The sequence below is a fragment of the Rhinopithecus roxellana genome, chromosome 7 (assembly GCF_007565055.1).
Source record: "Rhinopithecus roxellana isolate Shanxi Qingling chromosome 7, ASM756505v1, whole genome shotgun sequence".
In the NCBI taxonomy this organism is placed as follows: Eukaryota; Metazoa; Chordata; class Mammalia; order Primates; family Cercopithecidae; genus Rhinopithecus; species Rhinopithecus roxellana.
In genome coordinates this window covers 56,458,958-56,580,853 of record NC_044555.1, presented here as the reverse complement: position 1 = coordinate 56,580,853, position 121,896 = coordinate 56,458,958, and the positions used below count along the sequence as shown (strand labels likewise).

Genomic DNA, 121,896 nt, shown 5'->3' with positions numbered 1-121,896 from the left:
TTTCCTTGAATATGTGCACTATGGTTAAAATTTAAAAAAACAAAAGTAATAAAATAAAATGATCACTGGAAAGAGCTGACCCTCCCCACCCATGTGGGAGACTTCATCTGGCTGTGGCACAACGAGAACTGTGTGTGTCCCTGGACAGGCGCCTGGCATTGGTGTGGCCCCCGGTGGCGCACCTCTTCAGTGGAGTCAGCGAAGGCTCTCGTTGACTTTTAAAAAGGAGGAGGATGAAGAAGAAAAAAAGGAAAAACAAAACCCCAAATGCGAAAGGAATTTCAGAGGGATGAAGTTTCTCCACCACTTAGAGAATATCTGTGGAGCTGCTGCACAAGCTGGGCCACCATGGTGTAGGAGATGCAGGGGCACACCTCCTCCGCCAGGTAGGTGACCCCTCGCAGCTCTTCAGTGGACCCCAAGTTCCCTCTGCACGCCTGGCTCTTCTCCTTCGACTCTGCAAACAGAGGAGAAACAATTGTAGATAAACACTGAGAGAAAGGCCTCTTTGGGATGTCTTTCATCTTATTTCTGTCTATGTCCGATGGCTGCAGAGCTCCATTCTCAAGCTTCTTGGGATATTTTTCTCAGATTGTGAAGACCCAGTCCCCAGAATTGCTGCCCCCCTGAGGCTTGGCCATCTGTTTCTGAGTTGGAATCCTCAGAGCTCGAGTCTTCGTGGCTCTGCTCCGTCTTCCATCTCTTATACCTGTCCATGAGCTCGGTCAAGTAGGAAGTTTTCTTTGCATTGCGTAGTATAAACTTGTGCTTAAATAACTCCTTAGCAGTGGGTCTAAAGCTCGGCTCCTTATTCAAACAGGCCTCCACAAACTCCTTGAGGGGTTTACTGTAGTTTTCTTCCAACACTGGTGGGTTGTTCTTTGGAATGAGGAATAAAACTTTCATGGGATGCAGCTTGGAATGAGGTGGTTCCCCTTTTGCAAGTTAAATAGCTGTTATGACCAAGGACCAGATGTCTGCCTTTGAGTCGTAGGCCGACTATTTGATGACCTCGGATGCCATCCAGAACAAGGTGTCCACGAAGGTGTTCCTTTTGATCTGGCTGTCTGTCAGTTGGCTGGCCATGCCAAAGTCCACCAGCTTCACCTCGCAGTGCTCAGACAGCAGGACCCTGGCCACTTTAATGTCTCTATGGATTTTCTTCTCCGAATGGAGGTAATCAAGTCCTTTCAGTATTTCTCTTAATATAGTAGCGATCTGGGTTTCATCTAACGGGCCAGGTTCTAACAGATCTAGTGCGGAGCCTCCATCAGGATGTTCCATTATTATCCATACTTTTGTGTCCTTCATACATCCTTCATGTATCCATAATACTTGGTTACGTATGGACTGTCACACTGACTCAACACTGATTTCTTGTTGAATGTCCTCTCTCTCATCTTCAGCTTCTTTCAGATCAATGATGTTTATGGCAACCACTTTCTGAGTCCGACTGTCAATGCCTTTGAACACCTCGCCAAAGGAGCCTTTCCCAATATTCTCTAGTTTTGCAAAAAGGCTTTCTGGATCTGCCTTTAGCTTCTGTGTGCCGGGCAGGCCCGACTGCACAGCGAGTGAGCCGTGGCGCTCAGGACGACCACTTCCTGGACAGGACGGCCGGGTCACGGATCCGCGAGAGCCGCGAGGCCCGCGGGCCGCGCACAGCCCTCCGGCGGCCAGGCCGGCTAGAGTCAAAGGCCACCCCGGGCTCAGCGGTGGGCGGGCGGCCGCTTCTTCCCGCACCACGCCAGGGAGGGGCTGCAGGGGGCGCGGGGCCTTGAGCGAACTGCTGCTGGGCTGGAGCTGCTAGGCCTGGGCCCGCCTAGAGCCTTTTCTAACTCCCCCAGCTGCAACATTAAATGCAGAATCTTTGCTTACTGGGCTCACATCTATTAATCTGATCTGTTCCAACTTTAAAACAGAAACTTTCTGAGGGGAGATAGAGTTATCTGTTTTGTTCGCTGCTGAATCCCTAGCATCTCAGAATGTTGCCTGTACACAGTGGGCACTCAAATGATCGCGGACTGTATGAATACTGTTATGCTTGAAATATAAGTTGCAGAAGAATAGGTAATAATAGCTAATACTTAATAAAGCGTTTATTATGTACTGGGTAGTGTTTTAAGTGCTTTACATATATCATCTCATTGATTTTATACAAATAATAGAGGTGGATATCATCATCACCATTAACTCCTCCTCCTCCTCCTCCTCATCATCATTTCTATGTTGCAGATGAGGAAGCTGAGGCAGTGAGACATTAGGAAAACTAAGTAGTCTGGCTTCAGAGTCTGTTTTATTAGCTACTGTGGTGCCCTGTCTCTCTTGTGGTATGACCCCTTTTATAGTATGTTTAAAAGCATGAGCCCGCTGCAGTGGCTCACACCTGTTATTCTGGCACTTTGGGAGGCCGAGGTGAGAGGGTTGTTTGAGGCCAGGAATTTGAGAACATATGGGCAATATAGCAAGATACTATCTCTACAAAAAATACAAAAATTAGCCAGGCGTGGTGGTGGATGCCTATGGTCCCAGCTACTCTGGAGGCTGAGGTGGGAGGATTGCTGGAGCCTGGGAGGTGGAGGCTGCAGTGAACCTTGATTGCGCCAATGTATTCCAGCATGGGCAACAGCCAGACACTTTCTTGAAGGAAAGACAGAAGAAAGAAAGAAAGGAAGGAAGGAAGGAAGGAAGGAAGGAAGGAAGGAAGGGAAAGAAAGAAAGAAAGAAAGGCAAATGTATGTGATGTTTAAAAACATGTAGTATCACTATGCAAAATAATACTACACACTATTAAGGAATGCCCACATACGTAGTGAAAGTATAAAGGAATGCATGGGAATGACAATGAGCAGGTAATCATTCGTAGCTGGGTGGTAGTTTTTAAGTTGGCAATCAAATATAATTAAAATTGTCCTTCAAAATCTCTTAAGGAGTTATCAGCATAGATGATTTTTCCTCCAGCATTGGACCCTTTTGCTGTTTCTACTGTTGAGCTCCAAATTCAATAGCTGGCTTGCTATTCCCCACCAATTGGCCTGGTGGGATGCTCATAGCAGGAAAGGGAGAGGGAATGAAGACGGCTTGGACCTTCAACAGATTAAGGGTCTTTTCGTGTTAGAAACAGGGACAGAGTTGCAACAAGTCAACCAGCTCAGCCCTCTCTGTGGGAGGACAAGTAAATCAGCAGAGCCATATGGCTATCTAGGCCTTTGAGTTTCCAGGCATGGATGGCTCATAACATCACGTGATAGCCTTTTCTGGCGCTTATCAATTCCTATTGTCAATAATGACTTATTTATATCTAACTTACATCTCCCACTGCAATTTCAGCCAATTTCCTACTTCTCTGTAGATATGGAGAGCAGATGGTCAACGTTCTCCTTATAACCTTCCAGGGAATGAAAGATACCCATTGAAGCTTCCCAGGTGACAAATGTTTTCCTGACAAAAGAGTCCCAATTTAATTTTCTAGTCAATTATTTCATTTGTGCTATGTTGGATTTTTAATAAAACATACAGTGTTTTCCTTTGAAAAAAATAACACATGCAGATGACTATAATTCTTACAGTACAAAAGCATGTTCAGTGAAAACTGAGGTTCCCTCCCACCCAAAACCCCTCAGTTTCCCTCTCTAGAAGCAGCTAGTCTTACCAGGATCATTTTCCAGAGATATTTGATGACATATCTAAGTATATGTGAATAACTCTCCCCTAAATTATTTTCTTCATTTCAGCAAACATTAATTAAGCACCTGCTATATGTCAGGCACTGTACTAACTCCTGGGTCGGGGGACAGAAAGAACAGGATGTGTTTCCCTGTCCTCAGGAAGTTTACACTTTAGTAGGGGAGAAAAGTATAGTTTATGAAGTATTGATTGAGCACCCTCTATGTGCCAGACAGCATGTGAACCACTGGAGAACATGGAGTTCTTGCCCTACCAGAGCTTAGTGTTGTGAGGGAGACAGATCAATGAGCAGGCATGGTGTGAAATATGAACACATGCCAGGGAAGTGTCAATATGTTTCTTGGTAATGGCTCTACATCTTCTTGTAGGCTGTGTGACCCCACGTTGGGGATGAGTCACAAAACCTAAGCCTTGTGCCTACTGGAAAGGAGAAGTGGTAGAGTCCTAGATAGGAGCAGTGGTGCTGGAACCTGGTTCTAGGCGCTGGCCCAAGCACTTTACATACTGTGTGTTATGTAATATTCACAGCAATATGAAGTGAGTTCCATGATCAGTATTTTACAAATGAAGACAATGGGGGCTCCAGAGATGTTAGGGAACTGGCCACAAGTCACACAGGTGGGACTCAAACTCAAGCCCGTCTTTCCACAAAGCCTGGGTTCTTATTCACCACACTGATCACAGTTTGTGGGTTTTGGGGTGAATCATGGATGATTCTAATACACCTCCTCCTTCTCCGTTCCCCTGTGAAGAATCCTGGCCTTAAGCTGGGTCGACTCAGCCTCCTATGAGACTGAATTTTCCATTGAAGATATGAGATGAAGAGGAAAATGCACTGGTTTGGTAGTCAAGACACCTTGGTTCTAGCTCCTGCTTTACCTTTCACAAGCTCTATGACTTTGGACGAATCATTCTACCCTTGGAACCTCAGGGGCCTCACCTGTGAAGTTCAGAGGCTGACAGGGATCATCTCTGAATTCTCCATGGGATTTGATGGTATTTCTGTCACCAAGGGGCTGTAATGACACCTTCTGGGACAAAAACCACATCTCCTTCTTGAGACGAACATAAAGCCAGTTCAGTAAATCTATTTACTTTCGAGGTGACTTGAAGAATGGATATCCAGTGCGGGTAAATAGCTGGCTTCACCTTACTGATGGAGTAAGATGTGAACAAGTTCATGCCTCCTTGGCCTCTGCTTTCTGCTCATAGTTCTGAACACTACCCCTCCTCCTCCCCACTTTCTCAATAAAGTGAAATGAGCCACAGTCAAGTAAGCAAGTACCCTTTTAATATATCCAACTTAATTAAAGCAATAATCAACTAGGAACTGAAGATAATCCTTAGTGAAAACTGGGACAGAGCCCTCAAATTAATGGGTTATTGCAGGGTTATAATAACCTGAGAACTTTGCCCATGCTGATTTTATGCTCAGGAGAGCAGCCCCATGACGTGCTACAAGCCACAAAAAGAGGATCTACCAGGATCAATAAGCCCCATAAAGCTAAGAGCAGAGAGGCTGGTTTGATGCAGAAAAGAAGGTGACTGAGGCATGGACAGCAGAAAATGAATCTCCTGTTTTGTGCTTCTTTCATTTCACATCAAACCTAGGAATTTAGAGACAAGATCTGGTCATTTGGGGTTGGGAAGTTAAAAGAGTCCAGTTCTCAGGTAAGTGTCTCTCTCCCTCCCTTCCTCCTTCCCTCCCTCTTTCCTTTCCTTCCTTCTTTCTCTCTTCCCCCCACTTCTTTCCCTTAAATTTTTCTGAACCACAAAATTAAGAAATATGCATCATAAAATAACCAAATTGCTTGAAATTGTGTGAGGTATAAAATTCAGGTCTTTAATCCTCACCCTTTCTTTCTCTTTCTTTACTTTTCCTCCTTCCTTCCTTTTATGTTTCTTCAAAATTATGAAAGTAACGTATGCTCATTGTAAAAACAAACAGTACACAATCATAGGAAGTATAAAGGAAACATTTAATTCCCATTTTTCCTTCCTGTCTCTTTCCTCCCCTTCCTATCTTCCTTATCTTCCTCTCTCTTGCTTTCTTCCTTTCTCCTGTCCTTTGATTTTTAAAATTATGTAACTAATTTATAATCTTTGTAAAATAACCAAACAGTACAGAACAGTATGGAAAAGTTCTCAAGCCCCACCCCCTTTCTTCAACCCACATTTTCATGCCTTATATATAGACTTACCTTATTCCTTTTTTTTTGGAGGCAGTCTCGCTCTGTCACCCCGGCTGCAGTGCAGCGGCGTGAACACAGCTCAATGCATCGTCTGTCTCCCAGGTTCAAGTGATTCTCGTACCTCAGCCTCTCAAGTAGCTAGAATTATAGGCATGTGCCACCATGCCCGACTAATTTTGTATTTTTAGTAGAGACAGGGTTTCACCATGTTGCCCAGGCTGGTTTTGAACTCCTGGTCTCAAGTGACCCGGCCGCCTCAGCCTTCGAAAGTGCTGTGATTACAGGCATGAGCCACCATGCCTGGCCTTTATTCCTTTTAATGGTTGCGTAGTATTCTGTTGTGTAAATGTCCCATGATTTATTGGGCACCAGGTGAGTTTCTGAAACATACCTTGAAGTTGTTATAAAAGTTTAGAGGAAATGTAAGAAAAATATAAATTGGATTATTTGCTGCTGAAAATTCCATTTTATAGATAGCAATCATATCCATTTCTATAGCACTTTATGCTTTGAAAATTGCCTTCGAAGCATCATCTCATTTGATCCTCTTCGAGAGCAGCTCTGGGAAATAGGCAGATTATTATCTCCATTTTTACAGATAAGGAAACTGAGGCCCACGGAAATTAAGGAAGAGAAATATGTATGGCCTCACAGCCAGTTACTGAATCTCAGCCTAGTCCTCTTATAGCACTATAAATTTAAGCTGCATTTCATTTTGCAAGTCATAAAAGATTTAGACACCCCTTACTTCTAAGCTCATAGTTTAGAAAACCCATCCAACTCATACAAATTCCCTTATTATTCTAATGAGAATGGCGGTAGAATCCTTGGTAAATATGAAAAGCCTGATTAATGGCTGGTGTTCATAGCAAGCCCAAGATTCATTTGACTTCCTAATTGGCTTCTGTTACATTAAATGTAAAGTGGGTCTATTCACTCCAAATCCCACTTGGAGGTAGAAAGAAATACAATAAGTTGCATTATCCTATAGAAAAGGAAGTGTTCAAATCAGTAGTAAATCATTCAGAAATATATTTTATTTAAAATCAGAAATGCCCATCAGCACCCTACCACCAATTTTCTGTAACATATTTCAGTAGGATTTGCAGTTTTAACACCGTTTTGTTTGGAGAAAAGGGGGTTTTCAGTGCATTTTCCACATAAGACACTATAGTTACAATTAATTAATGAGAGAAGCTGGGTGAATATAATGAAATGGTGATTAGATTTCTCTAAACGGATCTGCTTTAAAAATACAAATGATTTGATGAGTTACTTTTGTCAACAAGGTCTTCTTGCATAACAGTCCTTCAAGAAATTTAGGATGATTACAACTACAAGTAGTTGAATTGAAGTTTGTGCATTAGGGTTGAAAGTATCACACTTTGGTTTTTTGTTTGTTTGTTTGTTTGTTTTTGAGACAGAGTTTTGCATTTGTTGCCCAGGCTGGAGTGCAGTGGCACAATCTTGGCTCACTGCAACCTCCGCCTCCCGGGTCCAAGCAATTTTCCTGCTTCAGCCTCCCGAGTAGCTGGGATTACAGGTGCCTGCCACGATGCCCGGCTAATTATTATTTGTTTTTTTGTATTTTTAGTAGAGATGGGGTTTCACCATCTTGCCCAGGCTGGTCGCAAACTCCTGACTTCAGGTGATTCACCCGCTTCAGCCTCCCAAAGTGCTGGGATTACAGGTGTGCGTCACCACTCCTGGCCTCACATTTTGTAATTATGCATTTAATGTCTGTCCTCCCCACAGGGCTAACTGTCCTATGATGGCAGATATCTGTGTCTTGTCTTCTCAGCACTGTATTCCCAGGGAGCAACACAGTGTCTGGCACACAGAAGGGATTCAATAAAATTTATTGAGCTAGTATATAGATAAATCCATCGTGAGGTTTCAGCCAGGCTGGGTATCTCAGGTAAATGCCTATCATGTGGTTGGCTGACGTGACTTTAAGCAATAGGAAAAAACCTTAGGTGGGATGCAAAGGAGAAGTGTGGTCACATACACTTAGAAATTGTCTTTTCTGAATCTGAGCTGGGCATATTTTTTACTTTTTAAACACAGACTTAGACAATGAAAGAGCACATCATATATCAGAAGCTTTATGGATTGATTCTCATGTCGAGTTTTATCTTTCTCTCAGGTAAGAAAACATATTGTTATTATCTCTTTCAATGTCTCATGTATAGTAGGTTATAGAAATAAACCATTTGAAAAATACTACCAGTGGAGATTTGCTGGGCTGCCTCTTAATGGTCACCTTTCGGTCAGTATGGCTACAGAAGAAGCTGAAGTGTCAGTAAGTGAATTCATTCATTCAGTATTCGGTACTACTGGTAGAGAACTGGCCTCAAGCAGGCAGTAACTTGGACTACTGCCTTTGACATGTCTTAAAGCAACTCTGAAATGCCATTTGGCAGCTAATGCACAGGTAACAGAAGATTTGGGTTTTCTTTTGGGCTGTTTCCTCTCCTCCATAATGCTTTATTTAAAGCTGTCTGAAGCATTGTGATACCATCTTTCTATCTCCATTATATGTACATGGCAAGAATCACAGAATACAGATGGGGAAACTGAGGCGTGCAAACAGCTGGTAACAGATTCATAAAGCAATGGGCATATATTCTGGAAGCACCCAGACCTTCCCTAGACTCTATGATAGGAATGAAGATAATTTATCTCTATTTTGCAGTAGATAATTAAGACAATTCACTCAAGTAGCTGATAATTTAGAGACTTCGGGAGAAGGTCTTGGTAAACTGCAACCTTGTCCATATTAAGTAAATTCAGTTGATAACATTGCTCATTTAGCACATAAGTACTTAGCTAAAATGTCATAAATGCCAGTGAGTGACAATACCTGATGAAATTGACCTGGGGTTTAATTTGAATGGTCCTCAGGTGTAAGAGCTAATCTGCAAAAATACCAAATCATCATCGCCATCAAGAGCAAACACTGGCTTCTTGCTGCATGTAGAGCCTAATGGGGAACCATGTTTCTTATAACAGAGATTGAAATGGGGCCTACGGGGTACAGTGGCAACTTTGTCACCTGGCCTGACCTACCTGCTAAGAGGTTGATTTATTTTTCCTCTGCCTGTTTCCTCAAGGGCAAGAAACTGTATTTTCCCAATTTCTTTATCCAAAGCATCCAACACAGGCCTTGACACAGTTTAGGCACTTGGTTCATATGTGCTGATTTAATGAATTCATGCAATTTTAAATGATGAAAACTTTCAACACCTGTATGGTGGTGGGGTATATGACACAAACTCCATTGGGTTTTTGTGAAGGGCTACGGGGCATGGTATAGAGCAATCTACAATAGTGGAATATAGGAATCTAGTGTAGTCATGGAATAAAAAGTGAAGAGTGTGTAGTACTGAAAAGTTTGCATGGGTTTGCGAGGAATGTCACTGGTCAATGAAAATTATTATTATTATTATTGTTGTTGTTATTTTGAGACAAAGCCTCGCTTTGTTGCCCAGGCTGGAATGCAGTGACACGATCTTGGTTCACTGCAACTTCTGCCTCCCAGATTCAAGCAATTCTCCTGCCTCAGCCTCCTGAGTAGCTGAGATTACAGGCGTCTGCCACCATGCCCGGCTAATTTTTGCAATGGTCAGTGAAAATTATGATAGATGTGCAGGTCCTCAACCTGAAGAGGTCAATTTAAAGCAGTCACGAGGTTTTCCAGACTGTTTAAGTCTCAAATTCATGAGTCAAACAAGTTTTTTTTGTAGGTTATCAAACATTCAATTATAATTGTTAATTTGATTGCCAAGAAATTCATTACTTTCTTCTTGGAAAATAAAAAGACTCTGTCCTTGGAAACAACAGCATAACTAAGGTTCAGTTCCCTTCAGGCTCCAGATGAGTCACCAGCCTCCCAACTGTGAGGGTCATTACTGGGGAGAGATTAAGGCCAGATTAAGCAAAGGGTGACTCAGAGATGCTCTAACTGGGAGGAGCCAGAGTGTGGAGCAAAACTGTCTCCGTAGAAGAATATCAAGGGTTGAGAAGGAGAAACCAAATCTGTATTAAAGTCTATGGGGTTAGAGTAGAGCCAGAAAGAAGAAATGAAGACTGAGGTCAAGAGCTGAATAGTTGCAGAATGGAGCAGGAGATAAAAAATAAGGCATAAATGAGAGAAGAGGGCCTAGGACTTAGGCTGTACAAGGGACTCAGTTTCCTAGTGCTCTGTCTTAGTCTGCTCAGGTTGCCAAAACAAAATATCATAGATTGGATGGTTTAAACCATGGGCATTTATTTCTCATGGCTCTGGAGGCTGAGGGTTCAAGATCAAGGTGCCAGATGATTCAATTCTTGGTGAGGGCCCTCTTCCTGGTTTGTAGACAGCTGCCTTCTCTCTGTGTCCTCACAAGGCTGAGACAGAGAGATAACTCTGCTTTCTTCCTCTTCTATAATGGCACTAATCCCATCATAGGGGCTCCACCTTCATGCCCTCATGTAAACCTAATTACTTTCCAAAGGCCACACCTCCAAATACCAACACATTAGACGTTGGGGCTTCAGCATAGGATTTAAGGGGAGGGGGAAACAAATATTCAGTCCATAACATGATTTTCCTCTTAATGGTGCTGGCTATTGGCTATGTAATGGGTATGGGTAGGTTTGGGTTGAAGACATAGGGCTATAGTAGTTGTCCTAAGGTCTTGCTCATACCATGTATACACACACACACACACACACACACACACATAGGCATACACACACACACTCACATCTCAAGTGGAGTAGGACAGGCTTTGCTGGCTGAAAGAGTGTAACATGTGTTCTGGAGCATTCTTGAGTTGGGAGACTGGGGTTTTGTGACGTTCTTGAGGTGGGAGGCTGGGTTTTTGAGGCACCTAGCCTCTAGAGTCAGTAACTTTTTCTCCTATATTGGATAGTCAATTAGTCAATCTGGGCCGGAATGAACTTTCCTGAGAAGTTGTCACATATGCAGAGACAACCTGACCAGGAATCCTTTTGACACAGGATAGCCCCAGAGCCATGTCAGAAAATCAGTCTTTATGCTATAGAGGCAAACTAGGTTGGGGCAGTCAGGACACAGTAGGAGTGTAGAGGTAAAGAAGTTCTTCTGAAAGGTGTTTGTGTAGCCAGGGTTCAGAAAAAGCCCTATCTTTTCTTGTTTTAAAAAAATTTTATTTTTTAAATTTTAAATAGACACAGGATCTCGCTATGTTGCCCGGACTGGTCTTGAACTCCTGAGGTCAAGTGATCCTCCCACCTCAGCCTCCCAAAGTACTGGGATTACAGGTGTGTGCCACCCTGCCTGGTCTACCTTTTCTTGAGAAACTGATTCCAAGAGAAGGGAGAAGTGGAGGATAAACTTTGAGTAGAAACTCTAAATTTCTATATGAATTCAAGAGTTGAGCTGTCCAATATGGTAATTACTTGCAACATGTGGCTAGGTTTTAATTAAATAAAATTAAGTTAAATTAAAAATTCAGTTCTTAGGAACACAAGCCAGATTTTAAGTGCTCAATAGCTACAGGTGGCTGGTTGCTACCATATCAGGCAGTGCAGATACAGAACATTTCCGTATCACAGAAAGTTTTATTAGACAGCACTGTTCTAGAAGGTTGTAGAGACTGGCATTTGAGAAAAGACATTTGTTTTAAACAGCTTTATTGGGCTGAGTGTGGTGGCTCATGCCTGTAATCCCAGCATTTTGGGAAGCCAAGGCAGGTGGATCACTTGAGCTCAGGAGTTTGAGACAGCCTTGGCAATATGGCAAAACTCTGTCTCTACTAAAAATACAAAGATGAGCGGGGAGTGGCAGCATGCACCTGTAATCCCAGCTACTTGGGAGACTGAGGCACAAGAATCGTTTGAACCCAGGAGGTGGAGGTTGCAGTGAGTCAAGATCGCGTCATTGCACTCCAGCCTGAGCAACGGGAGTGAAACCTTGTCCCCAAAACAAAATAAAATAAAATAAAATAAAATAAACCCGTTTATTGAAATATAATTTACATACCTTACAATTCACCCATTGAAATTATACAATTCAATGGTTTTCAGTATATTTACAGTGGTGCAACCATCACTACTATCTAATTCCAGAACATTTTTATAACCCCCAAAAGAAATACCATACTCTCCGTTCCTCCCACAGCACTCCAGGCCTTGGCAATCAGTAATCTCTTTTCTGCCTCTATGAATTTGCCTATTCTGGACATTTCAAATAAATGGAATCATACAATATGCAGCCTTTTGTGACTGGCTTCTTCCACTTTACACAATGTTTTCAAGGTTCATCCATGTGGAGCATGCATCAGCAGTTCATTTATTTTTATTGCCGAACAATATTCAATGGTGTGGGTATGCCTCATATTTTTTTCCGTTCACCAGTTGATGGACGTTTGAGTTGTTTCTACATTTTGACTATTATGAATAATGCTGTAGGAACACTTGTGTGCAAGTTTTGTGTGGACATATGCTTTCATTTCTTTTGTGAATATACCTAGGAGTGGAATTGCAGAGTCATATGTAACTTCATGATTAACATTTTGAGGAGCTCGCAGACCATTTTCCAAAGAGGCTGCATCATTTTACATCCCCACTAGCAGTGTATGAAGGTTCTGATTTCTCCACATCCTCGCCAACACTTGCTATTGTCTGTCTTTTTGATCATAGCCATCCTATTGGAAATGAAGTGATACTCCACTGTGGTTTTGATGTACATTTCCCTATGACTATTAAGCATTTTTTCATGTGTAAAACCAGATATTTTGTCTAACAATACTCAAAGCATTTCACCTGGGAAATTATTGCCTTCTGGACTCTGAAGCATACGTTCTTTCTTTTTCATTTTTTCAGACACATATTTCCTTGAGTTGGCACAGGCATAGCACATTTGTCCAGCATAGGACAGATGAAAAAGGCTCATATGATAGCCTGTTTGAGTTTCAGCATGTCATGTAGGCGGGTGACTGACCACCATACTCTGTCTCAGGCTAGCAAGTTTTACAAATTTCCTTCATCAACAGTAAAAATATTGATAGGGAATTGCATAGGCTGAAAAGTAGATCTGAAATACTGTTTTCCCCATGTTGTTCATCGCCCAGAGGTGGATGGGCTTCTAGGATTCTTGGCTTGGATTTTTGTTACCTAGGTACTTTTGAGTTGGTCTATCAAGGTAGGGCTTCTGGGAGCTGTTAGCATCACAACATAGAGACCTCAGTAGAGGGCCCTGTAATTCCGCTGCCAGGTAATAATCAGCAGTCTTTCCTCTTCCGGAAATGGCTCCTCTGCACACAGCTTTATGCAAACTTAGGGGCCGTCTTTCGTTCTTCCCTTTCTCTCACCCTCCACATCTAATCCATTAAGTCTTGTTCATGCCATCTCAAAAATACGTCCCAAATCTGACTGCTTTCTTTTCTTTTCTTCTCTCTCTTTTAAAACCATTTTAACTGCCTCCGCCATGGGCTGAGCCACCATCATTTTCTGTTGGCTGACTTCAGTAGCCTCCTAATGGTCTCCCTGCTTTCACTCTTGCTCTATTACAGTCTATTCTCCACACAGCAGCCAGAGTGATCCTTTAATATATCAAGTCAGATCATACCACTGTTTTACTCAAAACTTGCCAATAAGTTCCTATCAAAATTAGAACATAATTCAAACTTTTTAATGAGACCTAAAAAGCACTACATGATCTGATCTCCCACTGCCTCTTGCACTTCACTTACTACCATGCTTCCTCTTTCTCCCTCTGCTCCAGACACACTGGCTTCCTACTATTCCATAAACACACCAAGCACAGTCCCACCAAAAGGCCTTTGCACATACTGTTACCCATGTCTGGGTCACTCTTATTCCACATCTATGTATCCTGTCTCTTTTTTCATCCCTTGGGACTAAGCTAAAATGACTCTCAGAGAGGCCTTTCTTAACTATCCTACATAATGTAGACATTTCCTTTCCCCTCATCTCTGCTTTTACCATTAACTAACTCATCAACCTGTCAATTTCCTTCAGAGTGCTGTATGTAATTTGTGTTTTTTCCTTTACTTGTTTATTGACTGCATCAGTCCCTGGAATGTAAGCTGAAGAGGTCAGGGACCTTGTGTGTTATGTCTACTCTATTACTGCACTCTAACACTGACACATCGTCAATGCTCAGTGACCATCACTGTTGAGTAAATAAATTTTTTCAGGGAGCTTCTGGCTTTATGAGTAAGGACATCTATTTTTTTGGGTGAGACATGGGCCTTGAATCCAAGATTTGAAGGAACAATCACATGACCTATGTGAGGATAATTCCTCTGTCTCCTATGCCAAGAACTCTTGGCAGACCACATATGGAGTCAGCAGCCTAGGTACTAAAGGAAGGGATGTGCTGGACAACTCTGTGGCTGGTGATTGGTGGTAGAAATGAGGATTGGTGGTAGAAAGAAAGGACACTTCTATATCTGGTAGGCCTGGTTTATCTAAGGATTAGCCTGGTTATAAGACCAGTGGAAAGTGTGGGCAGTGGGTGGCAGATAGTAACTCTGATTCTCTGTGGTTGTTCACACTATGGCCACGGTGATGTGGGTAATGGAGCTCCCCAGTGTCCGGCGCCTATTGATTATATCTACTCAGACAGCCATGGGGCTGCTAGACCAGGGCCTGGTCTACAAAGTTTTTCAGTGCTCCGGAATGTTGAATTCCAAGGACTTATGATTCTAAGAGCCAGAAGACTCCCTGCTCAGGTGAGTATCTGCTCACCTGCCCTTTTATGAGTGGGTAGTGACACTTCCCAGATGAGGCAGGCATGGAGTAGCCTTGGTAGAATGCTCACTCTCAGAGTGGCCAGATTCTTCAAAGTATAAACACAACTGATGCTTCTGGTGGGCCCTTTTTCTCAAATCTGCTCTGCCTCCTCACCTTGCTCTCATAGGTATTACCAGGTGGTTAGCTGGGTTCTGAGCCTTACACAGTGTTGAGTCAAGTTGTGTCTTCCCAGCATTCATGTGTTGAAGTCCTAACCCTCAGTACCTCAGAATGTGATCTTCTTTGGAAATAGGGTTATTGAAAATATAATTAGTTAAGATAAAGTCATACTGCAGTAGAGTGGGCCCCTAATCCAATATTATTGGTATCTTTATAAGAAAAAAAAGTGTGGACATAGCTATGCACACAAGGATATCACCACGTAAAGATGAAGGCAGATATCGGGGTCATGTGCTTACAGGCCAAATAATACCACATATTGCTACAAAACCACCAGAAACTGGGAAAGAGGCATAGAACAGATTCTCTCTTATAGCTCTCAGAAGGAACCAACCCTGCTGACACCTTGACCTTGGACTTCTAGCCTCCATAACTGTGAGATGATACATTTCTGTTGTTTAAACCACGCAGTATGTGGTATGTTGTTAGGGCAGCCCTGGCAAACTAATGACACAGACACTGATGCTCTGGCAAGCTCGTTGGGTTAGAATTAAAAAAGAGGAAAGTAGGTTACCTCATGGGGAAGAAACAGTGACAAGATCACGCCCAGAGTACCTAACCATGGAAGAACCTCATTTGTCCTTTTCTCTGAAGGTAGTGGAGGACAGTGGACCTGGAATCACAGTCCCCCAAACTTTGAAACACTTGAACATTTTAAGGAGAAACTTTGCCTTCTAAGAAAGGGTAGAAAAAACTGTATAGGATATGTCTGATGTTACTTAATGCTGTCATAAGCAGAACACAAAGGGATTTTTGCTGGAAAAAACCATTCAGATTGTCTGTCTCTTAGAGTTTTAAACCTTTTCTCTCTGACTTTTTATTTTATTTGTTTATTTATTTTTGAGACAGAGTTTTGCTCTTGTTGCCCAGGCTGGAGTACAGTGGCATGATCTCGGCTCACTGTAACCACTGCCTCCTGGGTTCAAGTGATTCTCCTGCCTCAGCCTCCCAAGTAGCTGGGATTAAAGGTATCTGCCACCACACCTGGCTACTTTTTTATTTTTAGTAGAGATGGGGTTTTGCCATGTTGGCCAGGCTGGTCTCAAACTCCTGAACTCAGGTGATACGCCTGCCTCTGCCTCCCAAAGTGCTGGGATTACAGGCGTGAGCCACCACACCTGGCCTTACTCACTGACTTTCAAAATGAATGTATTTATTACTTTTGGGGTCTGACAGGCAGAGAGAATTCTCCCTTGATCTTTTGCTAGTAGTTCCCTAAAACAGAGGGCAGAGCACGAGTTCAGTATACAGTTCAGAACTTCTCATCTGTGCCAGATGCTTCATCCCTGATACCTTTGTGCAAGGGACAGCACTCCATCTGCCCACCCATTAGCCTCCAACTCAGTGCCCTAATACAGGATACAATTATTTATTCAGTAAACAGCTACAAAGGACCTACTCTGTGCCAATGAAGTTGGACCTCCCCATCTCACACTGTACATGAAAATTAACTCGAAATGAATGAAAGACTTAAATGTAAGAACTGAAACTATAACATTCTTAGAGGAAAGCATAAGGGAGAACCTTCACAACCTTTGGTTTGGCAATGGATTCTTAGAAATGACACCAAAAGTGGCCGGGCACGGTGTCTCACGCCTGTAATCCCAGCACTTTGGGAGGCCAAGGCGGGTGGATCATGAGGTCAGGAGATTGAGACCATCCTGGCTAACATGGTGAAACCCCCTCTCTACTAAAAATACAAAAAATTACCCGGGTGTGGTGGCACACGCCTGTAGTCCCAGCTACTCAGGAGGCTGAGGCAGGAGAATCGCTTGAACCCAGGAGGCGGAGGTTGCAGTGAGCCAAGATTGTGCCACTGCACCCCAGCCTGGGTGACAGAGTGAGACTCTATCTCAAAAAAAAAAAAAAAAAAAAAAAAAAAAGAAGAAATTACACCAAAAGCATGAGCAATAAAAGAAAAATTCAATACTTTGAATTTCATTAAAATTAAAAACTTTTACACATCAAAAGATACTATCAAGAAAGTGAAAAGACAATACAGAATGGGAGAAAATATTTGCAGGTCATATATCTGATAAGGTTCTAGTATTCAGAATATATGAAGAATGCTTACAACTCAAGGAGAAAAAGACAAGCCACCCAACTAAAAATAAGCAAAAGACTTGAACATGTATTTCTCCAAAGAGTCTATGCAAATGGCAGCAAACATATTTAAAAAAATGCTCAATGTCATCAGCCATTAGGGAAACACAAATTGAAACCACAATGAGATACTACTCCGTAACCTCTAGGATGACAATAACAATAATAAGTGGAAAACAACAAGTGTTGGCTAAGATGTGGAGAAATTGGAGCCCTCATACATTGCTGGTAGGAATATATAATGGTACAGCTGCTGTGAAAAACAGTTTGACTGTTACTCAATAAGTGAAACATAGAGTTACTATATAGCTTAGCAATTCTACTCTTACATTTATACCCCAAATAAATGAAAACATGTGTTCAAACAAAACAAATGGCATGCATGTTCATAGCAGCACTATTCATAGTAACCAAAAGATAGAAACAATCTAAATGTCTATTAACGTGAATCAATAAACAGAATGTGATATATCCATATAATGGAATCTTATTAAGCCGTGGAAAAGGATGAAGTACTGATACATGGTACAACATGGATGAACATTATGCTAAATGAAAGAAGCCAGACATGAAAGGACACATATTATCTAACTCCCTTTATATAAAATGTCCAGAACAGGCAAATCCAGAGACAAAAAGCAGATTAGTGGTTGCCAGGGGCTGGAGGGGAGGGGCAAATTGAGAGTGAGTGCTTAATGGGTACAGGGTTTCCTTTTTGGACGATGAAAATGTTCTGGAATTAGATAATGGTGATAGTTGTACAACATTATGAATATGCTAAATACCACTGAATTGTAGACTTTAAAATGGTTAAAATGGTAAATTTTATGTTATATGAAATTTCCCAGTACAAATAAAATGGTGCTTGGCACTCCTAGGACAGTAACAGTAATTTAAGTGAGATTTATGATGAGTTTTTCCTAACATGGAAAACACTTATGCTATGAGTGAGAAAAGCAGGGGACCCAATTTTCCTTACAATCTGATCTCAGCCTCACAAAAATAAGCAAAGTCTGTGCACAGAAAAAAACTGAGGAAATATACCAAAATGTTAATGGTGATTATCTCTGGGTGGTGGGACTCTCTGGCTGGCTTTGTTTTCATCTTTTTACTTTCTAATACTTTTCAGTTTTTCTTTAAGAAAATATGTACACTATTACTTTTATAATGGAAAAAACACCTAAAAAAAAAAGTAAGGAAGACAATAAATGTCATTTAAAATAAAAGGAAACAGTGGATAGAGGCAAAGAGACACAGAGGAGCCAAATCAAGAGAGAACACGCTTCAGGGGAGCAATCATGCAATTTGGACTTGAAAATTGCCAGGGAACAGATGGCAGCATCTAAGCAGACATCTGCAATGGATAGCGAAATCATATGCAAAGACACAAGTGGCCTTTGAAGCAGGCCCTTGAGAGGCACGGCAGAGAACGCTGCTTGCCTAGCCAAACAGAAGGGCAAAGCCCTTCTCCATCTTGTCACAGTCTGGCCTCCTCAGAGTCCTGCTAGAGGCCCAGAGGCTGCGGTGGGGCTCAGCTCAGGTGGGCTTCCATGTGTGAGGGTGCAAAAGAGGTTGTGGAGGAAGGAAGAGGCTTCTAATAGTGACCTAGGCAAACATTGCGACTGAAATTTACATGGGGTTTCACAGTTTATAAACATTCTCACACACATAATCTAAATGTTAGTTATGATTGCATCACCTTTTACCATGGCCCTATGAGGTAGGCAGTTATTATTCCCATCTTGCTATGGAAGAATGAGGCAAGGAGAAGTGATATGAGCTATTTATTTAACTTTTATATAGTGCTCTCTATGTGCCAGACACTGTGCTGAGAGCTTTCACAGGCATCTGTTACCTACGTTCACACAGCTAGTAAGAGGCAGAACTGGGATTCAAATTTGGCTTTTTAGACTGCACTACACCACATTTCTGTTTATGTCTAAGCAGAATTTACCTTTATCTGCAGAATCTTAAGTAAGGCCACAGTGATTCTATCTATCTATCTATCTATCTATCTATCTATCTATCTATCTATCAATCAATCAATCATCTTCCATCTGTCTACCTATCCAGTCATCCATACCTCTCTCCATCCATTCATCTATCTATCCATCCACCCATCCATCTTTATTTTTCTGATTATAAGTGTAATACATGATTTTTTAAAACACGCAAATATGCTGAAATAAGTAACATAGGAAGTAAAAAATTTCCCTAAATCTCACACCTAAAGATAAGCATTCTTAACTGTTTAATATGTGCTCTTCCAGACTTTTTTCTCTGGGCATACTACCTGCGTATTTTTCTTTTATTTTTTAATAGGATAATACTGCACCTGCACTTAATGTAACTCCCATTTCACACAATAGTAAGCCTTGAAAAACTCTCCATGACTATAGAGGCCTATCTTGTTTGTTTCACTGTTCCACTGTATAGAGGTAGCAATTTTCCTAAATAGTCACTTATTGATAGACATACAGGTTTGTCAATTGTTCTTGATTATAAACAATGCTGCAATAAATATCATTGTGCTCTCATCTTTGTCTATCTGTATATTTGTCTAAAATGAATTGGTAGAAATGAAATTGCTGGGTCAAAGGATACACACAATTATATACAATTAAGATTGCCATAGATAATGGCAAATTGCCCCTCAGAAAAAAAATACTTAATTGGCAATCCCACTAGCAGTGTGTAAGAGTGACTCATTTTCCCACAGGCTTGCCAACGCTGGATATTCTGTCTTCTAAAATTCTATCAACCAAGTAGGCAAAAATGGTGTCTCCTTATTGTTTTAATTTGTGCTTAAAAATAGTAAGGTGGCATCTTTTTATAGTATTGGCCTTTATATTTCTGCTTTTGTAAATTGATTTTTCCCATCTTTTGTCAACTGGTTTTAAATTAGTATACTGCAGGCTGGGCATGGTGTCTCACACTTGTAATCCCAGCACTTTGGGAGACCGAGGTGGGAGGATTGCTTGAGCCCAGGAGTTCAAGACCAGACCAGCCTAGGCAACATAGTGAGACATCGTCTCTAAAAAGAATTTAAAAATTTGCCAGGCGTGGTGGCATGCACCTGTGGTTCCAGCTAATTGGAAGGCTGAGGTGGGAGGATTGCTTGAACCTGGAAGGTCAAGGCTGCAGTGAACCATGTTCATGCCACTGCATTCCAACCTGGGCAAGAGACTGAGACCCCCTCTTAAAACAAAAAATCAAAAACTAAATTAGTATACTGCAGAGAGGAGAGGCCCTTGTAGACCATGTGAGATTATGATGCATTCTCTTTTAAGGTGCAACTAAGTCCTGGAGATTTATGCTTACCATAAAATGTATTTGACGTCATTTCGGAGGGCTGAACAGAAAGGCAGTTAACCAACAATAATTGAGACTTGGGTTTCATATCGCTTATTGTCTTGTGGGATCAACTCTTGATTTATTAGTCACATGAATGATGATAAAGTAATATAATCACATAAGCCAGGGACAGAAATAAGCATTTGCTCATTCATCACTGGATAGTTCAGAAATAACTCCCTGGCAGGTGGATAGTATGAGTTCCTGCACATGCGAGTGTGTGATGCAGGTGAAATGTATATGAGTGTGTATGGGGGCAGGCATATCCATGTTATTGTTTGCTTTTGGAGAATGTCCACTAGAGGAATGGAGGGAGAGAATACTATATGGTCAGAGAATGTCTGGAAGCTTTTGTTTGGCGGCATCTCCCAGAAGCAGGGAAGTATTTACTTCCTGCTAGCCTCTGTAGTGCTCTGTTATGGCTGTCACTGTTTTAGAGTGGTGGTCCCAACGTTACAACTCTAATTCAGGGACTGGTTACAATTCCAATTCTGCCACAAAGCTCTTTATCTTCTGGCTTAGGCTGTACTGGCACTGGAATTAGGTTGATAATTAGATAATCCTCAGATATTTACCTAGTAGACTGGGGGTGTAAGGTTTGTAGTGGTGATAGTATCATCATTCATCTGTAGCTTCTTGTGAGACAAAGGGCATATCCAATGTAAAGTTTCATAGATACTGCCAAATTACTTACCAAAAGACTGTACCCAATGGACACGTCCTTCAGCAATGTTTGACAAGGTTTTGCATATATCATCTCACTTAATCTTCAAATAATCTTGTAAAGTCATTAGGGAGAGGCTATTATCTGGCATAGACTGTAATGTGAATGGCAGCCCTTAAAGTTGAATGGGCATACAACACTGTGGCCCCAAATCTCCATTTTACTGAAGCAAACATTGAGGTATCAGGAGGATACGTTACTTGCTCAAAGTTCCACAGCTGATGAGTGTTAGGGCATGAATTTCAACCCAGGCTGTTTGACTCCAGAGCCAATGGTAACTGGAGTCTACGGCCATCTTGAAACCACTGCAGTGCCCTTGGTGAGGAGACAGAAGGAGGCCATCAGGATGCACTCAGGGCAGTGCCATGTCTTCCATTCCCGAGTACAAACAAGTCCCAGAGTTTCAGTATCGTCCAGCTGGTCGTTCTTCAGGCCTTTGTCAGTGCCTTTCAGTGAGAGAAGCAGTCCCCAGAGACAGAATAAATTAGATCATTTGGCTCAGGAAAAGGCATTGGAGAAACAAATTGCTGTTGCACCATGAATACAATAAGGCAGTTAGGTGGGCGGAAATAGTTCTCTTTTGATTATATGAGTGAGGATTATGTGTAGCAAATTTGAATTCCAAGCTGCCTTTTCGTTGGCCTCTTCCCCACCCTTTCACTAGCCATACACTTCTAACTGCCTCTCCAAGCTGTCCAGCTGGTATGTGCTCTGGGAACACTAATCTAACTTTTCATATTAGTCCAGGCAAAATATAATTAGGAAGAAATTCTTCTGCCAAAACAAAAATCACATGCTAATGTCAAATAGAGATGATTTTTTACATCTACTATTTTTGTTTATTTGGACCAGTATTGACTCACAATTATATTGTATAATCCAGATTTGACCATATTGCCAAATACAATAAAACAATTTTTAACAGAAATTTCATTTGTTTTCTCTTTCCCCTCCCCCAAATTTGGACAGATACACTTTCACTAAAAGGAAAAAAGCTGGATTTTTTTGGAAGAGGTGACACATATGTAAGCCTGATAGATACCATTCCTGAACTCAGCCGATTCACAGCATGCATTGATCTGGTATTCATGGATGACAACTCAAGGTATTGGATGGCCTTCTCCTATATTACAAATGATGCCCTCCTGGGCAGAGAAGACATACACCTTGGACTTGCAGGAGACCATCAGCAGCTAATACTATACAAATTGGGAAAGACCTTTTCTATCCGTCACCACCTGGCTTCATTTCAATGGCATACAATATGCTTGATATGGGATGGTGTGAAGGGCAGATTAGAACTCTTCCTGAATAAAAAAAGGATACTGGAAGTAACGGATCAACCACACAACCTGACACCTCATGGGACTCTGTTCCTAGGGCACTTTCTCAAGAATGGGAGCAGCGAGGTTAAAAGCATGATGCATAGCTTTCCTGGCAGCTTGTACTACTTTCAACTCTGGGACCACATCCTGGATAACGAAGAGTTTATGAAGTGTTTAGATGGAAATGTAGTTAGTTGGGAAGAAGACGTTTGGCTTGTCAACAAGATCATCCCAACTGTTGACAGGACACTGCGCTGCTGTGAGTAACTTATCAACTTTTTTCCTTAGCAAGGGTAGTGTTGATGCAGTACTCCTTTGCTCGCAGTGGCCCCAGGTTGCTAGTTTTGTCATCACTTTTTAATAAGGAGCACATATTGTTTTCTTTTATCTTTATTTTGATATGATTTCAAACTTATAGAAAGATTGGAAGAATAGGATAGAAGAACACACACACACACACACACACACACACACCACTTATTTGTTTCTAAGTCATTTGAGAGTAAGTTGCAGGCAAAATTCTTTGTTACCCCTAAATATCTCAGTGTGTATTTCCTAAGAATAAGGAATTATCTCTTATAATGATCAAAATCAGAAAATTTGATGTTGATACAATACTAATATCTAATTCACATTTCACATTCATATTTAGCCAATTATCCTAGTAATTTCCTTTATAACTATTTTTTGCTTGCCCCAGGATCTGACTCAGGATCACACATTACATTTAGTTGTCATGTCTCTTTAGACTACTTTGGAATAGATTCTCTGCCTTTCCTTGTCTTTCATGACCTAGACATTTTTAGCATACAGTCCAGTTACTTTGTCTCTCAATTTATGTTTGTCTAATAGTTCCTCATAATTAGATTCAGGCTATGAATTTTTGGTAAGAATACCACAGAAATGATGTTATATTCTTCTCAGTGCATCACATCAGTAGACACATGGTGACAATTTGTCTCATTATTCATAATAACTTTGATCACATGATTTCGGTGATCTCTGTCAGATTTCTCTACCATAAAGTTATTATTTTTTCCTTTGTAATTGTTGAGTAATTTCTGGGGAGATATTTGGAGGTTAAATATCCCCTTCGTAACATAATTTCACCCAATAGGTTTTACCTCTATTCATGATTCTTGCCTGATTCACTAATCACTATGATGTTTGCAAAATAATGATTTTTAAAATTCCATTTTTTTACATTTATTAGTTTGCATTCTACTGTAAGAAAGAGCTTTTTCTTCTTCCATAGTTATGTGTTTATTTATTTAAGACAAAGGGTCTCACTCAGTTGCCCAGGCTAGAGTGAAGTGGCATGATCATAGCTCACTGTAACCTCTAACTTCTGGGTGGGCTCTAGTGATTTTCTTGCCTCAGCCTCCCAAAGTGCTGGGATAACATTTGTAAGCCACCACACCCAACCTTATTTATGTGTTTATTTATTTGAACATGAACTCACAGATTCTTATTTTATTCAATGGGTTGCAATCTGTTACTATCATTTATTTTGACGTTCAAATTGGTCCAGGGCTGGTCAGTGAGAGTTCTTCAGTCTGGTTCTTGTGTCCTTTTGACACGTTCCCCATCATTCTTTGAGCATTTTCTTACTCTCTGGCACAACAAGATGTTCCAGGCTCTTCTTGTACGTTTTCTGCTCAGCCCAAGGAGCCATCATTTTACTAAGGCATCCCTGTTCCTTTTAGTGGGGAATGGTATTTATAAACCAATTTACTTTTTCTTCTGAGAGCAATTATGATATTGGAGAACTGTTTGGAATGAAGTTCTTGTAAGGAAACTGGCTTCTTGGAATTGCACCTGTATTTGTCTCCTCTAGAGTTTGGGGAAGGAAGGATGAGATTGCTTTTCTCTACATAATCCCACTCTGCTCTCAAATCCAGTCCTCTCCACTATCAGCAGCAGCATGGGTAGTCAGTGATAATAGCATCAAGACAAGATTTTTTTGCATTTCCCGAAATATTCACTTATTCTTGAAGGAGTATTGTTGGCTGTTCTTATGGTTTTTTTTTTTTTTCTTTCCAGGAGGAAGCTGTTAGGAAAGGAATAGGGGCTAGATCCATGCCTAAAAGGGCTCTCTCAGACTAAGGGCATATGTTTTCACCAACAGTCTGGATGCTGTTTGAGTTAACAGCAGAGGCACATTCCAGGGGATTTGTTTCTCTGAGATTAGACCAATGCAAAGGAACAGGAAAGCTATTCCTTTGTGCTACTACCCAAAGGTATTTGGTTTTTCTCTTTTCTGAGGCCTTAAAAATAAAAAAGAATATTCCTAGCTGGCTCTGATTACAAAACTGAGCTACAGACTAGTAGATTAAGCCTGAACAGCTCACCCAAAGCAGTTTAAAGTAACTTTATTTTTGATCTAAGGAACCAGAAGTATGGCCTTATATCCATGTGCTCAGCAGTGGTCTTTTAAAACCAAATCTGGCCAGTTAATGGCCATGAGTTTTCCTACCACTTTGTGAGCAGATAGCTAAATCTAACTGCTGTGTTAAAGTACTAGACAACCCTCTTTTATTTTGCTCTTTTGTACACTTTTTAAACATTTTTATTTATATTTATTTATTTATTTTTTTGAGACGGAGTCTTGCTGCAACACCCAGGCTGGAGTGTAATGGTGCCATCTCATCTCACTGCAACTTCTGCTTCCCGGGTTCAAGTGATTCTCCTACCTCAGCCTCCCGAGTAGCTGGGACTACAGGCACGTGCCACCATGCCTGGCTAATTTTTGTGTTTTTAGTAGAGACAGGGTTTCACCGTATTGGCCAGGCTGGTCTCGAACTCCTGACCTCAAGTTGTCTGCCTGCCTCGCCCTCCCAGAGTGTTGGGATTACAGGCGTGAGCCACTGCACCCGGCCTCTTTCATACACTTTTTAATGGACGACCATCCTCTGGGTCTGATTGAATCGTGGTGGGCATAATGCACAATCTAACATAAGAAACAAGGAAATTATCACCTCAAACAAACAAAAAAGGTAGTAAATGTTCCTCTACTATTCAGATCTCTTTGAGTGTTCTTTCCAAACCTTGGACCAGGAATTTCTAATCTGGGGGCCAGAATGGCCTTGAAGGAGTTGACAAAGCCCCTGAAATTACAACACCCTAAAAATACAGGGCAGATTTTTTTTTCAGAGGGTGCAGTCTATAGTTTCTATCACATGCTAACATATTATGGTAATTGGTGCCTTTTACTAAGTTCTTACCGTGTGCCAGGCATTTTATAGAGGAGGAAATAGGGGCCCAGAGAGGTTGAGTAAATTGCCTAATGTCACCAATCAAATAAGTAGTATAGCTGGGGTTTGAACAGACTGGTCTGGTTGCAAAGCACATGTTCTTTTCACTTCCCACCATACAGGACTATCTCAAGTGAGCCTGTGGCCCCCAAAATGTTATGCTATATTACTATGTCTTAGAAGCTTCCTTTGGAGGTAATGGCTGGTCTGATAATTCACCTGGGGAAATTAGGCTACCAGCTGCAGTCATTGCCTGCCTCACCACTGAAGGATCTGTAAAATACCACAGAATTTCACCTATTTCGATTTTGGCTGTATGACATCTGGGACAAAGGGGGCAATATATGAATAAATATGAGTGATTGCAACATGTCTAGCTTCAGTTTTTGCCTAATAAATTGATATTTATGGCCCATAAAAGGATTATGACCTTTAAAAAATAAGTTTTAATGAGCACATTGCTAGGTTACAAATCTCAATAAATCTATTTACACATAAATTATATATATATATATTTATATATTCATGAGAACAAGGCTTTTGGGGAACATTGCCTGAAAAACATGAACCCTACCTGGGTTTAATAAACAAGTATTCACTATAGTTGGAAATGTCTTGGAATATTAAACAACATGGTGGTAAATAATAACAGTGAAATTTCTAGTCATTAGAAATTTAGCTTTCAAGTAGTTTTTAAGCATCTTTTCCTTATTTTTAAAAATTACAAATGTAATAAATGTGTTTGTGAATAAAATATATTTAAACAATACAAAAGCACATGAAATATCAAGTAAAACCTACCCTTCACTAACCTCTTCACAGAGGTGTCTGTTAAAAATTTTTTTTCCGTGGGTTTATAATAAGTGTGTGCGTGTATGTGCATGAGTGCATACAGTTTTAAAATCAAAAATAATATATACATACATGTTGTTCTGCAACTTGGTTTATTTTAACTCAATACTGTCATGGACAGACACATAAGTATATTTAGAGCTGTTTTTAGGGCCACATCTATTCCATGTAACATAATTTACATGTAACATAATTTATTTAACTCATCATTGATGGCCATTTAAGTTGCTTTCAATTTTTTGCAATTACAAATAATGCTACGGTAAATTTCCTCATACATACCTCTTGGTACATTTAGGTTTGCAATTTTATAGGACACATTCCTAAGGGTAGAATTTCTCAGTAAAAGCCTATAAGCTGTTACAATTTAAATAGATTTATAATTTTTACTAGTTATTTTATTAATGTAACTATTCATTAAAAATTAATTGATCTCTTAAAGTAAAATTACTAGATATATACAGTAAAAGATTTTAAAATACATGAAAGTATAAATCTAAAGTCTCCTTTCACTTCAGTCTTTTACTCTATGTGTCTCTCCCCAAAAGCAATGATTGTTAACAATTTCTTATATATCCTTGCAGAAAAAATGTAAAACTTGAATTTACATGTAAATATTTTTTTTTCTTTTTCGCAGTTGGGTTCATCATTATATGCATCCTTTTCTGCATCTTTTTAAAACTTAATAATATTTTTGGAGGCATTTTCATATCAGAAAATACAGAGCTATCTGATTCTTTTTGGGGGAGGCTGCTGAATAGTATGAAAGAAAAGGGGTATGCTATAATTTATTCAACAAGCTCTGTTTGAAGGACTTTTAAGTTGTTTCTTGTTTCTAGCTATGACAAAAGTCTACAGGGCTTTTAAAAGTAATGGGTAGTGACAGAAATATCTTGAAGCAACCATAAATAAATTATCACAAGCTAAAGTTCCTTTCAACGTATGGCAAGCATAATTTCCTAATCTCAACTCAGACACATGATCAAACAAAGGAATTTTTTTGACCTGTGAATGTGTGAAGAGAGTCTTCCAAAGACATGCAGATTAAATTCCTCTTAGTTCTACATTTAAGAAATCCCTTCTATTGAAAAGAATGAAATAACTTGAATTGAGTTCATCCTGGGAAATCTACAGTGTATCAAAGCATAGCATCCCTGTATCTGTGGGGTCATTGATATGCTGAGGTTTGTTCATTGTTCTAATGCTCCAGCTTCTTTGAATTACTTTATGAATTGACTATTCTTAAAATATGCAGAGATGGATTATATGGTCTATGTTCTTTATAAAGGCCTTTGTTTGGCTCACTATTAATTCCTCTATCCAATTATCAGCTCTGATAGGAAAGGTTCCATGGGGATGGGCTCTACTAGCTAAAAGGCAATTTGGTCTTGTCCTTGTACATCAATTCTCTGTGCTACCGTCGTTTCTCATCACGAAAGGTAAGCATGAGCTGTTGGTAGTTCACTCAAAGCCTTCTTATTTGTATTCCCCTTCACAGGATGACATTCTCCTATAGACTCAGAGATAGAGGCTCTAGCCTGTCTTTCTATTGCAGCATTCGTTTTTCATGCTTTTGCCTGGAAACTGAATGCAGACACCACTTTGAAAAAAAAAAAAAGTTTCCTTTTCACCTTAAAGATACTCATTTCATATTTTTTCTACCCCACAGGCAGATCTGTCTGTGGCAGTTTCTGGTCACCATTATCTCTCACAAATCTAATCAACATGCTGAATCATATTTATAGAGGTCCTGATTGAAAGAAAAACCAGATGTGATATGTGGGCTAGAACGACACATAGATTTAATATGAGGTGATATACCCAAATCACAACCAGAATTTGGTACCTTAGAAAATGTTCTACTTAACATTCTGTTGGCAGGTACATCTGCAACAAAATGCCTCATAAATATTCAGCTACTCTATACCTCTGTTCTCCAGCTCCCAATGATTACAATAATACAATTTTGTGTAGAGTGAAAGAGCAAATGGCAATTAAGCCCACAGACCCCTGTGAATTAGCATGGATTATCTCCACTTTAAAATACAGAGACAGCAAGGCTTATGCAAATTATTTGTGCAAGTGATCACTTGTTCACAAACAGGAACAAAGTGAATATGGCAAATCATGTTTGTGAGCTCTCCAAAGATGGAGGCCTGACCTCACGGCTTCTGTTCAATGTGAATAGATGGCACAGTACCGGCTGTTGCATTTGACCTTTTTTTTTTTTTTTTTTTTTTTTTTTTGAGATAAGGTCTCACTCTGCCGCCCAGGATGTAGTGCAGCGGTGCGATCAGAACTCACTGCAGCCTTGACCTCCTGGGCTCGAACTATCCCCCTGCTTCAGCCCCCCAGCGCCCGCCCCACCGAGTAGCTAGGACTACAGACATGTACCGCCATACCTGGCTAATTTTTATTTATTTATTCATTTATTTTATTTTATTTTATTTTTTTGGTAGAGACGGGATCTTGCTGTGTTGCCTAGGCTGGGCATCTGCTTTTTCTTAACTGAATTTTTTATTGAGAGATAATTGTAGATTCACATGCAGTTGGAAATTCTTGTACACTTTGTCTAGTTTCCTCTAATGGTGACATTTTGCAAAGCTATAGTATAACAAACAGAACATTGACGTTGATACAACCCACCAATCCTATTCAGATTTCTCTAGTTTTTCTTATATTCATTTATGTCTGTGTATTAAGTTCTATACAATTTTATCACCTGGGTAAACTTGTGTATCTACCGGCATACTGATGCTGAACAGTTCTAATACTAGTAGGATCCCTCATGCTGACCTTTTATAACCACACCCATTTCCTTCCCACCCTTTCCCCCTACCCTGCTTCATACCTAACCCCTGACAACACTAATCTGTTCCCCATTTCTAAAATTGTGTCATTTCAACAATATTATATAAATGGAATCACACAGTATGTAAACTTTTAGCATTGCCTTTTTTTTTTTTTTAAACTCTGCATAATTCTCTGAAGAGCCATCCGGGTTGTTGAGTGTGTTCATAGTTTACTCATTTTCATTGCTGAGTAGTATTCCATGGTATGGATATGTTACAGTTTATTCAATTATTCACCTGTTGAAAGACATTTGGGCTGATTCCAACTTTTTGCTGTTATAAAAAATAACCCTGCTATGGATATCTGTGTACAGGTTTTTTTGGTGTGTGTGTGAACGTAAGTTTTTATTTCTCTGGGAAAAATGCCACGGCTTGGCTGTATGGTAGTTGCATGTTTAGAATTTTTCTTAATTTAAAAATAATTAAATCTCTGTGGGTACATATTAGGTGTACATATTTGTGTGGTATATGAGAAGTTTTGACACAGGCATGGAATGTGAAATAATCATATCATGGTACCCATCCCCTCAAGTATTTATCCTTTGTGTTATAAACAATCCAATTATACTCTTTTAGTTATTTTTAAATGTACAATTAAGTTATTATTGACTATAGTCACCCTGTTGTGCAGTCTAACAGTAGGTCTTACTCTTTCTAACTTTTTTTTGGTTCACATTAATCCCCTCCTCCCCCTCCCCCAAGGCCCCTCTACCCTTCCCAGCCTCTGGTAACCATCCTTCTACTCTCTATATACATGAGTTCAATTGTTTTGATTTTTGTAGCCCACAAACAAATGAGAACATGCCATGTTTGTTTTTCTGTGCCTGGCTTATTTCACTCAACATAATGACTCCCAGTTCCATCCATGTCGTTGCAAATGACTGAATCTCATTTTTTGTGGCTGAATAGTACTCCGTTGTGTATATGAACCACATATTCTTTATCTGTTCATCTGTTGATGGACACTTAGGTTGCTTCCAAATCTTAGCTATTGTGAACAGTGCTGCAATAAATATGCGAATGCAGATATCTCTTTGAAATACTTATTTCCTCTCTTTTGGGTATATACCCAGCAGTGGGGTTGCTGGATCATATGGTAGCTCTATTTTTAGTTTTTTGAGGAACCTCCAAACTGTTTGCACATTTAGCTTTATAAGAAACTGTCAGACTGTTTACAAACTGTCAGACTGTTTTACAAAACTGTTTTACAGTTTTACAAAGTAGCTCTATCACTTTATATTCCACCAGCAATGTATAAGGGATCTAGTTTCTCAGCATCCTTGCCAGCATTTGGTGTTGCCACTGTTTTTCATTTTAGTCATTCTTGTAAATTTGTAGTGATATCTTATTGTGTTTTCAATTTGCATTTCCCTGATGCTTCATGACGTTGAACATGTTTTCCTGTGCTTATGTGTCATCTTCATGTCTTCATCAGTGAAATGTCTGTTCATGTCTTTTGCCCTTTTTAAAAAACTGTGTTGTTTGTTCATTTTATTGTTGAGTTTTGAAAGTTAAAAATTGTATTCTATTTTTTGTTGGGTATATCTTTTGCAAATATGTCCTTCTAGTCTGTAGATTTTTAAAAATTTATTTATTTATTTATTTATTTATTTATTTATTTATTTATTTATTTGAGACGGAGTCTTGCTCCATCACCCAGGCTGGAGTTCACTGGCATGATCTCAGCTCACTGCAACCTCCACCTCCTGGATTCAAGTGTTTCATGTGCCTCAGCCTCCTGAGTAGCTGGGACTACAGGTACATGCCACCACGCCTGGCTAATTTTTGTATTTTGAGTAGAGATGAGGTTTCACCATGCTGGCCAGGCTGGTTTTGAACTCCTGACCTCAAATGATCCACCTGCCTTGGCCTCCCAAAGTGCTAGGATTGAGGCATGAGCCACCACACTCAGTCTAAAAATTCATTTATATGGGCTTTCACAGAACAAAAGCTTTTAATTTTGTTAAAGTCTAGTTTATTAATTAATTTTTTTTAATGAGTCATGCTTTTGGTGTTCAAGTTTAAGAACTCCTTGCTTAGCCCTAGATCCCAAAGATTTTCTCCTATATTTTTTCTAAATATTCCATAGCTTTGTACTTTACATTTAAGTCTGTGGTCCATTCTGAGTCAATTTTTGCATAAGATGTGTGAGGTGTAGGTTGAGGTTCATTTTCTTTCTTTCTGTTTTTTTTTTTTTTTTTTTTTTTTTTTTTTTTTTTTTTTTTTTTTTTTGGTCTATTGATGTCCGATTGCTTCGGTATTATTTGTTGAAAGGGTTATCCTTGCTTTATTGAGTTGATTTTGTATCTTTGTCAAAAATCAGTTGAGCATATATATATGTGTCTATTTCTGAGTTTTCTATCTGTTCCAATCATCTATATATCTATCCCTCTGCCAATACCACACTATCTTGATTGCTGTAAATTTACATCAAGCCTTAATATTGGGTAGAGTGATTCCTCTAATCTTATTCTTCTTTTCAAAATTTGGTTTAGTTATTTTAGGGATTGTGCATTTCCATAAAAATTTTAGACTAAGCTTGTCTGTTTGCATATAACCTTGATGGAATATTGGCAGGAATTGGATTATATCTGTATATCAATTTGAAGAGAACTGACGTCTTTACTATGTTGAATCTTCCAATCCATGAACACAACGTCCCTCTCCATTTTTTTAGGGTTTTCCTTGATTTCTTTCATTAGCATTTTGTGATTTTCAGCATACACATCCTTTGTTAAGTGTATACCTAAGTATTTCATTTTCATTGGAGCAATTGTGAAATAGCATTGTGCTTTTGATTTCAGTTTCTGCGTGTTCATTTTTAGGACATAGAAATGTGATTGCTTTTTGTGTGTTGATTTTGTATTCTGAACTGATTTATAAGTTCTGGTAAATTTTTTTTCTTGAAGATTCCTTGAGATTTTGTATCTGTACTACTGCATAATCTGCAATGTCTTCATTCTTTTTTTTTTTTTTTTTTTTTTTTGCCTTGTTGGAGTGCCTCTAACTTCCAGTACCACGTTGAATCATACTGGTGAGAGTGGACATCCTTGCCTTGTTCCTGATCTTAGCTGGAAAACATTCAATCTTTCACCATTACAGTTGATGTTAGCTGTAGGTTTCTTGATGATGCCCTTTACCATGTTGTTAAAAATCCCCTCTATTCTTAACTTGCCCAGAGATTGTATTGTGAAGGGATATGAGTTTTGGTCAAATGCCTGTTTTTGGATCAGTTGATATGATTTTTCTTCTTTATCTTGTTGATATTGTGGGTTATGCTGATAGATTTTCAAAGGTTTAGCCAGCTTTGCATATTTGGAATAGATCCCACTTGGTCGTGGTATATAATTATTTTTATACATTGTTTCATTTAGTTTGCTCATATATTGTTGAGGATTTTTGTATTTAATTTCAGGAGCAATATTGGTCTGTAGTTTCTTTTTTTTTACTGTCTCTGTCTGATTTCAGTATCAGGATGACACTGGCCTCATAAAATGTGTTGGAAAGCGTTTGTTCCTCTTTTCTGGAAGAGATTCTATAAAATTGGTGTTAATTCTTCCTTGGCAGTAAACTCCATTGAAATCATCTGGACCTGGAGATTCTTTTGTGAAGGCTTTTAAATTACTAGTTCAATTTCTTTAATAGCTATAGGGCTATTCATATTGTCCATTTCCTCTTGATGGCGCTTTGGTAATTTATGGGTTTTGAGGAGTTGTCTATTTCTTCTAACTTGTTGAATTTGTGAACATATAGTTATTCATAATACTCTCTTATTATCTTTTTAATTGCTGCAGAATAAGTAGTGATATTCTCTGTTTCATTTATGATATTGGTGACTGACTTGTGCTTTTCTCTTTTTACTTTTATCAGTCTTGCTATAAGTTTATCAATTTTATTGACTTTAAAAAATCATCTTTGTTCCATTGATTTTTCTCTATTGTTTTCTTATTTTTAATTTCATTGAGTTCTTTTATGGTCTTGATTATTTTTTCTTCTGCCTGCTTTGGATTTATCTTGGGATTTTTTTTTTAGACTCTTGAGGTGGGAGCTGAGATTATTGTTTTGAGATCTTTCCTTTTTTTAAAGGTATGCATTTAGTGCTATAATCTTCCCTCTCAGCACTGTTTTAGTTGCATCTCCCAAATTTTTTAAATTAAATTTAATTTGATTAAAATAATTTTATTTAATTCAATGTTTTAAAAAATTTTTTTTTCTTAAAATGTCTTCTTTGATTCATGGGTTATGCAGAAGTGTGTTGTTTAGAAATTTTCTATGGTCTTTCTGTAATTGGTTTCTAGCTTGATTTCGTAATAATCAGAGAAAGCAGTCTTGTAAATTCAGTTCTTTTAAATGAGGTTTGTTTTATGGCCCTGTATATGGTCTATATTGGTGAATATTTCATGAGTGCTTCAAAAATATATATATTCTGCCACTGTTGACTGGAGTGCTCTATGTCAACTAAAGTCTGTTGATTGTGTTGTTCAGAACTTCTATACACCTGTTGATTTTCTGTTTAGTAGCTTTATCACTTGTTGAGACAGGAGTATTAAAATTCCTAACTATAATTATAGATTTACTATTTTTCCTTTCAGCTCCATCAGTTTAGCTTCATGTATTTTGAGACTCTGTTGTTTGATATGTATGCATTTAGGATCACCATGTCTTCCTGGTGGAGCAATGTATTTAGTATTATGTAGTGTCTTTTCTTGAGTCCAGTAATTTTCCTTGCTCTGTACTCTAGTGAATATTATTATAGCTATTTTTACTTTCCTCAAACTTACTGCTTGCATGGAATAATTTTTCCATTCTTCTACTTTCAACCTACCTATATGATGATATTCGAAGTATATTCTTTTGTAAACAGTAACCTATGGGTTACTTGAGCATACTTGATTTATTTATGGGGTTTTGAGTTTTTCTTTGTATGGTTTTTCTAGTGGTTGGTCTTGGTATTACAATATCCATTTTGGTCCTTTGACCTTCCTCACTGTTCAGATTTTTTTTGAGAAGGGATCTCGCTCTGTCATCCAGACTGGAGAGCAGTGGAGTGCAGTGGCATGATCACAGCTCACTGCAACCTCAAACTCCTGGGCTCAAGCAATCCTCCTGTCTCAGTTTCCCAAGTAGCTGCACCACCACACCCAGCTATTTTTTTTTTTTTTTTTAATTTTTGGTAGAGTTAGGGTCTCACTTTGTTGCCCAGGTTGGTCTTGAATTCCTGGCTTCAAGCAATCCTCCTGCTTTGACCTCCCAAAGTTCTGAGATTACAGGCAAGAGCTGCCATATCCAGACACTTTTTAATTTTGTTGTTTTAAATATCAGATGATGTTACAATTTTTGTCTCAATCATCAAATATGATTTATAAAGCTCATGAGGAAAAGGATCATCTATTTTATGTACTCATATTTTTGGTCTTTCCTTTGCTCAGTTTTTCTTTCTGATTCTCCAAGATTCTTTAAAAAAATTCTTTCTCTTTGAAGTAATTCCTTTAGCTAATCTTTTTTTTTTTTTTTTTTGAGACGGAGTCTGGCTCTGTCACCCAGGCTGGAGTGCAGTGGCAGGATCTCAGTTCACTGCAAGCTCCGCCTCCCGGGTTTATGCCATTCTCCTGCCTCAGCCTCCAGAGTAGCTGGGACTACAGGCGCCCACCACCTCGCCCGGCTAGTTTTTTGTATTTTTTAGTAGAGACGGGGTTTCACCGTGTTAGCCAGGATGGTCTCGATCTCCTGACCTCGTGATCCGCCCGTCTCGGCCTCCCAAAGTGCTGGGACTACAGGCTTGAGCCACCGCGCCCGGCCTAGCTAATCTTTTAAAGATAGGTCTGCTAGTGACAAGGTATCTTAATTTTCCTTTATCAGAGAATGTTTTCATTTCCGTTTTATTCCTGTAAGATAGCTTTGCTGGATATAGAATTCATGGTTAACAATGCTTTTGTATCAGCGTTTGAAAAATATTATGACAGCTTCTTCTGGTCTCCTTAGTTCTGAATGAGAAATCTGTCATTTAAGTTGTTGCTCTTCTATAAGTAATGTTTGTTTCTTTCTGTCTACTTTCAAAATATTTTGTCTTTTAGTTTTCAAAAGTTCAATTATGATGTGCCTTGCCACAGATTTCTTTGGTTTTTATCCTTCTTGGAATTTGTTTAGCTTTTGGAATCTCTAGGTTTGTGTCTTTTGTCAAATTTGGGAAGCTTTTAGCCTTTATTTTCTTTTTAATATACGTTCAGCCCCATTGTCTTTCTCCTCTCTTTTAAGGCTATGGTAATATGAATGTTGGATATTTTGTTATTGTTCCACAGGTCCTTGAGGCTATCTTCATTTTTCTTTTCAATGCACTTTCTCTATTGTTTAGATCAGGTGAATTCTATTATTTTATCATTATGTTTACCTGTTCTATCTTCTGTCATCTCTACTCTACTATTAAGTCCATCCAGTTGGTCTTAAAAATTTGCCTTTGTATTCTTTCATTCTATAATTTCCATTTGGTTCCTTTTTTGTTTTTGTTTTTGTTTTTCAATACAGAGTCTCATTTTGTCACCCAGGCTGGAGTGCAGTGGCGTGATCTCGGCTCACTGGAATCTCCGTCTCCCGGGTTCAAGGGATTCTCGTGCCTCAGCCACCTAAGTATCTGGCATCCACCACCATGTCTGCCTAATTTTTGTATTTTTAGTAGAAATGGGGTTTCATCATATTGGCCAAGCTGATCTCAAACTCCTGGATCCATCTGCCTTTCCTCCCAAAGTGCTGGGATTACAGGCATGAGTCACCGTGCCTGGTCCCATTTTTATTTTATTTTATTTTATTTTATTTTATTTTATTTTTTTATTATACTTTAAGTTCTAGGTAGTACCATTCAGGACATAGGCATGGGCAAGGACTTCATGTCTAAAACACCAAAAGCAATGGCAGCAAAAGCAAAAATTGACAAATGGGATCTAATTAAACTAAAGAGCTTCTGCACAGCAAAAGAAACTACCACCAGAGTGAACAGGCCTGGTCCCATTTTATTTTTTTCCAAATAATTTCAAAAATTTTAAGTTCAGGATTTTCAGGTTTGTTACCTAGGTAAATGTATGCCATGGTGGTTTGCTGCACCTATGAACCCATCACCTTGATTCTTTCTTTTTTTTTTTTTTTTTTTTTTTTTTTTTTTTTTTTTTTTTTTGAGACGGAGTCTCGCTCTGCCGCCCAGGCTGGAGTGCAGTGGCCGGATCTCAGCTCACTGCAAGCTCCGCCTCCCGGGTTCACGCCATTCTCCCGCCTCAGCCTCCCAAGTAGCTGGGACTACAGGCGCCTGCCACCTCACCCGGCTAGTTTTTTGTATTTTTTAGTAGAGACGGGGTTTCACCATGTTAGCCAGGATGGTCTCGATCTCCTGACCTTGTGATCCGCCCGTCTCGGCCTCCCAAGATTCTTTCTTAACAATTTTTATTTCTTTTCTGAGATTCTTTTTTTTTCCATTTCAAGAGAATTTGTAATTGCTTGCAGAATTATTTATATGATGATTGCTTTAATATCATTGTCAGATAATTCCAATGACTGATTCATCTAGGTTTTAGCATCAGTTGATTATCTTTTCTTACTCAAGTTGTGATTTTGTTGCTTCTAAATATGACAGGTAATTAAAAAAAATTGTATCCTGGACATTTTGTCAATTATGTTAGGAGATTCTGTGTCTTCTTTAAATCTTTTATTTCAGCAGTCAGTCATTCTGGTTAGGCTTAGCACAGAGGTCATGGTCCATTTTTGTGGGCTGTGCTTCCAAATACAACTTAATTTTTAGAGTCTTTGTGATGTTATTTCATCTTGCTTGGTTTATCTGGTACCCTGAGACTTCCACCTGTCTCTGCTGGTGCTTCTTGGGTGGAGAGCAGAAGGCATCCCCTCAGGCCAGGCTTCCAGCTGTCTCTCAGAGGGGGATGGATGTGGGGGCATCCCCCTACCAATGCCTCTTGGCTTCCGCTAGTCTCTGGACAGGAAAGGAAAATATTGGGCTAGTTTTCGTAGACTTGGCCACCTGCTGCTGGAGATCCCCTTTTTCTTGTTTCCCTTGCCTGCCTTGGTGTCTCTGGGTGAGGGAGGAGAATCTCAGTACTGCAGGGACAAAGAGACTTCCTGGATCAGGCCACTTGCTATTACTGGCTCCTTTTTTACTCTTATGCCTGCCTGGCTTGGTTTTTCTGAGTGGGTGAGGAGAAACTTGGGTTGGCAAAAACAAATAGTCTTCCTAGACTGGGTTCTGTTCAGCCAGTGTTTTTTGGTGGAGAGGGGAGATTCAGGCCTGGTAGGGAAGGAGAATGCTTCTCTTGGTTGCTTATTGTTAGCAAGGTGCCCAGTCAGTCTCCCTTGCTGGAGTATCCAACTTGCCTGAGGTTGTCAGAGGGACTCCCATTTGATCCAGAAGGGGAATGAGCCTACTTGGACTGACTTCTGTTGCTAAGTTGGGGATTGGGAAGCATAGGTCCTGGGCCGCATTTTTATGTTGGGTTTGGTGAGGGAGAGAAGATAACTGCCACTATGTTGTTCCTTTACTCTTGGGGTCCCAAACCAGTTTGTTTTATTCTTAGCACATTTTGTAGTTCTCCTTTGGTTGTCTCTTACACCACTTCTAGGATTTGCAGTTGTATCTTTTGGGGAGGAGCAGAGAAAAGTGGATCTATGCCATCTTGTTCAGTTGAGAAGTCTGCATTTGCTTTTAACATCAGTTCTTGGGCAGTAAAAGCTCTTGAGTGTATATGCGTAGACAGATAGGGTGCAACAAAATGACAGAGATAATATCACTGGCATTGTAACTACCTTACTCACTTACAACATTTTCTTTTCTGAGAAGGACAGGCATTAAATTCAATGGAGATAAGTGTGCCATTTAGGATAAAAAAAATCCCCACCACATATAGGGAAAAGAGAAAGATTGATGAAGCAGAAGTAAAGTGAACCTCACTCATTAGAAATGATAGGTGCACAGAAAGTCTGAATTACTGAATTTAAGAAAAACAAAAGTATGTACAGATTAAGACAATAAGGTCACCAATAAACAAATTAAGTTATGAAAGAAATTTATATTCAGTATCAGTCTATATTATACAAAATGATCTTGAATGTTCAAGATCATTTTCAATGCCAACCCATTGTAATTAATTTCTAGATGTGAGGTTTATAGGAATCTTTAATTCCAATGGATTCTGATTCTAAAAAGCTACTGATTGTTTGACTGAATTGTCTTTATCTAGGATATGAATGATTATTCAAGGTAGATATTATATCAGAGAATGTACATAATTTGGGATCCCCACTGAGTTTTGATTCCTCGGCCAGCAAAGTCACCTTGATGTTTTAGTTTAGCATTGCAATGCTGTCCACTAAAGTTTGTTTCACTGTTTTGGGTGACTGCTGTTTCTTGCACTGTTCAGCACTTGCAGAACTTGGCATTTAGTATTTAACTTTGTTTATTCTTGGTACCTTCCGATAGAGTCTCTTTCTTTCTTTCTCCTTGGATTGAGGTGTTTCCATTTAAATTGAGGGCATACATTTATGAGTGCTGGATAATTGAAGCATTGCTACATGCTGTCTAATTTCTTCTCTAAATCTTTCATCTGTGAAAATCTCATCTCAACACTGCACTTCTCTGAGCCTCATCTCTAAATGAAAGGATTGAATATAATCTCCAAGTCCTGGCTCTAAAATTCTGGGATTTTAATGAATGAAGACTTCAGGCTTTATTAACACAGACTTTAGAAGAAAAATTTGATACAGCAGTCCCTCTGGAAGAAACCTTGCATCTGAAAGATTTAATAGAAGGTTTGCTGAAATATACAAAGCCAGACTTTAAGTTAAAATGGGGCAATGTAAGATGCATTATTTCTTGAGATCTCTGCTACTTAAAATGCCACCTGCTTGGCAATTTAGCTCAACTCATTTGTTTTTATCTTTCTAAATCTTATATTCCTTCTTGAGGTGCTTACTGGAAGTGTTAATAACAATTGCTACATCTATGGCTTAGCCCTCTCTGATAAAAATACCATGTCTAACTCCCATTTCCCGTCTTCTAAAAGAGTTTTCCACTACTTATGGATTACTCCAATAGTACTCTTTGAATGCTGCATCAAAGAAGATAACTTAGGCTTTTATGGTATTTAGTGTTTTATTGTTTTCCTAAAAAGTGAATGCAGTTAAATCATTAATGTTTTGTAAAGGAGAGGGAATTGTGAGCTCTGCTCTCAACAATTAGTGCATTCATAGAGTGATTTTAGGCTCTAGGATGCCACACTCCTCAAATGTGCTAGAAGTGACACTTTCACAGAGGTTTGCTAAGCCAGTTGGCTGGTGTAAACCCATCTACAAAATTGGAAACAAGATCCCGACAATTCTCCTTTCACATGAAGTTATGGACAAATTTGAAAGCACAAAGCTTGAAATACACGTTTGGCTGCTGAAATATACCAGTTTCTTGATAAGGCCTAACATAATGTGGATCTGTGATAATTGGAAAAATGTCATAAAATTAAGTGAAAAAGTACTTTTTGTATAGCTTCGACTTTTCCCCTTATAAACGTGTGTACTTTTATCAACTCATCTATATGGTCAATTGCAGGATTGTTACTCATTCTACTTGCTAATGACCACAAAATCCTAAAGGACATCCTACACACACCTCAAAATTTCTGGATATGCAAATTATAAGTAATTTTAATACTCAAGACAGTGAAACAAATCAGTAGATTGTCTACTACCACAGCTATTCCTACATCATAGGTAATATGCTTCTCAGATGGATGAATTCAAAATACTAATTTCCCTAAGTTAAATATGGATGATTTCATTTTGGGTGATTTGAATTGGAGAAAGATCGTGACTCAGCCTTGAATTTTACTATGTGCCATTTTCACCTGGATATTCACTATTATCCTAAATTCCACTCGTCCACATCTGAACTGGGTGTTTTTCTTCTGAGTGAGGCTGCCTTCCCAATTTTTCTGTTTTTATGAATATTACCACTATTCTCCAAGTTGCCTGGAAGTAAAATTTGATTTCTCTGAGATTTCTCTCTCTTCTTTATCTCTTAAACCTCTTTGTTATCATACCTTGTCAATTCTTACTCTCCAGTAGATATGGGGATAGGAATCTTCACACTGCTCTCACATTGTTCCAAGCCTTATTCAGTTATTCAGTTAGCTTGCAAATAGATACTAAACATCTACCATGTGTGAGGCACTGGGATAGACACTAAAGATACAATGGTGGGCAACAAAAGATGAGGACTCTGTCCGCGTGGTCTAGCGAGGAAGAGAGACATTAAAAACCACATAAATCTCCAGCTATGACACATTACATGAAGAAGAGGTCTGAGGTGTCATAAGAGTCTAAAATAGATTGATGTGAGCTAGTCATGGAAGTCAGGGAAGGTAGTCTTCCCTGAAGAGGTGATGCATGAGATGAGAACTGAAGGACTGGCAGAAGTTAATCAGATGGGGAAGGATGGGAAGAACATTCTAAGTAGAGGTTACAGCAAATGCAATGGTCTTGTGGTGGGAAAGAGCGTGCCAAGTATTAGAGAACTAAAAAGAGGAAGACCAAAAAAACAAAAAACAAAAAACAAAAAACAGAGGGAACTTAGCACAAATTGAGACTGAAGAGATAGGGAGGGACCAAATCATGCATAGCTTTATATGCTTTATTAAGAAAAAATTTTCTTTTTTTCCTATGAGCAATAGAAAGCAACTAAAGAGAGCTCAGTGTGTATGTGTGTGTGTGTGTGTGTGTGTGACAGAGAGAGAGAGAGAGAGGAGGGGGATCAGATATTGGCATTTAAAAAATCACTTTGGTTGTATTATTGAACAGATTAGAGGGGATCCAAGATTAGTGGCAGACAGTTCAATTGGGAGGCTACCACAGTAGTCCAAGTGAAAGATGATGGTGACTGGTTAGGGTGGTAAGTGATGGAGATAGAGATAAACTGGGGGGGAGCCAAGAGATATTTAGGAGCTACAATCAATAGGACAAGATTATGGATTGACTATGGCAGGTGAGAGAGAGAATGAAGGAGACAGAGGGAGAGAGAGAGAGAGTTGGAGCTTGCATAATTTGATGTAGGATAGTGTAGGGCCAGTCACTGAAGGAATACCAGAAGAGGACCCAGTTTGGGAAGAAGTTAATGAGTTCAAGCTGGAGCATGTTGAGTTTGAGGTGTTAATGAGATATCCAAGAAATGATATCAAGTAAACAATTGTTTATATAAATGTGGGGCTCAAAATAGAGATCTGGTCAAGAGATATAACTTTGAGATTTGTCTGTGTATAGGTGTAAATTGAAATCCTAGGTGTAGAGAAACTATACAGCCAAATGAGAAGAGGTCCTGGGACAAAGCCTTGGTCAAGTAAAATAGGATGCGTCTAGAAATGAGTGGACAGAGAAGTAGGAGAAAACGCAGGAGTGTGTTGTGCAATGGAAAGCAATGAAAAGAGTATTTTCAAATCATTAGTACTATGAAATAAATGCTAATTTGAGAGTTTCAGATTAAAACATTTTCAATCTAGTGTTTAAATGAGTGACAGAAGTTTGACCAAGTGAAAGTCAACTGTTCTTTGAGCACTTACTCTGTATGAGAAGCTATGCTAAGTGTTTTATGCACATTAACTCACTCTCATAACAATTTTGTAGGATAGGTGTTATTATAATCCTCATATTATAGAGGAGGAAATTGAAGCACAGAGAGGTTAAGCAACTAGTCCAAGGTTATGTAATGAGTGTGACAGTGACGGAGCCAGCATTTAAAACTAATCCATTTGAATCTAAGGCTGATTTTTCTTTTTGGAATATTTTAAACTACACAATTCAATTTCTTTAATAGATATAGGAATATTCAAGTTACCTGTTTCTTCTTAAGTGAGTTCTTATAGCTGTGTCTTTGAAGGAATTGGATCATTTCCCAAAGCTAATCATCTTAATTAATGCACTATTGTGGCATGCATCCCTCTTTCAGGAATGTTTATATATTTTATGAAGATACTACAAAATAGATGTCCTCCTACCAGTTACTTAACCAGGGTGTTATGAGTGCCATATAGAGATCTTAGAGAGTAGAAAATTGTCTTAAGGAAAATCAAGTAATCAAGTGATTTGATTACATCTGTGGTACTTTCTTACAAGATGAAAATAAATTATAGAGCTCTTTCTTAAAGAATTGCCTCTAATTTCCAAAGCTGAATCCAAAATACCACTTTCTTTCTGATTTTTTAGTTGTTCCTGAAAATATGACAATTCAAGGAAAAAGTACAACTGTTTCACAACAAATAGATATGACCACTCCATCCCAAATTACTGGAGTAAAACCACAAAAGACTGCACATTCCTCTGCAGTGTTGTATCAAAGCATACCTATATTTGCAACCGATTACACAACCATATCATATTCCAATACAACATCTCCACCTCTGGAAACAATGACTGCACAAAAGATCTTAAAGACACCAGTAGATGAAACAGCTACATTTGCAGTAGATGTTTTATCAACTTCATCAGCCATCTCTCTGCCTACCCAGAGTATATCCATAGACACTACTACCAATTCCATGAAAAAAACGAAATCCCCATCTTCAGAAAGCACAAAGACAACAAAAATGACTGAAGCCATGGCTACTGAAATCTTGCAACCACCTACACCTTCTAATTTCCTATCCACATCCAGATTTACCAAGAATTCAGTTGTATCTACAACTTCAGCAATGAAATCTCAGTCGGCTGTTATGAAGACAACATCTTTATTTTCAATTATTGAGTCAACATCTATGTCTACAACACCTTGTCTCAAACAAAAATCCACAAATATTGGGGCACTCCCTATCTCCACAGCTGGCCAGGAGTTCACTGAATCTATAGCTGCTGAAACTGTACCTTGGTTTACAGTGGAAAAGACTTCACCTGCGGCTACTCATGTTGGGACTGCATCAGCATTCCCACCTGAGTCTGTGCTCATCTCCACAGCTGCTCCAGTAGATTCTGTATTTCCTAGAAACCAGACAGCATCTCCATTGGCAACAACTGATATGAAAATAGCATTTACAGTCCATTCATTAACTCTCCCAACTAGGTTTATTGAGACCACGCCTGCCCCAAGGACAGCTGAAACAGAATTGACATCTACAATTTTTCAGGATGTCTCTTTATCCAGAGTGGAAGATGCCATGTCTACCTCCATGTCTAAAGAGACCTCCTCTAAGACCCTTTCTTCCTTAACATCCTTTTCATTTACTGGGACTGAGAGTGTACAGACAGTTATTGATGCTGAAGCTACACATACAGCCTTAACTCCTGAAATCACACTTGCGCCTACAGTGGCTGAAACTATGCTTTCCTCCACAATCACAGGACGAGTTTGTACCCAGAATACACCTACAGCTGATGGACACATGCGTACTTTGATTTCCACTAGATCAGCTTCCACATCCAAGGTACCTGAGTCAGGTCCCACATCCACAACTGATGAAGCTGCCCATCTGTTCTCCAGCAATGAGACCATTTGGACTTCCAGGCCAGATCAGACCCTGCTGACATCTATACACACAACCACCATACTCACATTTGTGCCTAATGAAAATTTTACATCAGCATTTCGTGAGAGCTCTACTCATACAGAACATTTATCTACAACTACCAATATCACCCCACTGAAAGCATCTCCAGAGGGCGAAGGTACCACTACCACTGATGCTACTACCGCCGGATACACAACAGCTGTATCCAAATTGGCATCACCATGGTTTTCTAATTTCTCCATAGTTTCTGGAACCACATCCATAACCAGTATGCCTGAATTTAAACTTACCACCTTACTACTAAAAACAATCCCTATGTCTGCAAAACCTGCAAATGAACTTCCTTTGACACCAAGGGAGACTGTTGTTCCATCAGTAGATATAATATCTACTCTTGCTTACATTCAACCAAATTTTTCTACTGAGGAAAGTGCTTCTGAAACCACACAAACAGAAATAAATGGTGCAATTGCATGTGAAGATACAACGACCCCTGTACCAAGATCAGCAACAACACAAAGATTTAATGCCACTGTGACAAGAAAAGAAGCAACTTCCCATTATCTTATGGGAAAATCAACTATAGCAGCAGTGGCTGAAGTTTCTCCATTTTCAACAATGCTGGAAGTGACAAATGAATCAGCACAAATGGTGACAGCTTCTGTCACTGTTTCCTCTTTTCCTGATATAGAAAAGCTAAGTACCCCATTGGATAATAAAACTGCAACAAGTGAGGTGAGAGAAAGTTGGCTTTTGACAAAATTGGTGAAAACCACACCTAGGAGTTCATACAATGAAACGACAGAAATGTTTAATTTTAACCACACCTATGTAGCACATTGGACTTCAGAGACATCTGAGGGAATTTCAGCTGGATCTCCCACTTCTGGGAGCACACATATATTTGGTGAACCCCTGGGTGCTTCTACCACAAGGATATCAGAAACCAGTTTCCTCACTACCCCTACAGACAGGACAGCTACGTCTTTGTCTGATGGTATCTTACCTCCACAGCCTACAGCTGCTCATTCCTCAGCAACCCCTATGCCTGTTACTCATATGTTTTCATTGCCGGTTAATGGCAGCTCTGTAGTGTCTGAGGAGACTGAGGTTACCATGTCTGAGCCTTTTACACTGGTCAGGGCTTTTTCTACATCTGTGCTCTCAGATGTCTCAAATCTATTGTCAACTACAATGACCACAGCATTGGTACCACCTTTGGATCAGACTGCTTCCACAACCAGTGATGTTGTGCCTACCCGCGGAGACTCGATTCATACCACTTCAGAGGCCACAGTAATCTCTGTCAGGAAGACATCCATGGCAGTTCCTTCTCTGACAGAAACACCATTTCCTTCACTGAGACTCTCCACTCCTGTGACAGCTAAGGCTGAGACCACCCATTTCTCCACCTCAGTTGATACAGTTACCCCATCTACACACACTCTTGTCTGCTCAAAACCTCCCCCTGACAACATTCCTCCTGCGTCCTCCACTCATGTGATCTCAACTACGTCTACACCAGAAGCAACTCAACCCATATCTCTAGTAGAAGAGACTTCTACCTATGCTCTCAGCTTCCCATATACTTACAGTGGTGGTGCAGATGTTGCCAGCTTGGCTACTGGCACTGCAAAGACCTCTGTTGTTGATGAGACCGCACCCTCACACATCTCTGCCAATAAACTTACTACTTCAGTAAACAGTCACATTTCTCCACCTGTCACACATCGTGTACACACACCAGTGTCCACCCACTTGGTGACTAGTGCCTCTATCTTATCTTCTGACGAAGACCAGATGACCATATCCCTGGGAAAAACCCCTAGAACTACAGAGGTGACAGAAATGTCCCCATCAAAGAATTTTTTTATTTCATACTCCTGGGGTACTCCATTTTTGGAAGTGGCAGATCCAGGATTTCCTGAGACCACAATAATTTCCAGTCACCAAACACAATTGCCTTCAGATATTCCACTTGGGACTCCCTCTGATGGAAATTCGGCTTCATCTCCCACTTCTGGAAGTACACAGATTACACCTACCTTGACCTCAAGTAACACAGTAGACGTTCACATTCCAGAAATGTCTACCAGTCTTGGGAAAACAGCTCTCCCCTCACAAGCTCTGACAATCACCACTTTTTTGTCTCCTGAAAAGGAAAGCACTACTGTTTTTCCAGCATATACTCCCAGGACCGTGGAAATGATAGTAAACTCCACCTATGTGACTCACTCTGTCTCATATGGCCAGGATACTTCATTTGTAAATACCACAACTTCCAGCTCAGCCAGAATATCAAATCCTATGGACACCAACACAACTTTTTCACACTTGCATTCACTTAGGACACAACCTGAGGTGACTTCAGTTGCCTCTTTCATTTCTGAAAGCACACAGACTTTCCCTGAGTCCTTGTCTCTTTCCACAGCTGGACTATATAATGACAGTTTTACAGTTCTCTCTGACAGGATCACTACAGCCTTTTCTGTTCCAAATGTACCTACAATGCTTCTTAGAGAATCCTCTATGGCAACCTTCACTCCTATTTACCAGATGTCCTCATTGCCAGTTAGTGTAACTGCCTTCACCTCCAAAAAGGTTTCTGACACTCCCCCAATACTGATCACTAAATCTTCTAAAACAATGCATCCAGGTTGTTTGGAAAGTCCCTGTACAGCCACTTCTGGGCCTATGTCTGAGATGTCCTCAATGCCAGCTAATAACTCTGCTTTCACATCTGCAGCAGTCTCTTCTGACACTTCCACAACAGTTGGGTTATTCTCTACTTTATTGTCTTTGGTTACCCCCAGGATTACTATGACCATGCAAACATCTACATTGGATGTCACACCTGTGACATATGCGGGGCCTACTTCAAAAAGCAAAATGGTTTCCTCTGCTTTCACTACAGAAATGATAGAGGTGCCTTCCAGGATCACACCTACAACCTTTCTCTCTCCAACAGAGCCAACTTTCCCCTTTGTAAAAACCGTTCCCACCACTATTATGGCTGGGATAGTGACTCCATTTGTAGGTACCACTGCCTTTTCTCTACTCAGTTCTAAGAACACTGGAGCTATTTCCTCCATTCCAAAGACCACATTTTCACCATTTCTATCAGCAACTCAACAGTCATCACAAGCAGATGAGGCTACAACTTTGGGCATATTATCTGGGATTACTAAGAGGTCCCTATCTACTGTGAACAGTGGTATGGGGGTAGCTCACACAAATACATATTCCAGAACCACTGCTCCTGAAAACATGTTTTCACCTACTCATGCAGATAGTCTCCATACTTCCTTCAATATTCAGGTTTCCCCATCTCTGACTAGCTTTAAGAGTACTTCTGGAGCCACAAAAAATGTTAAAACAACCACCACTTACCTTTCTTCTAATACTAGAAAGATGACTTCCTTGTTAGAAAAGACTTCCTTAACAAACCATGCCACATCTCTGAATGCCCCTGTTTCATACACTCCATGGACCCCATCCAGTGCAACTCCACCCTCTTTGGCATCATTTCTTTATTCACCTCATAGTAGTGAAGCTGAGTTCTCTACTCTAGAGACCTCTCCTCCTCCCACATCCCAAATGGTTGAATTTCCAGTTCTGGGAACAAGAATCACATCCAGTAATACCCAACCTCTGCTTATGACTTCCTGGAGCATACCCACAGCTGAAGGTTCTCAGTTTCCAATTTCCACCACTATTCATGTACCTACATCCAATGGGATGGAAACAGAGACTCTACACCTTGTTCATGGGCCTTTGTCAACATTCACAGCCTCTCAGACTGGTCTAGTATCTAAAGATGTCATGGCAATATCATCAATTCCTGTGTCAGGAATTCTTCCTACCTATAGGCTTTCTGAGAACCCTTCATTATCAACACCCTTAAGAGCTATCACTCCCACATTGGCTGACGTTAAGCACACATTTGAGAAAATGACCACATCTGTAACTCCTGGGACCACACTCCCATCAGTTCTTTCTGGTGCCACTTCAGGATCTGTAATTTCAAAGGCTACTACTTCACCCATTCTGACAAGGTTCTTATCTAGTCTCCCTTCTGGCTCCCCTCTGGCAACTGTATCTAATGTCCCTCATGTTATGACTTCCTCTACAGTAGAGGAGTCAAAATCAACATTTCTGACATCTGACATGATATCAGTGCACCCATTCACCAACTTGACAACACTACCCTCTGCTACTATGAGCACCATACCCACCCAAACCATTCCTACACCTACACTGGGTGGTATCACTACTGGCTTCCCAACTTCTCTCCCTATGTCTATAAAAGTCACAGATGATGTTGTGTATATTTCCACATACCCTGAGGCATCCTCCGGAACCACAGTAACTGCCAACCCCAGGACTGTGCCTCATCCTTCATCCTTTAGCAGAAAGACTATGTCACATTCTACAACTGACCACACTCTATCTATTGGTTCCATGCCTCTGCCTAGCTCTACAATAACATCTTCATGGAGCAGAATTCCAGCAGCATCATCACCCTCTACTTTAATTATTCCTAAGCCCACACTGGACTCCCTTCTAAATATAATGACTACTAAAACCACTGTTCCTGGAGCCTCATTTCCACTCATATCCACTGGGGTGACACATCCTTCTACAGCAACTGTGTCTTCACCAATATCGTCCTTTTTTGAGACAACTTGGCTGGACTCCACACCTTCCTTTCTATCTATGGAAGCATCACCTTCGCCTATTGCCACCAAGTCCACAGGTACTACTCCATAATGCATGTGGTGTAGCCCCAACAGAATTCGTACACTATGGGTCATGTGTTTTCCAAAGTGGCCCATTCTTGGAAGGCAGAAAAGAATGAAGAAGGGTGCAGGTGTTTTTTATCTCCTTCAGACAATGGGTACAGTGAGTACCTTGTCCAAATACAAAATTCCCTCGCCATCTTTTTCGTCTCTGCTTTATCGACATGTAATGTAAATGTATCTTTTCACTCAGCATGACAATTTCTAAGCCTACTTTCCACCTGTTTCGTTCTTGACAGTCTGAGTCTGATTCTGCCAATGTGCACATGGACTAGGAACATCACCCCTTCCCAGTAAGAGGATCATATGGCCTTAGGCCTGAGCATGCTGACCACCCAACGGAAAACACCAGAAAACACACCAGAAGATATCCTATCTTACCTTTTGGATTCCTTTAATGCAGGTCTCAGCCTTCTCCAATCCCTACCTGCAGCTGGCTAGGAGTGCTTGTCCAAGGCCAGGGAATACTTGGCTTCCATATTGTTCAAATTTTGAATGTTTCTGCAACTTTTTTTTCTTTTTTTTGAGACAGAGCCTCACTCTGTCACGCAGGCTGGAGTGCAGTGGCACCTTCTTGGCTCACTACAAGTGCCATCTCCTGAGCTCATCCCATTCTCCTGCCTCAGCCTCCCGAGTAGCTGGGACTACAGGTGCCCGCCACCACATCCGGCTAATTTTTTGTATTTTTAGTAGAGATGGGGTTTCACAGTGTTAGCCAGGATGGTCTCGATCTCCTGACCTTGTGATCCGCCCTCCTCGGCCTCCCAAAGTGCTGGGATTACAGGCGTGAGCCACCGCGCCCGGCCTGTTCCTGCAACTTTTAACACTCTACAATAGAAATTTGATAGGATACACAAGAGCAAGAGGAAAAAAAGGAGAGAAAAACCTAAAGCAGAAAAAAGGCACCGGAAGAAAAAAAAAAGCAGTTATTTTCTCAGGGAAAGTGATCTTCTGAGATAATGTTCAGCTTGGCCATTGAGTGGACTGAAAGTCTGTTGGCCAATGAGAGTGGAGAATTGGTGGGATTTGTGGAGTGTCTGTCAACTAGAAATCAAGGAAGTGTCCAAATAATTAAAGCAAAATTGGGGTAGTAACATCCTGTTCTGCTTTTTGATATGCAGTCAAAGTGTTGGTTCTTGACCTTGGAGTTAAATTAAGCTAAGTTTAGGCATTAGACATTATTATTTGGTTTACTTTAAAACAGAGAACCCTTTTCACCAAATTTACAGAAGTCAAATTTCTTGAACTAAATGAATACAATTAACCTCCTTATTTTTAATTACAGTTTCCTTCTACAATGTTGAAATGAGCTTCTCTGTCTTTGTTGAAGAGCCAAGGATCCCTATTACCAGTGTTTTAAATGAATTTACAGAAAATTGGGTAAAATAATCTTTTGCATATGTATGGTATATATAAATATATGTGAATATATACATGTATATATATGATAGAGTATATTAAAACTAGGCTTTACTTTTTTCTACCAATAATAAATTTCACAGCAAAGAAGTTTTAATTTTTCTTTTTTTTTGCTGCAAATCTGTCTATTCCGTAAGCAACATCATGAGAATGCATGCAATCTCTCTTTCATAGTACCAATGCTGAAAGCTTTTATAGAATGTTATTATTTTCATTTGTTGAGATCTGTACATTTCCCTTTAGTGACACAAATTCTGAGTCTTTGCCAAATTTTCCTACTTGGGGAAAGTGGGAGAGCAGTGATAACAAAATATATACTTAAATACAATGGTATTTAAGTATTATTGTTTTCTGCATTTTTTTTCTCTTTCCAACACAGTGAATGTTTTACTTATCCTTAATTTTTTCTTGATATGACTAATACATCTGTAACAAAATCAGACATTGACATCGAAAACCCAGAAAGTAAATATCCTCTGTAATACTGCTCTGTGCATTAACTCCTCTTAACAGTTTAAGGTACATTCTTTTAGATTTTTTTTCTGTACATATTATAATGTTGATGCATGTGTGTTCTTTTACAAAATAAATGTAATTGTACTAGTTATGCTATTTTTCAACTTGCTCCCCTTCCTCTGCACTTAACCATGTATCTTTGCACATATTCATGCTGGTAAATATAAATCATACACTTTAACAGATGCATAGGATTTCACTACATGGTTGTATTACAGGTTTTTTTTTTTTTGTTTGTTTGTTTGTTTTTAAATCCATTGGTGACATTTACATTGTTTCTATCTTTTTCTCTATTTAGAAACAATGCTGGGCTGGGCACTGTGGCTCATGCCTGTAATCCTAGCACTTTGAGAGGCTGAGGCAAAAGGATTGCGTGAGCCAACGAGTTCGAGACTAGCCTGGGCAACATGGCGAGATCTTGTTTTCTTTTCTTTTTTTTTTTTTTTTTGAGACGGAGTCTTGCTCTGTCGCCCGGGCTGGGTTTACGCCATTCTCCTGCCTCAGCCTCCAGAGTAGCTGGGACTACAGGCGCCCGCCACCCCGCCCGCCCGGCTAGTTTTTTGTATTTTTAGTAGAGACGGGGTTTCACCGTGTTAGCCAGGATGGTCTCGATCTCCTGACCTCGTGATCCGCCCGTCTCGGCCTCCCAAAGTGCTTGATTACAGGCTTGAGCCACCGCGCCCGGCGAGATCTTGTTTTCTTTAAAAAAAAAAAAAAAAAGTTTAAGAAAAAAACAATGCTGAAAACAATTCCCTAGAAATAAATTTTGGGGCACCTTAGTATTTTTATAGGATAAATTCCTAGAATTGGAATCAGTAGATGAAAAGATGTGAACCTTTCACATTTAAATAGCTGTTACTAAAAGACCCCCCGGATAGGTGACATCAACTTGCACCATCTCCCAACAGTAAAAAATCATATCTGTTTCCCTTCTTTCCCTGTCAGCACTTATTTTCAAGTGTCTATGGCATGGTTATAAATCCTTGAAAATGGGTGGGTGCCTTAGTCTACTCAGACTACCATAGCAAGATACCACAGACTGGGTGGCTTAAACAACAGACATTTATTTTCTCATAGTTTTGGAATCTGGAAGCCTAAGATTAAGGTGCTGGCAGAGTTGGTTTCTGGTGAAGGCTCTCTCCTTGGTTTGCAGATGACCATCTTCTCACCTGTGTCCTCACATGGTCTTTCCTCTGTGCACACGCATCCCTGGTCTTTCTGTTTCTTCTTATAAGGGCACTGGTCCTATTGGAGTAGGGCTCCACTTTTATGATCTTGTTTAAACTTAATTCCATCCTCAAAGACCTTATCTCTGAGTATAACCACATTTAGGTTAGGGCTTCAACATTTGAGTTTTGGAAAGACACAATTCAGCCCATAACAGTAGGCAATATGTAATTTGAAAAACTTAGTGGAGCAAATGGAAATGTTGAGCCAGCTGAAATAATGAGTGCAGCTTAATGATCACATCATCCCAGGTGAGTTTGCTGAGTTGAACTAGAGGAGCAGAATAATAAAACTGATTTTTTTTTGTCTTGTACAGTTGAATTCTATATTTCAGAACAGTGAATTTTCTCTTGCTAATCTGGAAACCCAAATTAAAAGCAGGTACGTGAATGACATTTACTGTGGGTCAAAGGGTGATTTGAGGGCATTTTGGGTCTGTTCCTATCTGGAGGGGATGTCCTGTGTTTATGTCTGAGATTTAGGGCTGCCACATTTTTAGTTGCATCTTCCTTCCTGAGTAGGTTCGTTTTGGCATGAGGAAAAAATTTGTATTACTATTGTAAGGTATAAAGCCAATGAGAGAACAAAACAAAAGAAAACCAATAGGGGAAGTCATGCAGTTAGACTGAGTTACCTCTAATGCCCCTTTCATCTCTAAGATTCTATGAATCTGTGACTTATACAAAAATCATGCCTTGAAGTGCTATGTATGGACAATGTGCGAGGATTTATAAGGCCTTTTATTTTGGAATGATTCACTTTCAGAAATGAGAAATTCCAAAGTGAACTTGAAATGTCTAAAGCAAGAATGTTTACTAGTCCAAGATTTGCTTGGGGCACAAATTTCGAATGGTGATTGCAGTGAAATGGGCAGTCACTGAGTAGTATCATGGAAACTATGGCAAAGGCAATTGCTCACCTGGGAAGTATTTCCTGTATTCTTTCCCTGCACACATACTAATCCTCTGTAAAGGGACACCCTGCAGAAGCTCTTTGAAAAATAGGCATGGCTCTGTTAAGTCATGGCAAACTGATTTTTTTTTTTTTTTTTTTTTTTTTTTTTTGAGACGGAGTCTCGCTCTGTCGCCCAGGCTGGAGTGCAGTGGCCGGATCTCAGCTCACTGCAAGCTCCGCCTCCCGGGTTCACGCCATTCTCCTGCCTCAGCCTCCCGAGTAGCTGGGACTACAGGCGCCCGCCTCCTCGCCTGGCTAGTTTTTTGTATTTTTTAGTAGAGACGGGGTTTCACAGTGTTAGCCAGGATGGTCTCGATCTCCTGACCTCGTGATCCGCCTGTCTCGGCCTCCCAAAGTGCTGGGATTACAGGCTTGAGCCACCACGCCCGGCCGCAAACTGATTTTTAAAACATAAAATGCTACTGCCTGTCTTCTGTACACTGGGATTTTGGTTTCTCTCACATATTCAAGTATTAATTATTAATCAAGTATTAATTCATATAAGTATTAATAGGGTCAAGAAAATTCATATAAATGAATGGAGGTAAATCTATGGTAGGTTATTGTCTTAGTCAGTTTTGAGTTACTATAACAGAAATGCTATAGACTAGGTGACTTAAGCCACAGAAATTTATTGCTCACAGTTCCAGAGGCTGGGAAGTCCAGGATCAAGGTGTTGGCAGGTTCAATGTCTGGTGATGGCCCTCTTCTTGCTGTGTCCTCAAGTGGCAGAGAGCAGAGAGACAGAAAGCTCTCCTGTCTCTTCTTATAAGGGTACTGTTTCAAAAAAAATTCAAACTGTTTTTTTTTCTCTGTTGTCATACCAACACAACAATCAATATAGAAGATTTCTACCACCAAATAAATGTGTGGGGATTTTCCCCCAACACACCTAGCAGCTGACACTGCTGGTTGTTCTCTACTTCAATTCTATTCTGGTGCTATCCTCTCAAAAATAGCTTCAGATCTCACAGGTCCCCAAGACTGCCCCTCACCCCAGACACTAGTCAAAAGTCCAGGCCTCCAGAACTTCTGACTAACTGACTTCAACTTGGGATTCCCATGACCCCCTCTTTGAGCTTGATTAATTTGCTAGAGCGGCTCACAGCACTCAGGGAAACACTTATGTGTATTGGTTTACTATAAAGGACACTGCAGAAGATACGAATGAAGAGATGTGTAAGGAGAGGTAAGGGACAAGGGGAATGGAGCTTCTCTGATCTCCCTGGGTGCACCACCCTCCAGGAACCTCCATGTGTTCAGCTATTGGGAGGCTCTCCAAGCCCAGTCTTCTCGGGATTTTATGGAAACATCATTATGTCAGCATTCCTTTCCCAAGTCTCATAAGAGGCAAGACTCTTTCTGGAGAGGGTCTTAAGACTCACAATCAGAAAGATGAAGAAAGATTAGAGTTCTGCCTTGGGGCAGGTGAAAGGAGGGTGGGAGGAGATCAGAGAGATTCTGTTTACTGAAGCCAGCTTCTGAGGCCTAGCACACCCGACATTATAACAAGACTGTAACAAGGGCTATGGGAGTTATAAGCCAAGAACTGTGAATGAAAACATGTGCACACACATGCATACACACACACACACACACATATAACACCCCAGGCACTGATCCCATTCATGAGAGTTCCACCTTCATGATCTAATTACCCCTCAAAGGCCCCACCTCCTAATATCGTCACATTGGGGATTGGACTTCAACGTTGAATTTTGGGAGGACACAAACATTCACAACATTTAACTCACTAAAACAAAACTAGAGATGTCTGGGGGTATACAACATTCTTTTTAAAAATCGTGTCTATTATTTTTCCTTATTACAAAAGTAATATGTGACCACTGCAAAATCTTAGAGCTTTATAGAAATATGTGTGTGTGTGTGTATATATATATAAAACCTGGATAGTAAAAATCTCTGAATACTTGCCTTCCCCTACTCCTCCAAGAACTCCTGTTAACAGCTTATTTTATTGATTTCTCTAGATTTGTTTTCACGCATTTACTAAGAGAATAAGAGCCTCCTCTACATACTGTTGGACAACTTTCTTTTCATGCCTTATAATACATCGCGTATGCCTTTTCAGGCCAATACGTGCAGATATAGCTCATTTGTTTTAATAATTGTAGAGGATTCTTTTATATGGTGTGCCATGATGTTTTCCTCCAATTATCTAATGATGGAAACTTGAGTAATTTCCACTTGTATGTCTATTTTTATGCATTTTTGCTGGTACCATTATGGAATAGATTCCTGGATGCAAGGTTAATAAGTCAAAGGCTTGCCACCATTGTGGTATGCGTGTAGTAAGCAAGCCCATTGGAAGTGTTCCTCTGGAGCTTCAGCATTATTTGAATTCCAGCCTGGGAGAAGTCTATTGTTCTGCCTCAGTGTTGCCTTTCTCCTGATCTCGTGCCCTGCATACTTGGTACTATATTTCATTTTCCTATAATTTTGTAATGCTTTTGATACAGGGACATTTCAGAGGAAGAGATGGTCATGGATCGAGCTACTGTAAGTAATTTTTCAAAATGAATCTACTTGTGACCTATCCTATGCCCGATTAGATGTAAGTCAATAGCTCTTCCACCCAAGTGTATATTATCAGGTGAGGCTGTGTTGTGACAATTGGGGGTCAAATTATGTTACTTCCTTTGGGATTGGCACAAAAAGCCATCAAGAAAACCGTCCCCTGCTTTTCTGAACTATCCATGTGGCAGCTTTTTGAGGCACATTTTCTGGTCTATAGGAGTGTGGAATGACTCAGGGATTGTAAATGGTAACTGAATTTCTTGGTTATAGATGTCTTGCAAGAAAGCCTAGCTCTTCCAAGAGTGACGCAATTGTTTGCAAAACTGGCATTCACACAATAAATCCACCCTCTATTTGTCCAGATTTGAAGCCAGAGTGTGATAAAACTATCTCCCATCATCCTTGCCCCAATTCTCAGTTCTTTTTCAATTGCCTCAAAGCTTTACAACAGCACACTCTAAAATGAGTAGCAAACACACAGCTTTCCAGGTATTTAAGTATGAGGTAAATATTTGATGATACACAGTACAATCAAGCCCACGGTACAGGGGCCTGGTGCAGTGACTCACGCCTGTAATCCCAGAGATTTGGGAGGCTGAGGTGGGAGGATTGCTTGAGGTCAGAAGTTCATGACCAGTCTGAGCAACATGGGGAGACTCCATCTCTACAAAAAATAATTTAAAAATATTAGCTGGGAACGGTGGTGCATTCCTGTAGTCCCAGTTACTGAGGAGGCTGAGGTGGGGAGAATCATATGAGCCCAGATTTCGAGACTGCACTAAATTATGATTGTGCCACTGCACTCCAGCCTAGGTGATAGAGCAAGGTTCTGTCTCAAAAACAAACAAACAAAAAACAGCAACAACAACAAAAAACTATGGTGCATTCCAAATTATCCACTATCATTAAAAGTATTTTCTGTAAATAGCTGAGTCAAAAGTTTTGATGTATACACATTAAAGCATGATATAACTAAAAGTCCTGTCAATAATGGGTATAAAATCCTTTTGGTGATAATGTGGTCAAGCTGCCTGGGTTGGAACCCCTGCTTTTCCACTTCCTGACTATGAGACCTTGGGCAACTTAATTAACCTTTCTGTGCCCTGTTTCCTCATCTGTAAGATGAGGGCTGTTGGAAGGATAAAATGAGATAATCTATGTTAAGTGTTTAGCACTGGGCTTAGAACATAGTAAATGTTAGATAGTGTTTACAATTGTCAACAGCATGTTAATATCTAGACCTAGAAGGCTTGGATTCTGCTCCTAGTTCTGTGACTTGTCAACTGCGTGATACTGGGCAGACCATTTAACTTCTCTGTGACTCAGATTCCTCATGTAGCAAACAGGGTGACAATCCCTGCATTGCTCACCCTACATGGTTGGTGTGAGGAGTAAATGCATTGATGTTTTTGAGGGTAGTTTGTAGATGGCAATGGGTTACATAAATGTAAAGCATAATTATATAATTGTTGCTAACAATAAGCCCTGTACTCAGTTATGACATTTGTTTAAAGATTTCAGTGACTATGTACTTTTCTTTTGCATTAGTTGGAACAGAGAGAAGGACAAGAAATGGCTACAATTTCCTATGTACCATACAGGTAGGAAGTAGGAACTGAGTTTATTAATAGCTGGTACACTTAGTTCTGATTTTCCTTCCATTTAATTCCGTGTGTGTGGCCAGTTGGCCAGAGTTGTCAGAAGGAGATCAAAGTATCCAGTGATTATTTCACATATGCTGTAATTAGGCCCTTGCCTTCATGAAGTACGTTGTTTCAGTTGGTCATGGCTCAGACTAGCAGCCAGCCTGCTGCCTCTTTGTAGTGAAGAAAAAATGGGGTGGTCATAATCTTGGATGGGGGAGTGAAGTGTTTGTTGTGGTCAAAAAGGTCCACGAAATACTGCGCAGGGAAATTGGAAACAACAACAACAACAACATGGAAAGTAGGTTCAGTTCTGTTCAGACTCTTGGTCCAGCTCCTCCCGGAATGCTGGCTATTGTTGATCTGTTTGATGCACATCAGGAAGAACATATAGACAGAAAAGGCCCATGAAGAGGTCTTTGAAGTGCAGTAGAGGGTCTGTTACAAGCAGGAGGAGAGGTTTAAAATGAAGACTCCTCTTTGGACTGGAAAGATGAAAGCTGAGAAGAGCTAGACTCCAAAGGAAGGAGGTAGGATGAGCAGGGACCTCACCAAATATCGTTCAGGGGAGGGGCAGACATCACTTAGGTTAGACATGGAGATAAGTTTTGAGCAAGTACAGGTATGCCTAACTTGCAACAGCTGGCAGGAGACTTAGCAAATATGTTCTTCAAAAAGCCATATCTACAAATGGAAATGGAAAAAAGATATAGGTAAGGTTTTGTATCTGAAATGTGCTTCCTAATGGAATATTAGAGGAATTCAGAATATTTGAGGATCTTGCTGTAGAGGATAGAGGATGAAGTCAAGGATGGCCCTATCCTTTCGTCAGTGATCTTTTAGTGGACATAAATACCGAGTGAGTCTTTGTGACCATGGGAAACGTTATTTCCCTGAGGCTGAGTTCCATCATCTGTATTATGGGAATAATAATAGCATTACCTCATACGGTTGTTGTGAGAAAAAAGTGAATCAGAACATGTGGAGGAAGGGCTTCACAAATGTGAGCTACTATCATTATCATTATCATTATCATCATTATTACTTATTATAGAAATAAGCCTTCTTCAGAACACTTCTTTATAGACTAATTGAGCATCACATGCCTATTTGCCTGATTTCAGTAATGATGGGTAAATTGGAGACCAGAAGAATGAAAGGTTCTCTCTGAAATAATAAATCCTGAAAACTCCATCTTCTCTATTAATTATTACAAACTCTTAGAGAAATCTCAAGGCTAGCAATTTCAACACAATGCATATGTTACTGACTATTCTTTTGAAAATAGGTTTTGCATTGTCTGTTTTGGATAAGAGAAAAATTATCAGAATATTTCAGTATGCTATCTTCCATCACTTCTTAAGATTGGCCACTTAATAGCTGTAAAATGTTTGACATTTATGAACTACCAATTAAATCAGCTGTACAAAATTTCAGCATTGCAGTCCAAGTTGCACTCCCTTGACATAACTGCAACAATCTTTCTTTTTTATTCTGCTTTGTAGCTGTGTTTGTCAGGTCATCATAAAAGCCAGCTCTTCCTTAGCATCCTCAGAATTGATGAGCAAAATCAAAAGTAAAATACATGGCAACTTCACGCATGGAAACTTCACACAAGATCAATTGACGTTATTAGTAAACTCTGAGCATGTTGCAGTGAAAAAACTAGGTAATTTTTTTTGGGGGGTGGATATTGCAGTATGAACTTACTTTCTTTATTATAAAACTCATAATGCATACCTGGTTAAGAATTCTGAGTTCAGAAAGGAGAGAAGTCACCTTTATGCTTTTTCCATATTCTTGGTACCCAGTTGATCTGATGACCTTTCTACCTTTAAGAACTTATGGAAGAACAGAGTGCTGGAGGAGTTACCAGAGACTGCTGGTCGGCTCTGGATATTAGAAATGGTCAGTCCGTCAATGGAATGGGAGGATTTTCCCTCTTGCATAAATACCCAGAGACCTGAAGAGCTTCCTCATTAACACACAGTAGATGCCCAATAGATAATTGCTAATTTATTGATTGACTCAGACATCTTATTCATCTTGGCAAGTGATCTGGGAACTGTCCCAGATTTCTCTCGTGGATATTCTCTGATTAGCAAAGCTTTATTGGTAAAAGTGTGAGGTTACCAGGCCACTCCACCTCCTTCCCAGCGCAGCTTTATTCCTTTTCCCCAATAGTCTGCTGTAGAAATCATTGAGCTCACACAGCTCTACTGCCTGATAACACACACAGGCATTAGAACGCAAAATCCTTGGCAACATACTGATTAAGTATCAGAAGGCAGCCTGTGACAGTGCAGGGTGTCAGTGAAATGGAGGGCAGAAACATGTTGAAGCCACAGGCAGAGCCCACCATGTAAATGACACTAATGAATGTGTCCTAAGAGTGAGAGGAAGGCACCTTTCACTCTCACTCAGAATGGAGACTGGGATAGCTGAGCAAAGCTAGCTGGGCCACTTCTCACACCATTCTCTCAACACCTGAGGGAAATATTTCCAGAATCAGGGCCATGAAACCCAGTGAGTGCTCAGTAAAAACCGGGAACTTATCATATAGACTTAGCCCAGGTCACATCTCCCTTCACGTGACAGCAAAACCTTGCCTTAACAGCCCTCTGTGGAAGTTTGCCCTGTCCCTCAGCACCAACATCAAAAACAGAGCCCTTGACTGTGTGCAGTGGCTTACACCTAGAATCCCAGAACTTTGGGAGGGTGTGGCAGGAGGATCACTTAAGGTCAAGAGTTTGAGACCAGCCTGGGCAACAAAGCAAGACTCTGTCTCTACAAAAAATAAAAAAAAAAAAGTAGCTGGACATGGTGATGCATGCCTGTAGTGCCAGCTATTCCAGAGGCTGAGGCAGGAGGATAACTTGAGACCGGAGGTTGAGGCTGCAGCGAGCCATGATCACGCCATTGCACTCCAGACTGGGTGACAGAGTAAGACCTCAAATAACAAACAAACAAAACAGAGCTCCCCTGTCTATATTGATCATGTCAGATACACTGAGTTTACTAAAACAAAATCCATCTCACAGTCTGTTAAGAAGGGGGCCATCCCAGAAAGAGAAGTTGGCCTACAGTCTCCTATCTTTGGACATAAAACTGATAACAGTGGGTATCTCAGAAGCTGGGCAATTGATAGGTGGGAACTTTTGACTCTACACTCCACTGTGTGGCTTGAATTTTTTCAATGCATATGTATTGTTTTAAAAACAAGACAAAACAATGTCAGGTGAGGTGGTTAATGCTTATAATCCCAGATCTTTGGGTGGCTGAGGTGGGAGGATTGCTTGAGGCCAGGAATTTGAGACCGGCCTCTATAACATAGCAATATGCTGTCTCTACAAAAAATTTTAGAAAAACGTATCTCATAAACTGGTTGTTTTAATGAAAAGGACTAAATATGTCGTTATACTGGGTGGTTTGTTATTTAAAAAAAACACACTCCATATAATGATATTTTCAATAAGGCCTGGTCCAAATGGCTAGATAGAAAAAGTTTTGTTTTTTATTTGCTGATCTTTACGTGCAGCATAATAATGACGTTCATAATAACATATAATATTATATTATTATATAGTAATAATAATAATGGATGTTCGTAATACTTTTAAGTGCCTCTTGCCCTTTAAAATGTGCATACATTTTCTCTGTAGAGCCTGGAAATTGCAAAGCCGATGAAACAGCCTCTAAATACAAAGGGACTTATAAGTGGCTATTAACCAACCCTACGGAGACAGCCCGAACTAGATGCATAAAAAATGAGGATGGAAACGCCACAAGAATCTGGTATGTACAGGCCAAGTTCTAATTGCTGATTCGGATATACAAAGATCTGCTTAATTGGGGACATGTTTCTATGTCATTTGTCTGAGCATGTGCCCTTCCTCCTCCTCTAGTGCCGGTCTTTCTTTCTATTACCTTTTGGACCTGTTTAAACATATGCATGCAACATAATAAGAAAAATTTTCAAGGAGACAAAAGATAAAAGTTATCCATCATCCCAGAAGAAAATTCAAGAAGACAAAAGAGAAAAAAGTCATCCATAACCCTACTGCCTGAACATAGCTGTTTTTAGGTTGACATATATTTTTTTCATCTAGCCTTTCTCTCTATGCCTTTAAGTTTTATGTAGCAGTAATCACTGTCCTTCTATCAATAATGTAATTTACCATTTCATTCAATGGTTTATCAAACATTTTCCATGTTTTACATTTATGATCTTAATGTTCATTTCAAACAACAACCTTGGAAACTGGTCTATAGTTGATGGGCTAGAGTAATTTACTAAATCACTCTTCTATTGTTGACTTTATCATTTTCCTTTTTAAAATCATCAGCCCTCTTTTCTTACTCTCTGCTGTTCATGGTTTATGCCATTAACTTAAGTGGGCAAAACCAGAGGGGCAGCAGGTTTTGACAGAGGCTTAAAAGCACTCTTTTAGAAAGCAACATTAGGGGCTTTCCTTTTCCTCCCTGTGTCTAATCAGTCAGCAAGTCCTGCAGCTTTGACAGTCATAGTCAGAGCTTACATCTAGCCTTTCCTTTCCAACCCCACTGCCAGTACCCTGGTGCAAGCCCTTATTGCCTACTATTAGAGCTGTCTCCTTGCCATCTAACTTAATGGTACGCCTTACCCATCTCCACCAACTATACTCTACGCTGCTGCCAGCATGATTTTCCTGAAGTATGGCTGCTGTCATGCCACCGTCCTGCTCCAGCTCCACACTGCCTCAAGAATTAAGTCGAAACCCCTAAATATAGTCCTTCAGACCGTGGACTTCCTCTCCTGCTGTCTCACTCAGCATTCTCCCTCCCTTTACCATACGCTCCAGTCAAAATGACCGTTTGCTGTTCTGGGCTCAATGGGCGCTTCCCAGGTCTCTTTCTCTGCTTGTGCTGTCTGCTCTTGGGGTTGGGGGAAGAGATTTTTCTCTACCTCTGTCCTTTCAGCGCACAGCTCAGCTCAAATGCTGAAAGTAACGTCTCTTTCCTTGGTGGTTTGATAGATTCAGTTTTGTTTATACAGCTTTTCATCTTATATTTGCCCTAAGTTTCAAGTAGTTACATTTAGAGTTTTAAACCCCCTATTTACAAGTTCCTTGAGGGAGGGATGAAGCCCTGCCCTGTTTGCCTGTGCTACCTATTACCATTCCCAGAATGGAGTGGGTGCCCAATAAATGTGTTAGCTGACTTGAAATGAACTGGTTTGAATCGGGTGAGACACAGGGGAGGGTGGATGATGAGGGCCAATGAGCTATCGAGGGCTCTATATTAATTGTTTTAAGTTAATATGCTGGATAGAGACCACATTCCAACAGGAATTTCCCCTTAAAAGAGGGGTAAGAAGGGACAGTGAGAGTAAAGAGTTATGTCTAGAGGGCCGGAATCTCTGTCTTGACGCTTGGCCAGCAGGACATTCCCACGCCCCATTCCCAGCTCCCTCGCCTGTTTATCTTGCTCCCTAAGAGCAAAATTTCTTCATTTCACAAAGAAGTACTGGGCTCCCACCTTTGCTATCTATGCCAGGAGGCTGGGGGCAGGTGAGGAGAAGGCATGCTAGGGATACTCCCACTATTTGCTTTAAGATTATCTTTGCTTCATCCTCTGATGAGAAAGCTCTTTCCTCTTTTTTTCAGTTCAATCAGCATCAACACGGGCAAATCTCAGTGGGAAAAGCCAAAGTTTAAACAATGCAAATTGCTTCAAGAACTTCCTGACAAGATTGTGGATCTTGCTAATATTACCATAAGTGATGGTAAGATTGTTTTGTACATATAAGACAAATTATGGAACTTCGATTACTTTGCCTACTTGACCTCAAACCAGAGAGAGTATAGGCAAACCCCACTTAGGAAAATCTACCTTCAATTTCAGAACAAAGGTAATTAATGTTGGTGGAGGTGGTGGTGGGGCATGAGATGTTAGGACTATCAGTGTTTCAGTGATTTTGTTTGGTTTTGCTATATACATATCTTTTTCTTTTCTTTCTTTCTTTCTTTTTTTTTCTTTTGAGACAGAGTTTCACTCTTGTTGCCCAGGCTGGCGTGCAATGGCGCGATCTCGGCTCACTGCAACCTCTGCCTCCTGGGTTCGAGCAATTCTCCTGCCTCAGCCTCCCGAGTAGCTGAGATTACAGGCGCCTGCCACCACACCTGGATTTATTTTGTATTTTTAGCAGAGGTGGGGTTTCACCATGTTGGCCAGGCTGGTCTCAAACTCCTAACCTCAAGTGATCCACTTGCCTCAGTCTCCCAAAGTACTGGGATTACAGGTGTTAACCACTGCACCTGGCCTTATTTTACTTTTTTGGCTAATTGTTGTTTTTATTTTATTTTAATTTTTAAAAAGTTTTAATAAGTAATACTTCACCAACTTCAATATTCAAAAAACAAAAAGGGTATATGTAAAACATCTCCATCCCACTGCAGACCTTAGCCATTCAGTTACTATCCACAGAGATATTTTGTGGATCCATTTTATGGATCCATAATGAAATGTGGATATATATATATACACACACATATATGTGTGTGTGTGTATATATGTCCACACACACATTTATATATGTGTGTATGTATATATACACACACACACACATACTCTCCCTCACTTTTTGTACATGTAAAGTGGAGCATGCTATACACACTATTCTTCACGTTGCTTTTTTCTGTTAACAATATATTGCAGAGATTATTATATCAGCATATAAAGAGTTTTCTCATTCTTTTTTCCCCCTCTGCACTGTATTATATATACCACAGTAAATGTGCCACAATTTATTTAACCTGTTTCCTATGGATGAGTATTTAGGTTGTCAGTAACATTTTTCTATGAAAACATGACTGTACAACTCTTTTTGTGTTTTTTTCATTGTAGGGAAAATAGTATAACATACTTTAAAAAATACTCACATTTTTGGTAGTATATACGATGTTTTAGAGTTAGCATTGTCTAAGCAGCTGATTTAGAAGGTTGCATGTCTTTCAAAAATACATTTGTAGACCATGTTAGCTTTTATTTTCATTTGTGACGCTGTTAGCATAATTCATATTATTAGGTAACAGAGATTCAAAATAAAGAGTATCTCTTTAAAAAAAAACACTGCTTTGATGAATATTACACATATGTCACAATTTTGAGAAGGTAGGGGTATACCTAAAGCATAAGTCCTTGAACGTGGAATTGCTGGGTCGATCATACGTTTGATGGTGTCAAAATGCTCTCTGTAATAGTTACAGCAATTTAGATTCCCACTTGCAAGGTATGAAAAGTGCCTTTTTCACAACTCCTTCATCAGCACAGCATGTTTGTTATCAGACTTCTGGATCTTTTTGCGATATGATAAGCAGAAATTGATATCTCAGTGTAGTTTACAAACTTTTTAATGGAGATATTCGCATATCATAAAATTCACTCATTCAATGTGTACAATTTAGTGGGTTTTTAAAAGCATATTCACTAGATTGTGCAACCATCATCACTGATTCCAGAATATTTCATCACCCCAAAAAGAAACCCTGTACCCATTAGCAGTCTCACCATTTCTCCCCCATCCCAGCTCCTGGCAGCCACGAATCTACTTTTTTATCTATGAATTTTGCCAGTTTGGGGCATTTCATGTTTCTGAGGTTCATCCAATGTTGTAGCGTGTATCATTGCTTCATTCCTTTTTATGAATGCATTATATTCCATTATGTAGATATACCACATTTTGCTTATTAACTCATCAGTTGACGAACATTTCTTTTCCACCTTTTGGCTATTATTAAAAATCTGGCTATACACATTTATGTACAGATTTTATGTAGACATATGTTTTCAATTTTCTTGGGTATATATCGACGAGTAGAATTGCCCATATGGTAACCCTATGATTAGTTTTTGAGGAACTTCAAAACTGTTTTCCACAGCGGTTGTGCCATTCTACATCCCTGCCGACTCTGTATGAAGGTTCCAATTTCTTCATATCCTTGTAAACACTTATTACTATTGTCTGTCTTTTAGATTATGACTGATAGTAATGCCCCCCAACACACCTTTATTCTTGGTGTTAGTAATTTGTGTCTTCACTTTTTTTATCCTGGTCAGTCTAGCCAAAAGTTTTTAAATTTTATTAATTTTTATAGACTTTATTTTTTAGAGGAGTTTTAGATTCCCAGCAAAATTGAGCGGAAAGTACAGAGTTCTAGCATATGCCCTCCCCCAACCACATGCACAGACTCCCCCACCATCAACATCCCCCACCAGAGTGGTACGTTTTTTACAATTGAATGTACACTGACACATCGTTATCACCAATAGTTCATAGTTTTATATTAGCGTTCACTCTTGCTGTGGTACATTGTGTGGGTTTGGACAAATGTATAATGACACGAATCCACCATTACAATATCATATGGGATATTTTCACTGCTCTAAAAGTCCTCTATACTCCACTTATTCATCCCTCCTTCTTCTCAACCCCTGGCAATCACTGATCTTTTTACTATCGCTCTGTTTTTGCTTTTTCCAGAAGGCCATATAGTTGGAATCTTACAATATGCAGCCTTTTCAGATTGGCTTCTTTCACTTAGTTATGTGCATTTAAATTTCTTCCATGTGTCTTTTCTTGGAGTCGCAGCTCATATCTTTTTGGCACTGAATAATATTCCATTGTCTGGAGGTACCACAGTTTATTTACTCATTCACCTACTGAAGGACATCTTGGTTTCTTCCAAGTTCTGTTAACTATGAATACAGCTACTATAACATCTGTGTGCAGGTTTTTATATAGATGTTAAGCGTTCAACTCATTTGAGTAAAGAACAGAAGGTGTGGTTGTTGGATTGTGTGATAAGAGTATGTTTAGTTTTGTAAGAAGCTGCCAAATTGCCTTCCAAAGTGGCTGTACCATTTTGCATTCTCATCAGCAATGAGAGTTCCCGTTGTTTCACATTCTTTCCACCATTTAGTGTTGTCAGTGTTTTAGATTTTGGCTATTCTAATAGGTGTGTAGTGGTATCTCATTGTTGTTTTAATTGGCAATTCCTTAACAACATATGGTGTTGAATAGCTTTTCATATGCATATTTGCCATATTTATGTTTCTTTTGGTGAAGTGTATTCTATAGGTTGAATGTTTGTGTGCCCCAAAAATTCATATGTTGAAATTCTAACCCCAATGTGATGGTATTTGGAGATAAGGCCTTTGGGAGGGGATTAGGTCATGAGGGTGGAGCCTTCATGAATAAGATTAGTGCCCTTATAAAAGAGGCCGCAGAGAGCTTCTTTGACCCTTTCACCACGTGAGGTTACAGTGAAAAAATGACGATCTATGAGCCAGGAAATGAGCTCTCACCAGACACTGAATCTGTTCTTCATAGACAACTTGCCAGACATGGTTCTACTGCATAAAATGGGTCCCTCCCATAGTGAAATGTCAGAAATTGAGGCACAGGCATTCCAGTGCCTCTCAGAAGGACCAGCGAATTGGCCTTGAAGCAGTGAACTTCTCAGACTTGTTTTCCTTGCAGAGGATGCAAGTTTGAGATCCTTGCTGAGGACTATGTAGAAGAATTAGGAAAGCAAGCACAGCTCTGATTATTTCTAGATCAGAAACCAAGAGTCAGGGCAATAGGAAATGTTACAGCTTGAAGTGAGTGGGAGGAAAGTTAGAGGGTTTGTGTTTCACGCTGACCTCCCTCCTTCTGAGTGACACATTTTCTTTAGAAATGCTAATAGAATTTTCTCTTGTGGAAGAAAAAGTTAATAAACAGTCATAACAACAACAAAAACACTGCATGGGTTGGGATTTTTAGAAAATTGACTGTGAGAAGTCATTTTATATATATAAAAAAACTATTGTGGAGTAAAGGAGCAGTTGGATGATGACTGTAATGTATATAACTGAAAAGTAAACTATCAAATTTATTATCTTTGGAAGAATCCTTCTATTCTACTTGTAAATTAAGGGCTTAATGAACAATGAATACAATATAAAGGAAAGCAAAATGTATTCACGCTGAAACAATTTATTTTCTTTTGCTTTCAATCTTGCTGACAAGCATTAGATATCTTGGTTGAAGAAAAACTCTTCAGCTCTCTCACTTAAATGCTCCTTTTTCTTAACTCTTTAATATCACAGAATTAGAAAAGGTACCTTTATTTCGAAGTTCTTTGGATTCTCTTCTGTGCTCAATGTTCGTTACCTCCATGATATTAAAGATGCATCAGGCTCTAGTGAAGCTGACTAGAACTTTTCACAAAACTATTTCCTGTCTGTGTCCATTCCACCATCAGGGTAGGATAGTGAGTGCTTAAGAGAAAACAGTGGAATTTCCAGGAGGTCAGGTAGAAACACTGCAAAGCACAGCTGTCCCAACTCCCAACACAGTGGAGAAAAGGGCCAAAGGCACAGATGCTGTAAAAAGTGATATTGAAGAGCTCAAGCTTTGGAGTCAGCATTGGGTTAGAATATTTCAATGTTTTAACTTCTTCATCTATATAAAGGGAATAATGTGAGTACTTTCATGACTAATACAAAGGTTACTGTGATGAATAGATGAGAAAATGCATGTATAATGCCTTGCTGTTGTATCCTATCTCCAGAATGCCCACCAACTCATTCCCTCTTTGTCAATTGGGAGTTGAATCAGGGCTGGCTTGTGACTGCTTAGCCCAGTAGAATTTGGGAGAAGCGGCTTTGCCAATGATGGGACTAATTTTTAAGGGGACTGGAAATTTCTGCATCCTTTCTCTTGGTACACTCTCATTTGAGATGCTTCCTCAGAGCCAGACACCATGCTATAAGAAGCCCAAACAGTGGCGTGCTGAAAAATATTTAACAACCAACTCTACCCAAAGAAGGTACTGATTTGTAGCTTTTGCCAGTTTTCATGATATAATACCCTCTACTCCATGGCTGAATACAACTTACAATGTAATGTATAGTGACTGAACTATAAAGTTGGTAAGAGATGCATGCGCAGATACGGTAGATATGCAAATAATCACAAGAGCTTAGATTAGTAAAATGTAGCAAAATAATTAGAAAGTGAAGATGTTTCAGCATCATTTTAAAATATAATTTATGCAATTGTAAGTTTATATAATTTAATTTTTAATAATGGCCATGTTTAACAACTAGTTCACAGAATTCCTGAAAATTTAATAATTGGTTCTCACCAGCTGGTACAAGTTAGCTCCAGTACATCACAAGCCGGATCCACACACTACTGAGCCCACACCACTGGGAGAGGCCATGTGTAGGGAGTACAGCCAACAGCCCCAACTGAACAGTCAGCATCAATTGCCTGCCATGTGAGTGAGCCCTGTTGGACATCCAGCCCAGATTAGCCTTCTGATATATTCAGCCTCAGCTGCTATCTGACTTCAACTGTATGAGACACTCCAAGTGAGAACACTCAACTGAGCCTAGTTAACACACAGAATCATGAAGGATAATAATACATTATTGCTTTAAGCCATTAAGTTTTAGGGTGATTTGTTATGCAGCAATAGATAACCTGGAACACTGGCTCACAGAAATTGCTCAGTAAAGAGCAGATATTATTATTTTGAATGTTGTAATTACTGGCAGATTAACTGTGACAGTATTTCAAGGAATGAGGATCAATTTATTTTGCAACAAATAAAGGAGAAGTCCCTTTATTACTTTTGCTTGAGGACCAGGAATTTTTACACGATGAGTGTAATTTAGCTTGAATTTTCCTTAAAAACTATACAACTCCAGAGAAAAAGTCTATAATTACTTTCCACAGTATAGCTAGTCTCCCATTGGCCTGCTGTTTACTTTCATTCTGCCACAGCAGGGACTACGTGAAAGTGAAATTGCACCACTGAAGCCCAAAGAATCATGACTAGGCAGCTCTTGCTATTTTCAACAAAGTCTGAGCAATTTAATAAGAGCAGTAGAAAGACCCGTGAATGAGCTCACTATCTTTTTCTATCATGCCTAGTCTTAATATTTTCTCAGCTTTTTTAACTTACCAGAAGATAGATGCTAACTGGGACAAAATATTAATTCAGAAACAATTACAACCTTGTTTAATCTCCTTTCTGCCTCCCATCTCCTCAGGGAGAACTCTGTCTTTGCTAGTTCAGTTCCTATGTGAGGCATTGTTGGACAAATTGGGGTAATGGTTGGGGAGGAATTGAGAGGATCTCAGTTATGATTGCTGAATTTACATTGATGAGAACAGAAAGTTGTTTGCAGAAATAAAAGAGAATAAAGAAAGAAAATAAAGAGGAAAAGGAGAAAGCAAAAAGTAGCCTGTGTAGGCTTTTGAAGGTGTTAAGTTGTGGGGAACTTGGGCTAGGAGAGAGATTTGAGGAGACACTGATAACTATGGAGGTCATTGAAAGAGAGAGAGGAAGAGAAATACAGACAGAAAGAGAGAGGATGAATTTTATGCTGAATTATTTTGTTTTCTGAAACAGAGTTGACTATTTGTAATATAACCTGGGTTAAGTGTGTTATGAGTGTTGGCTCTCTCGGGAATTTTTCTTAACAAATTGTATTTTTTATTATTTTCCTTTATATTTTGGTTACTGGACTTGAATGTGAGTGCTTTAAGCTAGGAAGACACCACAAGAAAGCTCAGCTTTATATGTGTTATATTTAACTAAAATCGAATTTGTGCTGTATTCGTTTAACAAAGCTCTTCACTTTAAAAGTGAGTCATAATTCAAACAAAACAATTATTTAGAAGAAGCATTTATGAGACAAGAACTTTTGGGCACTGACAGGATATTTGATGATTTTGAATATTAATGCTAACTTTAAAATTTAATTTGTTATTGTCGTTGTGACATGTAAAAATCATTTATTTTAGAGATACATACTAAAGTGTGGATAAAATGATATCATATCCAGGACTCGCTTTGAAATAATATGGGGTTGGGGAAAAGGTGAGTGGAAGTGTAGAGAAAATGAGATTAGCCATTCATTGACACTTGTTGAAGTTGGGTTATTCATGAGGAACATGGAGATTCATTATACAATTCTTTCTACTTTTGTGTATGCTTGCAAATTTCCATAATAAAAAGTGAAGAAAAAAGTGGGCGAGTTAATATCTATTGTTCTTACTCTCTGGAAAATCTAAATTAACTGCTTTTTATTATGACATAGTCCATATTTGCTTTTTTTTTTTTTTCCTGTGGTTTGATGGTTCTTGACAGGAAAATGTAACCATCACCCTTAGTTATGAAAACATAGACTGAGTGTTTGCTGATATTTGAGTATAAGGTGGGGTCTACTTAACACAATCCAATACCCAAAAGTCTCAATTTAATTAGAATCAAATTTCAAGATAATTCTTCAGGGACAAAACGATTTCCCTGGTGCATATGAAAAATGGTTTAATGAATGAAAACTTTTTAATGAATAAAAACGTGACTTATGTTCTACTTTCTGGGACTACACCTATTGTAGAAACGAAGGGCCAATATTTTCCTTCCGTAAACATGTTACCTTGGTAGGTATTCTCATCTCACCCTCTTTACTCTTTAAAGGGAAGGAAGCACACCAGAATGGCAGAAGACTAAGTCATGCAGCTTTTATGTCTCAACTTTCTTTCCCCAGAGAATGCTCAGGATGTTGCAGAGCATATTTTAAATTTGATAAATGAATCCCCAGTCCTGGATGAAGAAGAGACAAAGATTATTGTTTCTAAAATATCAGATATTTCACAATGTGATGAGATAAGTATGAACCTAACCCATATTATATTACAAATAATCAACATTGTTTTGGAAAAGCAAAACAATTCAGCCTCTGATCTGCATGAAGTAAGCAATGAGTAAGTACTAATACTTTGGTGAAAGACATTATTTTTAAAAAATGTAAAATGCAGTCGGCCCTCTGTATCTGTGCATTCTGCATTTGTGAATTCAAACAACCACAGATTGAAAATATCCTTAAAAAAATCTTGTGTCGATACTGAATAAGTACAGAATTTTTTCTCGTCATCATTCCCTAAACAATACAGCATAACAACTATTTACATAGCATTTACATTATATTAGGCATTATACAGTAATCTAGAGATAATTTAAAATATACAATGATGTGCATAGGCTATATGAAATTACGACCCTATTTTATATCAGGGACTTGAGCATCTGTGGATTTTTGTATCCATGGGAGTCTTGGAACAGATCCCTCAAGGATACGAACGGACGACTGTATATATTATCAATTTATTGGCATACAGTCATCATAGATTTTAAAAGTCAGGTAGTTACACATTGAAAGCTCAGTTAGTACAATGCAATGGGGTCACTTTACTCGAACGTTCGTTGTGAAAGGATGTATTCAAATTCTAATCGAATCTTAGTGATAACAAGTTTTCAAGTAAACAGTTACCCCAAACCAAACCCCCAGTCCATTCCCCCAACTTTTGTGCTCCCTCAGTGTTCTTAATGTCTATAAAATGTATCCAACCAGTGCTAAAGTGGAAAACTTGAGAATAGTACTAGTTACCTCCCTCTAACTCACAACCAATTAATAACCAACTCTTGTATTTGTCACTGTACATCTATTTTTAAAATCCCTTAAATATTCCGGTGGAATTCATTTACTTCTCTCCATCTCCGCCACCACCACCCTATTCCTAGTCCCATTTCTCTCACCAGACTGTCTATAATAACCTCCTAAATGGTCTCTCTGCCTCCATTCTTGACCCTCTATGGGTCATCTTCTACATAGCACCCAGAGTAATCTTTTAATGTATGTATCAGATCATGTCCTTACTTTGCTTTTAAAACCACTAGGTGGCTTTCCATTACACGTAGAATAAAATCCAAACTTCTTATAAAGTCCTACGAGGCCCTGCAGGGTCTGGCTTACATGTAACAATTTCATTAATTTTCACAACAATCTTTTGAGATGATTGTAATATTACTTCTAACTTTGAAGATGAGGAAACTGAAGCTAAGTGAGATTATTTTATTTGTCCACACAGTTAGAAATTAGAGGAACTAAGATTTAGATGTCAACTTGTCTGATTCCAAAGCCAGTGCTCTCATTTAATAATTCCTAAACGATATAAAGATAGCGATTAAAACTCAAAGAAAAGTCTTGCAATGAGGAAATCTTGCAAGGAGGATGGGTTTTTTACTTTTAAAGGGTAGGATGCTCTTCTCCATCTGTGGTTTCTTGCAGAATTCTGAGGATAATTGAGCGTACGGGTCACAAGATGGAGTTTTCTGGGCAGATAGCAAATCTGACGGTGGCCGGGCTGGCTTTGGCTGTGCTGCGGGTGGACCACACGTTTGATGGCATGGCCTTCAGCATTCACTCCTATGAAGAAGGCACAGACCCTGAGGTGAGTGCAGCTCAGGGAACTGAGAGCCAATCAGCCAAGCACTGTTGCAAGTCTTCATTCATTTACTCCTTGGGAGAGAGAGAGGGCACTCTGTTAAGGTTTTAATCTTCAGGGGACCTTATGGAAATACAGACATCCCAGGTAAGATTCATATATAATCTTTAGTAGGCTAACACCTTGGTTGGAATGGTGTCTGGGAATTGTGCAGTGATACCACCTTCAGCCCTGTTACCCCAAATTATCTCAAATGTCAGTTTATTATTGGCCACCATTTAAGGAACACATTATACGTTGGACATTGTGCTACTGCCTCCTTTGTGCAGATAAGGAAACAGAGAAGTAATTTACCCAAGAACACATAGCCTAATGGCTAAGCCAGGATTGAAACTTATGTCTGTCTGGCTTTAAAGCCTGGGCCCTTTCCACCATATGATACTACCTTAACCTTTGGCATGTTATAGGCTGCCAACCCTACTCAAAACAATTTCAGAGGTTAGATTTTTTTAACATTAAAAAAGTAATAAAGTGTACATATAAGAAAATGCACAAATCCTAAGTATACACCCTCTGAATTTTGACAAATGCATACATCTATGTAATCCAAACCCCTATTAAGATATAGAATGTTGTCCAGGTGCAGTGCCACACCTGTAATCCCAGCACTTTGGGAGGTCAAGGTGGGAGGATCACTTGAACCCAGGAGTTTGAGACCAGCCTGGGCAATATAGTGAAACCCCATCTCTACAAAAAACTAAAAAATTAGCCAGGCATGTTATTGTGTACCTGTGGTCCAGCTACATGAGAGGCTTAGGCGGGAGGATCGCTTGAGACCAGAAGATCAAGGATGCAGTGAGCCATGACTGCACCACTGCATTCCAGCCTAGGCAACAGAGCGAGGTTCTATATTTTTAAAAATGATATAGAATATTGCTATCACCTCTGAAAGCCCCTTTGTGCCGTTTCCAAGTGAAGCTCTGAAACTACTACCTGAAGTGGCAATCACTGTTCTTACATTTTTCTGACAGTTTTTCCTGTTCTACAACATTATATGAATGAAATCTTACAATATGTACTGTCTTGCATAAGGCTTCTTTCATGTAACATAATTTTTTTAGTCATCCTTTTGTTTCAGTAGTTTGTTCCTTTTTATTGCTGAATAATATTCGAACGCATGGGTATACAACAGATTCCTTGTCTATTCTCCTCTTGATGGACATTTGGATTGTTTCCAGTTTGGCTATCATGAATAATCCTGCTATGAACCTTTGTGTATAAGTCTTTATGTGATCATATGTTTTTGTATGTCTTGGATAAACACCTAGGAAAGGAATTGCTGGCTCATAGGTATATGTTTATTATTTATTATTTCTTTTTATTTTTTGAGATGGAGTCTTACGCTGCTGCCCAGGCTGGAGTACAGTGGCACCATCTCTGCTCACTGCAACCTCTGCCTCCCAGATTCAAGCAATTCTCCCACCTCAGCCTCCCATGTAGCTGGGATTACAGGCACTTGCCACCTTGTCCAGCTAATTTTTGTATTTTTAGTAGAGACGGGGTTTAGCCATGCTGGCCAGGCTGGTCTCAAACTCCTGGATTCAAGTTATCCACCCACCTTGTCCTCCCAAAGTGCTAGGATTACAGGCATGAGCCACCTCACCCAGCCTGTAGGTATATGTTTAAATATATTAGAAACTGTCACAGTGTTTTCTAGAGTGGCAAATGATGTGGAGTAATTTTCCCTGTTCATATTGGTTATTTGTATGTCTTTGGTGAAATATCTGTTAAAATCTTTTGCCCGTTTTTAAATTGGGTAGTTTTCTTTTTATATTGCAATAGTTTTTGGGATACAGGTGGTTTGGGGGTTACATGAATAAGTTGTTTAGTAGTGATTTCTGAGATTTTTAGTGAACTCGTCACCTCAGCAGTGTACACTCTGTACCCAATATGCAGTCTTTTATCCTTCACCCCCTACCACCCTTTCCCTTGAGTCCCCAAGTCCATTATATCATTCTTATGCCTTTGTGTCCCCATAGCTTAGCTCCTACTTATAAGTGCGAACATATGATATTTGGTTTTCCATTCCTGAGTTACTTCACTTAGAATAACGGCCTCTAGTTCCATCCAAGTTACTGCAAAAGACATGATTTCATTCCTTTTTACAGCTGAGTAGTATTCCATGGTGTATATATACCACATTTTCTTTATCCACTTGTTTGGTCGATGGACACTTAGGTTGGTTCCATATCTTTGCAACTGTGAATTGTGTGCTTTAAACATGTGTGTGCATGTGCCTTTTTCATATAATGACTTCTTTTCCTTTGGGTAGATACCCAGTAGTGGGATTGCTACATGGAATGGTAGTTCTAAGTTTAGTTCTTTAAGGAATCTCCATACTGTTTTCCACAGTGGTTGCATTAATTTACATTTCCACCAGCTGTATAAAAGTGTTTCCTTTTCACCACATCCACGCCAACATCTATCGTTTATTGACTTTTTAATTATGGCCATTCTTGCAGGAGTAAGGTGGTATCTCATGGTGGTTTTAATTTACATTTCCCTGATGATTAGTGATGTTGAGTATTTTTTCATATGTTTATTGGATGTTGGTCTATCTTCTTTTGAGAATTGTCTATGTATGTCCTTTGCCCACTTTTTGATAGGATCATTTGATTTTTTCTTGCTGATTTGTTTGAGTTCCTTGTAGATTCTGGATACTAGTCCTTTGTTGGATGCATAGTTTGTAAATGTTTTCTCCCACTCTGTGGATTGCCCGTTGACTCTGCTGATTATTTCTTTTGTTGTGCAGAAGCTTTTTAGTTTAATTTGATCCCTTTTATTTGTTTCTGTTTGTGCATTTGCTTTTGGAGTCTTAGTCATGAATTCTTTGCCTAGGCCAATGTTCAGAAGGGTTTTTTTTTCCGATGTTATCTTCTACAATTTTTATGGTTTCAGGTCTTAGATTTAAGACTGATCCATCTTGTGCTGATATTTGTATAATGCGAGGGATGGGGATCCAGTTTCATTTTTCTCTGTGTGGCTGACCAACTATCCCAGCACCATTTGTGGAACAGGGTGTCCCTTCTCCACTTTATATTTTCACTTGCTTTGTCAAATATCAGTTAGCCGTAAGTATTTGGCTTTATTTCTGGGTTTTCTATTATGTTATATTGGTCTACGTATCTATTTATTTATTTATTTATTTATTTTTGAGACGGAATCTCACTCTGTCGCCCAGGCTGGAGTGCAGTGGCCGGATCTCAGCTCACTGCAAGCTCTGCCTCCCAGGTTTACACTATTCTCCTGCCTCAGCCTCCCGAGTAGCTGGGACTACAGGTGCCCGCCACCACACCTGGGTAGTTTTTTGTATTTTTTTAGTAGAGATAGGGTTTCACCGTGTTAGCCAGGATGTTCTCGATCTCCTGACCTCATGATCCACCCATCTCGGCCTCCCAAAGTGCTGGGATTACAGGCTTGAGCCACCGCGCCCGGCCTACGTACCTATTTTTATACCAGTACCATGCTGTTTTGGTAACTATAGCCTTGTAGTATAATTTGAAGTCGGGTAATACGATGCCTCCAGATTTGTTCTTTTTGCTTTGAATTGCTTTGGCTATGTGGGCCTTTTTTGATTCCATATGAACTTTAGAATTTTTTTCTAGTTCTGTAAGAATGATGGTGGTATTTTGGTGGGAACTGTATTATCTATAGATTGCTTTTGGCAGTATGGTCATTTTCACTGTATTGATTCTTTCCATCATGAGCAAGGGATGTGTTTCCATTTGTTTGTGTCATCTATGATTTCTTTCAACAGTGTTTTGTAGTTTTCCTTGTAGAAATCTTTCACCTCCTTGATTAAGTATATTCCTGGGTATTTTATTTTATTTTAGTTATTTTGCAGCTGTTGTAAAAAAGATTGAGTTCTTTATTTGATTCTCAGCTTAGTTGCTGTTGGTGTATAGCAGTGCTGCTGATTTGTGTACATTGATTTTGTAACCTGAGACTTTACTGAATTCATTTATCAGATGTAGGAGCTTTTTGAATGAGTTGCTATGGTTTTCTAGGTATACATTCACATCATTGGTGAACGGCAACAACTTGACTTCCTCTTTTTCAATTTGGATGCCCTTTATTTCTTACTCGTGTCTGATTGCTATGACTAGGACTTCCAGTACTATATTGAATAGAAATGGTAAAAGTGGGCATCCCTCTTATTACTGAGTTGTAAGTGTTCTTTATACATTCTGGATACAAGCAATTTATCAGATGTATGTTTTGAAAATGTTTTCCTTATGGCTTGCCTATGTATTTTCTTAATAATGTATTTTGATGAGCAGTTTTTCACTTCCTTATTTTCTTTTTTCTTTCTTTCTTTCTTTTTTCTTTTTTCTTTTTTTTCTTTTTTTTTTTTTTTGTTGTTGTTGTATGAGAGTGGGTCTCACTCTTTTACCCAGGCTGGAATGCTATGGCTTGAACACAGATCACTGCAGCCTTGACCTCCTGGGCTCAAGCAATCCTCCTGCCTCAGCCTCACATGTAGCTGGGATCACAGGCATGCACCACCATGCCTGACTAATTTTTTAATTTTTTGTAGAGATGGGGCTTCGTTGCCCAGGCTGGTCTCGAACTCCTGGGCTCAGGCAATCCTCCCACCTTGGCCTACCAAAGTGCTGGGATTACAAATGTGTGCCATTGTGCTCACCAAAAGTTTTTAATTTTCATGAAGTCTAATTTATAGTTCTGTTTTCTTTTATGAATAACCATATATGACTTGTATAGGATACTTTTGTCTATCAGGAAGCCATGAAGACATTCTCTTATGCTTTTCTTTAAAAGCTTTATGATTTTAGCTTTCATGTTTAAAACTCAATTAATTGATTTATGTATTCCGTGAGGTAGGAGTTGAGGATCATTTTGTTTTACGTAGATATCCAGTATTTCCAGCACCATTTATTGAAAAGACTTTTCCTTCCCCATTGGCTTGGTTTGGTACCTTTGACGAAAAATCAAATAGTTGTGTAAATGTAAGGCTATTTCTGGGCTTTCCTATTCTTTTCTGTTTTGTTTTGCTTTGTTTTAACTCTTATGTTATTACCAGGTTGTCTTGGTTCCTAAAGTGTTGAAGTCAGGTAATATAAATACTTCAACATTGTTGCTTTCCAGATTGCTTTGGTTATTCTAAGCCTTTTGCCTGTCCATATAAATTTTTGAATCTGCTGATCAATTTATATAAAAAGCTTGCTGAGATTATGATTTGGATTAAGTTGAAGTTATTGGTCAATTTGGGGAGAATTTGTTTCTTACTAATATCGAGTCTTCTAATCTAGGAACATTTATTTAGTTCTATTTACATTTCTCTCAGCAATGTTTTGTAGTTTAGGTAGGGAGATATTGCATGTCTTTTGATAAATTTATTCCTATTTTGTTTTTTGATACTGTTGAAAATGGAATACTTTTAAAACTAGATATTCCAATTATTTGCCGTTAGTATATAAAAATGGAATTGATTATATATGAAATATTATTTATATTATATGCTATAATATATATACACACATTTTGTTTCTTACACACTTGCTAAATTCACTTATTGCTGCTAATAATTGTTTTAGAGATTCCTTAGAACTTTCCATGTGAGCCAACATCATCTGACAATAGAGAGTTTTATGTATTCTTTACTGATCTTTATTCCTTTTATTTCTTTCTGGGGGCCTATTCTGATGTTTAGTACTTCCAATACAATGTTGAATAGAAGTGGTTAAAGTGAGCATCCTTGTCTTATTTTTAATATTAGGAGAAAAGTATTCACTGTTTTTCCATTACTGTGATGTTACCCATGTTTTTGTTTTGTTTTTTAAAAAGATGTTTTTTATTTGATTGAGGCAGTTACCTTTCTACTCCTGGTTTCCTGAAAAAATTTATCACAAATTGTTGTTGAATTTTGTCAAAAGCTTTTTCTGTATCTCTCGAAGTAATCATTTGGCTTTCCTCTTTATTCTCTTAATATGGTAAATTATATTGATTGTAAAATATTAAGCCAATCTTGCATTCCTGGAAGAAACCCTACTGGTCATGATGTATCATCATGTTTATGTATTACTATTTTCTAAGTGCTTATGTTTTGTGAAGTATTTTTGCCCTTACATTCATGAAGTGTATTGGTCTGAAATTTTCTTTTTTTGTGATTTATTTGTCAGGCTTTAGAAAGATTTTGGCAACATTCTAAAAGTGAGTAGGGAAATGGTCCCTCTTCTACTTTCAGAAAGAGTTTGTGTAACATTGCTATCATTTCATTAAATGCTTGATAGGGTTCACTAGAAAACGCTCTGGGTCTGAAATTTCTTTGTGGGAAGTTTTTTGATATCAAACTAGATTTATTTAGTGGATAGAGAGCCATTCAGATTTTCTGATTCATCTTGTGTCAGTTTTTGGATAGTTGTATTTTTCTTGCAGAGTTGTATTTTTCTAAGAGTTTATTTCATCTAACTTGTCAAGCTTATTGGCAATAATTTATGATATTTTCCTTTTTTTTTAACATCTGTAGGATTTATAGCAGGAGTTAGCAAACTTTCTGTAAAGGGCAGATAATAAATATTTTAGGCTTTGCAAGCCACAGGTGGCCTCTGTCTGCTGAATGTTCTTATATTTTTGTTTTTGTTCTGCTCTCCGTTCCTCTTGCCTCTTGCCCTCTCCTCTCCTTCTTTCTCTTCTCCTCTCTTCTCCTTCTCTCCCTTCTCTTCTCCTCTCTTCTCGCTCTCTCTCTTCTCCTCTCCTCTCCATCCCTCTCTTCTCCTCTCCTCTCCTTCCCTTGCTTTCCTCTCTTTTCCTTCCCTCTCTTGTTCTCTCCTCTCCCTCTGCTTCTTTCTTTCTGCAACCTTTTAAAAATGAAATGTATGTTGTGCAACTGTCACCATCATATGTCTGCAGAACGTTGTTCATCTTCCCAAAACTACTGGGGAGGTCAGCCTCCCCAGTAGCTGAATAACAAGTCCCCATTCGTCCCTCTCCTAGCCCTTGACAACCACAATTCTTCCAGTTGGTGTGATTTTGACTACTCTAGGTACCTCACGTATATGGAATCATACAATATTTGTTCTTTGTGACTGGCTTTTTTCACTTTGCAAAATGTCTTCAGGGTTCATCTATGTTGTAGCATGTTAGAATTTGCTAATTTTTTAAGGTTGAATAATGTTCCATTGCATGTATTTACCACATTTTGTTCATCCATTCATACAGGGGTTCTTTTTGAAGTGATAGAAATAGTCTAAAATTGATTGTAGTGATAGTCGCACAACTCTGAATGTGATGAAAGCCAATGAACTGTATACATTAAATGGATAAAGTATATGGTATGTGAGTAAAGTCTCAATAAAGCTATTAACAACAACAAAACCTAAAAATGGCATGTAAAATCTATTCTTAGCTCAGAGCAACACAAAAACAAGCCTTAGGAAGGATTTGGCTTACTGGTTCATTTGTCAACCTCTGATTTACAGTAATAAACCTTCTTTCATTTCTGTGCTGGTAATTTCTTTTTTTGTTCCTTTATTTTTGATAACATAGGGATTTTTCCATTTTGTTGATCCCTTTAAACAACTTTTGGCCTTGTTAATTTTCCCTATTACTTGTTTTCTACTTTTTGATATCTGATTTTATATTTATTACTTCCTTTCTTATACTTACTTTGGTTTTATTTTTATCTTCTTTACATAGCTGCTCCTGCTGTTTCTCCTTCTTCTTCTCCTTCTTCTTCTCCTTCCTCCTCCTCCTCCTCCTCCTTCTTCTTCTCCTCCTCCTCCTCCTTCCTCCTCCTCCTCCTCCTTCCTCCTCCTCCTCCTCCGTCTCCTCCTCCTCCTCCCCCCTCCTCCTCCCTCCCCCCCTCCTCCTCCTCCTCCTCCTCCCTCCCTCCTTCTTCTTCTTCTCTGCTTCTTCTTCTTCTTCTTCTTCTTCTTCTTCTTTCTTCTTCTTCTTCTTCTGTCTTCTTCTTCTTCTTCTTCTCTCTTCTTCTTCTTCTTCCTCCTCCTCCTCCTCTTCTTCTTCTTCTTCCTCTTCTTCCCCTTCTTTTTAATGAAATCTCTCTGTCACCCAGGATGGAGTACAGTGGTGTGACCATAGCTCACAGCAACTTTCAACTTCTGTACTCAAGCAATCCTCCCACCTCAGCCTCCCCAGTAACTGGGACTACAGGCACATACCACCACACCCGGCTAATTTTTAGATTTTTTGTTTTTGTAAAGACAGGGTCTTTCTTTGTTGTCTGCTGTGGTCTCGAACTCCTAGCTTCAAGCAATCCTCCTGCCTCAGCTTCCCAAAGTGCTGGGGTTACAGGTGTGAGCTACAACTCCTGGCCTGTCTAGCTTCCTAATGTGGATCTGTAGATCATTCATTTTAGACCTTTCTTCTTTTGTAACATAATCCTAAAAAGCTGTAAATATCTTTGTAAGCACTGCTTTAGCTGTAGTTCACAAATTTTTATATGTTATATTTTTATTATGTCAGTTCAAAATATTTTCTATTTTTTTCTTTAGTCCGTGGATTATTTAGGAGTGTATTATTTCAATTACAAGTATTTGGAGCTATCTAAGATATCTTATTATTATTTTTTGAGACAGGGTCTCACTCTGTCACCTAGGCTGGAGCACAGTGGCACAATCACGACTCACTGTATCCTCAGCCTCCTGGGCTCAGGTGATCCTCCCACCTCAACCTCCCGAGTAGCTGGGACCACAGGTGCATGTCACCACACCTGGCTACTTTTAAAAAAATTATTTGTAGAGATGAGATCTCTCCATGTTGCCCAGGTTGGTCTCAAACTCAGCTTCTCAAAGTGTTAGGACGGCAAGCATGAGCCACCCCACCCAGCCTAAGATATCTTATTGTTATTGATTTCTTGTTTATTTCATTTTGGTCACAGAATATACTTAGTATAATTTCAATCCATTTACATTTGTTGAAACTTATTGTATTAGTCAGCGTTATCTAGAGGGACAGAACTAGTAGGATATATATATGTGTGTGTGTGTGTATATATATATATATATACACAAGCTTGAGGAGCAAGAAGAGTCAGTCCGAGTCTCAAAATTGAAGAATTTGGAGTCTGATGTTCAAAGGCAGGAAGCGTCTAGCACAGGAGAAAGATGTAGGCTGGGAGGCTAAGCCAGTCTCTCCTTTTCACATTTTTCTGCCTGCTTTATGTTTGCAGGAAGCTGATTAGATGGTGCCCACCCAATTAACGGTGGGTCTGCCTTTCCCAGCCCACTGACTCAAATGTTAACCTCCTTTGGCAACACCCCCACAGACACACCCAGGATCAATACTTTGTATCCTTCAATCCAATCAAATTGACACTCAGTATTAACCATCACAAATCCATCCCTTTCCAAGTTGAACCCATACACATCTCCTGAGATCATACATAATCCTCAAATAAAGACAATAATAAGGTCATAATTTGCTTAACATAATACAACTATCCTTTGTGCAACTGGAAATGCACAAATCCCCAACACAAATACTATTACATAAAATTAACAATACTTAAATGCTGATATGAAGTCAGTAAATCCTATGTCACATGATAAAGGAAAAAAAGAAATAAAATGAAGACATTTTCTTAGTACAAGTGTATACATGCACAAACATGTTTTTAACAAAAGAAGGAGGAAATACTCATGACAATTACAGTCTCTGTTTCTGTAGCTGGTCACGTGGTCGTAGCTGGTATTGATGACTACCTTCTTCTGCTACCCATTCTGTATTCCCTTTGCCTTCAGCAAGCAACTCTGCAGGTCGTTGTTTTTTTCCTGGTGGAGTGACCCAAGCCTTCATTCTTGAAAGGGCTGGGCCATTTGTAGTCCTGCCTGGTTGGGCTGTTGTAGTTTCCCATTGACCTTAATCACAGGGCATGGTAACTCTAAGAGATGCCCTAATGGACCTCCTGTATTCCATGCGTACCTTACCTCTGTTGTGCAGTAGGAGACTGATTTCATCTTGATAGTCTGGGTCAATCACCCCAGCCAACACTGTAACGCCCTTCTTAGCCTGTTGACTTAAAGATAGGAGGAGCCCAAAGTGTCCAGGTGGCAATCTTAACTTCCAGTTTAAGGGGATCGATGTTGTGTCTCCTGGTGGCAGCGTTCCTCCCTCTGGAACTAAGACCTCTAGGCCAGCCGAATGTAATATTGTGGGAACAGGAAGCAAAAATTTTGCTAGTGGATCATTAGGGGTGATGGTAAGTAATGTCACTTCCACTTCCAACCCTTGATTCCTGGAACTGTGAATCCTGGCTATGGGAAAAACAGTACCATATATTGGACACTGATTCAGAGCACTTATTTTGTATCCCAGTGTGTGATTTATTTTGGTGAATGTTTCACATGGAATTAAAAAAAAATGTGCATTCTATAGTTGTTGGATATAGGTCAAGGTGCCAGCAGTGTTGTTCCAATCATCTTTGTTTTATCCTAGTTGTTCTCTAGTTGAAAAGGGTGTTAAAATCTCTAACTTTGTGCAACTGTCTATTTCTCCATTTATTCCTTTCAAGTTTTGCTTTGTTTATTTTGGGGCTCTTTTATTAAGCACATATACATTTGTGTTGGTTTGTCTTTCTAATACTAATCCTACCCCCAAACCTATTTATCATTATTAAATATCCCTCTTTATCTTCCATAATACTGTCTTGAAATTATTTTATCTGGTTTCAATATAAAAAACCAAGTCATCCAAGCCTTCTTATGGTTACTCTAAAAGGTACAAATGTATATTTTATATTCATTTGCTTTCTAGCTGTCTTTATATTTAAAGTGTACCTCTCGTAGATAGCATATAGTTTGTGTTTCATTTTTTATCCATCCTGATAATATCTGACTTTTAATTGGAGTGTGTAGTTTTTTTAACATTTAATGTAACTATTTATGTGGTTAGATTTGAACTATCATTTTATTTTAATTTCTGTCTATCCCTCTGGCTTTTGTTCCTCTGTTCCTTCTTTCCTGTTGTCTCTTGCTTTATTTTAACATTTATTATAGTTGAATTTTAATTGTTTACTGACTCTTTAATTATATATATTTCCCCGCCTTTCTTTCTTTCCTTCTTTCTTTCTTTCTTGCTTTCTTGCTTTCTTGCTTTTTGCTTTCTTGCTTTCTTTCCTTCCTTCCTTCCTTCCTTCCTTCCTTCCTTCCTTCCTTCCTTCCTTCCTTCCTTCCCTCCGTCCTTCCTTCCTTCCTTCCCTCCGTCCTTCCTTCCTTCCTTCCTTCCTTTCCTTTCTTTTTGGAGTCTCCCTCTGTTACCCAGGCTGGAGTGCAGTGGCACGATCTGGGCTCAGTGCAACCTCCGCCTCCCGGGTTCAAACGATTCTTGTGCCTCAGCCTCCAGAGTAGAGGGGACTACAGGCATGTGCCAGCACGCACGGCTTTTTTTTTTTTTTTTAAGTAGAGACAGGGTTTCACCATGTTGGTCAGGCTGGTTTCAAACTCCAGATGTGAAGTGATCCACCTGCCTCGGCCTCCCAAAGTGCTGGGATTACAGGCGTGAGCCACCATGCCTGGCCTGCATTTTTTTCTTAATGGTTGCTCTAGAGATTATAATATACACTTGTATATTTTTTACAGTCTACTTAGAGTTAATATTGTACTGCTTCATGTAAAATGTAGAAACTTTAAACTTAGACGTATCAATTTATACCCCGTTTTTTATGCTATAATTGTCACACACATATTTTACACAAAAAGATTATAAACTTCACAAGACAATGTTATAGTCATTACTTTAAAAAGTCCTATGTTACTTAAAAAAATTGAGAGAAAAATGGTTTTTTACATTTACTTAGATATGTATTATTTTTGTTGCTCTTCATTCCTTCCTGAAGGTCAGAGTTCTATTTGGTATCATTTCCCTTCAGCTCAAAAAAAATTCACTCAGGATTTATTGTAATGCAGGTCTGATGATGACAAATTTTCTTAGCTTTTAATTTATCTGAAAATGTCTTTATTTTATCTTTATGCTTGAAGGATATTTTTGTTTGCTATAGGATTCAGAATTGTCAAGTCCTTCCCCCAGCCCCCAGCATTTTAAAGATGTCATTTCACTCTCTTCTGGCCTCTATGTTTTCTGAAGAGAAATCTGTAATCATTTGAGTTCTTGTTTCTCTGTATATAATGTGTAAATTTTCTCTGGCTTTTTAAAATATTTTCTTTGATATTCTGCAGTTTGACTATTATATGCCTGGGCATTTTTTTTCTTTGTTCTTATCCTGCTAAGGATTTGCTGAGCTTCTTGAATATGTACATTTATACCTTTTACTGAATTTGGGGAAATTTTCACTGTTATTCCTTCAAATACTGTTTCCTCACCATTTTCTCTTTCCTCTCCTTTTGAGACTCCAATGACTTGTATGTAAGACCTTTTGATACTTCCCCACATATCCTTGAGACTGTTCATGTTTTTAATCATTTCACTATCTTTTTTTTTTTTTTTTTTTTTTTTTTTTTTGGAGACGGAGTCTTGCTCTGTCGCCCGGGCTGGAGTGCAGTGGCCGGATCTGGGCTCACTGCAAGCTCCGCCTCCCGGGTTCCCGCCATTCTCCCGCCTCAGCCTGCGAGTAGCTGGGACTACAGGCACTCGCCACCGCGCCCGGCTAGTTTTTTGTATTTTTAGTAGAGACGGGGTTTCACCACTATCTATTCTTCTAAAGGGATCATTTCTGCTTATCTACCTTTAAATTTGCAGACATCTGTTGTTTTTGTGTTACTATTGGACCCATCCTGTGCAATTTTAAAAATTGTACTGTTTTCGGAATTCATGCTAAATGAATAGATTTTAGCTACTCTTGCCATAAAAACAACAAAAAAAGAGGTAACTATGTGAGATCATGGATACGTTAATTTGCTTTACTATAGTAACCTTTTTACTCTCTATATGTATCCCATAATATCATGTTATATACCTTAAATACACACAATAAAATTTACTTTTTTAAAAATTCCAATATTATGCTTAAAGTTTAGAATTTCTATTTTGTATGCTTCCATATTTTTTTTTACTATTATTTCCTCTCTCCATTAATTGCAAACATATTTTCTTTTAAATACCTTAGCATAGTTATCTTAGCTGCTTTAAAATCCTTATCTGCTAATTCTAATATCTGGATCATCTCAAGGTTTAACTCCATTGATTGTCTTTTAAAAATGAGTCACAATTTTTCTTCACATATTGAGTAATTTTTGATTATGTTCTGGGTAATATAAATGTTATATATGAACACTCTAGATTCTACTCTATTCTTTTGTAGATTATAGATTTTTGTCATAACAGGCAATTAACTTGGTTGGTCTATACTGTAGACACCATCTCTTGACTGGCAGTTCAAATCTCAGTTAACTTCCTTCATTCTTAGTGGAAATCTGTCCTGTACATATGTGGTCCAGAGGTAAGGCAGATATTTGGGCAGAATTTATACTCAGAATTTTGGATCCCGCTTTCCATTCCAGATGTCCCCCCACAACCCCCATCACCTCCCAGTGGCTATGGTTGCCCTGACTTTTGTTTCTGGTTCTTCATTCCACAAAGACTGCAATTTAGAAAAAAAAAAAAATCAAAGTTTTAGATGTCCTTCACAGCATTAGTTTCAGTCTGCCATCAGGCTGCAAGCTGTAAAAACGGGTACCCCACCTTGTGATGTTACCTTTTTCCAAGTGTTTACTCTTCTCCAGAAACTGTCTGCTTTTGGTAATTTTCCAGTGCCTTCAAGTCGTTGTTACTTTGCATTGTTGTTATATGCAGGAGGGTTGAGTTTATTAGGAGCTACTTAGCCATACTGAAACAGATGTTGAATTCCCAGTGTATTTTGTTTACAATGGGGTTTTCTATCATGAATCTTGGTGGAGAGACAAAACAAACAACACCAGTTGTATTCTTGGTATCAAATTGCTTACATGTAGAAGCTAAATCATGTCCTCTCCATGGTACTTGACTGCCCTAGCAGAGTTCATTTCTGCTTAGCAAAGAGCCATATGGCTTTTGAGACTACAAGTCATTTTTAGAAATATGATTCACTTTTAACCCCCATTATACACCCAGCTAGATAATAGCAACTTGAGAGGCAACATAGATAAATTTTAAAAGTGGACCAAAATCGTATATATCTTTGTTCAACCACGTCCCAGTTGTGTGACCCTAAGCAAGTCACTTAACCTTTCTAAGCCATTTCCTGTTGCCATAATACAATGTACCTCTCAGAGTTGATAGATTAAATGGGAGAATGCAGGTAAGTGTGTCCACATATCCTGTTTTGTCTGGGAGAGTCCTGATTTACGGCTGTGGACTTAGTGTAATTATTAACAAAGCCCTTTTGACTCTCAAAAATGTTCCAGTACTTGTCAAATACTATTACCAATCAACTCAGCAAATACTTCTAACAGTGAATGTCTTATTCCATTTTGTGCTGCTATAACAGAATACCACAGAATGGGTAATTTCTGATGAACAGAAATTTATTGGTTCACAGTTCTGACAGCTGGGAAGTCGAAGATCAAGGGGCCACCTGCGGTGAGAGCCTTCTTGCTGTGTCATCCAATGGCAGATGTGCAAAGAGAGGGAGAGCGAGAACAAAAGATTTAACTCACAGCCTCAAGCCCTTTTATAATTGGCATTGATCCATTCAACAGGGTGGAGCCTTCATGACCTGAACATATCCCATTGTGCCCTAGCCCCCATTATTATCAGATTGGGGATTAAGTTTCTAGTACATGCTTTTGGGGGGACATATTCAAACCGTAGCTGTGACATGCAGCAGAATTGCTAAGCGCTAATGCCTCACTTCACTGCTTCACTTTTTAACCAAAACATTGCTCCATAAACTATGAAGAAAGTGCCTAATACCATTGTATTGTGTTTTTTGTTGTTGTTTTGTTTTTTCCTTTTATCATATGGAGGACGGTATCCTGATTTCCAAGACTGGTCTTTATTTCTGATAATCAGGGCAAATGACCTAATTTGTCATTTCCCTCTCATCTCTATTATTACCCAGGTGAAAGGAGATCAAAGGGAGAGAACCTCAGAGGGAGAGAACCTCAGGAATAGGCTTAGAAAGGAAAAGATGATGTGTGTTTGTGTCTATGTCTATGTGTACCAGAATCATGTCTTGGCCTGTGATTGTGTGTGTGTGTGTGTGTGTGTGTGTGTGTGTGTGTGTGTGTGAAAAGTATATCATAGCTTATGGAGCTAGTTCCCACCTTTCAGCTCTTTGAGTGATATTCTGAGGCTGAACTGAGGTGAGAGGTGGGCAAGACTTCACTATGATGAATGAAGACTCCAATTTTCATTTTTTGGCTTTTCTTGGCAGATTTTCCTAGGCAATGTCCCTGTGGGAGGGATTTTGGCTTCCATATATTTGCCTAAATCACTGACGGAGAGAATTCCTCTTAGCAACTTACAAACGATCTTGTTTAATTTCTTTGGCCAAACTTCACTCTTTAAGGTAAATTCTTGCCTGTGGTAACTGTGATGAACTGGCATATGGTGACTCATTGTAATTATGAACTCTTGCTATTTTCATGATGTTCTGTTTATTTTAGAATATGCTGATTGATTCCACAAGTCTTCCAGCACAACCCTTGCCCCTTAACATGAATCAACGTCTACTTTAATGATGTTCTACAGTTTTTAATTTTCACAACATCTCAGCTTTGGAAGGGACCTTAAGGATTATCTGGTGGCTAAACAGAGGTCTCAAGATGTTTCAAAGCCAGAAAAGAACAGCGAGTTCTCCTGATGAAATAATGTTTCAGCTTGTCAGTGCTTTCCTCCCAAATCTCCCCTGGCTCCTCAAAGCCAACATGTCCACTATTTTGGGCCAATTCCTTTGAAGCTGGCTGGTATCCAGAAGGACATTTGCCTGCAGGCATTTGTTGCTACTTCCCACAGCCCCCACAGAACTTTCTCTGAAGGCTGCAGTCCTCACCCACTAGAAAACAGAGGCAGCCTGATGTGATGCTGAAGAGTGTGGACTCAGGGGCAGCCTGGTTGAATTTAAAGCTGGCAATGCCATATTCTGCCTGTGTGTCCTCAAGCAAGTTACTCAACCTTCATGTGCCTTAGTTTCCTTCTCTGTAGCATAGGGTGATATGAATACCTTATAGAGCTATTGAAGGATTAAAGGAGTTAGTGTATTTAAAGTGCTTTACAATACTGCTTGGCACATAAGTACCATGTTAACTGTTTGCTCTACTATTATTATTATTATCCTGTCTTAGGTCTCTGCCTAACAAAAGGCTCATTCATTTAGACCACTCTGTCTCATCTAGCTATTGGGAAGACAGTAATCAGAGTTTGCATGAATTTGAAGATAATGAACACTATTAATTGTTAATATTTACATTTATTATTTCATCTACTTCTCATGAGAAGTCGAGACTCAAAAAGTTTAAGTAATTTTTCCCAAGGCCACATACTTAAAAAGTGGCGCAGCTAGGAATCAAACCCAGGCTATCTGACTTGAAAGTTCATGTATTTAAGAGGTCAATACATTAATTTTCCTAGATGTGTTTGCATTTCTAAAGAGGTTATCCAAAGTAATGAATTTCTAATGGTCAAATATTCACATTTCTTTTGTGGGAGGTTGCACTGGGTCAACTTAAAATATAGCACATACCCATACCACACACTACCTCAAATATACCATGTCACCTCCAGCTATGTGTGTAAGGCTTTCTGTTCCCCTGGAGTTCTCTAGCCACTCCTTTCTCTATCTAAATTCTATTTGTTCCTGTGGGCTTAGCTCAAATCCCACCCAGGATGGCTGCTTGGAGTAAGTGAGCCTCTGCTCTCCTTCCTGCCTCCTGGGCAAAATATTTAGTGGGCAAAACATTTTAATAAAAATTTTAAAATGTGATCCATAACACTCTGACTCTTTTGGAAGGCTTACAATTTCTCTGTGTCACCTGAGATGCCATTACTTTGGTCTTAATTTCTCTCCTTTCTTCAGAGGGCTGTGCTTGCCTCATAGAATAACAGATAAACTTGTTTTGCATAGATTTCACACTTAATAAGTCATTTTTATTCACTAACACTTTCTACTGAAAAAGATTAAAGATCTTTGCCAAAATTAGCCTGCAAACGTCATAGTACCAGATGAAGAAGGATTAGAACTAGCCTGCCGTCAAATTCAGTGCTGAAAGGGCCCTCCTAACTCATATCATCCCATCTACTCAGTTTACCATTGGTAAAAGTAAAATGGATATTGAGGACATTGAGACTCAGAGAGGGGAAGGAATCTGCTAAAGGTGACACAATTTATTCATTTATTCACTCAATCACTTATTCATTCAGCAAATATTTATTTAATTCCTACTGTGTGTCTTACACAGTGCTGAATGCTGAGGATGCAATGCTGAGCAAGAGACATAGTGCCTGCCCTCACGGAACTTCTAGTCTGCTGGAGGAGAAAAGAGACCTAAACGTTCTAACATTGAAGGGGTGACCCAAGGCTGGGATCTGTGCCACTGGTTATTGGGGAATGAGTACTTACAAAAGATGCTGCTCTTTAATTCTGTTTTTCTTGAATCCCCGAGTATCACAGCCTTGCTTTCACACTACTTCCTCTAACATTTTTTTGATCAAAATCTTAAGTCATTATGACATATAACTTTAGACATTTGTTTGTTTGTTTGTGTCTTTTAAAGACAGGATCTCGCTCTGCCACCCAGGCTGGAGTGTAGTGGTGCAATCACAGCTCACTGCAACCCCGAACTCCTGGGTTCAAGTGATCCTCTTGGCTCAGCCTCCCAAGAAGCTGGGAATATAGGTGCTTACCACCATGCCTGGCTAATTTTCGTTTTTTTTTTTTTTTTTGGAGAGACAGGGTCTCACTTTGTTGCCCCAGCTAGTCTCAAACGCCTGGCCTCAAGCCATCCTCCTGTCTCTGCCTCCCAAAGCGTTAGGATTACAAGTGTGAGCCACTATGCCTGGTCCACAGAAATTGTTGATAAGGCACCACTCTTGGATAATATGTGTCTCCTCCACGCCTCCACTAGCTGTGATTCTCAAGGAGAGGGACAGGCACTAGGCGGTTACAATATGGCATGGAGACTCTGGGTGCATAGAAGAAGAGAGCTACCACTTATCTGGGAGATCAGGAAAGTGCAGTGAGAGAAAGGTCTCAGTGGAGTCCTGAAGTTGAATAAGAGCTCAAAGATGAAACAGGGCAAAGAGAAGGAGGGAAAAGAGTTTCAGCTAGAGGGAATAGTTTGTCTAAAAGTTCAGAGGTATACCAGATAAAACTTGAGCCTACAGTGCAAAAGGTGGAAGGGTGGGAAGGCTCCATTCCTTTCCTGGTATGGCTACCATTTTATAGTAAGGGAAATGAGACCAGAGAAAAGGCTAATTAAGTCTTGGGTCATAGCGTGTGTCTCCTCATTTGGCCTTTTCACTACAGAAAACTGTGTCTCTTAGACTAACTTGGGAGGATCATTAAATAACATCTAGTCTGCCATCTTTCCTAGTGTCACCAACAGACCAAGAAGGGGTAATAAGGCTTAGGAGGAACAAGGGAGCTAGGGTTAGCACTTGGCCTTTTGAATGTCAGCAGGGCCCTTCCCATTATATCTTGCTGCTGGCCATCTCTAAATCAGGTTGCCCCAGACTGGCTTTGAATGAACAGAACAGGTCAGAAACAGGAAGTAAGTAGAGTCCTAGTGGAGCCCAAGGCTGAATTCGCAACTACCCAGGCTGCAGGGCTCAAGTGTGTAGGGTAGGTAGTAGGGACTGCACACTGTTTCTTCAGAAATATGAAGCCTTGGCATCTTCTGAAAGTGGCCCAGCAGTGTCTCCAAGGAATATCATCTGGGTTCATGTCCTCTAGGCTTTTATGGGGAAGTCCTCAGAGATTTTTCTTCCTCTCCCTCTTGTCTGGTATCACCAGCCCTATCTCTGGTCTCTTCACATGTGCCTGTGCCCCAGAAAAGGCAGCCTCTCAGCTGACTTGCATCCTGGAGCCTTGGCCTGGGGTACTTTGGCACTGTTAGTTAGCAAGCCCCGCTTCTCAGCAGATACATTCTAGTTTGTTGCCTTTAAACCAACATTTATTAAGCATCCCTGCCATGTCATTCACTTGCCTTGTGACCTTTATCCATATAGGCACTGAGCCACCCAAGCCTCAGTTTATCTGAAAAATGCTTATATGGTTTCAGTGAGGACTGCAAATGGCATGTGCATGAAAAGCACATAATAAGTGGCTCACTGTGGGCACAGGACACCTGCTGTGTGCTAGGATATGTGAGGATACCAGGCTATACAATGCCTGGGCTCTGCCCTCAGAGCTCACAGTCCCCTAAGAAGGCGATGACTGTCCTCTGAGATTTGTTTCAAACTGGGTGTTGATCAACCTGCTTCCATCTCTGTCAGAATAGAACAAGAAGTGGTTTATAACTTACACATGATAGATTTAGGTTTCTTATAGAGAAGCTCCCTAAAAGTAAGCAAGGATGATTGAGAGTTAGAACTGGGATAAGTTGTGAAATGTCAAGGTCCAGAAAGTTATCAAAATAGAGAATAGTTTCATTTTGTTGCTAGTGCAGTACTGAGTAGCAGATGCAAAACCAATGCATGCTAGATAGACATTTGGATGGATAGATGGATTAATGAATTCTTCTAGCTTGGTATAATGGAGACCTTATGTGAAGACAGGAGATGAGCTGAATAACCTTTGACCTTAGCTTGCAATTTTGTTTTCCACATTTCTGTACCTAATGTTGTGTGTAGCACTTCAAAATTCCAGATTCATTATTAATACTGTAAGTAATTAGAAATTTAGGTCCTGAACTCCTCTTTTGTTTCATCTGCAGACCAAAAATGTCACTAAAGCATTAACCACATATGTTGTGAGTGCCAGCATTTCAGATATGTTCATTCAAAACTTAGCTGACCCAGTGGTTATCACTCTGCAGCATATTGGAGGAAACCAGGTAATATATCCATTTTCAGTTCTGAATCAAATGGCCTCAGGAGCTCTTCACAATTTTTCTGTTAAAAGTAATTTGTTAATTAACAGATGTGATTCTAACACTTAATGAAGAATGTCCTATTCCAGGTAGCAAAGGTGTGTTATAATTGGAACCTTCTAGTAATAATACCTTATCCTAAAGTGATAGGGAATGATCGGCATTCTAGCACTGTGACAGATTGGTGGGGCAGTGACTGGATCTTTTGGATGTCCCATCACACTAAATGACATGTGATTACATTTATTTTTGAGTGAGGCAAGCAACTTCACTCAAAATAATTGAATATTTGTATTACTTGAATTTCCATAAAGAACATTAAAATGTGTATGAATTATCACCAAAGAACTAAAAGCATAGTCATATGGCATAAAATAAGGTATATATTACTAAATAATCAAATTTAGCCTAAGTACAAGTATGAATGACTATTCCATTATTTGACATTAATGTATGGCCAGTGTGAAGTCTCAATAGATTTCTCAGTTTCCAGTCTAAAAGACCATATGGTTCAGCATACTTTTCACTCGTCTTGCTTCTGGAAGGGAAGAAGAGAAGGAAGAGAGGGAGAGGAAATTTAAAGAAGCAAATACCAAATGAAACATGTTAGATAGGTAAGATCTCTCAATTTGGTCTGGGCTACAGCACTTCAATTATCCCCAGTAACTAATTGCTCCTTGCCTGCAGTTTCCTGGAGACTATAGGAGCTGGTGAGGTCTTAGGAATGTTCTGTAGGCCTAATGAGGGAGCAGATCAAATTTGTGTTCATAAGGCTTGATCTCAGCAGTGAGGCCCGAATTCCAAAGCTCCGGAAGGAACACATCAGCCCAGCATTGACTATCCATAGCCTTGTACCAGAAGGGCATGGCAATTTTTAATACTACCAAATATTTTAAAGGACATATGAGATCACCATCCAGTGACATGCTGTTTTCTCACTTGCAAATCCAGAGTTAGATGGAGTTAGTCTAACAGCCAATTCACAAATGGCCCAAATGTGTATGTGTATACGTGTGTGCATGTGAGTGTGTTCATGTCTACCATGGGAAAACATATTGAGAAGAAAACACTTGTGTGTATATGTTACTATATGGTAAATATCACAAAGCAAGGTGTTTACCTCTGATTTCCTTTTTTCCAGAATTATGGTCAAGTTCACTGTGCCTTTTGGGATTTTGAGAATAATAGTAAGTATTTTTGTTAGCGACTTTGACTTTGCCCCAGACCATTTTACCACTTGGCAGTTAAATGGGAGGAAGTTGTGCTCAAACTGCTGTCTTATCAGACCCTACAGAGCATTCTGAATGACCAAGATACAGGATATGATTTTTATATCAAATTAGGGCATGGGAATTAAGACAACTTTCCTTTTTGATAGGTAAGATCTCTCAATTTGTGCTGGGACTACAGCGCTCCAGTCATGCCCAATAACTAATTGCTCCTTACCTGCAGTTTCCTGAAGATTATAGGAGCTTATTATAAGTATCTTAGGCCCCAAAGATAATTATTTGGGAAATCAGAAAAATCACACAACTCGAGGGTAAGCAAAGTTGGAAGAAAGAAATTTGGAAGGCCCAGCGCAGAGTAACCTTGAGCTGTTTGAAGGAAGTTGAGGAAGGAATACCTGGTTCTTTATGTGGGCTTTCCCACAGAGTTTTGCGAGATCTACAATCTCCTTCCCTTTTTTTTTCTCCTCACCTCTTCTAGACTGACTGTGTGACCTTGGGTAAGCAATTTACCCCCTCTGAGCCCCAGTCTTTTTATCTTTTCATTGAGGAGATGAAACTTTTTGGTTGGTCTCTAAGGATCCTACTTGCTTGAATAAGCATGAGTCTTTGGAGACAGATAGTAAAAGAGACTGGGAATAGTCATTGCTGACTGATTTGCTCTTAGGCCTGCCATCTTCACTGGAAATATCCAGGATTATCACCGAATCTCAGAGAATTTCCAAACAGAATCAATTTCCCTAAGAACGCCAGGAGTGGCTAAGTGAGGAGTCCTTCTGCCTGTGGAAACTCTGCCTGGGACCTTTCCCTTTTTCACTATCTTTGGAATTCTGGGACAAAATGGAAATTCTCTTCCCATTTGGCTCCCTAGGGTATAAAAATACTACTTCTTTCTGACAGACAAAAATAACACTGCCTGCCCTTTCCTGATCCCCTCCAAGTCTCTTAGGATAAAACCCCTATAAAGTGATGAGCTTTGTCCCCTACAACCTCAATAAGTTGATCTCTGTGTTCATTAATGCAAATTACTGGGCTAATATCAGGTCACCCTTTGCCCCTGCACCTCTGTCCCATGCATCTAGAACCTCTGGAACCTTTGGCATTATCCCAGATGGACAAATGTTGACCACACTTAGCCGCCTGCCCTGGGATAACCCCTTTGGTCTAGTGCCACTCGTGAAGTTCTACTCTCAATCTGGTCTACTACCTGAGATCTACAGGTTATGGAAGTATAAGTGTTAGTTCTAAACCCTGAGTGTGCTCAGAAGAAACTAGCCAGGTGTCCAGTAGAGCAGAGGCTCTAATTGGCCCTGCAGAGTTCTAGACCATGATCTGACTTTGGTTCAAAGCACTTGAGACCCTTTGAATTGCGGGTTCAGCTGGGTTTTCAGATGTCTATTCCAGTCCCTCTGAGTAAGCTCAAGTGCCAGCCTATATTCCATATGTCCATGTCCTTAAAAAGATTCCAGATCTGCCTGCTTCCTATTTATTGGCTACTTTTTAAAAAAGTCTTTATCACTGTGGTGTGGTGGCAGGACTTTTGTTCACAGTTAGAGTCTGTCCTAATTTATAGAGGTATGGTACAAGAACTGAAAAAGTGAGAGCTGAAGAAGTTATGCCATTTACGAAGTCCCCAAAAAGTCAGTTTAGTCTATTAGACTTAATTTAATTTCAGTGTTCAATTATACCCCTAATCTTGCTGTCTTAGCAAATAATACTAATTATAACATACGTTTAAATAGTGCATATAATGAAAAGTTAAACATTTCTGAGAAAAACAAAATTGCTTTGAAATTTCCTTCTGTCTCCTACAGATGGGCTGGGTGGATGGAATTCGTCAGGCTGTAAAGTAAAGGAAACAAACGTAAATTACACAATCTGTCAGTGTGACCATCTCACCCATTTTGGAGTCTTAATGGTGAGTTGTCTTGTAGTCACTCCTTGATGGAAGTTTGAGAATTTTTATTAGACCAGTAATATATGTGTGAACTGTTATTTAAAAATGGTATGCGTTTGGAAAAAAAAAGCCCCCCTCCAATTTGTTCATCCAAAGTAGAACAGATTGAGACAAATATTTATTTATTTTTTCTCCTTATAAAATTAATGCTTGCTTCTCAAATTTCAAACAGTACAGAAAAAGTCCCCGTAGCCTCCCTCCCAAGTGATCACCACCTTTAACAGTCTAACGTGTATATTAATTTAGGTTCTTTTCCTGTGTATACATTAATATATGTTTTTGTTTTGTTTTATAAACATGGCATCAAATTATTCATACAGTTTTTACCAATTGCTTTTTTCACTTAACAACATATATTGCACAACTTTCAGGCAAATGTGTATCTATCTATTATACTTCAATTTTTAAAATACCTTTATAGTATACCATTGTTTGGGTTTAACACAATAAATTTAACTAATTCCTGACTGGTGGACATTATAGCTGTTGCTGTTTTTCTCATTACAAACATTTCTGTAATACACATTCTTACTCATGTGTCCTTGAACACTGGTGTAAGTATTTTTGCAGGATAAGTTGACAGAAGTAGAATTGCTGGATTAAAGGGTCTGGTCATTAAAATATTTAAATTTAAGAAGGATCATAGGTATTTGTTGAGTTTTTCTTCCAAATGACTATCAAATGTATTCCTTTTTCTCTACCCACATCAGAATACTTCCCTGGATTTCTTAGGTGACTTTATTATATACTGTTGTCTGAATGTGTCATATGTTACTTGTTCCCACAAAGAATGGTTAGCTTTTTGAGGGCTGTGGGTCTGTTTTATATTTATTTTTAAACCATATCTATTCAACAAGTAAGTGGTACTCAATTGATACTTGTTGAATTGTAATAATTTTGTTCAGCTCCCTCCAAATTGGCTAGAACACTACAGTGGGAGTCAAAAGACTGGGGTTGGCTGGGCATCATGGCTCACACCTGTAATCCCAGCACTTTGGGGGCCGAGGTGGATGGATTGCTTGGGCCCAGGATTTCAAGGCCAGCCTGGGCAACATGGCAAAATCCTGTCTCTACAAAAAATAAAAATAAAAAAATTGGCCGGGCATGATGGCATGTGTCTGTAGTCCAAGGTACTTGGGAGGCTGAGGTGGGAAGAATCACCTGAGTCCAGGGAGGTTGAGGCTGCAGTGGGCCATGATCAGGCCACTGCACTCCAGTCTGGGCAACAGAGTGAGATCCTGTCTCAAAAAAAAAAAAAAAAAAAAAGAGAGAGAGAGAGACCAGGGTTCTTGTTCCAGCTCTGTCTGTAACTAGCTATGTGATCTTGGTCAAGTTGTTTCCCTCTTTTGGATCTTAGATTTTTCTTCTGAAATGTGAATGACTGGAGTACACCAGGGTTTCTCAATCTTGGCACTATTGATATTCTGGCCAAATAGTTCTTTTTCTTTTTCTTTTCTTTCTTTCCTTTTTTTTTTTTTTTTTTTTTTTTTTGACAGAATCTTGCTCTGTCACCAGGCTGGAGTGCAGTGGTGCAATCTCGGGTCACTGCAACCTCTGCCTCCTGGGTTCAAGTGATTCTCCTGCCTCAGCCTCCCCAGTAGCTGGGATTACAGGTGCTTGCCACCACACCCAGCTAATTTTTGTATTTTTTTAGTAGAGACGGGGTTTCACCATTTTGGCCAAGATGGTCTCAATCTCCTGACCTCACGATCCGTCCACCCCAACCTTCCAAAGTGCTGAGATTACAGGCGTGAACCACCCCACCGGGCCCCAAATAATTCTTTGTCGTGGGGGGTTGTTCTGTGCTTTGTGAGATGTTTAGCAGCATCCCTGGTCTTTCCCCACTAGATGCCAGTAGCACCCTCCCCAGTTGTGACAACCAAAAATGCCTCCAGATACCACAAAATGTCCCTGGGAGACCAGTGCGCACATATATTCAAATAATTTTGCATGTCATTTCAGATCTTTAATGGTACTTAATTAATAAATTACTGAACTTTGTGATCTCTAAGGTCCATTTTATTTGTTAATTTTGTGAAAGCTATTTAAGGTCTAAGGAAAAGGACTTTTTTTTTTTTTTTTTTTTTTTTTTTTTTGCTGTTCTGTGTAGCGTTTTGAGATGCTCAGTTCAGATAATTATTCACTTTGCATCCCAGATTCACATCTATTAGTTTGGTTATATTTTAAATGTAGAACATGTTAATGATGATGAAGCCAAGGACTAAATGCCCTTCCAGTGCTATTGATGGCTCCCCATGCTCTGTACACAGTCAATTGGACTAGGCATACTGAACAAGCAATATTAGGTCTTATCATATATCCATTCACATAATCTGGTTTTAGAAGAGCTATGGCAGAAATGTTATACATCCTAGGAACTTCCTGTTAGTGAACACTAGAAGCATTTTGCCATAAACTTGCTCTGGTGAATGTGTAAAACACAGCACATTGTGTTCCTTAGGATTTATCCAGATCTACAGTGGATACAGTGAATGAACAGATATTAGCGCTTATAACATACACCGGATGTGGAATCTCCTCCATTTTCCTGGGAGTTTCAGTGGTGACATACATAGCTTTTCAGTAAGTTGAGACAGCCTTGCTCTGAGTACGTTTAATTTGGTTTGATGGATGCTATTACCATTGTAACTTTGTTAATTTCATGAACATATCACAATAGGAAGAAGTCGGATCCATTAGATTATGAAGTGGACAGGTTAAAAACAAAACATCAAGGCTCCTCTAAAAATATTTTAATTGGGCCGGGCTCGGTGGCTCAAGCCTGTAATCCCAGCACTTTGGGAGGCCGAGATGGGTGGATCACGAGGTCAGGAGATGGAGACCATCCTGGCTAATACGGTGAAACCCCGTCTCTACTAAAAACTACAAAAAATTAGCCGGGCGAGGTGGCAGGCGCCTGTAGTCCCAGCTACTTGGGAGGCTGAGGCAGGAGAATGGCGTAAACCCGGGAGGCGGAGCTTGCACTGAGCTGAGATCCGGCCACTGCACTCCAGCCTGGGCGACAGAGCGAGACTCCGTCTCAAAAAAAAAAAAAAAAAAAAAAAAAAAAAATATATATATATATATATATATTTTTTTTTTTTTTTTAATTGGATTTTTGTAAAACAAGAGAGTTGGGATAGGAAAATATTTCTCTATAGGATATAAAAACACCAACCCTAAAAGAAAATTTGATAAAGTAGACTTTATTAAGAACTTCTTTAATCAAAAGACACAATTCAGATAGTGAAAGGCAAACCTTACATAGAAGATAATCACAATGCATATATCAGATAAAAGACTTGTATGCAGAATGTATAAATAACTCTCACAAATCAAAAAGCAAAAGACAATAAAGTTTATAAATGGACAAAAGACTTGAACCAGCACTTCACAAAAGAGAATATCCGTGCCTAAGCCTAACCTTTACCAGATGGTGCCAATAAGCATATGACAAAGTTCTTTACATCATTACTCATCAGAGAAATCCTAATCACAACCACAGTTATGTACTTCTCTGCACCCACCAGAATGGCTAAAATTAAAAATAAGGACAATAGCAAGTGTCAACAAGCATGTAGAACAACTGGAACTCGTACATTTGCTAGTGGGAATGTAAAATGGATCAGACACTTTGGAAAGTTCTTTGGCAATACCTGTTAAATATAAATATACATCTCGCTGTTGACCTAGAAATTTCGCTCTTAGATATATCCTCAAGACAAATGAGTACATATGTCCACTGAAAGATATGTACAGGAATATTTATAGCAGCTTCAGTCACAGTAGCTTCAAATTAGAAACAACCCCAATTTACATTAACAGTTGATTGGATGAATAAATTGTGATATATTTGTAAAATGGAATGCTACAAAGCAGTAAGAAATGAATTACTTCTATATAATACAACATAATATCTAAATTTCAGAGACATAGAATTGAGCAAAGGAAGCCAGAAAAATAAGACAACATACTGTGTGGTTCCATTTACAAAAAGTTCCAAATGCAGGTGAAATCTATGGGGATAGAAGTGAGAGTATTGGTTACCTCTGGTGGGTGATATTGAATGGGAGAAGCATGAAAGAGCTTTCTGGGATGTTGAAAATATTCTACCTCTTGATCTGTGTCGAAGTTCCACAGGTGTATACCTATGTAAAGATCCATCAAGTTATACAGTTAACACTTGTGCACTTTACTATAACCTCAGGAAAAAAATTCACACTAAATGAAAACAGCAAAATTTAAATCAATAAATATTTAATAACAGTGTAAAATAATCAAAGGGGGTAATACATATTTTTTATTCTGAAAAATATTGGGTAAGTTTCTGCAAAGTAAAGTTGTAATCACTTAATAAAACTTAAGGCCATATTTCCATGAGGCCATATGTCGGGATCTTTAGAACTAGCCAAGTAGCTCTGCTTGGAATGGTTTCCATAGTCATCCTGCTATTTGGTAATATGTAGCTCCAGCCTGCTGAAGCAGTGGTGATAGAATCATAATACCTAGGAAACTCCTTCCTTCTTTCTAAAAGATAAAAAGAAAAATAATAGCCTCTCTCAACTGTGTAGTTGAGAGAGGCTATTATTATTTCTGTTAGTTAAGGTCACTATGTTTATTATACTTTGACTCTACCTGGAAAGAGAATGGGGGACTTCAAAGTATAAGCAAAGATGAGTAATTCTTTTATTCTTTCACTTATTATGTAGATAAGATGTGGCAATGTTTAATTAAAAAAAAACAAAAACAAAAAAACAGACTTTACCTAACTTAACCTTGTACTTTCTCTTTTAGCAAACTTCGAAAAGATTATCCTGCCAAAATTCTGATTAACCTGTGCACAGCACTACTGATGCTAAACCTGGTATTTCTGGTCAATTCTTGGTTGTCATCATTTCAGAAGGCAGGAGTTTGTATCACAGCTGCAGTGGCACTTCACTACTTCCTGCTTGTTTCTTTTACTTGGATGGGCCTGGAGGCAGTCCATATGTATTTGGCTCTAGTCAAAGTCTTCAACATATACATTCCAAATTATATACTTAAATTTTGTCTAGTTGGTTGGGGTAAGTATATCTGCCATTGTTTTTGATATTTATGTCTTAAGCTTGTCTTTCTAATTCTAGCTCTGTTAGATTCTGTTAATATCACAGGTAAAAAATTAAGGATCACCTTGCTGGTGTTGGGGCATGCATCTTTTTTTTTTTTGCCTGTATTTCTCTATTAATTCAATTTTTAACCTTTATGGCAAGGAGTTGGTGCACAAATATTTACTGAGCACTTATTTATTGTATGTTGTGCTAAGTGCTGGCTCTACAGTAGTGAATAGATTTTATCTCTTCCTTTGCAGAAGTTACAGTCACAACAAATACTGATAAAACAGCTAACACTTAGGTAGTACTTACATGTGCCAGATGCTATTCTAAGTGCTTTACATATGCATTTAATTCTCATGATATCTCTATGGGATAGATTCCATCATTATTCCTATTTAATAGATGAGGAGACTGAGGCACAGAAAAATTAGGTAATTTGCCAAAACTCACACAGCTAGTAAGCAAGAGAGCTGGGATTTGAGCCAGGGAGTTTGTCTCCATAGTTTGGACTTCTGACCTCTATGGTCTTGCCATATTGTTTAAGGAACAAGGAAAAGACTTGAAATGGGTGAAAGAGTGCTGGGTCAGCCAGAACCTGATTCTCATCACACCTCATGACTGTGATGATCACTGCTGGCCTTGGAAGAAGCCAGGAATGGTCCTCAGCATGGATCTTTCTGAACACAAATGTCATTTCATTGGCTTGTTTCCTGCATTTCTAACTGTCATGGTCAGATTGGCTCCTTTCCTCTCTCTCTTGTGTATTCAAGGCAGATTTTGGGGTTCAGAAAATGTGTTAGATGCTTAGATGTGTAGGAGATATACATTAAGTAGCATACCTAGGGTACATAGGAACACAGATTTTATCTTCCACTGCCTTTGTGAAGACAATACCCTCCTAATTAGCTACTCATCCCTTTAATGAGTTCATTAACATAGTACATGCTTTCACTGGATACACAGTCAGTGCTATTATCTATGCTAATGTGAGGAGCAGAGACAGGCAAATACTGAACAGATCATAATCTAAAAGCTTGTTTTAGTACACTTTGGAATCCATCAGAAACACAGAGCCAAAAGCAGTCGATACACTCCCCTTAATGCCTTGTGTCCCTCATCTTGATTCAATCAGAGGATTGAAAAATGTGGAAGAGCCTTCATGAATAATCCAAAAAGCAGATAATATGGCCAACTGTGAAAAAGCTGTAAATGTCACTCCATCCTGGCTTTCCTTCTGCCTGATCATCACTCATTCCCAGCTTCTTTTTTAAGCCCTTCCTCCAGGACTCACTTCTTATCTCTTTGATCTTCTAATTTCATATACATTTCTTGGGTTACAAGGAGAGGCAGGAAAGGCTAAAGTTTGGTACTTGGAAGCAGGAAAACTTTAGTTACACACACAAACTGAGAAGTCTGACTGGCTCAATCAGTAAAGAAAGATACAATAAGCCACTCTTAGGTTCAGTTTACTACTTACATAAACTGTGAAAGGAAGGGTACCTAAAAGGGCCAGCTTTCATGTTCTTGTCCCCCACACTAAAAAGAACGACACCAAAACAAAGGGAATGGATGACTGTCACATGACTTGTAGGATTCCCGGTGGCTGAGGAGCTAGTTTTAAATGGAAGTGATGCTGTTTCCTATTCTGCAGCCCTATTCTGAGGGGGCAGGGTACAAAGGCCCACACCTCTGCAGAGCCCTGGGAGATGATGAGAAGCTGTCTCCTGACAGCCTCCTGGAGGAGATAGGGAGGTGAATAGGAGATGGCCCCGGAGCACCTCCCCACAGGCCTCCCATCTTCTTGAATTTGTGGAGGTCTGCAGGGCACACCGCCCAAATTCAGATAAGCCTTTACCTGCGTGGTCTATGTGCATACATGCAAGGTCACCAGGAAGCCACAGCTGAGCTGTCCCACTACAGGGAGTTTTGGAGCATTTCAATATTGGACAAAAGCAATCAACTGTAAGGAAAATATAGATATTAACATCTGTTTATGTTTGAAGTTCTGCCTTATGAATGCCAAAGCAACCTGTTGGAAAGGTTTATTTTAATGACAAAAACCACAATTACTTTTGCACCAACCTAATGAATCCCTGTCCAAGACAGTAAATTTTTTTATATTTTTAAAATAACAACAGAAGGGATTTAAAAAAAAATTTTTTTTCAATATGTAAACACAGCTTGAAGACTGCCACACAACTTCCATCCTAAAGATGAGACCGTCCTCTGTCTCTCCCTTCCAGCCTTCGGGGGTATTTTTAAAAACATCTGCAGCATTCTAGGTGCTGTGCTTGGGGTAGGCTATACAGATTTGAAGGGACTATCCTGTTTATCACAGAATGGGACAGTGGAGGATTTTTCAAGATACTTGGCATTCTGGGCTTTGGAACAGCTTTGGAAAGCATGTAACAAAACCCCTAAAATGTATGTAGGTGTATGCTCTTAGTCTAGGAGAAATACAATTGAGAGATAAAGAAATCATTTAAGTTTTGCAAATGTACATGAAATTGGATTTTTAAACCCTGCGTCTATACTCTCCTCACGTTTGACCATTTTGACTGAACTGATTGCTTTATTATAGTCTGACTGAATTGAGTGGTTGTTAACTGGTCGATCTAGTCAAAATGTCAAACTAGTAATGAGTGTGGAAACAGTTTCCCTGTCAAAAAAGCACTGAAGGCTGCAGCTGATTGCCTGTGCCCTTTCCCTAAGGTGACCTAGACAGAAAGCTATTGGGAAGGAAGGGGCGATGTGGAAAGGGAGTAAAAATTAGGGGCTTATCATCTAAGAAGAAATGCTTGATGCGAACTTGCATTCCAATCAACTAGATACTTCTTTTGCCAAGTAGATTTTTTGGCACTTGAGCTATTTTTAATAACTGGTGGGTGTTGTATTGGAGCCATTGGCATGCTGTCTAGTTTAGCAGATTGGAGAACTCCTAGAAATGTTTAACTCGGAAGAATTCACAAACATTTTGCAAACAATAGTATTTTGATGCCCGCACATCTGTGGCTCATTTGAACAGTGTCTTAATGTATCATCACCCACAGTCATTGATTAGGATGCCTCCCTGCTACCTGAAGAAATGCCTTTGACTTGCTTTCCCACTGCAGGAATCCCAGCAATCATGGTGGCAATCACAGTCAGTGTGAAAAAAGATCTGTATGGAACTCTGAGCCCAACAACTCCATTGTAAGTACCAGCATCTCTTTCTCTAGCGGTGGGGCTCTGGCCCAGCAAGGTATGGTAAAGCGTTCTTGCCTGGGATTGGTCTTGACCCTGGCTTCAGGAAGAAATCAGCCTAAGCCCTTTTGCCCTAAACATAGTCAAGGCTACATTTATGTAATGGTTAGTTGTCTGGGTCCTCTATGACCTTGGGCAAGTTACTTTACTTTTTAGTTCAATTTCCTCCTCTGGAATATGGGAATAATAATGTTTCCTCTTAACGTCCTGTGCAAATTAAAATGATATCATGTATGTAATGTGCTCAGCATATTGCCTGTTCTACGGCAAATGCTGTGTAACTGGCAGGTATTATGATTACAAAGCTCACACATTGCAAAGGTCATTGCAAAGAGTTAATGGCCACTACAAGGAAATTCTGAGATGATTTGGAAAACATTTTTTACCTTTCAGCAGCAAAGGTCTTCCCTGAAGAACGCTAAACAGCTTTCCTTTGTAAACGGCCTCAGCTTTGTTGTTCTCTTGTTTCTTTTCATTTTTTTCTTTTTCTCCCATTTGATGTATAAGCTCATCTCTTTAGTTCTGTCAACCACAATCACACAAGAGTAGCAATTCACTTCACCCCACCTCTTCAAAACCTTCTTTTACAGGCGTGTAGGTGTGTAGACAGTTGCCCTGCGGTCCTTTAGGCTGCACAATCTCATTTTACACTTCTGATTATTCCATTCTTTTTATCATTGCCTCTCAAGTTCTTCCACTATAGATTTCCTCTCCCACTGGACTGGAATCAAATGTAGGAGGTCCTGCTCCAAGACTCCCCCATCTTTCATATTGAGATGACAGTTTCCAGGGGGTCAAAATTATTTTGCCCTTTACAGCAGATGCTTTCTAATTAAAATTCCTTGTTATCTTTTCTTTCTCTTCCATTTTCTCTTCCCTTCCTTCTCATCTCCCGCTCCAACCTCCCCGCTTGCCTGTTTTGTGACTTAAAAGGTCCCCAGTGTCTACCTAATGGTGACTCTTCTTGAACCATCAAAAGCAAGAGCTAAAGCAAAACCAGAACAAAATTAACTCCACTTTTTCCCGAAAGAGACTTTTCAGATGTGACTTGGTTAATAAGAGGCAGACTGCTCTGATAGTTTGTTTTCAAACTATATTTTGAAGAAGTAACTCATGCACATGGAACAAAATCCAAATGTACAACAGTGTAGAGGATGAAAAATAAGCCCCACTTCCAACCTCCAGCTACCCAGTTTCCCTCCTGAGGTAACTCTTATTACCAATTTATTACCAAAGATCAAATTTGTATGGATATTCTCTTGCACACTTTGTTACCCAAGTGGTAGATATATACCATTTGGCATCTTGGTCTTTCCACTTAACAATATATCTTGAAGGTGATTCTCTACCCAAACATGTAACACTATCTCATTTTAATAGTTTTCTATAGCATCCTTTAAGGATGCTGATAATATTCAGGGAACTCTAGGTATCAGAATCTATTAGGAAAATTAAATGTTTTTTAACACGTTTGCAACAGACACACAAACTCACACATATGTGAAAGTATCCATGCCAACATAAATAACATGACCAAAAGAGATTTTCCTGGTTTTGGAAAAGAGAGCTCGTTTTAAGTTGACACACAGTTAAATTAGTCAAGCTTCTCCATGTTCAAAAATCAGGGAAAATGCCTCCAGTAATTGCAAATGTTATTAAATGGAATATCTGTTCATATGAATCACTGCATATTTTTTCTTTAATAAAAACTATGGAGTCATTAATCAATCCAGTGGCCAATGTTGCCTTTGTCATCCAAATACATCATATTTTAAAGCAGTACACCTAGAGCTGTTCTCTTTTTGTAGCATTTTCATTAACTTTCATAATTTCACCATTGTTTGATATAGCTTTCAGAAAAGCCACTCATTGCTCACATCCTTTCACTGTGATATTTATCATGTAAAGTAGAATTCATCCTGCAAATAAGAGCTTAGGTGTAAGGTGTTGGAGGGGAGGGTGTGCGGGGGCGGTGTGGGGAGTGCGGCGACAGAGAGCCACCTTGGGGGAAAATGTATTATTCGTTTTTCTGCTATTAACGAATAGAACCATTTCCTAGGGAATTGGACTGACAGGTTCTGCATATGTAGGGCAGAAACTATCCTCTAGGATTTCTGACTTAGTGTTGGAGAGAACCCTGAAGTGGGGCTCAGGAGATTGAGGTTCTTGTCCCAGCTCTGCCTCCAGTTGGTGTGAGTGAACTCTGTCCAGTTCATTTCTCTAGGGCTAGATGCCCTTAGGGTGAAAGAAAATTGACTAGATGATCTTCAGTCTCTGAGAAATAGGACTTTATGTTTCCCTATCTCATGATAGTCTTCTTTGTTTCTTACAGTTGTTGGATTAAAGATGATTCTATCTTTTACATCTCAGTGGTGGCTTATTTTTGCCTCATATTTCTCATGAATCTCTCCATGTTCTGCACTGTTCTTGTTCAACTGAATTCTGTGAAATCCAAAAGCCAGAAGACTCGGCGAAAGATGATCCTGCATGACCTCAAAGGCACAACGAGCCTGACATTCTTACTTGGCCTCACCTGGGGGTTTGCCTTTTTTGCCTGGGGACCTGTGAGGATCTTTTTCTTGTATCTTTTTGCCATTTTTAACACTTTGCAAGGTAACTGCTGCTTTTTTGCCTTTTCCGTGGCCAGCTCCAGCTCCAGCAAAGCTTTTGTTGCTGTAGAAAATAATCTCACGTGTTGGAAACGTTAACTAGATGTTAGTCTTCATTAAATGCACACACAGCCCACTCTCTCTTACTCAGTGGTATAGGGAGAAGCCCAGATAGGTAACCCAACTTTAGGTAGTTGGAAATGTCTATATTAAACACTGATTGGCAATACTTTATACAGTGTTCATTGTATCAACACATTGTGCTAAAAAATGTACAGATTCACACTCATGTTGATATTTTGAAGTGCACAATCCAGCTAAACATAGCAATTAACTGGAAAGCAGAAACATTAAAGTTTTGGCCCCATAGACTCTATCTGCATCAGATATCCTAATATTTTGGGAAAAAGCCAGGCTAGACTATCATAGAATCATACAGGAATGAAGGTTAAAAGTAAAGGGCTATGGGAAAGGCCAAGGTTGTAGCCTTGATTTTGCTATAAGGCAACCTTTAAAAAGTTACCACAATTGGTTGAATTAGATGATCTCTAAGCTAAAGGACTTAGAGCTCTTTTAATTATTTTCCTTATTCTGATGAAATGAACAAATAATCAATGAAGTGATGAAATGGTCGACAAAAGATGGCATGAGAAGTAAAAGCTAGGGGCCGGGTGCAATGGCTCATGCCTGCAATTCCAGCACTTTGGGAGGCCGAGGCGGGCAGATCACTTGAGGTCAGGAGTTTGAGACCAGCCTGATCCACATGGTGAAACCCTGTCTCTACTAAAAAATATAAAAATTAGCTGGGCATGATGGTATGCGCCTATAATCCTAGCTACTTGGGAGGCTGAGGCAGGAGAATCGCTTGAACTCCGGGAGGCAGAGGTTGCAGTGAGCTATGATCATGCCACTGCACTCCAGCGTGGGCAACAGGGAGAGACTCTGTCAAAAAAAAAAGAAGAAAGAAAGAAAAGAAAAACAGAAAAGAAAAGAAAGCTAGGGATCTGGTTCATATAACTCTGAGTAATTGCTTATGTTCATTTTAACCTGATTTTGCTTATTAAAAATACTGAGGGGAAGAGGCCTGCAAAATTATTTTGTGTGAGTCTCTAATTCTACCCCATACTTTTATCCTCAAGTTTGGTCCAGTCCATCTGGGCTACTCCAGTAGGGACAGGCTGAGGGTCAACTTGGCATTTCATTGGGTTAGAGTCTCCCTTCGTGCTCTCTGCTATTTTTTTTTTTCATTCAATAAACCCTTCTTTTCCATACTGAAGCCCACTGATGATCCCATGGGATGCTCCTGCAAGGAAAAAGTTCTATGGTCAAATAACTTTGGGAAATGTGGCAAATTACATTCCCCCTTTCTTGGAATAGCACTAGGTACATTAGCATCGTAAAAGCTCTATTACAAAAAAAAAAAATTGTCTTTAAAAACTTGTTTTAATGTAGTGTCTTAAAAACCTCTGAACCTTTTATTGTGGTCATTGATAATCCCTGAGGAACCTTGAGAAAAATAAATTGGCATGCAGTTATTATATGCCAGGCACTTGCAAAGTGCTACGGGGGGCGGGGGAAAGCAATGTAGCAGAAGGCATGGTTTTTGCATTTATGTTTTATGACTCAAGAAACCATCTTATTTTAGAGCAATGAGGTGGATCAATGGAAACTTTCTGTCCCACCAGATCCTGCCAACCATATACAGCCATGTTCTAATTGGAATATAAGAAGTCACAAAATGTGTTGTTCTTCCTTCACATGCCATTTTTATTGCCTCTGGTAGTAGGAATGGAATTTTTAGAAACTCTCAATACCACCCTCTCTTGGTTCCCTTTGAGGCTACTGGCACTTGGTTGAATTCTACTGTAGAACTGAAGGTTGTATTCTAGTGTAGGCCCTGGTGATGGTTCTACACTTTTTCTGTGGATAGAACTGCCTGGCCCACACTACAGTATTCTAACCTGATGCTCTAACCTCAAGAACTAACCAGTCATGGTGTAGAATGTTCACGGAAATGGATTAGAACCCAAGCACCTGTGAAGACTTCCTCCACAGTGGTAACTCCAGGCTTCTCTTTGGCTCAGTGATTCTGAGGAAAAATGCACTCACTCTGTGAAAAGAGGGGTTAAAGGAAAGATGGCAAAAGATCAAGAAAGCAAGGCAGTTCTGATTTTAAAAAGGAGGGGCAGGGGTGTTTTCAAAACCACTCTTATGGTGGAATGTAGCATCTAAGGAAGGAGACTGCATGGATAGAAGCAGAATTTAATAAGATATTTCTTTTCTTTTCAACTTTTATTTCATATTCAGGGGTAGATGTGCAGGTTTGTTAGCTAGGTATATTATGTCATGCTGAGGTTTTGGGTGTGAATGATCCCATCATCTAGGTAGTAAGCATAGAACCCAATAGTTAGCTTTTCAATCCTTACTTTCTCCCTCCTCTCCCCTCTAATAGTCCCTAGCTGTCTACCATTGCCATCTTTATGTCCATGTGTACCCCATGTTTAGTTTTCACTTTTCAGTGAGAACATGCAGTATTTGGTTTTCGTTCCTTCATTAATTCACTTAGCGTAATAGCCCCTAGCTGCATCCATGCTGCTGCAAATGACGTGATCTCATTCTTTTTTTATAGCTGAGTAGTATTCCATGGTGGCTATGTAGACACTTTCTTTATCCAATCCACCATTAATGGGCACCTAATTTGATTCCGTGTCTTTGCTATTGTGAATATTGTTGCAATGAACATAAAGGTGCATGTATCTTTTTGGTAGAGTGATCTGTTTTCTTTTGGATAAATACCCAATAATGGGATTGCTGAGTCGAATAGTAGCTCTGTTTTAATTTATTTGAGAAATCTTCAAACTGCTTTCCACAGTGACAGAACTAATATACATTCCCACCAACAGTATATAAGTGTTCTAACTGGGTATTTCTTGAAAACTAAAATCAAAGTCCCATAGATCCAGCGCCAAAAGAGCCAAGCTGTCTCTGTCTGTCAGATATGCCTTATGTCCATCAAGCACAAAGTCTTGCCAGTCCTGCCTGAAATGACTACAAGATAGCATGTACCATCTTGTAGCAAGGGAGTTTTCAGAGCTCAGAGTTTCAAATTCAAGACACACACACACGCACGACCTGAATAACCTCCAAAACAAATGGTGGAACAAGTGAACAAAGTAGTCATTTAAAAGACAAATGACAAGCTTGCAACGCTGGCTGAAGGGGTTGGGGGTGACCTGTGGTCAAGTGGGAAAAATTATGCTCATGATGAGCTATTTGTGAAGGAAGAATGCACAAATAAAACTGCAGGTGACAAAAACCTGACATCTTCCCTCATGCCTGTGTTTTCCTAGTGAGTAAGCAGATCAATCTGTTATGGGAAAGGAAAAGGAAAGCTGTCAGGCAGAGGGGGAGAGTTGGCAGGCAGCTCATTGGAATTCACAGAATAACCTTTAAGTCTGAAAACTAAACTCCATGCAAAAAATCAGAGTAGTAATAGGTGCTTGATGTCACTGTCACCCCTTGTACATGCTGAAGTTGGAGGAGTTTTGCCTGCTCTGAGACTGTGGTTTGCTCTCCTTGGGGTGCTGTGCCCCCTTCCAGGTGGCTGCTGCTCAGAAAAACAGCAAACACTGCTGAATTCATCCCTGCAGTTGTTTGGTTACACATGGGGATAAAGCTTTTGGGAGAGTTAGAGAGACATGCCATTCCATTTACATGCCATTCCGTTTAGCCTCCTATCTGGAATCAGAGTCTCAGGGTTGGGGCTAGGGAGCCAAGATCTTCCCAATCAAACTTCCCATCGAGTGACAAGAAGTCACTTGCCTCTGCCTGAAACTTTCCATAGACTGAGAGCTCACCATTCTGTAAAGCAAAGCATTTAACTTCTTATCAGCTCTGATGTGGTACCAGTTTTCCTTACCTGAGGTTAGTATAGTACAGTAGTTAAGGCCTTGGGCTCTATAGTCAGACTGCCTGTATTCGAAACTGGTGCTGCCAGCTCAATGTTAGCTCTGTGACCTGGGTCAAGTTTACTAGACTTCTTGGACTCCGAGTTTCCTCAACTATAAAAATGAGACTAATAGTACAATGCCTATCATATACTCATTGCCAAATAAACACTAGCTGTGATTTGTTAGTACGTGGTTGCTCTGGAACATTCTTCCATTTCTCCTGGATCTAACCGGGCAACTGTACAGATACAAGCCTAATTTGTCCTTTTCATGACAGCCCTTTCAGATCTGTGGCTAAGTTACCACCTCTTCTCACTCTATGTTTTCCACTCCAAGTTTTTTTTTGGTCTGGATACAGCATCCCAGCTCTTTCAGCTTTTCTTCACTATCCTTCTTCACTGTATTCTTGAATACTTCTGTTTGTCCTCTTGCTCTTAAAACAAAGCCTCCCAAACTGAACATGGTGCTGGTGGGAGGTATGGTCAAACAAGGACAGAATATGGCAGGAGACTGTCACTCGCCTCAATCAAGATTCTTTTTGTTTATTTATTTTTTTATTATACTTTAAGTTCTAGGATACATGTGCACAATGTGCAGGTTTGTTATCTTTACTTCCAGCAGTGCTCTAGCTGAAATTTGCTTTGGGGCATTTACAATAGACTGGTGCTCAGTTTGCAATGGGTTAAGACCTCTTTGATACTAATCATTTACCTTCAGGACAACTGGCCAATTTAGAGGCAAGCTGAACTTGTATAGAGAATAAAGGTTTCCAAACTGCACTTGGATCAGAATAAATATTTTGAGGCTCAAGCAGTTATCACTATGTTGTAGGTGGATGTGAGAGTTTGTGTATCAAGTGCCTTGGAGTTCAAATCAACATACATTTATTGAGCTGCAGCAGTTAGTGCATTAAAGATGAAGCGCAAAATGACATAAATATGAAAAGGAAACATATCTCGGCCCTCAAAGACTCAACAGCTAGGTGGAAAAATGGGAAATAGATGAATAATTGTATGGCTACATATAACAATACAAGAAACAAAATGTTATGAGAGTTCAGAAGTGGGAAAAATGAGTTTCAGTTTGAGGTATCTGGAAAGGTTTTGTGGATAAAGACTTTTTGTAATGGACCATAAATATAAGTCAGGCTATTGACGGGAGTTATTTTTGCCAATTCTACCCCCAACTGCAGGAAATCTAATTGGTCCTCCAGGGAATTTGCAATCAAGATATTTTTTTTTTTTTTTTAAGACAGAGTCTTGCTCTATCACCCAGGCTGGAGTGTAGTGGCTCGATTCTGGCTCACTGCAACCTCTGCCTCCTGGGTTCAAGTGATTCTCGTGCCTCAGCCTTCCATGTAGATGGGACTACAGGCATGTGCCACCACACCTAGCTAATTTTTGTATTTTTAATAGAAACGGGGTTTCTCTATGTTGACCAAGTTGGTCTTGAACTACTGGCTTCAAGTGATCCACCTGCCTCTGCCTCCCAAAGTGCTGGGATTACAGGTGTGAGCCACCATGCCTGGCCAAGATAATCTTAAGTCATACTTTTATCTTCCAAGGAGATATTTTAGAGGGTGAGAAAGAGAAATGGCCAGCACTGCTGACAAAGACTTTCAGCCCCTCCCTCCCCCTTGCAGGACAAAATCAGGGCTGGCATTGGAAGTTGAGGGTCAAATCCATGGTTTCCACATGGTGTCATTATGCCGAAAAGCATGTGTAATAGTTATTTATTGCTATGTAATACATTACCCCCAAATTTTACCAGCCTAAAACAACAAAAATTTATTATCTCACACAGTGTCTGAGGATCAGGAATTCAGGAGCAGCTTAGCTGGGTGTTTCTGATGCAGGGACTGTCGTAAAGTTGTAGTCAAGCTGTCATCCGGGCCTGCAATGATCTGAAAACTTGCCTGGGACTGGGGAATGTGCTTCCAGGAAGGCTCATCCACATGGTCATGGACTGGAAGCCTAAGTTCCTCACCATGTGGGCCTCTCCACAGAGATGCCAGGATATCCTCAGGACAAAATACTTGGCTTCCTTCAGAGTGATGAGAGAGAGAGAGAGAGAGAGAGAGATCTTTTATAACCTAATCTTGAAAGTGACATGCCATCCCTTCTGCTATATTCTATTGGTACAATGTGGAAGGAAACTACACAAGGATCTCAATGCCAGGACGTGGGGATGATTGAGAGCAATCTCAGAGAGGAGCTACCTTACCTCTCATGCTCTAGGATGAACAGCAGCCCTGGGACAAAATAGTGGTTGACATGAAGTCTTGATATAGACATTTTTGCCTTTGGGAGGGAGGCTACAAAGACAAGATCAGAAAGCCAGTAGTAGTCCTGGGGTTCCTTGAAAGTAGTATCTCTCATGACAGGAGCAGACCTGAGTCAGGGCATTGGTGACAGCTGGTGAATGAAACCGAAAAAGACTGACCTTCTTCTCCTGGCTTAGGATTCTTCATTTTTGTGTTTCACTGCGTGATGAAGGAGAGTGTGCGGGAGCAGTGGCAGATACACCTCTGTTGTGGGTGGTTGCGATTGGATAACTCTTCTGGTAAGATGTTAGTTTGGATGAAGTTTTGAATTTTACATGTTTTACAAAGCTGATCAGATTAATTTGTCTCCTAACTTGAGTACATAGAGCATATCAGCATCAAAACACAGGCTGTTTCCATGTCATGAAAATGATTTGTGCTTTTGAGCTGAGATGAATGAAGTCAAATGAAGAATGTGACTTGGGCCATATTTTAAACTAGGGATGCTTTTGTTTTGGCCCAGATTCCTTGGATTGCTTACCCTCACTGTCACATCAGTCTCAATTCAATTAAAAGAACATTGAATGCGTGTCTACTGTGTTCCAGGCACTGGGTCTCAGGGGCTTCTGGCTAGTAGCCAACAGTGGGTTGAGTGGATATAGGAAGCAAGGAGTGGTGGTGGAGGTAGAGAGAACTTATAAGCATTCCTAAGATGCCTGGCCAGTGGGCTGCACAGGTTTACTGATGGCCCACAAACTGGGGGCTGTGGTGAACTCAGATGTTGCCTCTTAACGCTGATGCTTCCCTTAAGAATGTTTCCAGTGCAGGCAAACTGATGTTATCTGTATCAAAAGGATCTTCCATCCAATTCAGGCAGCGTCTCTCAGTCTCAATACAAAGCCTAATCAATTTTATTTAGTGAAGGCAGCATTTGAACTCTAAGATTCTACAAGTAGCACTGAGATTCCCCCCATTCCCCACTTTATGCTGGCCATATCAGCAATCTGCTGGTCCTTGTGCTCTCGGAAAAGCAGGCATCCTTGGTATGTGAATTGTCTCTTCTTACACCACACATTATAGTACAAACCTACTTCTTACAACTTCATAGAAAAGCTGACTCCTTCAGGTACCCAGAATGAACACTGTGCATCAAGCTTTGTGTTTTTAAACCAGATTATTGAAGTGTAATTTATATACCATAAAATTCACTACTTTAAGTATAGAATTTGATGAGTTTTATGTTTTTTTTTTTTTCATTTTTTTATTATACTTTAAGTTCTAGGGTACATGTGCATAACGTGCAGGTTTGTTACATATGTATATTTGTGCCATGTTGGTGTGCTGCACCCATCAACTCGTCAGCACCCATCAATTCATCATTTATATCATGTATAACTCCCCAATGCAATCCCTCCCCCCTCCCCCCTCCCCATGATAGGCCCCAGTGTGTGATGTTCCCCTTCCCGAGTCCAAGTGATCTCATTGTTCAGTTCCCACCTATGAGTGAGAACATTCGGTGTTTGGTTTTCTCTTCTTGTGATAGTTTGCTAAGAATGATGGTTTCCAGCTGCATCCATGTCCCTACAAAGGACGCAAACGATGAGTTTTATGTTTTTAACTTTTCTTGGTATCATTTCAGATGGGAGCAGCCGGTGTCAGATAAAAGTTGGATATAAACAGGAGGGACTAAAGAAAACCTTTGAGCACAAACTGTTGACACCATTCCTCAAGTCAACTGCAACTAGCTCCACTTTCAAATCTTTAGGCTCTGCACAAGGCACACCTTCAGAAATAAGCTTTCCAAATGGTAAGAAAAAAGGGCTGTGTTGTCTACATTTATATTGCATATTGAATTAACGTGAGACCACATACTGGGTCTTGGATGATACTTCCTCTTCAAAACTAAGTGCACATGTGCATGTGTATACCTTGACTCATTCTTGGCTGAGGAAGTGTGTATAGAAACATAGAAATGTGTACAGAAGTGTGTATAGATGTGTCTGTACCTAGTAAATTTAGTAAGTATGAATGTGTTATTAGACTAATAGAGGAAAGAAGAGATGGGAGGTTAGAAAATTCATGAGTAATTAAAAACAATTGTCACAGACCGTTAAAACCAGAAGGAACCTTAGACATTGTCTAGTCCAATCCCTTCATTTTACAGTTGAGGAACCTCAATCAGGGAAAAGGAAAATGCCTTATTGACAGTCACTGAGTCCATCCTTACCATCCAGTAAAACTGGGGCCAGTCACTCAGCCCTCAGCCATCCAGCAGAACTGGGGCCAGAACTCAGGTCTTCTGGCTCTCAGGGCTAGTACACCTATCAAGAAAACTCTCAGAGATACACATCCATCTTAGATGCTGAGCTTCTTCCATAGGAAGCCATATTTATAAGAAGAGACAGATGTTCAGTTGGGAATGGGGTGTTGTACCTAATTATGTAAAAAGAGAAACTGTAGGAAAAGGATTGGCCTACAGGCTTAAAGTAAAGAGAAAGGCAAAGTGAGCAAGAACTTAAGAACTTCAGGTTGATATTGTGATGATTCTGCATTGTGTGCTTCTAGTTAGATGATAGTGCAGTGGTCTTTGGTTGCCTTTCTTTAAGACCAAAGTATACTCCAGTTCACACACACTTTGGTGGCCTGGCTGTTGTCATTCTCCTGCCTTCTCAGTGCTGGAGGCAGGACTGCCTCATTCTCTAGTGTTTTTCTTTATATTGGCTCCAAAAACCAGTTCTATGTCCAAGGGCTGAAGGCAATCTGGAAGCAGCAAGGTGGGTTAAAAAAAGCATCAAACTTGGAGTTGGAAGGCTTTGGTTCAGGTTCCAGCTCTGTCAGTCACTCTGTGACCTTGATCACATCACTTCTCTGCTTGGAGATACATTCTTTCTACCTTTAATATGAGGAGGCTAGAATGGATAATCTCTTAAGTGCCTGCCAGTTTCAGGACTGTGTATGACGCAACGCTGTTTTCCAGTTTAGGCTGGTTGACTACTGTATAAAGTCTCAGTCTCCCATTTTTGTGTGGGAAACTTAGTGATGCACATGAAAAAAACCTCTCCCTGGCCACAAGCATTTATCGAACTCTGGCCAACTAACTTGTGGATATGTCTTGGTGCTCATATAAAGGCACTGGGGTGCCGTGACATAGACAAGTCCTGGGTTGTGGAAGCACCTTAGTACGTAATAGTTGGGGCTGGTTAGGAAATAACATTTTCCAAGAGAGTTATTTAGCATTGGATTTCTTGATGTCCCTGGGGACTGTTTAATTAGCAAATATACAGCCCGATGTGTACATATTTTGCTTCAGAGGATCACTAGCAAATACCATATCCAGGATATTGATGTTGCCTTACCAAGCAATCGACCTGGAAAACCAACATTAAAGTGCTCATCAGTTGAGACAAACTGAGCCGGTGGGGCAGGTCGACCTGCCACAGGTTCTGAAACTGAAATCTGGGTGCTACCATTGTACTGGTGGCAGCCAGAAGCTTGATTCTATTAGCAGAGAGTGAAAAATCATGCCTTCTGTACCACCAGGCATTCTCAAGCTTGAGAAATAGCCAAAGTTTCAGTGCAAGAATATCAAATCTGTAAGGGATATAAATGTGTGTGTTCACATTTTATGTCATCTTCTCTTGAAGGCCTCCAAGGTTTGTACATAAACATCCTCTCCTAGGTTAAGGCTAAGATCAGTAATGCTCCCTCTTATTCACAATGTAGGGAGAACATATGCACTGGTTGCCCAAACAGTGCTGTCAGGATGAATTAATTCACCCCAGATTTTATATAAAATGGTCCAAAGAAAGCACCACATTCTTCCCTTCTCTTCTAATTTCTTTATTTTTTCCTTCATTTGATAAAATTTTCTTATGCTTCTACTATGTGCAAAGTCCCTGATGCCACAGCTGAAAATGTTCTTTTTTTCTTTACTGCAGATGATTTTGACAAAGATCCTTACTGTTCCTCTCCTTGAGTTGTGAAGTTGTGCCTAATTATGTAAAAAGAATATAATACCTGTGGAAATAAAAATGAATTCCAAGTGTATACTTGCTCAGGTGATGGGAGCACCAAAATCTCACAAATCACCACTAACGAATGTACTCATGTAACCAAATACTACCTGTTCCACCAAAACCTACGGAAATTTAAAAAATTAAAAATAAAAATAAAAACAAAAATCCCAAAATGAATTCCATTCACAAACAGAATTTTTCAATAAATCCCAGTAGAGATACTTGCCTCCTCCCAACCCCTGATTGGGGAAAATGTTGAATTTGTGAAACAATCTTCTCCAACCTTGTATTTTAAATATTATTTTGTATGGGGAAGAATAAGATAACATTTGGTAAATATTGAAGTCAGAATAATTCTCCTATTTGTCCTTATAATTGTTTCTTTTTTGGATAAGACTTCAGGCTATCGTTATGATATGTTACCTAATATATCGTTATGATATATTAGAGGAGAAATGTCTACGGCATTGGAAATTTTGTTTCAAAAGCTTTAAGTGTACATCAGCTTTGCCTTCTGTGGCTTCCCAGTCAGGTGTGCTGCTCACATTTGCCCTTGGATAGAAATAAGTAAAGAGAGGAACATTCTGGAAGGATACGCAAGCAACTGGTATCAGCGGTTGCCTTCAGGAAGGGTAACTGAGTATCTGGGGTCAAAGGAGGAAGAGACATTTACTTTTCACCCTATACCTCTTTGTATCTTTTGAATCTTGTATTGAGAGAATATATTACTGCTTGGAGCAATAAATAAATGAATACATAAATAAATAAAGATAACCAGACCCTTCCAGTGAGAAAGATAAATGCCTACATTTCAATATCAAAAATCAAGTTCCCCAGGACGCTTATGAAAATGTATGATGCAGTGGGCCGTGGAGACAGTAGAGTTGGGTTCAAATCCCAGCTCTGTCGCTTTCTAGATGTGTGACCTCGTGATGTAATAATGATCATACATGCATCCTAAAATTGAAGTGAAACTGAAATAAGATGAGGTCTGAAAATGTTCTAGCACAGTGTAACACAGTACATCTTCATTCCTTTTTCTTTCAAACTCCCATCAGCTTACCACTCATCACCTCATGGCCCCAACCTACCATGTCTACGCCATTAAAGGTATCACATTGGTCTTCTAAACAAAATTTAATGCTGACTACCAAACAGACTACAGCACTGGTGCCAGTCACTGGTATAAAGCTCCTAGGTCTCCATTGTTCCCCCTATCACCTCACATAATATAAAAATTAGGTTGGCCCTTAGGCCCCTGAATATCTGCCATCAGAGTCAAATCCATTGATCCCCATGTGGTTTCATGTATACTTTTTCGATAGGGGAAGGTGATTGTGTGTCTATGTGTGTGTGTGTGTGTGTGTGTGTGTGTCCGTGTGTGTGAAGGGACTAACATGAATAGTGATCAAAGTGTCTTGAATGTTACATGTCTTTGAACTGAAATATTAAGTCACCTTCACTCAAAAATAGATTTAAGGACAAGACTTGGTTGCAATTAGCACTTTTACAAATAAATGCATTCTGCACGTGGTTTGATTTGGGGGATCATTTTGGCTGTTAAAATGCCCATGATTGTACTTATTTTCAACAAGTAATAAAACCTTGATTGTTCTGCTGCTGCTGGAGTGATAAATGTACAACCTATCTCTAATGACCTGACTGTCGAGAACAGAAATGTTATTTGATAGAAAAGTTCATGATTCCTGTCATGACACCCCTTGTTAATTAGGAAAACATGGGCTTTCTACAATTTCAAAGGCAGCTTGAAATTGCAGGGAAAACACTGATTAAATATCTCCTTGGCATCCTTTGACTTGCTTTTCCTGGGCACAAAAAATGACTGATACTTGTGTGAAGATGGGCCCAAGTAATTATGGATAAAAGACCCTAGAAACTTTGTACTGCTTTCAATCAACAATCAATCAACTCCCAAGTATTGACTGAGTCCTGACATGGAGGGAAAGATACAGACACATCATACTTAGGCCACTACCTCCAGCAGCTTACTGTTTACTTGGGGAGACCAGATGCACACACTGAAATAGTGAATGATTAGAGCAAGGATATGATAGAAGAAAAGTGCTTTATAGGCAGGAAGTCACGGAAGATTTAGTCAGGCTGAGAGTGGAGTCAATGGTGGCAGGCGGTGGACATTTGAATAAGACAGGACACTATTGCTCAATACCACAGGCAAATTGTCTTTATTAAGCATTGATCAGCAAAATTACAAAGCCCCTTTAAGCTTCAGAGCATGAACTTTTCATTCTTTGTTGCACCCTGGGTACCTTGTGGGCAAGTGGCAAATACTGAATGGTACTAAACTCTCACTGAGGCATGTCTGAGGAAGCTCCTGCCCAGAATCCTAATCCTTATCATTTTGTCCAAAGTCCCAAAGATGACAGTGACCTTCTGTGACAGCCCACTTCCCCTGCACCAGGAATATGGGAAGGTTGGGGAGGGGGCAGAAAGCTAAGAGGAGGTAAGACTTGTATCTCTAATAGCTCAAGCTTATGATGTGTTTCTGGTCCTGATCTTCAAGCATTTAGGGTACACAAGGAGTTTGGAACAATGAAGGAAGGAACTAATTATGCCTCTGTTGATTAGGCAAAACAAGTGGAATGGATTAAATTTATACATATAATGTCTGGTAACTCATAGACACTCCATAAATATTTGTCACATGCCTGAGTGCATAAATGGTCTAAAATACATGAGCATAGGAAAGCAATGGCTGACTTTTCCTAATCTAGGGTTTGTTATCTTAGTGCTGAGTAGACCTATGCTTTCCATTATTACATAAACTCCATTAGGGCAAGAACCTTTTTTGTCTTGTTTACCACTGTACTCTCAGTACCTAGCACAATGTTTCACTCTAGGTTCTTTGGTTACCAGCCACATGAACCAAATGTCTTTGAGCTGACGTTATTGTCTATTCTGACTAACCAAGGGATCTTATTGAAAGTGTTTTGGGAATTCAAAATGTTTATGGGAAAGTTAAAGAACAGGGCTAGACATTGTGGAAGACAGTGTGACGATTCCTCAAAGACCTAAAGACAGAGCTACCATTTGACTCAGCAAGCCCATTACTGGGTATATACCCAAAGAAATATAAATCATTCTATTATAAAGATCCATGCATGCATATGTTCATTGTAGCACTCTTCACAATAGCAAAGACAGGAATCAACCTAAATGCCCATCAATGATAGACTGGATAAAGAAAATGTGGCACATATACACCATGGAATACTATGCAGCCACAAAAAAGAAGGAGATCATGTCCTCTGCAGGGACATGGGTGAAGCTGGAGGACATTATCCTTGGCAAACTATTGCAGAAACAGAAAACCAAATACTGCATGTTCTCACTTATAAGTGAGAGCTAAATGATGAGAACACATGGACACATAGAGAGGGACAAAACACACTGGGGCCTTGCAGAAGGTGGAGGGTCGGTGGAGGGAGAGGATCAGGAAAAATAACTAATGGGTACTAGGCTTAATACCTGGCTGATGAAATAATCTGTACAATAAACCCCCATGACACAAGGTTACCTATGTAACAAGCCTGCACTTGTACCACTGAACTTAAAAGTTTTAAAAAAAGAAAGAAGAGAAAAGAGCAGGGCTTGAAAAAGGACAGGGGTCTACAAAGCAGGAACCACAGTGATTGTCTCCTAGCAGGGAAGTAGACTCATACGGGCGCCGTTACTGGGAAGAATAAACAGTAATTTCTTCTATGCTCATGCAACTAGCTTAAGACTCAAAATCCTATGAGCCTACATCTAATCAGGTGAGCTTAAATTTTGTGCTATACTGAGCAGTGAGAGGAGGGATGTGGCAGAAAAAGTCTTTAGGAGCACTTTGGTTTTGACAGTGGTAGAAGTATGAATTTACCATCCCACCAAGAATATCCACAATGGGGGAGAAGTCATTCTACGAAAAGAAAGTAGGGTGTTAGGAATGAATGAGTAGGTAGGAAAAAATTCCACATATGTTCACCTCACACAATATAGGAGTGGATATTCTTTGCTTGAATGAATGACTAATTCAGTAGCATCCTTCTCCAGTGAGGGTGCTATAGTGCTAAGAAGAGTAGATCTCTCCCTTACCCTGAGGCCTCATTCAGGTATTCACTAGTTACATTGTAAGGCTAAGATGAATCAGGATGTGCTGAGAGAGCTGAAGAGTTCAAGATAAGCATCCCAGAATGATAGATAAGAGTGCTGCTAGAAAAAGTGGTCTTTAGAGATATTGGGTACACAAGTTGGCCTCACTCTAAGGAAAGCCAATATATGAAAATGAGCTTCACTGTTTGTCTATGTTGTCACCTTGCCATGTCTCTCCAGACAAGCACCTTTTCAGCCCCAGTACTAGGAAATACTCCCCCAACCTCCATTGTGCACCCTAACTGCTTAGGTCTGGATCATGCAGATTGAGAAAGTGTGATTCATTATAAAGTATACCTTTATGTCTCTACACTTGAAAGGGCATTTTTTTATTACACTTTTTGAAGGTGCTTCACCATAAAGCTTTTTGTTTTATTTCAAAATATTTGAAAATATATTTTGATCCCAACTTCCAGGACCCTTCAGCTCTGATTAAGGAGTGCTCTGTTGTCTGAGAAGGAAAGCTAGGAGGAGTGTTACTTCCATTCTCCACCTTACCAGGCTAATGGCATGATATTCACAAAGTGAGATTCCTAAAAAGGGAGAGGCAGAAGAAATCAATAATAAGTAGTAACTTCAAATATTGAAAAAACTTATCTCATCTAAATGCATAAGAAAAGTACAGATGTTTCCTTAATATATGCAGTCCTATGCAAATGATTATGTAAATTAAACAAAAACTTGGGACTGGCAAATTCCCAAGTTTGCAAAACTTACTTATGTTAACCTAGTATTCGTCATAGAAACAAGGGTAAGGATTGTTGTTTACATCTCCTTCACTTAGATGTGAGGGGAGGCAAGATTGAAGGATATGCTACCTTAATAAAGTGAAGACACTCAAATCCGGGGATATGCTAGATAGATGGTTAGATGAACAGATAGACAGTTTTCACTTTAAAAATGTCAGCCAACTCATTCATCATGCTCAGTTGGTTGTGGGCAGCAATGGGACTAGAAATGGAAATGAATCTGAGTTGGAGTGAATTTTGATGAAGGCCTAGTTCATGCAAGAAACATTTTTTTTCTTTTTTACATCCTCAGCTCACAAATTCCCAGAGGAATGGAGAACTTTACAGACAGTTACACGGGAAGACTAAAGACCTAGTG

General features: G+C 39.5%; 1 protein-coding gene and 1 pseudogene across 2 annotated transcripts; one reads left to right on the top strand and one right to left on the bottom strand.

Moving 5' to 3' along the window:
* Positions 1-281: 281 nt before the first annotated feature.
* LOC104682455 lies at positions 282-4,869 on the bottom strand (annotated as a pseudogene).
* On the top strand, positions 3,353-116,982 carry ADGRG4 (adhesion G protein-coupled receptor G4). 2 transcript variants are annotated; one of them, XM_010389108.2, is made up of 25 exons: positions 3,353-3,426; positions 4,056-4,224; positions 7,947-8,025; positions 21,994-22,608; positions 42,544-48,594; positions 49,923-50,017; positions 52,116-52,180; positions 55,234-55,273; positions 56,840-56,892; positions 58,440-58,603; positions 60,597-60,729; positions 62,580-62,698; positions 70,525-70,741; positions 72,106-72,268; positions 87,609-87,743; positions 92,107-92,226; positions 93,404-93,449; positions 95,303-95,406; positions 97,907-98,028; positions 100,240-100,508; positions 103,652-103,730; positions 106,114-106,394; positions 112,801-112,902; positions 114,243-114,410; positions 116,542-116,982. In XM_010389108.2, the coding sequence occupies exons 3-25, from the start codon at positions 7,956-7,958 to the stop codon at positions 116,577-116,579; spliced, it is 9,249 nt and encodes a 3,082-aa protein (XP_010387410.2). In that variant the 5' UTR covers positions 3,353-3,426; positions 4,056-4,224; positions 7,947-7,955; the 3' UTR covers positions 116,580-116,982. The 2 variants fall into 2 exon arrangements, with proteins under 2 accessions (XP_010387410.2, XP_010387412.2); XM_010389110.2 differs by lacking the exons at positions 3,353-3,426; positions 4,056-4,224; positions 21,994-22,608 and adding an exon at positions 5,218-5,358 and having other exon boundaries at positions 116,542-116,759.
* Positions 116,983-121,896: the final 4,914 nt, after the last annotated feature.

Excerpts from the sequence above, each read along its gene's own strand:
- ADGRG4 (XM_010389108.2), top strand. The coding sequence starts at position 7,956 with ATGAAAGAGCACATCATATATCAGAAGCTTTATGGATTGATTCTCATG. Across the intron at positions 8,026-21,993 it reads GAGTTTTATCTTTCTCTCAG|ATACACTTTCACTAAAAGGA; the intron begins GTAAGAAAACAT and ends AAATTTGGACAG. Across the intron at positions 56,893-58,439 it reads ATTTCCTATGTACCATACAG|CTGTGTTTGTCAGGTCATCA; the intron begins GTAGGAAGTAGG and ends TCTGCTTTGTAG.